At 63.4% G+C, this 136,402-nt stretch overlaps 1 protein-coding gene and 2 long non-coding RNA genes across 9 annotated transcripts; 2 read left to right on the top strand and 1 right to left on the bottom strand.

Annotated features, from left to right (window-relative positions):
• Window positions 1-93: 93 nt before the first annotated feature.
• On the top strand, window positions 94-2,845 carry LOC139046319 (uncharacterized). The gene is made up of 3 exons (XR_011506180.1): window positions 94-256; window positions 712-1,065; window positions 1,507-2,845. It is a non-coding gene; the product is annotated as an uncharacterized lncRNA (long non-coding RNA).
• Window positions 2,846-21,643: 18,798 nt separating this feature from the next.
• LOC123289524 (uncharacterized) lies at window positions 21,644-26,911 on the bottom strand. The gene is made up of 3 exons (XR_006533588.2): window positions 26,541-26,911; window positions 22,255-22,433; window positions 21,644-22,027 (listed from the first exon to the last, which is right to left on the bottom strand). It is a non-coding gene; the product is annotated as an uncharacterized lncRNA (long non-coding RNA).
• Window positions 26,912-27,374: 463 nt separating this feature from the next.
• Window positions 27,375-129,563, top strand: RXRA (retinoid X receptor alpha). Of its 7 annotated transcripts, none has more exons than XM_044778435.2 (10): window positions 27,375-27,526; window positions 99,133-99,398; window positions 105,184-105,334; window positions 105,755-105,934; window positions 115,403-115,572; window positions 116,984-117,113; window positions 119,225-119,357; window positions 121,528-121,619; window positions 123,843-123,948; window positions 125,704-129,563. In XM_044778435.2, exons 1-10 carry the CDS (start codon window positions 27,499-27,501, stop codon window positions 125,849-125,851), a joined length of 1,404 nt encoding a protein of 467 aa, XP_044634370.1. In that variant the 5' UTR covers window positions 27,375-27,498; the 3' UTR covers window positions 125,852-129,563. The 7 variants fall into 7 exon arrangements, with proteins under 7 accessions (XP_044634370.1, XP_014718810.1, XP_070374517.1 ...); XM_014863324.2 differs by lacking the exon at window positions 27,375-27,526 and adding an exon at window positions 28,546-28,567; XM_070518416.1 differs by lacking the exon at window positions 27,375-27,526 and adding an exon at window positions 37,316-37,429.
• Window positions 129,564-136,402: the final 6,839 nt, after the last annotated feature.

Genomic DNA, 136,402 nt, shown 5'->3' with positions numbered 1-136,402 from the left:
CGGGGATGGCGGGGGCTCTGGCTGTCCCCTCTGCTACGTGTGCCTCTCCAGAAGCACCTGCTGTGAGTGGGGCCCAGGGAGGTCACACAGCCAGACAAGGGCGAGGCCAGGGGGACCCCAGGCTGTAGGACCCCTGGGCTGTGCTCGTGCCCGGCTGTGGCCCACTCTGTGTGGACCCCGGTGCCCAGCAGGTGCTCGTCTAGCTGCTTGTGCCTGGGTGGATGCGCATCTTCACCGACGTCGGGAGCGAAGGCAGGTCAGTCAGTTCACATTGGGATGAGGATCCTGCGAGGCCTCCACCGTTGATCCATAGCTGGGTGGAAACACATAATTGCAAACACATGTGTCAGGATCTGTCCGGGAGACCCAGGTGGGAGGCAGAGGAGGCACTGGTCAGGGAGGGGGTGACGCTGGAGCCAAGTTTGGAAGGAGGCATGGGGGTTCCTATGGACCCAGAGCCAAGTGGAGGGGTCTGCAGTGGAGCAAAAGCGGGAGCAGAGAGACAGCCGTGGGGAGAGGTGGGGCCAGGTCCCGGGGGCCTCTGGTGCCACGGGAAGGAGCAGAGGCCACCGGGACCCCAAGTCTGGCACAGCTATGGGGGGCTGATGAGAGGATCCTGGCCTTACCCCCCCGCCCCGCCCCAACTAGGGGCTGTTTCCATGCACGCATTTCTGCCTCAGTGGGTTTCTTTCTCCTGTGGCATTCGTGTAGGATCTGCTGGCCAGACGGCCCCTCGCCCTGCGCCGCCCCCCAGTCCAGAGTGGAAGCACACCGTTTGCTCATACACGGAAACTTGCACCGACAGGCGGCCACGAGCCGCCTTCACATCCAAACCCCTGTTTCGGGGGAGAACAACACAGCTGACAAGAAGGGAGGGAGAGGGGAAATTCCATTTTTACGCGCCATGGCGGCCGGAGCTCCACGCCCCCCAGGACATGAGCTGCAGCCGGCAGGAAGATGAGCAATGTGGATCCACGTGTGGGTGCGCCTCTGTGGCTGGTTCCCTCGGGCCAGCGCCCTCGTGCTCACGGTGGGGTGACGGAGGCCCTCGGGGCTCGGGGTCCGGTGAGTCACCCTGGTTTCCATTTCAGCTTTGCTCTGGCCGGCGAGCTGCCTCGGGGGCTGGTGGCCTGGCTAGGGCAGGAGAGATGGGGCGAGCCGCTTCCCAAGGCGCCCATCTGAGAACGCGAGTGGGAAGAGTCCCACATCCCGTGCCGTGTGGACGCTGCCCCGCACCCATGTCACCCCTCCCGGCCGACGTCCCTGGCCTGCAACGTGCAGCTTCACCCACCCGGCCTGGGAGAACCTCAGGGGCTGGGCGGGAGGGCTGTGGTGGGCGTCATCTCACAGACCCTCTGGCTGCCTGCGTCCCTTTTCCCTTCACCGCCCCGGTTGCAGCTGCAGTGAAGTCATCTGGGCCGTGAAGGCGGCACGGGGCCATGTCCCCCCCACCCCATGACGCTGGAGGCAGGGGCTGCGGCTGGCTCATTCTCTTTGTCTCCCCAGCCCTGAGCAAATAGGACCAGAGCAAAAATGAGCCGAGCGGACGAGTGAAGACTGACAAACACCCCCAACCGCCTAGAGGCTGCGAGGGGAGAGGAGTTCATTCAATACATGGTGTTCCTGACGGCTCAGGGCGACCTCTGGAACCCAACCCCGGCTGGAAACGGAGTTTCCGGATGATGCTAGGAGGATAGTTTTCATAGACATCCGATCTCCGAGGACCTGCCCCAGCCAGGTGGAAGCGGGCGGCCTGGGTGGAGGCCTGGCTTCCATCCCTCGTGCGGTGGCCGTCCCCTGGAGGAGGACACGTCCGCACCCTGAGCCTCAGCATACCCCAGTCAGTGGCTGAGGCTGCAGGTGTGAATCTCCAGACAAATCTTGCACAGGCGCCCTATATATGGAACAAAGAAAGCAGCTGCCCCGCTGGACCAGGCCAGGAAGTGGGAACTTGTCCTGTGGCCAGCCTCAGCATTCTCCAGGGCATCTATGAGGAACTCCAGGCCACCACCGGCCAGGCTGGTTGGATCTGGGTGGGGTTGTGGAGCCTCACTTCCCGAAACATGCTGATCGTGACCTGCGTGTGCCAGGCCGAGCGCTGGGCACGACAGGACCGGAGAGATGCTTGCATTCAACCAATGCTCCTTAGAGATGGTTCTTCCTGGATGGCATCCATGATGGAAGTCTAGGTGTGGCATGGAGGAGAGTGGGGGCAGCACTTCCCATCTGGGCCCTCCTGGGTGGAGGAATAAGACTACCATGGCAGGCAGGAGCAGGGCCCACGCAACATTGACAAGACTCCAGCTCCTTCCTGGGAGGACAGACGGGGCTCTTTGATCCCAGCAGTTCCAGGGTCACTCTGATAACCAGCTGAGGTTCTGCCATCATCTCCAAGACCTGCCAAGGTGCACCGTACCCTAAAGGGGCACAAGAGGATGCTGCACAGGAGAGGACGACGGGGCGGGACCTATGCTTGATGGCTTTTGGAATGAGGCACCGTGTGGGAGACAGACCCAGTAAGAGGTGGTGTCGGGCACCATATTGGGAAGAGCGCCATATTGGGAAGGGCGCCATGCTGAGGTCCCTGCTGGCGGTCCTTGGAGAGAGGGGTCATCCCATGTCTGATTGCCAGGCTTTTTGTTCTATTCAGGCCCTCAACGGGTTAGATGAGGCCTGCCCACACTGTGGAGGGCAACCTGCTTTACTCAGTTCACTCATTCACGTGTTCATCTCGTCCAAAACACCATTGCAGAAACACCCAGAATAAGGTTTGGCCAAATGTCTGAGGACCCTGTGTCCCAGCCAAGTTGATAGATAAAATTAACCGTCACACTCGTCGTAACGCATCTGCCTGCGTCTCCCTCGTCAGTGAAACAAAACCCTCTCCCCTGCCTGCGCCCTCTGTCCCCAGCACTGACCCAGCGCGTACCAAATATGCCCCCGCCCACCCCTGCAATCACACAACTGCTTCTTGATGAGGACCATGCTGAAGCTCTGGGGACTCCACCTACCCTGCTGTGACTTCTTTTGGGGCCCCTATCCCCAGGGCGTGTGAAGATGTGAAATGATGGCACACCCCAGGCAGACACGCCAGAACATGTCAATGAAAGTCCTAAATCCCCACAAGGTGCGGGCCGGGAACCAGCCTGCTGCCAGGGGTGGAGTGGGGATGGGGGAGGCTGATCGCCGGTAAGGGGCAGTCCTTCCGGAGGACAAACCAGGCAGATGCCGCCAGAGATGCAGTGTTTTTGCTGCTCTCTTCCACCTTTCACCATGCCTAACCCCTGCCTGGTCCCAGGTGTTCCCCCACGACTGCATCTCGCTCGGCTCCCTACCAGCCCCCACATCCCCACCTGGCATCCAGAGCATCTTCCAGAGGTTCATACCAGACAACGACACTCCTCCCCTCCTTGAAAGCCTTCCACAGCTCCCTAGTACCCTCTGATAAAACCCAGATTATGTCATGTGACCGACCAGGCTCTGGGGGACTCGGCCGTGCCCGTCCTGCATCCACCCTGAACGCTACCCGCCAGCAGCCAGAACCACTTGCTGCTTATGCTCAAGGCCTTTGTATAGGCTGTTCCCGGTGCCTGGTAGCCTTTTCTGACCAACCCTGCTCATCCTTCAGGCTTGGTGCCTCCTTTAAGAAGCCTTCCCTAGTTCCTTAGGCTGGTTAGGGGTCACTGCTCTGAACTCGTGCTGGCCCTAACACATGGGGTGTGACCCTAACACCTCTCCCCACAGGGTGTGAGCTCTGTGAGGCAGGGGGCCTGCCCTGTGGACCGTCCACCTTAGGGATGACACAGCATAAAGATGGGAGGAGTCACAGGATAGGAGCCCCAGCCTCAGAGTGGAGAAGCTCACATGAGTGCAGGTTGACACTGCGGCCTGTCTGGCGTCGCTGGCTTGGTCTCAGACGTGTGGGACCGTGTGCCTGGGGGCAGGCAGGCTGGGCACAGCTTGCTGACCAGGCTGAATTATGGCCAACACCTGAAGGCTCCCACGGAAGGTAAACAGAGGTCAGTACTCGGCCGCTCAGCTGGGCTGGGCAACGCCACCACAGCCCCTGCCCTGCCTGGATGGCCTCTCCGTGTGTGCGGTCTGGGAGACCCTCCACCTTGATCCTTGAGCCGGCAAATCTCCAGCGTCCCAGGGGAGGGACAGGAGGTTGATCCGCTCAGCCTCCGCGTCCTGACTGCCGGATGGGGGTGTGCCGGCTTCAGGGCCACCAAAGCCCATTTGTGCACATGCTTCATGATGCACAGTGGATCAGGAGGGTCATTTTCCCAAAGCCTGGAGCCTTGGCCCCAGGTGGCTATGCCAACACCTTTGTAGGGCATTGTTTCGAGAAGGGATCCTGTCTCCTCCTGCAGAAGAAGCAGCTGTCCCCGTGCCCAGCCTCCCCACTGTCCGCTTCCTTCCGCAGGACGGCACAGGCTCTGGGCTGAGAGGTTGGGGGCAGGTAGGGCCGGGAGGTGACAGGCCTGGCTGCAAACCCTGGTCTGCCAGCACCAGCTGGGCTGGGTTTCTTGCTCAGGGGGCGCTGTTGAAGTGTCCTCGGGCTGCTGCACACGGTTCCACAAACTGGGTGGCTTCATGCAACAGAAACGTGTTGCCTCCCGGCTCCGGAGGCCGGAGTGCGAGGCGAGGTGCTGCAGGGCTGTGTCCTCGGGGAGACCTGTCGGGGAGCGTCCTTCCAGCCTCTTGCGGCTCCTGGTGTGGCCGGCAGTGTCCGGCAGTCCTGGGCTCCCAGCTGTGTCCCTCCCACTCTGCCTCTGCCTCACGTGCCCTTCTCTTGTGGGTCCCCGACTTCACGTGGCCGTCTTCTCACGAGGACACCGGACATAGTGGATGGGAGCCCAGCCCACTCCAGCGTGACCTCCCCTTACCTAATTACGTCTGCAGTGACCCCATTTCCAAACTAGGCCCCAATCTGAGGCTCTGGGGGGTTAGGACTTCATCTCTTTTTTGCAGGGGGACAGAATTCAACCCACAACAGACAATTTTGAGAGTCAAAGTTGCTAAAGGCCTTGCCCCAGCCCTGTTCACACTAGGTGGCCCCTGGGGGGCACGGGGACTGAAGTGGTGGTTTGGCTTCTCAGCAGTGGCTTTGCCTCCTGGTGAACGGAAGGCCTGGCCTCCCGTGTACAGGGCCAGCGTCTGGTTCTGGGTGGCTTTGCTCTTTCCCCCAGCACCAGGATGAAGTCCTGAGCTGCCCCACGTGGCAGCCCACACCTCTGGTCAGCTGTCCTGGGTGACTGTCACCTGTGGGCTCTTAGGGCCCCCAGCAGGAGCTGGGAACCAGCTTCAGGGGCGGGAAAGTTCCAAAGTTCCATCTTCTCAAGACCAACGGGATGATCTCCTGCCCCATCTCCACCCCAGGACTGCAGGCTGGCCTGGCGGGGACGGGACGACCCTCGTCTGCGGCAGGGCTGAGGGCATCTGTGTGCGAGGCAGCTGTGGCATTGGAGGGTGCAAGGGTGGCGGAGGAGGGGTGGGGCCCGAGACAGCTGCGGTGTGTCCCATTGGCATCTCTTCTTCCCACAGAGTCCCCCCACGGAGCTCAGCCTCCCCCGGCCCCAGAACAAAGCCCCAAGCCCCTTTTATCTTCCCTGCATGAGGTCCTGGGGGGAGGAGCGAACAAAGGCCTCTCTTTACAGCATCATTTTTCTCCTCCTTCGCCCTCTGGCCACCTTCTCTTCCTTTATCATGGACTTTAATAGGGTCAGGCCAAGATGGATGGCCCCGAGCACTGGGGGACAGCTCCTGTCCTCCTGCCCAGCCTCCAGGACCAACAGGGCCCCAGGGAGGAGGTGGCACACCCGAGAACTGAAGGTGGGGTGCCTACTCCCTGCTCAGGAGCTGCTCTGCTCTGTGTCCTGGGGTCTCCTGGGGACTTGGTCTGGGCCTCCTGGGGCGCTGGGCTCTGGGCCTCAACCCTAATTCTCAGCTGCGTCCACTCCCTGCTCCCGCCTCTCCCAGCACTCCACGAGGCCGTGTGAGGGCCTTTGGGGTCCAGCCCTGGGCCCAGAGCCAGTGAGGGAGGGGCAGAGGGGACTCCCCCAACCCAACTCCTACTCTGTCTGGAAGGACAAGAGATGACCAACATATAGCATCCCCAAATGAGCCTCTGTTCTTTCTTTCATTTATTCCATCACTTACTCACGCCTCGATTGATTCCTCGTTCATGCCTTGGCCTCATTGGCCCATTGATTCATTCCTCTATGTAAACACTGCCCAGCCTGGTCCCATTGCCTTCTCCAACAGTCCTAGGACGTGGGCGTTGGCATCCCAACTTTACCAGCGAGGAGACTGGGCCTCTGGGCCTCTGGGGCACGGTGGTCGGGACTGAGTGGTGAGGTCAGGAGTAGCTGTGTCCTGGCAACGGGCCCTGCCTGGCCTCTTGGAGCTGACCCCATCCCTTATGGGGAGACCGAGGCTCAGGCTGACTGAGGACCGGCTCATCCCTTCTAGCGTCAGGAAAATGGGGCTTGGAGCTGGGGGCTCAGGTCTGCGGGCCGGCCCCACCTTTGCTCCAGTACAGAAAGTGCTTTTGAAAATCCAAAGGGCGTATCCTCTATCCTGGAGCTCAAGTCGCAAATTAAACTTAAAATGTCGAGATTGACGTTTCCCTTAACAAAAGGATTGTTCATCAGCTTCTCTGGCTGGTTTCTCCTTCCTGGGGGCTGGGCTAGTTCCATCCACAACAGCCGAAGGACAGAAACAGCCCAAATATCCATTGGGGATGAATGGATAACGACATGTGGCATATCCATAAAATGGAATATTATTCAGCCATAAAGAGGAACAAAGTTTCGACACACGCTCCATTGTGGATGAACTTCAGAAACAAGATGCTGAGTGAAAAAAGCCAGTCACAAAAGCCCACAGCTTGTCTGATTCCATTTCTATGAGATGTACAGAATAGGCAAAGCCATCAAGACAGAAAGCAGATCATTGGTTGCCAGGGGCCTGGGGAGGGGAATGGGAGCTACGCTCAATGGTCTAGTGTTTCTTTCTAGAGCGATGAACATTTTACGGAATTAGATAGTGGTGATGATTGTACAACTCTGTGAATATACTAAAACTCACTGAAGTGTATACTTTAATAGGGTGAATTTTATGGTTTGAGAATTATATCTCAATTTAAAAATTTTTAAAAAAAGCCGTACAGGGAGGAGTGGTCAGCCGGGTCAGTACCCTCCTCTCTGGCTGTCAAATGCTGGTGCGGGACCTGTTCCTGGTGCTCTTGGAGTCAGCACGAGGAAGGCGGTGGGATGGGATCTGTCCATGGTGACCTCAGAATCTCAGAAGGTCAGGGCTGGGACAGTCCTTCTTAGCCCAGCTTCTTCATTTTTTTTTAAGATTGGCACCTGAGCTAACAACTGTTGCCAATCTTCCCTTTTTTTTTTTCCTGCTTTATCTCCCCAAATCCACCCAATATATAGCTGTATATTTTAGTTGTGGGTCCTTCTAGGTGTGGCATGTGGGACACTGCCTCAACGTGGCCTGACGAGTGGCGCCATGTCCGCACCCAGGATCTGAACCAGTGAAACCCTGGGTCACAGAAGCAGAGCACACGAACCCAACCACTCGGCCATGGGGCCGGCCCCCCAGCTCCTTCATTTTACAGAGGGAGAGACTGAGGCTCAGAGACGGATGACTACGCCCTCTGAACTCCCAACCCTCAGCCTGGAGCTCTCTTCCCAGAGATCTGCCGCAGCAGCCCCTGTGTTGCCGGGTGCTTCTAATGGGTTCACCTGGAGACCCGGAATGTGGACTCCAACCTCTGATTTCAAACAGTGCCATAGGGTTGCAGTTAAGTGCTGTGGTGGTTATCTAATGCTGTGTAAGAAATTACCCTCCAACACATAGCACAATAACCCTTTATGATCTCCCACAGTTTCTGGGGGTCGGGAATTGACAGAAGCTTAGCTGGGCAGGACTGGCTTGGTGTCTCTCAAGAGGCTGCAGTCATGATGACATGGGGCTGACGTGACTTCCCTGGGAGTGGAAGAGCCACTTCCAAGGGGCTTGCACGCATCACTGGCACATTGGTGCTGGTGTTGGCGGGACGCTTCAGTTCCTGCCCACGTGGACCTCTCCGTGGGGATGCTTGAGCATCCTCACAACATGGCGGCCGGCTTCCCCCGGAGCCAACGTGCCCAGAGAGAGCAAGGTGGAAGCCAAATGTCTTCTGACCTAGCCTCAGAAGTCACACACCATCATTTCCACAAGGTCCTATCGGTTCCACAGGTCCTCTCTATTCAGCGTGGCCGGGGACTGCAGAAGGGCGGGGATGCCAGGAGGTGGGGTGGTTGGCATCATCTTGGAGGCTGCCTACCACAAACACAAACTCATAAAGTTTACATTTACAACCAAAATCTGTCTGGAGTTGGTGAGTGCAGCCTCTTCAACCGGTTGATATTGCTGTTTTCAGTCTCTCCAAATAAATTGACGCTAATTCCCTGTGATTACTCACGCTGTTCCGAGCCTTGGGAGCCTCTCTGTGCCTGAGGTGATATTTTTAAAGCTGCCTGACACAGTCTCTTAGCAGGCAGGAAGACTAGCAAACCTGAGCACCCAGGGTGAAGACATCCCCACGTGCACTGCGTCCCGTGTGCAACGGCTCATGCCGGACCATGAAGATGAAAGCAGGCTGTACCAGCGATGCTCGGTGCTCAAGGGAGGCCGATGCCGTGATCGCAAAGAGTGTTTGCAAATCAACAAGAAATTCGCTGCTGGTCCTGCAGATCTTCACTGGCCACTGGGGACCTCTCTCCCCTGACCCCTCTGTGGCCGTGTCCTTGGAGGCTGACCCTTATGGATGGAACCAAGAGCTCCCTGCCCTCCAGCTTCCGAGGGGAGCAGTAAGGGATGGTCAGGGTGCTGACTTCTCTCTGGGAGGTCAGCCCTGCCAGGGGCCCCCTCCCCCAGCCCTCTCTGCCCCTAGGTTCAGGTCGCACCCCTCCCCCTTTCCCCTTCAAGTCTAGGGTGGTAACAATCCCTATTTCCAGGGCCCTGCCCCTTGCGGTCTCCACATCTTTTGCAAATACTTCCTCTTATAAGCACTCCTCAAATTACCCTGCTTGAGAGCACCAACGTTGGGAACCCCAACTAATGTGCATTTGCAGGGGAAAGTGGGCAAAGGACAGTTGATAGATTATCCTGACTCTTCTTGTAAATTCTATCTCTCTGCCGGGAAGCCAAGTTCGGATCAGGATTGTGGGTAGCGAGAACATGAAAAATGTTCATATCCCCTGGTCATAAAAGAAATGTAAACAGTAAAAGTGGGTGGCCGGTCTCTTCCTGGGCTCACTGGGCCGTCCAGGCACGGCTAGACCAACGGCCACCTGGCAGCAGGTGTCAGGCCTGGCAGTGAGCACAGCGCTGACCCACGTCCCACAGCCAGGGGCTCGGCGATAACCCGAGACGCACAAAGATGTATGGAGGAGGCATTTGCCAAAGGACTTGATGCTGGGGGATGGCGAAGTAAATGCCTCTGAATCTGCTGGATCCCAGTGTAACCATTAGAAACGATAGGGACCAACTAACGGGACAGGAAAACGTGCACGGTATAATTTTAATTGAAAAAATAGGGCACAACATGGTAAATATAGTATGATCTCCAGGTTAAAAAATAAATATACGTTCACAGGAAAAAAGACTAGGAAAAAACCCAAAGTATTAATAATGGTTATTTCTTCACGCTGGGATTATTAGTATTTTTAATTTGTCTCTTATGCTTTATCTTTCCATATTTTCCAGACTTTCTCAAATGAATTACTTTTTTGTGTGTGTTTGTTCAAAAAGAAAACAACTTGTAAGTCGTGCCACACGGGACCAAGTACACACAGAGGGCGCATCTCACGCAGACAGTGGGACGAGATGAGAACATCTTACCGGCGTATGCACACGTGCACTGCTCTCGACAGGTTCCAAAGGCCGTTCCCCTGCGCCGTCTGTGGGGAAAGCCCCCAGCAGAGGCTCCGGGGCCCCTGGTTGCAGCGGCTCTGGCCTGTCTCTCTGCGTGACCTCCTCTCTGGGCTCGGTCATCTTACACTGGCCACAGTCTCTTCTCGTAAGTCCTGTCGCTCTGCAGGGAGAAGCCAGGGTCTGGCCAAGGGAAGGAAGTCTCTGCACCGGGTCCCGAACCCTCCTGAGCTGAACCAGCGTTAGCCGGGGAGCCGGTGCAGACGCTGGCAGAGCTGCACATCCCCAGGAAACGGATGCTTACCGAGCGCCCAAAGTCATGGGAGAAAAAAATGGCAGGTCACCAAGAGCTGAACCAAAATTAAGGAATCAAGACCGGGACAGCAAGCGATGGAGGGGGCGTCCCGAGACTGGTTAGGATCAGATAAAGCCCAGTGATTGTAGCCAAGAGGGTTACAAAGTGGAATGTAAAGGAAAATGGTTTTTAAGAGAAATAGCGGGGAAAATAAAGATATCTAGATGGATAGGGGATCTGCCAGGAAGCTAATGAAGCTTGAACGTTGCATCCCTCACTTGCAGGGGCTTCTGCTGCGGCCTGGACCTAATTTTGTATTCGCCGTTTTGTATCTGTTTTCTCAGAGGGGTCTGCAGGGTGGGTGTGCTTCCCGCCCTGCCAAGCCGGGGTCCGCCTGGACGTGGATGCCCGTCCCGGGCCCCAGTGGATGACTCCTGGCTCAGAGAGGGCAGAGGTGGGCCCTGGCACCAGCCATCCTGCCCACGGTTCGCCTCCCTTCCACGACGCTCTCCCTGGAGCAGGCGGTCGAGGAGCCTCACCGGCCCCTCCTGACTCTGGGCCTTCGCTCAGCAGCTCCTCCAGCTGAAAACGTTGAAGACTTTCGCTTCTGCTGAGACTTTCGTGGCGGCCCTTCCTTGGGAAGCCCCGCAGGCACCCCGGCTGGATTAGGTCCCCAGCCCGGGTGCGCCAACTCCCCCGCCGCAGCCTAATGCTCATCATCTATCATTGTAATTACCAAACCGGAAACCATGGGGACAGGGCCAGTCTCAGCCCTGGACACTGCCATGTCCCTACACCATACTCCTCGCCCTCCTCTGCCGAGCTTCGTGGCTCTTCAGGAAGACCATCTCCGTGCTCTGATTTCCTTCCACTTCCAGAGCAGGCTGTGCCCTCCGCTCCCCGCTGGCCCCTCTCTGCCCATTTGGGAGGCCAGCTGGAGCTCCTTCAGAGGCTGCCGGCCACCCCAGGCTGGGTGGAAGGGGGTGTCTGTCGGCCCTGGTCTGTACCCCTTCTCGCTGTCCCCCACTGTGCCCGCCACCCGGCCACCGCAATCATGTCCCCATCACAGCCAAGCCCCTCAGCCAGACAGGCCTGTTGCTTTACTTTTGACACGTCATTGTCGATAACACCCTATTAAAAGTTGAAAATACATTTTCTTCCTGCCGATCTTTTTCCTTTTCATTTAGCAAACATTGATTTTTTCCCCCCTCCTGCAGATGGAACAGAAATGAAATCACACACGTCTCTTTGGGGTGATTTAGTTGTCAGAGCCGGAGGCAGTGGGCAGACGCGGGGCTTCTCTTGTCACCTCATCCCCGGGTGCCTTCGTGACCTTGGACAGTCAGCCTTTCTTTCTCTCTCGCCGTGTTGCCCCGCCCAGGAAAGACCCCAGTGCCCCACCCGGAGGAGGAGGCTCTGTCCACCAGCTCGAGGAGCCCCTGGAGGGGTTCAGAGGGGAGCTTCTGCAAAGAGCCAAGTTCAAGGTTGTGTCAACACCAGCCGCCACAAAGTGGCAATTATCCAATTACGTTGATTACTGTAGACAGAACCACCAATGTCGCCTCTGCATATGCAGCGCCTTCCGCTGGTTTCCTGAGCTCAGACAGCTGTGGCAGGACAGAGAGAAGGCCTCCAGCCACAGCCCTCTCTGTGCCCCATTGTCCCCGGCTCTACTTTGGGGACGATAAAGCCTCCCCTACGTTTGTGCTGAGGATTGGCAGGCTGACCTGTGCAAGAGCTCCGGGGAGACTAGGGAGGGCACGTGGGGAGGGTGTGCTGCAGACTCACTTGCATCTTGGTGACCTGTCATCTTTTTTCTTCTATGACTTTAGGTGATCAATAAGTATATGTTTCCTAGGGACTTCCTTCTCTCAGGGTCAGCGTGGGCCAGTCACGGTGTGCCTCGATTTCTGCAGCTGTTCCATAGGGATTCTAACAGGCCCGGCCTCAGAGAGCACAAGCACAGGTTGATGGTGATGACGGTAATGATGATGGTAAAGACGATGATGATGGTGGTGAGGAGGATGATGACAATGGTGATGATGACAGTGATAGTGATGGTGTTGAGGATGATGGTGATAATGGTGATGATGATGATGCTGTGGACGGAGATGATTAAACACCTGTTTCATGGGCTCACTGAACAGCCAACCAGGGAAACAGCCTAACCACAGAGCTCTTCCAAAGTGACCCCTTCCCTACTGAGAGGCGGAGTCTAATTTCTCTCCCTTTGAATCTGAGCTGGCTCTGCAGCTTACTTAACCAGAAAACACCGTAGAAATGATGCCATGTGACTTCCACGTCTCAGTCAGATGAAGCCTTCAGCTCCCCACCCCCAGGCCTCTGGCCATTCTGGGAGCCCTAAGCTGTGATAAGAAGTCCAACCACCCTGAGAAAACCACCATACTGGAGAGGCCGGGTGGAGGGGATGGGGTGATAGCCCCAACCGGGCCCAGCCTTCTAGTCATGGGGCCAGGTGCCAGAGTTGTGAGTGAAGCCATCTTAGATTCTCCAGACCAGGCAGGCTGCCAGCTGAATACCATGGAGTGAAACAGCCAATGCCACGTGGAGCAGACGGGTTGCCCAGTTGGACCCTCGGTGGGGTTCCTGACCCACACAATCATGAAATATAATAAAACGGCTGCTGCCAGCTACTAAATCTGGGGACAGCCACGGGGAACAGTGGGTCTGGGTGGATCTGGGCCTCAGCCATGTCCTGGATGAACATCTGTCTGCAGGTGGCATCACCGACCTAAGCCCCCTGCCCGGCCCGGCCCTGCTGTGGGGTCTACTTTAGACAAAGAGCAATCAATTCAGCCTCCTGATGTCTCAGCTCGGGGGTGGGACCGGTGTATTCTGAAGCTGGTGCTCACAGAGCTGGGAAAAGTCACAAAAGGAAGCTGTGTGTGGGCCTCTGGAAAGAGCCTAGCACAATGTGAGTCAAGAGCTATCCCAAAACCACGGTGGGACACCACCAGAGGCCCCAAGCACGGCCACTGGAGAGCAGGGCAGCCCTGGAGGACAAGACATGTGGGAGCGTCCCACCTAGGCAGCTCCCAGTGGTGCCCCTGCTGCCCACAGCAGGCCGGGGTTGCGGGGTCGGGGTGGGAGGTCCTGGTTTGCGCCTGAGGCTGCCCTGAGGAGAAGGGGGGAGTGTGTAGCGGGCAGGGAGCATGAGCATGAGCAGGGCAGCCGCCTGCTCCCTCTTGCGCTCAGGCCAGAGGGGAAGAGCTGCCCTTGCCCCCAGCACCGACTGTGGTCAGCTCTGTGCTCACAGGGCCTCAGCACTGGCCTGGGGGAGGGTGGCTTCCTTCCCCACCCATTTCACAGCCTCGAATTTGGGGACTGGACCACAGTCGCAATGCTGGGGCCAGAATGTGAAGCCAGGTCTGCCTGACCCCGGCATCCATGCCCCCTGCCCCGGCATGGGCTGCCCTGTAGGAATAGAACGAGTTCACTTAAGGCTAAGGGGTGCCTTTCTGAATCTCCTCTCCTCCTCGGAGGCCCCCAAGTTTTAGACACAGCAGGGAGCACGGCTCGTTTATCTTGAAATGAGCTTCTAACGGAATCCCAGCCCTTCAGAGAACACGCGTGTCCCCACCACGGTGAACTTGAGTCTTCTCTGATCAGGCGTTCTGGCTAGGGGGTGGTCAATTTTGTTGATATTTTCAAAGACCCAGTTTTTGGCTTTGTTCCTTGTCTCTGTGGTCTGTTTGCACTGCATTGACTTCTGCTCTTATCTTTATTTCCTTCCTTCTGCTTACTTCGGATTTAGTTTGCTTTTCTTTTTTATCATCTTAAAGTGAAAAATTAGGTCATTGATTTGAGATCTTTCTACTTTTCCAGTGTAAGCATTTAAGGCTATAAGTTTCCCTGTAAGCACTGCTTTAGTTGCATCCCATAAATTTTGACGTGTGAGGTCGTTGTTAGATTACAACCTTATTCCCTGTATTTGGAGAGGGCAACTGGACCCAGGAGTCACACTTCCGGGCACCAGGGTGGAAATTGGCCCAGGATGCGGTGAACTGCTTGGCCTGCCGTGGAAAGAGTGGGGGAATCACCTGGATTCTGATATGGGCTCCCTCCACCCTGCATCTCAGCCCTTAGCACCCTCCTCCTCTCAGATGCCGTCTGTCCAGGCTTCTGCCTGACGCCATCTGTCCATCACTGCCGTTACTGGCATGACCGCCTGCCTTGTCACTCCTATTGTGTCATTGCTCCAGGCCACTGGTCAGCCCATCTCCAGCCAGCATCCATTCATCTCTCTGGATCTCAGTTTCTTCACACATAAAGTCAACATCTTGGTCCTAGTGGTGGCCGTTAGTCCATCCTTCTCTGAATGTAGAAATCTCTGCCTCGCCTCCTCATTTAGGCTGTGGGTCACCACCTGAAGCCTGATGATCATGAACGGAGCACAGTGCTCTCTTCTCCTCGCTGCCACCCCCTCACACAGATGAGAATAGGAGGGAGGAGGGACTGGGTGTCTGTCCAGACTCAGTCACAGGGCTAATCTGTGGCAGAGCACGGAAGCCAACACAGTTCTCTCTGCTGCCAACAGCTGTGGCTTCCCCAATGGACCGGGCACGCTCTTGGTGGCTGTGCAAAATCCGCTCGAGGCCGGCGTGGAAGTGGTCTTGTGTCCTCTCATTCCAGCTGGAAGCACCGCTGGGGGCAGGGCTGGACTCTGCTTCAGAGGGACAACCTCCTCCTGAAAGGACCTCAACAAGGACGGCAGACCAGCCAGCAGGTGGCTCAGAAGTGTGGGTGCGGCTGACGGGGGAGGAGCCGGCCTCCTTCCTCAGCAGTGTGGATCGTTGGGGAGTCTCCAGGAATTCCCTTTTCTTCTCCCCACAGTCGTTGTATTTTCTTAAAGCGAATTGTGTGGAGCGCTTGCTCTGCATGCCTGCCGCGCCACGCTCTTTGACCGGACAAGCCCCCCAAGGGGGGATGTGCAGTTGCTGGCGCCCATTTTACACATGGGGAAACTGAGGCTCAGAGAAGTGACTTGTTCCAGGAAGCACAGCCAGAAGGTGGCGGAGCCAGATGGAGCCCAGGTCTGCCAGGTCCCACGGGGCGAGCCACAAATCCCTCCAGCCTGCCCTGGAGTGCCCTGGAGAATGTGGGCACTAAGACACAGAGGTCTCCCCTTTGGGGTCCCTGTTGGAAGGCAGAAGTCAAAGGACCCCGCAAGATGTCACCCTGGGCCAGTGGAGGCCAGCCGCAACCTTGTTGGAGATACCAATGTGGATGCTGCCCAGGATTTGTGACAGCCCCAAAGACCCCAGAACACCCCTGGGGGCAGTTACAGAGCGTGTGGGCACCTTTTGTTACGGGCCCCAGCAAACCTAGCGTCCATGAGAGGGGCGTTTTAATGAGACACGAGGCTCGGTTAGAGTTGGCATCCTTTGTAGACATCGTCGCTCCAATCACAGCGATGACACTTAGCAGGTATCGCATACCTACTGTGTGCCTGACACTCGACACTCTGCATCTCTGATCCTACAACAGCCTTCCAGGAGGGTCCTGGGGCCCTCGCTCTAAAGAGGAGGAAACAGGGCCAGGGCAACCCAAGTGCTCGCCTGGGTCCCACGTTCATGCGAGCTGGCAGAGCGAGAATCCAACCAGGGACCGCTCAGAAGGCCCGGCTCTCCCTGCATCCCCAGCCCAGGGGCCCCCCAACGATGGGGCAGAGGGCTGCCTGACTCACAAGAGGACTGGCCGTCTGTCCTGGCACCTGGCCTCGGTCCTCATCAGAGAGTCCTGAAATCCAGCTTAGCTCTGAGCTTGACGGGAGAATGCGGATGCCTGGGCGCAGTGCGGGGCTGGTGGTCTGGGCAGAGCGGGAGCCAACACTAAACCCTCTCCGGTCACCGAAGGGGGTCGTCACAGGAGCAACGGGGCTGCAAAATCCTGTTAGCTCTTTGTCCCACTCCCTCTGTGGAGCGGCTCCCAGACAAAGGGGCTCCTGGGGGCGGGCGCGATGGAGAGCTCAGGCATCCAGAGAGGGCAGGCGACAGGACCGACAGAGAGGCACTAATCCTCTGCTGTTCCCCGGGAAGGGGAGTCAAGGGAGGGGCGAGCCTCCCTCAGCTTCAGAGTCCGCTGGAAGCTTCTGAGGGTCAGAAGGCCTGGGAGGCCCTGCACATGTGGTGGTCTTGGGCAAGCCCCTCCCTTCTTCTGGTCTCAGAGTCCCATGTGTAGAACGGGGTGGGAGGGAGAAGGCCTCCAGGGGTTTAGGGTGGTCTGGGGTCACGCATCCTGAGTCTGGCCTGGGACAGCTTTGCTCTCTCCTCCTCTGGAAGGCCATCTGGGCAGGCTGAGGCCACGGGCTCTTCTCGGGGCACAGGGCGGGTGGGCCTGTGGCTGAGCCGAGGTGGGGCGGAGCTGGGGGTAGGAGCGTGCAACAGTCTGCCCGGCCAGGTCGGCCCAGCTTTGCCCTCTGGAACCGGGCTCCAGTGCAGACCGGCCTGGCCTGCTTCTTGGGCAGTGCCCCAGGAGAGCCACCGTGTCCAGCAGTCCCCTGGCCTCTCGAAGCCTGGCTTCCCCTGTGCAAAAAAGAGGCCAACAATCGCATTTACCTCTGCGGGAGAATGAGAACACGGGGGCAAGCGCTCAGGGAACGGCAGCCCCCAGGCTTGCTGTCACCTGAGGGCAGGTCCTTCTGGGCTCAGACCTGCCCAGGACTCCCTGTCAACAGCACCTTCACTGGGGGACCAAGGCCCTTCCAAACCTGCCCTCCGACCCTGACCTTCAAGGGGCAGAACCCTTGCTCCCCAGTGAGTATCCTGAGCACCCGTCCCCTGCACTCCCTGCAGTTTCCCCCACCCCACCCACCCAGCTGCAGTCCGACCCCTCACCAGGCGGAGTGCCTCTCATGTCCCCTTGCCAGACCTGGTCCTACCTCCAGGTCCTTTGGGAGCAAGGTGCCCTGACACCTGGTCAGATGGTCCCAGACCCCTTCTGGTGTCTCTAACCGTTCATCTCCTTTTCCCCCTGGGTCTTGCGTCCTGTCCCCTCTCTCATCTGTGAGTGTCTGGTCCACCTTGGCCCCAGGCTGGCACAGGTGGGACTTGGCCCACGGGGTATGTGTCACACCAATGTGTCACCCGGAGATGGAGGGAAGAGGGGGCTGTGCTGGGCTCCCCTCCCCCGGCCCACTGTGGCTCACTCACGGGAGGCACTGAAGAAGGAGGGCATCGTTTGCGGGGTGCTGGGGTCCAGAGCACCGTCCTGCGGCTCAGAACCTTTGGGACAAGCCCAGCCATTCAGCTGTGCTGGCAAGAGAGAGCCGGGAACAAAAGCCAAGTGGCTTCTGCGTCAGCCTTTGAAACCACTGAAGTGATCTCACTTGTTGTGCTGCGGTCCAAATATTTTGGTCATTTAGACACAACCTTCTGTGCTTGTGAAATTAAGTGCATTATTAATCTTGCCTGGCCCAGGGACAAGGTGGGCAGATCAGATAAATAGCCTCGCCGCGGATGGAGGGAGGGCGAGCATATTCTTATCGGTACAAAGTAGACACGGGACGTTTCCGGAACGACACTGAGGGAGCAGAGCCTGCCCAGGGGAGGGTGGCTGGATGGCGGGGGCCGGGAGCCCCCCACTGAGAGGAGGGTGGAGGGAAGGAGGGGGCTTAGAGAGGAGAGGAAACGGCTGGCCCATGAGGCTGTCACATGCGGGATGCAGGGGTGGGGGAGGCTGGGGGCTTCTGAGAGGGGATAGGACCTAAGCCGGGGTTGGCTGCAGGCACCAGGAGTCGGGTTTCAGACAGGCCTTAACCCTCCTTCTTTCTGATTATAAAAGTAATAAAGGTTGATTATAGAAAACGAAGAGAATTACAAAGGAGGATGTGGAATGTTCCCTTGGCTCCATTGCTAGGACTCGCCACCATTAACAAATGGGGGGAGGGTTCTCTCCAGATTTCTGTATGTGCGTTTATAATGGAATCTTTCAGTATATAATTTTGAACTGCTGTTTTCCCCACTTGGCAGTGTACCATTTTTAGCACACGTGCGTATTTTATTGGAGACTGCTCCATCATTATCTAACAGACCATCATCCCTGGCTGTCGAAGCGGTTTCCCGCTTCCCAGCTGCCGGCCGGGCCTCACGGAACCCCTTCTTCATTGAATCTTCCTCTGAGTTTCCGTTTCCTGGGGACCCATTGCTGGATGGGGAGCAACTGGCTCAGATTTGGGCACGGTTCTTCCTCTGCTCGGGATACCGCAGAGCTGCTGATGACCAGGAGATCCCCAGGAGAGAGTTCTGGAACCACACACCAGTGGGTCAGGGGTAGGGGCAGGCTTATTTCACAGAGGAGGAAACCGAGGTTGGGAGAGAGGATGGGCTTGCCCCATGGCCATCCAGCAGACAGGCTGAACAGATGGGGACACTTCACTGAGTCTGAACCCCGAGAAGTGACATTGGTCAGGCTGTCAGGGTGATAAAGTTCCAGTCGGCTAATGTCTCTCTGAAGCCGGTGAGCCTGGAGGACCAGTGGCTGGGTGGTCACGTGCCAGGAGCTCAGGGGCCAGCCTGGCTGACCAGCTCCTCAGGATGGCCGACCACACGTGTGGATCACGTCGTGCGGGGCAGCCGGCTCCCCCGGGAGCTCTCGGCTCATCCTTCCCGCCCAGTGGTGACACGGTGTGCAGCTGGCTCAGCTCTCCGCCCATGTCCCTGTACCCTCCCCAGCCAGCTCTGAGTGGCCCCGAGGGCCCACTGGGAGGCCCTCCTGCCTTCCCAAACGTTGTGCTCCCAGAGAGCTGAGCCCCAGGGGCCGAAAGAGCAGGGCACAGCTCACGGGGAAGAACCTTTAACTGGCTCAGCTCCCAGGGCCCAGTCACCTGCCCATCTCCCCATCTGTGGGCAGACTCAGCTCACATGGGCCTGGACCCACCGAGAGGCCACGGTGCCCTGGGCCAGCACATAAACACCAGGATGATCCAGAAGTTTCTGGCCACGTGGCTTAACCTGGGCAATGCAGGGGCCTGGCCAGGGCAAGACCTCCTTTCACAAAACTGCTGGACTCTCGGCTGAGCACCTCTGTGGGCGACTGGCTTGAGGTGGGCTCCGAGTGAACGCCCCCCAGCCGGGCCTGACAACCCTATTAATTCTGCCGGTCACTCAGTGCTGGCTCAGGGCAGGCCAGGGAGGGCGGCTGTGTAGATGTTCCCTCACTCCATCTGCACGTGAGTGCCATGGCGTCAGTCCTGACTCGGGCGTCTATGACTCTGCACGATGGGGCCGGGTCCCTCAGGGTCGGGGGCTAGTGGGCAGGCTCCGGGGTCCCCGGTTGGCCTCAACCAGGATGTGGGTCCTCCTCTGTCTCACAGCTGCCCTTCCACACCAGGGCCATTCGAGGAAGGGGCCTTGTTGCTAAGCCCGCTTGGAGCCCACTGGTCCTGGGCAGCTGGCCAGGCCGTGTGTGGGACCTGTGACCTTCTGGGTCTCCATTCCCGCTTCCTGTGTCTCCATCACCCCTAGGCAGGTGGGGACCCGAGGCTCACATCCCGAGGAGAAGGTGAGGACAAAGGCGCCAGAGCGAGGCCAGGTGAGGGCAGACATCCCTCTCTGTAAGCACCCACCGTATCCAGGGCTCCGGCAGGAAAAGAAGCCTGGAGCCTGGAATGCGGGGTCCGCCTCCCAAGGGAGGCCCTGGCGGGTCGGCACGCCCACAGCAGGAACCCTGGTACTCGCTGGGGGAGGTGCCTGGCAGGAGCCCCACAGAAGACCAGCCCCACCTTGGAAACAGGAGGCTGGGAAGGCCAGCGGCGACGGGGCCCCAGGAGGAACGGGGTCTCCTTGAAAGGGCGAAGTGAAGGTCCACGGCTGCGGCCCAGGGAGCACGTGCTGGGTCTCCTTTGGCTCAGCAGCGATGCTCTGGCCTGGTGCTCACCTTTGCTGTCTATCCGTCTGTCTGCCTGTCCTGCCTGTGAGAGTGATGTCCCCAATCCCAAGGTGGAGGGGCGCTGAGGCCAGGGCTAAAGACCTCAGGGGCTGGCTGGCCCCAGGCAGGTGGGTCTGGGCTCCTCCCCGGGGGGACCTCATTTCCAGGACAGCCCCCGCCCCCCGGGGTATCTTAGCCCAGAAGCAGCTCCTTTTGGGAGAGGGGACCCTTGTTAGTGGGAGAACCAAAGGCCACTTGTCACCAAGAGCTGGTAATTCATCTGCCTGGGGGCGGGGCTACCCTAAAGGGAGCTCTGGGGGCTGGGAGCTGGGGGGGTGGGAGCTGGGGGGGTGGGGCAGGAGGGGGTGATCATGGAGTGGGGTTAAACCCTCCATCCCCCCGGAGATTTTTCTCAATGCCGAGCCTTTGGGTATTTCCCAAAGCAAACCCTGAAAGGCTTCCTTGTGGGCAAATGCCCTGGGTCTTCAAGAGGCCTTGATCCCCGGGGCCGAAGACTGGTTGTATTGATAAGTAAACTGAGGCCTGGGGAGGGAAAGCATGTTTTTCCAAGCACAGAAGGCCTGAGAGGTAAATAGGGATCCTGAGAGCCCACCCCACGGCTTGGCGAGGAGCCCTGGCCATGGTGGCAGGAGCCAGGCTCTTGAAAACAACACCCCTCCCCCCCTCCCTCCCTCCCTCCGTGAACGTGGTGAGCTCCCATGATGTGCCCGGTGGGGAAACGGAAAGCGGTGATTCCCGGTCCCCAGCCTGGGCACGCTCCCAGGCCAGGGGGAACATCAAGGAAACAAATGGATGTCACAGGGGAGGGAGGGTGCAGGGTGCCGCAGGGCAGAGGAGCCCTAGCCAGGCTTAGAGGGGCCATGTTGGGGCCGGGCCTTCAAGGGGAATGTGGAGTGGCCAGGTGTGGACCACGATCCAGGAGAGTAGTCTGCTGGTGCTGGCCGGAAGGAGGTGGCTGTGGGAAGGGCTGGGTGCCAGCAGGAGGGAGATGACTCAGGGGCGACTGGACTTCATCCCGAGGGTAATGGGGAGCGTGGAAGGGTTTTTAGGCTGGGAGTGACCGGAAGGTCGGGGTGGCTGGCAGGGGCCCCTGCTCCATGCTGGGTGGAGGGAAGCTGGAGACAGGCTGACCAGTCATTGGAGGAGGGGGTCTCCAGTCAGAAGGGGTGGGGCCCAGACCCTGCCGGCCTCTGCTGTGGGGATGGCAGCTTCATCAGACCCCGAGCTACAGCCCGGAGCCAGGCCAGGCCCTCTGGGGAAGCCACCAGGCGAGGGCTGTAGAACACCGCGTGTGGGGCGGCCTGGGGCCAGGGGAGCCCCACTTTTAAGTAGGGTTTCTTTGGAATCAAGCACCAAAGAGCATTAGGCAAACTCCTCAGTTACTTTTCCCATTCTTCAATGCAAAACGGCTTCTCTTTACGGCCGCTATCAATAACGGTTCCCATCTCCCTATTGCTGCAGTGGCCACATATATAATATTTAAACCACATTGGTGGGTGACAGAGACGTACGGATATTTTTAATCCCAACAGGCTATTACGGTTCATATCATGTCTGTCAAATAAATATTATGAATCATTTCCTGTTATCTTTACGGGGCAAGTCGACTCCATCAGGGAGAGTGGGCACGGCCCCGCATATTTATCCGCCTCTTATGTATATGCATGTGTATGCAGGGAGATTTATGTAGCAATTGTGGGTAATAAATGCCCCCGATAAAACACATTATCTTCTTGCTTGAGGGGTGGCGTCTGGAGAAGGGCCTGGTGGAGAGGAGCCAGGGCGGGGCCTGCCATCTTCAGAGCCGGGCAGAGGTTGGGATCGGCACCCCAGGCTAGGATCCGTGGTCTTACCCTTCTCAGCTCCTGTGATGCACTGGCATCGATTTCCCTGTTGATACGTGATATGTTCTCCTTTTGTGCCCCCAAACCTCCATGGTTAGCCGGCTCTTTTCTCTCATTTTATAGAAGAGACCGAGGTTCAGAGAGGGCCACGTGAGAGTTGGTGGCTGAGCCAGGCTGTGGCCTCCCCGTCCTGCTGCCTACCCCAGCGCCCAGTTTTCCAAGTCTGCTGCCTGGCCCTTCTCTCCGGACTCTGGTCTGACCCCGCTGACCCACCTGCACACTGGGAGAAGCAGGGAGGTAAAGTTCCCTGAAGGCAGGAGTTCAAGGTGGGTGGTCGTCTAGAGGCTTCCCTGGGGGTGTCTGACCATCAACCTCTGCTGTGAGTCTGGTGACCTTGGTGCTGCACTGCCGCAGGACCTGGAGCCAACGTCCCTCAGCTTCAGTGTCTCCATCTGTAAAATGGGTAAACGGGAATCTTCGTGCGCAGGCCTGGGTGGAGTCAGAGGAGATGGTGCCTGATAGTGTGTGGCAGACCTGGCACCACGAGGCCCCTAGGAGACCTCAGTGTCCTCCTCTGCTGACCTGGGACCCTCCGAAGCGCCTCGCACTCTCTGGCCTCCTGGGCTGCCCCCCAAACCCCAGGCATCTGTGATTCCTTCCAGGTGGCCTTGGCATTTGGTGGGGCATCTCTTTGGAGGCCCCTGGAGGGAACCCCTAACCCCTTCGGGCTGTCTCACATGAACTGATTTGCCCAAACCGCCAGTCGGCTCCCTGGAGCGTTGGAACCAGGCTCCCACCTCACGATGGAGGTAAGCCACCTGCCTTCTGAGCACTGACTCACAGGCTACCCAATCTTTCCCTTGCCTGCACTGGTCTGGGTGTGGCGGGCCAGCCGCCCTTCAGGGCTGGGAGCTGTCTGTTGACAGGAGCGGTCAAGGTACTGCAGGGCTGCAGACAGTTCACAGAGGGCCAGACCCAGTGGAGGAAGGCGTCCTCTCCCCTTCCCCTGCCCTCCCCTCCTCTCCCTTCTGTCCCATCCTTTCTCCTTCTCTTCACTAAGAAGAACAGACTGGAGGCTGAGCGTGGACAGGCAGCTTTCCTGTGTTCCCCCAGACCAATGGCGGGCATGACACGACTTGGGGGAGCTGTGGCCTCGCTGTGTCATCTCAGGCAAGCCCTTAACAATCTGGGCTTCATCCTTACCTCCCAGCTTAAGTCATCTGCGCCTGCAGACAGAAAGTGTCACCCCCAAAGGAGCCACAGAGGCAGTGAGAAAGGGCCCTCTGGGGGACAGAGGCAGCCCACCTGTCCATGAGGACAGGCTGGTGGTGCCCAAGCCCCTGCCCTACTTGTTGGGGGCCAGGGGCCCCAAACCCCTGTGAGGTCCCTCTGGTCACCAGCTCAGGATCACATGGACCCCTCCACTGGGAGAAGGAACCAGAAGCAGCCGAGGTGCCCCTTGGTGTCTCAGGAACTGCTGGGAGTTGTCCAGCCAGACGCCAGCCTCAGGGGCCCCAGCCCGGCAGACACCGGCCTTTAAAAATATTATTCACTAGGCGATTCTGGAGACTGTTTACAAGACTGCGCGGAGACAGGCGCATGGAATAGGCCAGAGGACCTTAAAAAGCATCCTTCAGGGAAATTAAAAAAAAGGCCCAAACAAAAAACAAAACCCTCTCAGATCCCAGGTTGTAAATAGATGGATATTACTATAAAAATATTTTTGGCTGCAGAAGCACATGGCAGGAAGGCTGGAGGCGGTTTTTTCCATGGTTAGCTTGGACCTGGCCACTCCAAACGGGGCAGCCACCATCCCGGGTGGTGTCCTGTGGGATCATTTGCACCGAAGAGCCCCGGCTGGAGGGGAGAATGACAAATAGACATAACAACCAGCATGCGCATTTTCCATCGAGGAGCCTGTGTGTTCGCCGGGGGCTCCCTTCAGCAGCTGGCTCCCCTCCCCTATCCGAGCGCCAGTTCCTGGGCCCCCTGCGCCGGGCCACCCCTCCAGAAGAGAAAGGCGAAAGCTGAGAGCAGTTCAGCATCTGCAGGCACCGAGGCTGCATTCGAGCCAGGTCTGCATGGCTGCGGACTCTGTGCGCCCTGCCCTGTCCACGTGGTCTCTGGAGCCCCGGAGAGAGGCCGGGGCTGGGGGCACCTTCTTAGGTCTCTCTTAGGAACAGAGAGCCCCTCTCACACCCCTGGCATCTCCTCGCTCCTGTGCCTTTCCTGGGGCGGGGAGCCCACCTGGAAATTTGTCTGTGTGTGGCTTCCTGTCACAGGGCACCAACAGTTCCAGAGTCTCAAGTTTTCCGTGGCAAGGGCGGGGCTGGGGGAGAGGCCCGGGAGGGGTGGGGAGCCCAGGGCGCCAGGCTGCCCACTTCAGATGCGGGAGCCCAGCCTCCGAGGCCTCCAGGACCAACTTTCCCACAAGCGCCCAGCGTGTTCCAACCTGCCCGCCAAGCAGGCTGCCTGCTCTCCTTCCCCCTGCTGGGCACCTCCCTCCTCTGGGCCACCGCTCCAGCAGGTCTTCTGCCTGGGGCGCCCTCGCCCGCCTCGGCCTGATGCAAACTTCTCTCCTTCAAAACCCAGCTCAAGAACCAGCCATGCCCAGAAGCAGCCCGGTCCCCGGTTTGGACACAGCCTTGCCCTCATGCCAGTGTCCGTAACACTTCCTGTCTGCCCATCACTGTCTTATCTCCCCTGCGGGCTGGAGCTCCAGGAGGGCCTATCCACCATCTCATCGTAATAGCAGCAGCAGTAACTATCACTTACTGAGCTCCTCCTACTCAGCCATACTCCCTCTATCTCATTTAGTCATCTCAGTGACTCAGTGAGGAGGGCGTGGCCATCCACACTTCACAGATGAGGAAACTGAGGCCCAGGGAGGGGAGTGAGAGGCAGAGCTGGGATCCAGCCCACACCTGTCCATCTGGGACCACATCGCTGCCTGAGGACCCAGCTCGAGCACAGGGTCTGGCCCTTGGTAAGGGCTCAGCAGGTGTTTGTCCTCCTCTCTGTCCTGAGACCCCGTGCCATGGACGTGGATGGGTCGTCCACACAGCATGTGGCTGGAAGGCAGTGCTGCACCAGTGGTCACTGGGGGCCTGTGGGGCCTGTGCAGGCTCACACCCTCTGTGACGCAGAGCTTCCCAGGACAGGCCCTGGGTTCAAACGCTAGCTTCATCCTCACTGCTGTGTGACATGTGCCATCATGTCGCCTCTCCCAGCCTCACTGTCCTCATCAGTCAGCTGGGCTAGCAGTGCCCACTGCCCACGGGTTGTTGGGGTGACACACAAGGGTGTGGGTGCCAGTGTCCTGGGCACTTCTCCTCCTGGTCACTTGTGCCCAGTGGGCCCCCACATGGGGGAGGGCTTCTGGCCTCTCCTTCTCCAGTAGGAGTGGTGGGGTCTGATGTAGGCCAAGAGGACGGAGCCCAAACGGGCCACTGATCATGGATCACGGCCAAGGGCCCTGGGGCTGGTGCCCGGCACGCGCCCTGGAAGTGTCTGCTCCCTCTCAGTTCTTTCCCTGAGCACCTGCTGCCCCCAGCCCAGCAGGAGGAAACCAGTTTGGAGGTGGCCCAGCCCGCTGTGCCGCGGCAGTGGGCAAGTGGGTCTGTTACAATGACGGTGGATGAGGGCCACAGTCAAACAGGCTGGGGGTGCAGGGGTGGGGGCTGGACAGGGTGTGCACAGTGGGGGCAGGCGGCAGGGGGCCCAGGAACCAGCAACGAGGAGGCTTTCTACAGCAGGGCAGAGGAGCCTGGATGGAGCAGAAACCAGGGGGACAGGACAGGCCCATGCCATGACCTGTGGTTGTGCTGGACGAGGGCTCCCCAACCAGTGTGCGCCCCCACCACTCTCCCAGGATGCTCCTTCCCCAAGTGGAAGGAAGACCTCCCTCTGGACAGCTCACAGTGGCCCTCCTGGGGTCCAGCTCCTGGTTGTCCAGTGGGAGGTGGGTCCTGTTACTCCCTGGTTCACAGAGGGGAATGTGAAGCCCAGAAGGATGCTGAGGCTTACTCAAGGTCACACAGGTGGCAGGGGTGCCCCAAGCAGTGGGACTGCCTCTCTTGACAAGGGCTATAGTGGTCCCTGGGCGGTGGTGACAGCCATCCACACTCAGTCATCACCTCCCTCTCCACCAGCAGCCCCAGCCCCCAGCTCCAGGGCCATCATGTGCAGCCTGTGTGGCTTTGGTAAGCCCCACTGCCTCTCGGAGCCTGGGTCTCCAAGGGAAGATGGGTCTAGCAGGGCAGCAGCCACGTGGAAGGCAGGCGTTGAGGAGCGAGGCGCTGTGCTGGGCCAGCCTGGCACAGGGACGACCTGGGCGCCTCAGCTGCGCCTGCTCCGGGAGGCCCGGCCCCGGCAGGTACCTCACACCCAAACCCCAACTCCAGCCGCCCAGGCCGTCCCAGGCAGGCGTGCTTCCTTTCGCTTTTAAACAAACAAATCATGAATTTAGAAGTCAGGGCAGAGAACAACTCAAGGCTTAAAATAGCCACCGGCCACAAAGTCAGCGCCCCACTGACCGCAGCTCCCCCCGAGCCTGGTACCTTAAAGAGGGTCCCCGAAGTCAGGCCCCACGTGCAGCGGAAGCATGAGCCCCCAGCCCTTCCCGCTGGCCCGGGGGTCCGCCCGCGGGGAGGGAGTGGGGTGCCCTCCAGCCTCTGCTTTCCCCTAGGTGTGAAAGAGGGGGGCGCTCTGGGGGGGATTCAGAAAACAAAACTCCCCCGACGGAGGAGCCGAGCCGTGCTCCCGCGTCAGGGCTCACGGCCACTCCGGGCCTCAGTTTCCCCCCCGGGCAGGCCGAGGAGGGCGTTGCGCGGGGCCGGGCCGGGGTGGGCGCGCAGGCGGCCGGCCGCTTTGTGTGGCCGCCCAGACAATGGCCCGGCCGCGTCGGGCTCTCCGGCCCCGCTCCGTTCCTCCTCCGCCCGGGCGGCGGGGTTTTTTTTTTTTGGCAGCCGGGGAGGGAATTCTGCTCCCGCCCCGCCCGCCGCCCGCGCTCCCCTCCCCCGCCGCCCCCGCGCGGCTCCCGGGAACCCCTGGCGGAGGCAAACTTGCAAGTTTGCAGGGCGCTCGCCGCTCGCAACTCCGGACCGGCGCGCGGGCGCGGGCGGCGCGCGGGGCGGGGCGGGGCGGGGGGCGGCGGGGGGCGCGCTCCGGGCGGGGGCGGGGCGGGGCGGGCGCGCGGGCCGGGCGGGGCGGCGGCGCTGCGCCGAGTCCGCGCCCGTCGCGGGCCCCCCGCCGCCCCCCCCGCCGGCGCCGCAGCGGTCGGAGCGGGGCGCGGGCGCGCGCGGCGGGGGCGCGGGCGCGGGCGCGGGGCGCGGCGGGCGCGCGCGGCACAAGTAGTTTACATTGTTGGGCGACTTTTGCAACAACTCGCCGCGCCGCGGCCTCCGCGCGCCGCCGCCGCCGCCGCCGCCGCCGGCTCCCGCCGCCCGGGCCCGGCCGGCCGCGCCGGGGGCCGCCGCGCTCGCCCGCTGTCCCGCCGCCGGCCGAGGCGCCGCCGACATGGACACCAAACACTTCCTGCCGCTCGGTGAGTCTCGGGCCGGGCCGGCGCGGGGGGCGGCGGCGGCGGGCGCGGGGCGCGTTCCCGGCGCGCGCGGGGCGCCCGGCCCGCCCCGCTCGGCCCCGCGCCCCCGCCGGCCTGCGCGGAGTTGGGGCGCGGGGCCCGCAGCCGGGGGGCCGGGCAACTTTTCCCCGGGCAGCCGGGCGGGGAGGGGGCGAGGGCGGCGGGCTGCCCCCGGAGCGGGCGCGGGCAGCGCGGCGGGGCCGGAGGGCGGCCGGCCGGCCGGCGGGGCTGGGGAGTTCCTGCCCCCCCATCCCGGCGCAGTTTAGTTCGCCCCCGGCTGGCAGCGCCCGCGCCCCCCGCCCCGCGGCCCCGGCACCCGGCTCCAGCCGCGCGGCGCAGGGACCGGGCCGGGGCGGGCGGAGCAACTTGTGCGCTCCCACCCTCCGGCCGCCCTGGCATCGGGACGGCCTCTGCGCCGCCGCCCGGGCCGCCGAGTCCAGCAGGCCGCCGGCCTGGAAGCCGCGGGACCCCTCCTCCCCGAGCAGTCCAGGCGCCGGTAGGCAGGGTCACCAAGGGGCCGTGTGACTGGGAACATCAAGCCCGGGAAGGCCCCGTCCCAGGAATGGGGCCCCTCACTCCCGCGTACCCGGGGTGTTCTCCGGGGCTGGCCCTGCACTTGGGGGAAGACGCCCCAGAGGCACGCAGGGTCAGTTTTCCCGTCCTCCCACTGCCATCCCGCCCAGTGGCTGCCCTGCCCCGCACTGCCCTCCAACTCCAGGCCGGACCCCCAGCGCTGTCTTCCCTAGGGTTTGGAAGCCAGTGCGAGGCAGGGCAGCCGGGTGGGGAGACTTTATAAATGAGCTCCAAGAAGGATATTAATTTGGTGGTGGGGACGGCAGCCAGGCTGTCAGGCTGCGTGAGGGATTTGTGCTGAATGGAAATTAAAACAGCTGATTATGAATGAAACCCCATGGTCACCCCCCCCTCCTGCCCACCCCTGCAGCCTGGGGTGCAATTTGGCCATCCGGTGGACTGTCAGAACCTGGTGCGGCTGCAAGGACCTTGGTGAGTTTGGGAGGTGGAGGGGAGCCTGCTTGGAGCTGGTTCCTCTGGGCTGTGAGGGCCAGGGTCTGAGCACCCCGGGGACCCACTCAAAATGGGTGTGCTGCAGCGTGACTGGGGTACGGTTTCAAGTTGTCAAATCTAAGAGTCCTTTTCTGACTCTGTATGACGGAGACCTTGGTGGTGCCAGGCTGGGCGCCCTCCTCGCAGGGGCTCTCCGTCCTCCCATACCCCCAGGGCTGGGCACTTGTGCCCATTTTGCAGATAAGAAGACTGGCTGGGGGAGGCTGAAGCTCCAGGCTCCCAAGTGGTGGATTTGTGACTCAGAGCTCCAGCCGGTGGTGCCGGTGTGTGTGGAGCAAAAAGGAAAGCTGGGTTGTTTGTGACTTACTGCTGCCCTGCCTGGTATGGGGCTGGCGGGGCCCCTGTGTGGGCTGACAGCGTCTCCTTTTCCCTCGTTAAAGCTTTGCACACTGGCGTGCACACACGCAGCTGGGCTCTCCCAGATCCCTTGTGGAACAAGAATGCTCAGCTCGGTCCTTGCCCTCCCCCCTCCCCCCCTACGTGGCAGGGCCGGGGCTGGGTGCTGGGAGCAGGCAGGTCCCTGTCCCTAACATCTTGGGAAGGTCCTGGGAGTTGGTGCATGTGTGGCCCAGGCTGTAGGGCGGCTGTGCCAGAGTCCCCATGAAGAGAAGAGTCGTGCCTCCCAGTCATGGCCCCAGGAACCCGGATGGGTGCCCCCCCCCGCCCCCCTTGAGAAGGCTCCGGGGCATCTCTTCACCAGAGCAGCGGATCCCCCCACCCGGCCGGTGGCCTCCCAGGCGGCCGGTGCCCGAGGCCTGAGCGCAGAGTCCTGGGCTCTGATTACATTTTATTTTTTTCTAAGCTTGTGACCAGCTCTGAAGTCCAGTGGAGTTGAAGGTCCATTTAAGCGGCTACTTATCTAAGCCCTTTTGTCAACACAGCCTAATCCCTCATGGGGGGTGAGTGTCAGAAGGCTTGGCGTGTCCAGGGCCCGGCGGGCGGCCCAGGCCAGGCCTGGAGCTGCTCAGAAGGCACTGCTACTCCTTTCAGCTGCCAGGCCACCCTCAAGGCCTCGGGCAGAGGGGGCTTCTGTTCGCAGCACCCACCTCTGTGGGGTTCCGTGGACCGGGCATTGCCCTCCCCCACCCAGAGTCTCCCCGCTGTTGCCCGCTGAGCCAGTGAGGGCAGGAATGAACCCACGGTACAGATCTGCGGGCCGTGGAACTCCCCTAAGGCGGCCCCTGCCTCCGGCCCCTATCGCCTAGGGCTGGCCAGTGCCCCCGTGCCCCTAGGGGCAGTGCTGTGCCGGCATCAGCCTGGACAGTAGGAGTGGAAGGCTGAGCCTGCAGAGGAAGTCCAAAGGTCTCAGGCCGCGCCAGACCCCCTCGGCTGCTAGTGGCCCATTTGCCCGGGGAGGGATGGGTGGCTAGGAGCAGAGCCATAGGTCCACTGGCCACTCTCTGGGGCACTCTCTGGGACCTGAGGGAGCTGGGAGCCCCGGTGAGGGGCTTCTGGTAACATCAGAGCCCTCGGGACCCAAAATAGAGCACATTCCGGGTCCTCCCGAAATAACAGGGTCACATGACTCTTGGGAGGCTGGGCTTGGCGTCTGGGCCTGGAGCCTGGCCTGCCGAGGCAGTGGTGTCTTGGTCTGGGCACTGCCGGCTCTTGAGACGGTTGTTTTGGTAAACTCCAGAGGGGGCTCTTGTTTGTTGACCAGGAAAGTGTCAGGGTGAGAAAAACAGCCCTCAGATGTGGCCTGACTGTGGCCGTGGCCTTGCTGGTCTGCATCCTTGCCTGGGTCTGGCTGTTGTGCCTGGGCCCACCGTGCAGCCCTGACCCCCTCTGCCGAGATGTGGGTGGGATGAGCTGGGGGCCCCAGGAAGGCGGTGGAGGGAGGGCTGGGCGGTTCTGAGCTGGGGCTAGGCAGGACTGAGCGAGCAGCGTGCTCAGACAGGGGCGGCGGGGCCTGCTCCCAGCTCTGCGAGCTCTTCCAGCTGTGCCTGCCCTTCAGGACCTGTGGGGAGCTGCGCCTCCTCCAGGAGGCCCTCTGCCTGCCCTCCCTCGGTCCTGCCCTGTCCTGCCCCCACTGTGGCTCTGGGGGGTTTTGGCTGGTGGTCTTGGTTTCCTCTCCTGGAAAGGAAGCCTGGGAGTGGTAGTTGTGGAATTACTGTGAGAGCACAGAGTGGGTGCTCAGGGGTGGGGCCCCGGGCCGGGTGGGGCGGGGCTGGGTGTGCATTCTGGGGCTCCGGCCCCAGGAGAGGGGCCTCGAGGTGATTCGTGGTGGGACTGACTTCGGCTGCACAGGAGGTGGCGTGGGGGTGGGGGGTGGACCCAGAGCCTTGAGTGCCTGCCCAGACCCAGCGGGAGCTGCTGCGGAGTTTCACTGTCTGGGGTTGCGTGGGCTCTGTCCACAGTTGGCACGTTTCAGGGCCGTGGCCTCGAGTGGCGAGTGTGGCCTGTCCTCTAGGAGGAGAGGGTCCCGGGCCTGGCTCAGCTGCTCTCTGCAGGGTGCAGAGCAGGGCCACTGTGCGGCCTGAGGCTGGGGCACCGTCACTGGGCCGAGGCGCTGTGAGCCGCCAGCTGCCCTCCCTGCCTTCCCCAGGCTCTAGGTTTGTCGAAGTTTGTTGTTTGTAGCCAGCTTTGGTGGCCAGGGCCTTGAGGTGTCCCATTAACTGGTCTGTCCCTGTGGGAACTGGCCATGGGCAGGGCCAGGGGCCTGGGCTCTCAAGAGCCTGTGTGTCTCAAAGCCTGGGTGGCTGGTGGGGTGGTGGCCATTTGGGGCTCACCTTCGATACATTTGTCCTGATGCTCATTAAGCAGGTCAGTTTTGTGGATGCTGTTAGGGGTGGGGGAGAAGGCCAGTCCCTCCACCCCCCACCCCCGCCTCCCCTTCCTGCAGTGTGTACATTTTACAAGGTGCACTTCCATCCTCACTCTCCCTTCCTCTCCTCCTCTGCCTTCCATTCAGGCCCCTTTGTCCCTCGCTCCCCCTACCTGCTCTCTCTGGAATGACCCAGCATCCCTGGGTGAGGGGGACCCCAGGAGTTGTGCCTTTCTGGGGAGCTGTGTCCTGTTGCTGGGCTGGTGGTCAGGCCACTGGGGGTCTGGTCCTCTGTCCTTGCTGCCTGTGTGTGTGGCCTGCCCGTCAGCCTCTCTGAGCCTCAGCTGTCCATCTGTGAAATGGACATATGTGCTGGCTCTTCCAGGGCGCTGGGGAAGGCTGCCCATTTTGTCCTAGGGGCGTGTCTACCTGACGGCCCCTCTTTGAAGGCAAGGCCATGTCCTCCCTGTGCCTCCGGCCTGAGTCAGGGCTGGGCCCAGGTCTGCGAGTGTTGGACCAAACAGGACCACGAAGCAGGGACGACACTGGTGCTAACCCAAGTGAGGTGCACATGCAGGATGAGGGGACTGGCCTGGCCCTGTCTTCCGAGGTCGAGCGAACACTCACATGGGCCCTGGTCTGGGTGCCCTCCCCTCTGCTGGGTCTGCCCTGCACGGACGCTCCCCGAGGCCCACGGGAGGTGCGTGGGGCAAGGGACTTGCTTGCACACCCGCCCGAGCCTGGTGCGAGATGTGCTGAGCGGTTGTGCCCCAGCGCCTCACAGACAGGGAAATTGCACCCTAGAGTTACAAAGCAATTGTCTGGCTCAGCAGCTGAATGAGCGTGAAATGGAGCAGAAACAGCTAAATAAAATTGGCCCAGGCCGATGCAGGGGAGAGGGAGACGCGCACACGCGCGTGCAGGGCCTGGGTGTGGGCACGCTCATTCACGCTCACTCTCTCCCTCTCTGCTGGGCCTGCCTGCTGCTCCACAGGCGGTGTTTGTTGCACGTCCCTGCGTCCCCGTGTCCTCTCGTCCCTGCATCCCCGTGTCCCCATGTGAGCGGCGGGGGCGGGCAGGGTGCCCGCTCAGGCCTGATTTCCTCATCTCGCGGATCCAGAAGGATCTCCGTGGCCCCTGCCTGTCTCATCTTTTAAACTCCTCCCCGCTTGCCAGGGCCCTGCGCCGCCTTGCGAGGACGCTGGCAGCTCCCTCCACTGGGCGCCTGCTGTGTCCCTGGGACTTGCTTTTCGGGACTCTCTAGAGGCTTCACGGAGACGGGCCCACTGAGCGGACGGGGAGACGGAGCCCTCCCGTGGGGCCCGTCCCGGCCTTTGTACCACTGCTGCGCCTCTGGGTGGTCCTGTGTGCTTTTTCTCAGCAAGTTGATTTCCCAGTTGGGGACCCTGAGCACCAGCCGGGGTGGTGGCACTGCCCCCCAGGCCTCCGGTCGTCAGGTAGCATCTTCAGAAGCCGCCTGCTTGTCAGGGCCTGGGTCTGCGCCCCACCCTGGCTCCCTGGGAGCCTGCTGTGGGTCTGGGGCCCCTGGATGAGTGAGTGGGACTTGTTCTGTGGGACTTGCTGGAAGGTGAAGCTTCGCTGTGTCCGTTCTGTCCCCTTTGACCCCTGAAGGCCCTCTGGCAAGTGGAGACCCCTGATCCTCGTCCAGGGTTGTCCTTGGCTGGAGATGGGAGGGTGGAGACTGTTGGTGGGCTGGAAAGCCATGGGTGGGGTCAGCAGCCAGAGGCACAGCCTGAGGACCCGTGTGGCCTGGCCTGGCACCCACCTCCTCCCTCTGCCAGGGTGGAGCTGTCTGGTGGCATATTCCTGAGGGACCTGGGGGGTGGTCCAGGATGGCCAGACCAGGTCCCCAGGGCAGGGCCGGGCGGGGCTTTGGTTATCTCTGTGGTCTCCAACCCCAGCACACATGGGTGCACATGCACATGCATGCATGCCCACATGAACACGTGTGCACACAGAGGCACGCACACACTCATGTGAATCCACACACACAGGCACACATGCACACGCCCGGCCTTCCCAGCCGATCCTGAAGAGTCTCGAGGAGCTCTTCTCAGAAGGACCCAGACCTGCCCTCTGAGTCCCGTCCACGCAGCTCCTGGGGCACACGTGTGAGGGAGGCGTGAGGAATGGAGGGGTGACGGTGGCTTCCTGTTGGGGCCGGTTCTGTTACTGGCGTGGGCTCGGGAGGAGAGGCAGAGTTGCAACAGGTTGGGGGGGAGGGGCACTGCGGGTGGCAGGGACAGTTAAGACAGAGGCCCTGAGGCCCGGCCTCGAGGCCTCGTGGCTGAGCTGGGAGAGGTGGTGACATGTGAGAGGAGGCTGGAGAGACACTGGGTCGGGTGTGTGGGGGCCCGGGAGCCGTGGGGGCTGTGGGCGTGCGGTGACACTCATAGTTGGAATTAGCCCTCCAGCTCTGTGCAGAGGGTGAGCTGGAGGCAGGCAGGGGTGGGAGGAGGAGGGGACCCAGGTGGGCTTGGAGCCTGACACAGCAGGTGCCTCTGTGAGTGGGCTGTTCCCCTGCCCTGGGTGGGCCACTCAGCACAGCAGCTGGAGCTGGAGGTGGGACTCTGAGTGGCTGCCTGGGGGCCAGGCTGGGCCCCTGGGCTGGGCTGGGATCTCCGCCTCCCTGAGCACGGGGCTGGGGGAGGAGGCCCCGCCCCGGCCCTGGCTCTCCTCCTGTTGCCTTCTCCCTTCTGGGCTCTTGGACTGTCCTTGGGGAGATGCTCTCCACCCCATGCACTCCCCCCATGCACCCCCGACGTTAACTGAGATGCCCCAGAGCCTGGGGTGCTAGTGGCTTCGCTGAGGGGGCCTGGGGTCTCTGGGAAAGGTGATGGAACAGTCTGGCAGCCGAGAGGGCCCAAGCCCGGACCTGGGAAGGATGTGCCGGGCCCAGAGCACTGGACGAAGTTGGGGGGCAGGCTCTCTATGGGGAGCAGGGTGGTGGGCCTCCTGGGGTCAGGGCAGGGACCTGAGGGCCATGGTAGGGACTAGCCTTGGGGCTGGGCAGTGGGACATTGGGGGGCCCTTGTGAGGCTGGAGCCCCTGAGGGCCTTCGTGTGAGCTCGAGGTCCTCTTTCCTGAGACATTCACAATTGGCGCTTGGCTCTGAGTTCCTGAGACAGGTGGCCCAGAGCTGTTAGCTGGGGCTGGGGTACAAAGGGGAGCCCTCCGTCTGGCCCTGGGCTCCTTGGCCCTTCTGAGCAACAGTGGTGTCCAGTTGTGCCTCAGTTTCCCCGACTGTGTCCGGGGCACGGGCTGGTGGTGATGGGTCTCAGCAGAGGCTGCTGCTGGCCTGACCGTCCTGAATCTGGAGCCTCCAGCACTGAGGGGAGGGGAGGGCAGGGGAGCGGAGAGTGAGCTGGGCCAGGGCCAGGCGTGTGTAAATCCTCCAGTGGCCATGGATAAGCCCCATGGAGTTCAAAGCCGGCCCCGGGTGTGGCCGCTGGGCCGTAATGAGGTTACTGATTCAACAGGCTTCCTGGTGCTGCTGCCCGGAACCGAGGGGGCTGGAAGCCCCCGGGAGGGAGCTAAGCATCCCATAATTGACCAATTTAGCTTAAGTGCCCGCCCTGGCCCCAGGCAGAGGTCAGGCGGTGACAGCCCAGGTGGCCCAGGCTGCGCTCACGGGCTCCCGGTGGACAGCCGCCTTGTGCGAAGCCCTCTGGAGCAGACACCCCTGGGGCTGGCTGGCCTGCGGCTCCACCTGCAGCTCCCTGTCCCCGCTCCCGTCTGTCTCCGCCCGTCTGCAGGCTCAGCTCTGAGGCAAGTCGTCCCGGAAGCCCGCTTCCTTCCCTGGCCGGAGCCAGCCCGCCGTCCTCGGTCGTCTGTGCTCTGTGTGGGGTGCGGGATGGTGACACCTTTTGGACCTGATGCTGGCTGCTGGGGTTCCGCCCCGCCATCACATCCTCTGGCCCTTTGCCTGCTGCTTCCTCGTGCGTGACGTGGGTAACCCTGCAGCCTCGTGGGGACACGGGAGGATGAGCTGGTGCAGCGCACGCGGTGGGCGTTGAGGCCATCCTGTAGAGCAGGTGGTCGGCTGGCACAGGCTCGTGACGCTGTGCCGGCTGCCCACCCTGCCGTCTCTTGTTTCCGGGGCTTCCCGAGGGCAGAGCCGGTCGGCAGCGTGCACAGCCCTGCAGCAGCCCGCACAGGCGTCCAGGACATGCTCACTTGATGAAGGAGTGGGATGGAGAAGACCCCATGGCTGCCTGTTTGTGGCAGCTTGATCCCCATGCCGTGGAGGATGCGCCCAGTGACCTGGCGAGGGGCTGCCAGGGGGGCTGGCGGGCTGGTCCAGTCCTTACTGTCCAGTCAACTTGGGCCTTGTGTCCAGAGCACCCGCCTTGCTGGCCGCTTGCCCCTCGGAGGCAGGGCTGAGCGTTGGGCAGCAGTGGTCACTGGTGGCTGTGGTGGTGGCCCTGTGCTGAGCCGTCCTCCTGCTCAGCTTTCCATGTGGACGGCCCCGTTTGCCTTTTCGGGCTGTGGACCTCAGACTCGGGGACGTCGAATGATGTGCCTGACTTGCCCCTGCTCCTGAGGGCCCTGAAGGCCAGCTCTGGAGCCCCAGCCGAGGTGAGCGTCCTTCCTCGAGACAGTCGGTGCCTCCCGCGCACCCCCGTGACCCGGCTTCGCCCAGAGTGGCCTGGGGTGCCCCCCACAGAGCTGTTTCTGCTCCTCCCGGGAGACGTTTGCACGGTGGCGCTCCAGGAGTCCCCTGAGCCCCCTTGTCCTGCCCCGCTGGGGTGGGTGGGCAGTTACCCACCCCTGCCTCCCCAGGGCAAGGCAGCCACTCCCATGCAGGGGTGCAGCCTGGGGCTGGGCGGGTGGCCCGGGTCTGCTCTGACCAGCTTGCTGTGTCCCTGGGCAGGTCCCGTCTCCTCTCCTGGCCTCGGTTTCCCTGGGGCCCTGGCTGCCAGGGGCTTCTGCCCTTCCCTCCTGGCACCTTGGCCTTATTCCCACGAGCTGGTGGCTGTGTGCTCGGGTGGCACGGCTGGAGACCAGGTCCTCGGAAAATGGCTATGTGCCCTCCCCAGGTTGAGGGGGGCAGGTAGCCATGGGCTCTGAGTTGGCTGGGGGTGTGTACACTCACTCCAGTCCGGCTCTGGTTTGGACTGGGAGTGGTATGGCAGACCCTGTAGGGGTGAGCAGTGTGTCATGGAGAAATAGTGAACCTCACAAGTGGGAGCTGGGCAGAGCAGGGGCCAGGCCAGCCCATTCTCTCCCTTGAGCTCTGACCTCCCCTGCCTGAGGGGAGGCTCCACAGCTCCCCATTGCCCTCAGTGTGGAGGTCAGGCCTCTGCTTGGTGTCATGTGGCCCTGTGGCCTCCCCTGCCACATTGAGCACCACTCCCTCTTCTCCCTGGCTTTCTCACATTTAAAACTTGTGGTGAGAGAGGCTACCCCATATGATCAGTGAGTGCCAGCTCTGAGTTGGGGGCTGTGCGGCCTTGGGTTAGCAAATTCACCTCTCCGGGCTTCAGTTGCCTTACCTGTAAAATGCTTGGGGGAAGTCAGGGAGGCTTCAAAGAGGAGGTGATGTTGTAGATGGGTTTTAAGGGATGAATAGGAGTTTCTTGGGTGGGCTTTGGGAAGGGAATCAAGGCAGAGAGAATGAGTGTTCTAGCCCCAGCCAAGGGTATGGAGAGGGGATGCCCCTGTGTGTGTGGGTAGGGGTCCTCCCTGGAGGACTTCAGAGGGTCCAACTGCATGGTCAGGCTCCTCTGACTTGCCCCTCGCTGGCCGGGTCCCAGCTCTGTGCTGGTGAGGAACCATGTGAGCACGGGGGTGTGGTCAGCTGGTCTGGGAATGATTAACCCTGCCAGGAGGTGAGGCTGGGAGTGGGCCTGGTTGCTGCTCAGCCCCTCTGAGCCAGTCCCCTGCTGGCCTGATGTCCCCTCTGCTTCCTGGGCCCTGGAATGTCCTGGTCGGGAGCATGACCCACGCCGGCCCACCGCGTGCTGTTCCACCCGCTCATAGCTCCGGCTCTTGGGGTGAGTGGCCATTCTTGCGTCCCTCTCTGGCTGGAGCCGCTGGGGGTCCCTTCCCCACCTGTCCGTCTGTCCGACATCGCTCGGTTCATTCCTGGGGCCCATGCGCCTCTCCCCGTGGGCAGCTCCAGACGTCGTTTGCCCTGGAGCCTCCTGGGAGGTCACCGGGCTGTCTGGTGGCCCCTCACCGCCCCCCCCCTCGCCTGGATTGAGGAAAACAGCTCTGATTGGGGCCAGAGTCCACGGGAGGTGGCAGAGCCGCCCCCGCCTCACCCCTGCGCCTGGACTTTCCGCCCAGGAGCAAGGTCGGGAGCAGGGCTGGCAGGTGGGGCCTGAGGCATTGGATGCCTGGCCACCCGGGGCTCAGACAGTGGGGAGGTGGGCCTTGGCCTGGGCGGGGCAGTACCGGCTGCGGCCTCCCTGGGCCCGGCTGGAGGGAGGGGCCCGGGTGGGGGAGGGGCCAGGCCTTCCCTCCACCCTCTTCTGTCTCCCTGGGCCCTGGGGCCTGCCCTCCCTCAAGGCTAGGACCCCAGGGAACCTCACCCCCAAGAGGCCACCCCTCCAGACTGCTGGCCCGAGAGGGTGGCCTGCTCGGGGCCCCTGCCTGTCCCCCTGCCTGTCCCATTCCGGCTCGGCCACATGAACTTTGTGACTTGGAGCACGCTACTTCCTCTCGCTTTATCTCGGTTTCCTCATTTGTAAAATGGAAGGAAGGATGTTGGACTGAGTTGGAGGTGGGAAGTACACAGCGGCGAGCTGCTGCTCCCGGCCCGGACCCTTGGCAGACATTGCTGATCGGGTGTGGCTCTTGTTCCCGCGGGCCCCGAGGCCTCAGAGCACCCCGCTGGTCTGTGGGCTCGGCTCATAGGTCTTGTTTGGTGCCGAACCCACAGCGCCAGACGCTGCACCAGCCTCGCGAAATGTTTGTTGAATGACTTAGTGCTCTCTGCAGCGGTCTCCCCCTGTCCCCTCCATTTCAGAAATGTGGGGGTGAGCCCTCCACTCGTGGAGATGAGCTTTAAAGTTGTTATCATTATTTGAATCACTCTCCTTCTGGGGGTCTGTTTGGACTTCCAAGGGAGGGAGGTCCTGCTGTGTGTCTAGCCTCATGCTGGCTCCCAGGAGTGGAGCAGGGAGAGTCTGGGACTGTGAGAGTCGCCCTAGAGGATTCCCTGGGCCAGTGCTTGCAGCTGGGGGCCCTGGGAGCCCCCCGGGGAGGCTGCGGCCAAGGCTGCCGTGGCTGTGTTCCTGCCCGCGGGGCAAGCCCCCGATCCCCGGCTCTGCTTGATGTGGGTGCAGCTGCCTCCTGCTGCTGGGGAGAGCCTGGGTGTCCCTTAGACTCAGTGCCCAGATGCAGCAAGGAGGGACTTCCATCCCAGACGGCCACCTGTGTCCGGGCCCCAGCAATGCCACCCCTGGGCGGTGGCGGGGGAGCTCATCTCTGCCCTGGGGGTGGATGGGCACTGGGCTTTCAGTGGCTGCCCGGGCTCCCTGGCTTGTTCCCACCGTGCCCTCTGCCCCCAGGCCAGGGTCTCTGCTTTCGGCGGTCTGTTGAAAGAGCGCATTTGGCAGCCCAGAGAGATCACTTCCCCCGGCTGCAGCTGGGGGCACGGAGCGGGTGTGGCGTGTCTGTGATCACGGGGGTGGAGACTGGCTCCCACCACACGCTCCTCGCCTGGCACCCGCGTGGCCCATGCCAGGAGGGCTGCCCGGGCTTTTGACTGGCTGCTGCTGCCTGGATCCAGGGTGCTGGCAGTCCGGAGCCTGCGCCTCCAGCTGACATGGCCTGGCTGACCTGTCTCAGGTTCCATGCCTGCAGATGAGGCTCGTGAAAGCCCCAGGGCTGTGGGGCCAAGGGGACAGGAGCCGCCACAGGCAGGTGCACAGCAGGCCTGGGGTCAGGGGGCCTCTCAGGGCCCCCGCCTCAGGCTGTGTGGATGCGCCCCCTGGCCAGGGACAGGCCGACCCCTGGGCATTCGACCCCTGCCCACTTCTTCCTGGCTCGCATGGCTGGCGTGGGACAGGGTCAATGGAGGAGGCATGGTGGTGTTCGGAGGGCCGCCTCAGCTCGGGCGCCATCTGCGTCCTCTTGGCTGTGGGGCCGCAGGCAGTGCTGGGTCTGGGCTGACTGGCCCCGGCCTGCTGGTGCCCTGCTCCTCCCACCCGGGCTGGTTTGGGTCACAGGGCGAGGTCACATCTCCTGGTCTCGTCACTGGCCGCAGTGCTGGGGAGAGGTGTGTCCCTGTGCATGTGCCCGGCCGCGGCGGGCAGTTGAGTGGGCTGCCCTCCCTGTTTGCAGCCCTGGCTGAGACTTATCTGCCTGTGGACACTACGGTCTCCCCTGTTGGGCAGTGGGGACGCGCTCGCTGGCTGGTGGGGTGGGGGAGGGGATGGCCCCGGAGACCCCGCTGGCCCTGGACGCGGCTGATAAGCTGTGGAGCTCGCTATCAGAGGGGCCCCTGGGCCCCCTCTCCCCCGCCATCACTCTGGCACTGGGCAGGCACATCATGGCCTGGGGGAGTGAGCAGGCCTCGTGGGGACCTGGGTGTCTCAGGGGACCCCAGAGCGAGGAGGTCCCTCCAGGGCTCTGGAGACGGCCCGCCCTGACCTCTCTCCCCTGCTGACCCTCCGCCCCTCTTGGCAGCCGGCCCTGCCCCCACTCCCCCCGCTTCTGAGAACAACGAGCTGCCTTTCATCGCCACTGTTGTCCTCCTGGCTGTCTGCACTCCACGCTTGGTGCTTGGCGGCCCACACCGGCCGGGGCCTGGGGCTTCGAGCTGGGATCTGGGTCACCATGTGCCTGCTCAGGGTGGGCTGCGGGAGTCCCTGACCTCGGGCTTGGAGACCAGGACCCAGAGGCTGAGGGGTCCAGGTTCTGCCCTCTGGCCATTTGCTCATGCCTACGGGGACCCCTACCTCATGCTCCCTGTCCCACTCAGAGGGTCTGGAGCCGGAGAGTGCTAGGCAGAAAGGGCAGGACCTGGAGGCGGGCGTGTTGCCCACTGCTCCCCACACCCCTGCCCTCAGGGCCCTGTCCTGCCCGCATCTTCCTTGGCCTTGGAGTCAGAACCACGTGGGGCGAAGGGACTAGGCAGGGTCACTCCTGTGACTGGGGTCTGGAGCCAGAGTGAACGTGTGCAAGCCTCTGAGTGTCTCTATTCTGTGTGCCCTGTGTGTGTCTATTCTCTGTGCCCTGTGTGTGTGTGTGTGTCTATTCTGTGTGCCCTATGACCCTCACCCCCGCCGGCCAGCACAGGTGAGTCCAGGTTGTAGGTGGGCCTACCGCCCTGACCCCCTGGGTCCCTGGTTAGCTAGGGCCTTGAGGACCACCCCTCAAGTCCTGGCCGAGGGGTCAGCGTGGGCAGGGACATGGGGCAGGCACAGCCCCGGGTATGTGTGCAGCGAGGCCCGGGCAGGTCAGAGCCAGGAGGTGCTGAAAAAGTCCGTGGAGACCGGCGGGGCAGGCGAGCTGTATGAAGAATTGGGGTTTTCTCCTGAGGGCCAGAGAATGGAGAGGGCTAAGAGCAGATGTCTGTTCTAGAAGGACCTTAGGCTGGAGGGTGATTTGGGGCCAACCGGTGCTGGGTCAGACCAGTGATGTCACCCCCAGGCTCCCCTGGCCAGTCCTCCAGGGCCCGCCCCGGTTCCCAGGGAGTGGCGAGGGGGTATGAACATCAGATCCCGTGGCGGGGCCTGAAGGGGCTCCTGGGAGGATGAGGACATCTGAAGCAGGACCTGCTGGGTCAGTGGGGCTCGTACATGCACGTGTGATGTGTGTGCCATGCCTGTGCCACATGTGGCACACGTCCTACTGTTCCAGGCCCCGGTGGTGGCAGGCAGCCCCTGTCGTCTGGAGCACTCATGTTCCCTTTCAGCAGGTGCCTGGGGCAGACTCAGCCCAGTGCTGCGTTGCCCCTGCAGGTGCCTCACCGTGTGAAGCCAGTAGCGGAGCATCGTTACACCACCAGGGATGGGGAGGCCAGTGGATATGTGAGCTGCACCCTGGCCCCGATGACCCTCCCTTGCTCTCTGGCTGGGGTGTCTCAGCTCTAGGATCAGATCATTCTCTGCTGTGGAGTTCTTTACCTGGGAAGAATGAGCCAATCCTGAAGCCAGGGTCAGTCATGCACACTTTAGTGCGAATGATCCTAGTGCCAACCCTGGGAAGGTCCAACAGGAACGGATAGGAAGGAAGCCTTCCTCTGATTGTTAGATGAGGAAATTGAGGTCTGAGAGCCGCACGGTGAGCCAGGCTCCGTCTCCCTCCAGTCTCTGTTCTACGTCCTGGCCACCCACCTTTGGGGCAGAGTGGGGGCTCCGTTGGGGAGGGTCCTGGAGGGGACCTGGTGGAGAGAGGGGTGTGGCTGACCTGAGTGTGGGGGGCCACCCCTGCTGTGGGGGGGCCGGGGGTGCCGGATCTGCCCTCCCTCCCGCCCTCTGCACCCGGGAGGTGTGTCTGCACCATCGCTGGTGAAAGGGGCTCAGCTCCGTGCCCGAGGTCACGTGGCTGGTTAGCGGCAGAGCTGGGATTCGAACCAGGTCCTGGGGATTCCTCCGTGAGGCCCTTCCTGCTCCTGCCTGGGGACACACGGTTGAAGTCCTGATGGCAGCTGGAGGTTGGAGGAGGGGGAGACATTCCTCACCTGGGAGGGGCCCGGAGCTGAGCCCGCCCTGGGGAGATGCCTTGTTTCCTACAAAAACACCAGGCTGGCTGCAGCAACTTTATTTTTATTTCCTATTTTTACTTCCCTGTTGGCTCTTTTTAGCAACTCTGGGTTAGAGAGGTCCCGCCCTCCAGACTCCACCCGGCTTCCTGGCCCAGGCTTGGGCCTCTGAGAAGGCGAGTGTGTGTGTGTGTGTAACCCCAGGGGGGCTTGGCAGCTTGGCTTGCACACACCTGGTGACGGGGAGCTCACACCCTCCCCAGGTAGTTCTGCAGGGTGGCCCCTTTTCCTCCTCTGGGGCCAGCGGTGGGGAGGGGTGGTGGAGTAGGTGTGCCTTGCTGCATGACTCAGTTTCCTCACACTCCTCCCCTGGTTCTCTGCTGGAGGTTGAGGCTTGGGATGGCCGTGACAGAGGAGACCGGGTGACCGGTGTGGGTGTTTGAGTTGGGCGGGGTGGGCCGTGGACGGGCGGGTAAATAACTACAGGGTGTTCCTGCCTCAGATCTGGCTGGACGACGGGGTGTGTTGAGGGCAGGGCCAGGCCCAGCCCTATTTAGGCTGTGTCCATCTTGGGCCCTGGCCTGACCCACGGAGGGGCCGGCCGTGCTGTGGGGTCAGCAAAGCCCGCTCCTTGGGTGGGGTCGTTGGAGCATCTGGCCAGCTGGGGTCTTTCTGTGATGAGTGCGGCTGGCTCTGGGGGACACGGAGACCCCAGGCTCGGGACATCTCCCCAGGGCCACCTGCGCGAGCACAGCTAGCCCCCGTGCAGGCATTTGGTGGAGGGGTGTCCTGAATTGCGTGGTCAGGCCAGAGAGAGCACCAGGCCCCCGTGGCTCCCAGGCCTGAGTGGAGTCGGCGGCTCAGGTGGAAGGCTGGTGAGCCACAGTCCACCAAGTGCCCGGGTGCCAGCCTGTGCCAAGCCCACTGCAGTCCATTGACAGGTGAGGACTGGGCTCAGAGAGGCTGAGCAGATCCTCAAGGCCACACAGCTTGTGAGTATGGGGCGGCCAATTGCATGCCCTTTCCCTGCATTTTACAGACAAGGAAACTGAGGCGCAGAGAGCGGCAGCCGCTGCTCAGGTCCCACAGGTGGCCAGGCCCCAGAGCCGCTGCGTCGTACTGCTTGTTGCAGGCGCAGGGAGGCGAGGCTGGGCAGACCAGGCAGAGCCGTTCCAGCGAAGCGGGCGGGGTTTCTGCAGGGCCTGCTGTGGGCCCGGGCATGGGCCGTGGCTGTGGGGTCAGATTAGAAGGCCTGTGCAGCCCTGATGTGGGGGCTGCTCACCCCAGTGGGGACGCAGGCACAGACAGTTTCCACGCGGGAAGGCTCGTCCCACCAGTGCTCAGTGCCTGCCAGGTGCCGGACCGTCAGGGCCTGGACAGAGTCTGGATGAGACGGGGCATGCTGCTGGCCCTGAGGGCTCTGGGCTCTGGGCTCTGCGTCAGGATGCGTTGCCGAGGCGGCTGAGGGTGGATGAAGGACACAAGCTCCATGAGGACGCCAGGCCCGGCCCGCCCTGCCTTTGCACCCATAGGTGCCTGTGTCGTGGTCTCTCCGTCTCTGGGCAGTGGTGGCAGATGCCGAGGAGCCAGCTGATCCTGGATTCTGTCCTGCTGAGCCCCATTGGGACCCGGGACCCGGGACCCTCGGCCCACCCAGAGGTGCCTGGTGGGCTTTCCGGGCACAGCCTACAGGCCTACTTCCTGCAGGGCACCAGGTGGGGCTGCCCAGGCCCGCTCGGTGGGCTCTGCTCTGGGGATCCTGACCCTGGGGGATAATGGACAGTGCTGACAATGGAGGAACCCGCCTGCCTCGCTCCTGGCCTTTCCATTCTGGCTGGCTGAGCGGAGCGTGGCAGGCGGCTGCTGTCCTGCTGGCGTGAGCGATGTGGGTGGTGTGGTCGTGGAGGTGCCTGGCGGTGCGTGCACGTGCGGCTGCCAGGGTTGTCGGTGATCCCTTGATTAGAGGCCCGGAAACTGAATCCCGGGGCCGAGGCGGGCGGGGGCACCTCCTCCTTGGAGAGGCCCCAGAGATTATGGGATTTCCACCGCCCTGCCCTTGGAGGTGGCGTGGGCAGAGGGCGTCTGGTCGATGGGGCTCCCTCATCACTGCTGGGAGGAGGGGCTCTTCCTCGGAGCCCGGGAGGCCATGTATGAGCTGGGTGGCCCTGGAGAGCTGGGGTGGCAGGACTCAGATGCCTGGCTCAGGTCCTCACTCAGCCCTTTGTGGCTGTGTGACCTGGGGTAGTGTCTCCCTCTCTGAGCCTGGACTTTGTCATCTGCGGCTTGGGGTGATGACGCTTGTATCTAGAGTGGCCACGAGGGTGATCTTAAGTAGGGCCAGACCTTCAGTTCTTGCCTGGAAGCGGAGAAGAGTGGTGGCTGGGGGCCCATTTGAACCTCAGTCTCCTCATCTGCCAGGTGGGGAGAGGAGTTTCTTGCCCCGGGGCCGGGGGGCCTGGAATGTGGGGAGGATGGGAGCGTCCTACTCCCCTGGGAGGAAGCGTTTCCCTGGGAGGGGCGGCTTCAGGGGCTGCTGGTTCGGGAACTGTTCTGGGGCCCAGGAATCTCCCAGGGCATGGAAGCGAGACCCACTGCCAGGTGCGGCTTTGGCATGGACTTGGGGCATTCAGTTCCCCGTCCAGTCCCTACTGGCCTTTCCCTGCTTCGCGGCCTGGGCAGGGACGTGTGTCCAGGCAGGTGGCTCCCTGGTGGGTGGACCCCCGGGCTGTGGGGCCAGCGCCCGGCCCCAGCGAGCGCGTCCCTGAGCCATGGGATGGTGTGCTCTGGGTTCGCCTTCTTCCTTCAAGCGAAGAGGGTCTTTCGTAACTGTGGGAAAGAGCGTTTCCTCTCTGAGGTTGAGTGGGGGCAGGGGCTTGGTCAGCAGATGTGACGTCCCCACGCCCTCTGCCCTTCTGCCCTCCTGCTTGCAGTGCTCACAGGCCCACTGCCAGCCAGCATGGCCCAACCACGGTCAGCACCCCCCAGACCTGGCGGTCTCTCTGGTGGGGGGCACTGGCTAAGCAGAGCCCCGAGAGGTGCCCTGTGTGTCCCAGCCTCTGAGCCTTTGCTCAGGCTGCTCCCTCTGTCTGCGTGCCTGCCCCACCCCCGCTCTTCTTCAGCCCCTCCAGTCTGATACCAGCGCTGCCTCCTCCCTGAAGCCCTTCTCAGGCCTGAGCCGAGTGTCCCCTCTACCCCACATCTGCTCCATGCCCCGGAGGAGGGGACGGGGCCAAATGTGGACGAGTCCACCCTGCCCCTTCCGGGCCTCAGTTTCCCCCACTTCCAGCACTGACAAGTGACGATGTTGTGGCTTCTGGGCCTGGGGAGGGGGCACTGGGGCAGGAAGGGGCCGGAGCTGGCTCACTCAGCCGGGGCTGGCCTGAGGGCAGCGGGCTTGGCTTCCTGCGCTGCTGCCAGGGGCAGTGATTGGTCCGCCCCGTGCTCCTGACTCAGCAGCCGTGGGCTGGGGGAAACCGGAAGTTTCTGACGAAAACCCCAACCCGGGCCCTGCCACAGGGCCCAGATTTCTCTGGAGAAGGTGGGGTGGAGCCCTAAGTTCCTGCCTCTGGGCTCCCAGTGTGCGGTGGGCTGGGGCTGGAGGTGGGGCTCTGGGCTCCGGGCTCTGGGGCCCCTGCTTTGCCGTTGGACTGCACTCTCCCCTGTGCACCGCCCTCTGTGGTTCCCCAGTGCTGGCAGGATGAAGTTCTTACTCCCACCTGGCCTGGCTCTCCTTTTGCCCGCCCTGCGCCCCTCCTTCCACCACACTGGATGCCTCTTGGTCCTCAGGAGCCAGGCTTGCTCCCTCCTCTGGGTCCTGCCCATGCTGCCCCTTCGCCTGCCTGCCTCCTGCTCTGTCAGGTGTCTGCAGATATGAAGCCTCCTCCAGGAAGCTTTCCTGGGTTAGAGTCCCTCCACCCCATGGTCGCGGTGCCTGCTGTCCCATCGCCCTGGTGGTAGTGAGGGGACAGGGGCTCGGAGCCCTGGTCAGCATCAGTGCTGGGTCTCATAGTCGGACAGTGGATGTGGAGTTGGGGGGAGCAGGGGTCAGTGACAACCCCCCGGGGTGGACTGTGGACTGTGTGGCCATGCCGGCCCCAGCCGAGGTGCCTGGCAGAGACCTGGGGCTCACGGGGTCTGTCGCTTGAGCTATTGGAACAGGCTGGCCCTCTGGCTCTCTGCCCCAGTCCATCGCTCGCGGTGGCCCATCTGCTGGACCACGGAGGGTGGACGGTGGAGGAAATGGAAGTGGGTGCTCCCAGGGGCCGCCGGTGAGTGCCCGCAGTGGCAGGGCCTTGGGCAGGGGCCTCGGTCTCACCCCACGGTCAGTGGGGCCGGCGACTCCCAGGGGTGTGTCTGGAGCTGATGTTCACACAAAGTTGAGCCCGGATGCAGTGACGAGGTTCTCGTGTCCCCTGGGCTGTCAGCGGTGGGGGCGCCTGGTAAGCTCAAGGCCCTCCCAGCCCCGCCTGGGGCGGCATGGAGGTGGCCAGCTAGAGGATCCAGACTCGGGTCGAGAAGCCTCGTTGTGGCCTCAGTGGCCTCCGGCAGGCTGGGACCACAGCCATGGGCTTGGGTCTCATGGGTACATGTTTCTGTTGCTCTGACCTGCGTTCCTGGCCTGGCCCCTCCTGTGGGGTCTTAATTCAGTGTCTGGGAGCAGCCTGAGTGTCCCCAGCACGGTGCCACCAGCCCTGCCACCATTAGCTCCCTGCTTGGTCCCTTAAGGTGTTTGTGCAACACGGAGCTAAGAAAGGCTCTTCCTCGGCGGGGGGAGCGAGGCGGGAGGGCGCCGCTGAAGCTGGAATTCACTGGGCTGCGTGCCCCCCGCCCCCACCGTCAATGCATAATGCATGACGACGAGAAGGGAAAAGTAATTAGAGGCTCCACTCTTGGCCGCTTCATTCATGACTCAATCTGGGTCAGCTCCCGGCACAGATACGCCGGAGCGGCCACCGCATGGCGGGACAGTGGCAGCTGTGCTGCACCCGCTTTGCGTGCTGTGCCCGGATGCCCCCTCCTATGGGAAGTCCTTCTCGACGCCCTCACTGGGGAGGGCTTCTCCCACACCTGCGACCTGAGGCCTCTGACCTGTGTAGGGACCATGTTGGGAGTGGGGGCAGCAGCTTCGGGGGGGGTGCGAATGTGGGGGTGTGCTGACATCCCAGAGCCATGTGCCTTTGGGGACCACGTGGAACCTGCTTGTGCGCTCATTCGTTCTAAAGTACCTGATTCACTTGTGCCGTCCTCTTCAGACCCCGCCTGTGCTGCCATGGTCCTCGGGGGGAAGTCCTGACCCTGACCTGGCACCTTTCCCTGCTCGTGGGGGCTAGCTGCTCTGATCTGCTTCCTGTTGCTAGAATGTTCCTCATCCTTCCCCTGCTCAGGGGCTTTGCACTTGCTGTCCTCACCCCAAAATGCCCTTCCCACACTGCCCCGTGGCCGCTGCACTGTTCCTTCCAGTCTCGCTTGGGTGTCACCCCTTAGACCCCCCGGCTCCCGTGGCCTCGCCCCCCTGTCGCCATCAGTGCCTCAGCTGCTCGTTTCCTCCTGAGGGCCCTGCAAATTCTGTGAGGGGTTTCTTGAAGGGCTCCCGTCTGTCCCCTGGCTTGGGCTCACGCTCCTGGACTGTGGGTGCCCCAGGGGCTGTGGGACCTGCCCCGTGTCCTGGCGCCCCCCGTCTTCAGCACTGTGGGAGGAAGAGGAAAGTGGCTGGGTGCCGGGTGGCTCCCCCAGGGCTGAGCCCCCACTTCTGGGGTCTGCTGCTGCCCCCGCCTCCTAGTCGCAGCCCTACGGGGCCGACAGGGACCCTGTGGGGCTGAGAAGGGAAGGTGCCGCCCGGGGGACAGGCCTTGCCACCTCACTGGGCTCTGGGTGGCCAGGGCTCTCTGGGCCTCGGGTACTGGGGGAGGCCGGGTCCCGACAGTCAGGGCAGAGGGGTGACGGTGGGGGCCCAGCTGAGACCCCACCAGATCCTGATCTTCCCATTGTACAGAAGAAGAACTGAGGCCCAAGGGAGGCCCTTTGCCTGACTCGAGGCCACTGGGGAAGGAGTGAGGTGATGCTGCTAGACCCGGGGCCTCGGGGGACTGGCCGTGTGCTGTGGGGAGGATGCTGTGGGGGAGGACCCTGGGCTGTGGGGAGGATCCCGGGTCTGTGGAGGATGCTGTGGGGACGCTCCCCCACAGCCTGCGGTCGCTGTGGAGGTGACAGGCAGGCAGAGGCGGGGTGGGAACCCGGACATCACTCTTGGATGGACGGCATGGGCGGCTGCGTGCAGAGCTGGGCAGAGAAAGAGTTAAAGACTGAGGGAAGTAATGATGTTTCTAATTTTCCTGTGCGATTTAATAAAAATGTAAATCGTGGGCAGAGGACGGCCCACCCTGCGTGGTGTTGACCGAGATTAACAGTGGGCGCCGGTGTTCAGCCTGCCTTTGTCTCCACGCCCCTGAGTGAGCAGAGCCTGGTGCCGCGGTCAGCCCAGGAGGCCAGGCGCGAGGCGCAGACCCACACCCTCCGCCTGCTGGATGGGGAGTTGGAGCGCCGGGGCTACCGCGGGAGCGTCAGGGTGTCTGCTGAGGAGGAGGGCCCTGGAGGAGCCTTCCCGGGTCTGGCCGGTCAGAGCCAGGATCCCCTCTGACTCCTGCACCCTCGCCCCCCGAGGAGTGCAGGGGTCCAGCTCGGATGGCCTGGGGCCTGCGGTGACGATGGTCAGGTCCGGGGTATGTGGGGTGACACCAGAGGTGAGGTTGCAGGATGAGAAGGGGCAGCCGGTAGAGATGTGGAGGGAGAACATTCCGGGCTGAGGGAGCGGTGTGTGCAAAGGCCCTGGGGAGGGAGGGTGCTCGGCCTGAGGGTCTGCGCAGAGGGGCCTGTTGGCCTGCGGTGGGTGCACTGCAGGGCTGGGCCTGTCCCGACCGCGGGGCCTCTGCCTGTGGGGTTTGGGAGGCTCTGGCCCTGGTGGGAATGGCCCTGGGGCTGGGGGTGGTGGCGTGGAGACAAGGGCAGCAGGCTGATCTGGGCTGCAGTGACAGCCTGCCTGACAGGCCGGGGTGGGGGCCCGGGTGGTGCTGCTGTTTGTGCAGAGTGGGAGGAGGGGTCCAGCATCCGGGTGGGTGGGCGGGAGGGTGAGGCTGTCTTGCCACAGGGGGATGGGGAGAGCGGGAGACCTGGGACTTTGGGGTCTGTGGTCAGAGCGTGGAATGTTCTAGGCGCAGCATTTCGTCAGTGTGACTGAGGCTTGAGAGCAAGGACAGGCAGCAGTTGGGTCAGAGTGGCCTTGCTGAGGTGGCGAGACGGTGATGGTGGCAGGATGGGTGCGCGTGGCGGTGACCTCCGGGCGGTGCATTCAGGGCCTGCCGAGGGCGGGGTTGGTCATTGCTGGGGAGCTGTGCATGGCGAGCTGATCTCGGGGGACGTTGACCCGCTTGTGGCCAAGTTTGGCAGCTGTGGGACCCCTCTTCAGAGAGTCACTCTCCCTTCCGAGGGGGTCGTGCCCGCGCCGAGTCCTGGGCCTGCCTACCTGCTTGCTGTCAGGCTTCGGGTGTCTGCCCGGAGACCTCCTGGGGCTGCTGGACGGCAAGGTCAGGTTAGCTGGTGCCCGGGGTCCCAGTCCCTGGGCTATGGTGGCACTCTGAGAGCCCTAAGCACCGGCCCCGCCTCGGGAATGGCAGACCCACCCCGCTGGCTGTCTGGGCTGGTCAGCGCCTTCTCTGGGCCTGCCCCGTGGGCGTTGGAGCTGTGGGGAGGGGACAGGCATGCCGAGACCCAGTTCTGTCACAAGCGATGAAGGGAGGGCCCTTACCCAGTGGGTGGGCGATGCCTGGCTGTGCACGCCACCTGGGCAGGGACCTGCACTGCCCCTGGACCCACAGCGACGGTGGGGGGTCCCTGAGCACTGCCCCTGCCTCCCCAGGGCCCTGTGGAGGCCCTCCCAGGAAGGGGGTCTGGCAGGGCCTGCAGACCCAGACCCTGGACCAGGCCCCAACTGGGTCTGGAGCCGCTGTCCCCCCGCTGCCCCTTGCTTTGGGCCTGGTCACCTGTGTGTTGTCCATTGTCCCTCTTAGGGTGGCTTTGGCCACGGGGTGCCTCGGCCTGGTGGGGGGCCTGGCTGGCTTTGGTGGGTGGGGAGGGCAGGCGACCCCAGTTGCAGCGGACGGGGGTGGACAGAGATGGGCTGGGGGCTCTGGAGGAGGGGCCTGGCCTTTGAGAGTGGGTGGGGAAAAGCAGCCCGCTCCGTGGGCTGTGTCGGTGGGCCTTGGCTGGTGGGCTGGGACCTGGCCCCGGGCCGCGGGTGGTGCCAGTGTATGCGTGAGATTTAGGTGGTGCGTGCGGGAGGTTTGATGTCCCAGATTCTGGGGGCTGAGTGGGGCCATGTCTCTTGTTGCAAAGCTGTGCACCTGGCGGTGGTGACCAGAGGGCTTGGGCTGGGGGCAGGGATGTCCCGGCCCCTCAAACTCCTGACGTGCTGGGAGCATTTGTAGACTGGGATGGGGGGCCGGGCCAGTGACATCGGGGGCCCCACGCTGGTCCCCGTCCCCGTGGGCCCGCCATCGTGTCTCACAAGGTTTGGGGTCTTCATTCCCACCCAGGGCTGCCCGCGCCCTGGTGTGAGTGTGCATTTGGCCACATGTACCCCAGAACCGCAGCTCTGTGCAGATGGTCCCCCGGGGCGAGCCCAAGGGTGTTGCCCACTTAGGGAGGCTGCTTGGAGGCATGCGTGGGTGGGCTGGCCTGGGTGGGGGGAGCTGTGTGGACAGCACGCACCACGCCGTTCTGACTTTCACACTCTCCTCCCCTCCTGGCCCGGCCAGCTCCTGCTGCCTGGAGGTCCCTGGTACTGCTGATCCCCCTTCCCTGGGCCCTGGACCACGACTCACGCCCTTGTCCAGAGCACGTGCAGGCCTGGGTCAGAAAGAGCAGGTCTGCCAGATGGCCAGGCGGCCGCGTTTGCCCAGCGGTGTCGGGAGATGCTGTGCCGATCGTGCACTTTGATTAAACGACCTGTCCAGGCCAACTGGGCAGCTGGTCAGTGTCAGGCTTGCACGGCAGGATGCACGGGAGCTGCCCCGTGCTTGGGGTGGGAGGAGGCTGGGGAGGACGGGGATGGTCCCCAGAGAGCCCTCGGAGGCTGGCGCTGCAGAGTGGAGCGCTAAACGCAGCGTTGGCAGCAGAGACTCGGGGCCCACACCCTCGCCCCCACCTACTGGCTGATACTCTGGGGGGCCCTGCTCCCCTCTGAGCCTCAGTTTCTTCATCTGTGAAGGAGGATGTCTGCTTTTGTCTCAAGGCTGGTGCCACGGAACCGCACCGATGGCATGTTGGGGGCTGGCGGTTCCCTGGGGGCTGCCCACTGGGGGCTCCTGCTCCCTGAAGTTCCTGTCCGGTGTCTTCCTCCTCGAGGGCACAGGAAGGATCGTGCTGGCCCTGCAGCCCTGTCCCTGGCCTGGCTCACTGTGGGGCTGGCACAGGAAGTCGAGTGCACCTGCTGAGTGGAAGCCCTGCCCTCAGCGCCCGGCCCAGGCCGGCGTGATGGCCTCGCTCCGCCTGCCCGTCCACTCCCCGAGGTGGGAGGCTCGTGCCCGCCCCAGCGGCTGCTCGTTTGGGACGTTCTCGTTTTCTGCTTGGAGGTGGCGGTGGAGGGTGGTGGGCCAGGCGCAGGGCCGGTGCTCACCTCGTCCCCCTCCTGCTGCACGTGGGGACGTGCTCTGGGAGGCTGAGGGGCTGGGCTCCCACTGCCGGCTTGAGCACCTCCCCTCGCTGGTGCCATGTCCTCACCTTTACCTAGGGGGACGTCAGCACCTCCACTCTGTGTGCGGGGGCTTCGTGCGAGCGCGTGGGGCTCATGTCTCTGAGCCCGAGCGCCACACGCCCGAGCTGTGCCCCTGCTCCTCAGCGATGGGCAGGCGCCTGGGGAGAGCCTCCTGTCTCAGTGTTCCCCCTGTAAGACGGGGGCAGCCAACTCAGCCTTCAAGGACAGTGTTTGTAGCCTCGAGGTGTAAGTGCCCGTGGTGAGGAGCTGCTGGCACTGGGGGCTGGGCCCTCTGATATCTGCTGAGGAAACACCATGCCGGGGACAGGCCTGGTTCTCCTGGAGGTGGCGTTGGAGGTCCAGACAGGGCAGGACTGTGGCCACGAGGCCCCGGGGGACGTCACCAGGGACCTTGGGCTGCAGTGTCCCCCTCCAGGGAATTGCATACTGGAGGCTGCCCCCAAAGTGAGTTTTGTGACGCGCCCAGAACAGGGGCACCGGGGAAGAGCCGTGGCCCAGGGGCCTAGCAGGGCGCTGGCTGTGGGGCAGGCGGGTGTCCAGCCTCTGCCCCGTGCGCTCTGCTCCTCCAGACACCATGACCTCATCTCCCCAACCTTGGTGTTCTCCAGGCTCGGGGAGCCCCTGCCGAGGGTGGAGATCCTGCACCTCCGGAAACGTGATCCTCTGCCTGGCCCGTGAATATTTCATCAGCCCGTTAAAAATTGAAGCTGAGCCGTCCTGCTCTGGGAGGGCGGAGGAGGGGCACCGGCTCCGATTCAGGCCCGTTTGAGTATTTTTCCTGATAATGGAGCCGTGTCAATTAGAAAATGACATCGCTGTTTAAAATGCCGTTCAGCGGCCCTATTTAATTAAGGCTGAGATGCAATGACCAGCCTGCCGCCGTGCGTGAATTTTCCGCCGTCAGAAGGAGCGGTGGCTGAGGCACAGTAGGGTTTGTCAGAGCGCCTGGGCGGGGCCCTGGAGAGATTTGTGGAGGCCACGCAGAGGCTGCGGCTCTGGCTGGGCATGGAGGGGTGTGTGGCTGGCATGTGTTGTGTGGGGTCACTCTGGTCCGTGTGTGTAGGATTGGGTGGGAGAGTCTGGTCTCTGTGTGCACATATGCGTGTGTGTGGGTCAGGATGGGGAGGGTCTGGGTGGCTGAGGTCTGGCTTCCCGTTGGCCAGGAGACCCACTGCGTCTGCACAGTCTGATGCCTGGAGGGCTGGAGCCCTGATGGCCCTGCAGGAGGGAGTGAGGTCACGCAGATGGCCTGGGGGCAGTGAGGGCCCCAGGAGTGATGTGGGAAGGGTGAGTAGGGCTTGGGTGCAGCGAGGCGACCGTGTTCTGGGCTCCAGGGCTGAGGGAGAGAGGGCCAGGTCCGAGGGCTGCAGTGGGCTTGGGGGCTGCCCAGGAGGTGTGTCAGGGGTGCCTGGCAGGGTGAGGGGTGGGAGAGCTCACGCTGGGCCCCTGGACCGCGGGGGAGCCTGAGCTTGGTTGGACAGTGCCACTCCAGATGGGTGTGTGGGAAACCCTGGGTGGTGTGCTGGGTCAGGGGACAGGGAGGCGGTGGTATCTGGCCAGGCGTGGTGCCAGCTGGCCATGGCCCTCAGGGTCTGATGGGCTGCATCAGGCCTCTGGGTGTGTCTCGGCGCTGGGAGCATGCAGGGGCCCCAGTCCAGGCCCCCAGACGGGCAGTACAGGGCTTGGCAGCACTGCCCTGCTCCTCCCCGCCTCAGCCCTGCCCGGCAGCGGGCAGAGGTGGCCACTTGCCAAGCAGCAGACTGTGCGAGGCTGAGCGTCTGGACCACCCAGCCTCCAGCTGCTCTCCTGCTGGGCTTCCCTTGTTTTCCTTTCGCGGGGCTGGAGCTCATCCCTGGCCACTGCCGGGTGCTGGGGGCAGCGCACCGGGGCCACTACCTGCAGCTCCTGGTGCGCTGGCTTGACTTAGGCCTCAGTTTCCCCAGGGGAACAAAGTTGTGGCTGCAGGTGCCTGGATTGACTGAGGGACCATGTGCAGTGCCAGCATGGGGGAGCGGCAATGTGGTCAGTTCTTAATGTCCACGTACACATCGTGCTGGATAGGCCGAGAGGTTCCTATGCGTGGCCTGGCGCAGTCGGCTGGGAGAGCAGGGGTGGCCTGCTCCCTTTGGGGACATCTCAGGCTCAGCTGGCCTCTTGCTGGGGGAGCTGGGGGCTGAGCCCCCTGAAGCATTGGGGCCGACTGCTCATTCTGTTGTTTTCCCTTGTCACAAGGCAGCGACTCCTCAGTCTGGTTCTTCCCCCTGTGCTTTCTTTCCTCAGGGACCTGGCCCCCCTTCCTGGCACGGGCCCTGGCTCCCACTCAGAGGGGCAGGAGGGCGTTTACGCCTGCTTGGTTCTGGGGCTTTGGCTGTCGAGCGCAGTGGTTCCAGCCGTGCCATCCGGGTGGGGCTCCTGGGCGCATGGCCTGGGAGGGGGAGCAGCCCAGGACCCTGGCACTGTCTGCTGAGTTGGGGTGCACAGTCCTCTCTGGCACTGGAAGGAGGGGGCTGGGGCTGCCAGGGTGGCTTGGAGGGCCAGGCCCTGAGCTGGGGGTTCTGGGGCCTGAAGAAACGAGAGCAGACACTGGACTGGGCTGGCTCAGCTGCGAGGAGCTGTGTTTATTTTCTTAAATGGATTTAAAAGGCTGCTGGAGTTGTGCTTATAAATATCCCTAGAAGGTGGAATTTCTGACGGCCCGTAGGGATGGGAGGCCTGGGGCCGGTGTGGAGAGACGGGATCCCAGGTGGCCTGGGCTGCCTGTGTGCGCGTGTGCCTGCATGTGTGCCCACACACACACGCATGCATGCCACATGCCTGTGCACGTTAGGCCGGTCTCCCTTCACGTGGTCTAGCCAGAGGCATTACTGCTTTAAGCAAACCTTCACTTGCTTTCAAAAGAGGACTGACATTACAGAGTGACTCACTGTCAGCTTCTTGGAATCTGTGTGTCCCTCATGTGTCCAGCTGGACCTGCCTGTCCTCCTGCAGGTGGTGGCCTGGACACACCCCTCCTTCTTTGGGGCAGCGGGTTGTCTGCCTCTCCCTGCCCTCCCTGGAGCAGGAGGGCTGTGGGGCCCTCTGCCTCTGATGCCAGGCCTCGGGCAAGGAGGGTCCTCCTCTCTGGAGCCCCCTGCTGCCCTTGGAATGGGCTTCATTTACAGGGCTGGGTGCACCCGTTTGGTAAGCCAAGCCACCTGTGACCTGAGGTTCCTGCTCTCTTGCTGGTGATATTGGCGGGAATCAGGGACAGCTCCAGGCACATCCACAAGCCACACTGAGAGTGTGCAGAGGGCTCCGTCCGCAGGTGGGGGAAGTGTCCCAAAAGTGCTGGCGGGGTGGGTTTGGGGCGCGAGTGAGAGAGCAGAGGCCGCCAGGCCCCTGGAGAAAGGGACAGGACTCAGGCCATAACCACTCTTGCCTCCATTAAATACCCATTTGGTCCGTGGCTGGGAAGGGAGTGGCCTGCTCCAGCCAGCGCTCCTGTCCTGATGGACCTGTTGTGGCTGCGTGGGGCTGGGCTCTGAGAAGTTCTGGGGTCTCAGTGGGGAAGGGTGCTGTGATGAATTGGTGATGTCTGCCAGGGAAGACCACGGGGTGGGGGAGGGGGAGGTGGAGGCACGTGCTGTGCTGTGCTGTTGCTGTCCTGGGTCTGCAGTTGCCAGGACTAATCGGATCGAGCTCCTGCACCGAGCGCTGGCTGATGAGGCTGTGTCCGTTTCCATCATACCTTGTGCAGGGTTTCCGGCTGAATGCCACTGTTATCCTGCGTCCTTCCTCCTTGAGTGATCTGGCATGAGAAGGCCTGCAGGATCTGTTCGGTGCTGGGGTGAACGAACCCAGCGCAGTGAGCTGGAGCCTGGCTGTGGCCCGGCCAGCGGTTCTCAGCCTGGCTGCCCATGCAGTCATCATGGGAACTTTCAAAACATCGGGTGCCAAGGACACACCCCAAACCAATTTGATCTGTAACCTGGGAGCACTGCCTGGGCCCCCTGGGTGGTTCTAACATGCAGGCAGGTTGAGACCCACTGGCTCTGATCATCTGGGCCAGGTGTTCCCAGGGGTCCTTCCCATAGCTCCTTGTGTGTGTGTGTGTGTGTGTGTGTGTGAGTCAAGCTTCCCAGGAGGTTGAAATCTTCAGGAGATGTGAATCTGTGGTTGCTGAAAGTCTGCGATCTGGGTCAGGCCTCTCTGCTGCGTCCCAGCTTCTGCACGCTCCTCGGGTGATGATATCTGAGTCCCCATCTGTGGCTTCTGTCCCACGCACCTCTGCACTCTGGTCTCCTCTGCAGGGCCCACGGGCCTTCCGGGGCTGAGGAAGGGGCCCAGAGGCCACTGGGAAGTCTCGGTTGGGAGTTGGGGAGTGTGCGCTGGAGTTCTGGGATGTCGGGGCCAGAGGGACCCCCTAAGACTGGCTCCTCTGCTCTCAGAGGCTGTGAGCGGGGTCTCTGTGGCAGAATGCCTGGGCCCGCGATTCCAGGAAGGTGTGTGTCCCTCTCTCATCTGCCCAGGTCGACCTTTGGGCTCAGGAGCCAGGTGTCCCCAAGCCCTCCTCTGTGCCCAGCCCCGCTCTCCCTGCCTGGTGCTTGGGCACCACCCCAGGGCGTGAGGGGCAGGGGTCCTGCTGGGGGTGGACCTCCGCTGTTGGGCTTGTGTCTCTGCTTCTTTCTCCTCTGGGGTCTGTCCTCACCTGTGGAACATGCAGGCCCAGGTCTCAGGGTCTGTGCTGTGGGTTCCCAGGGTAAGTGTGAGCAGCGCCCGGAGGGCTGGGACGTCCGAGCTCCCAGCTGGGCCAGGCAGGTAGTCCGACTTGGAGGGGGCAGAGAATCCTATTCAACTGGATGGCAGACAGTGAAACCAGCCTGACCCAGGGAGGTGTCAGGCAACACCCCCCCCCCCCCCAGCCTCAGTTTCCTGATCTGCTCTCGGGAGAGCCGGGAGGGCGAACAGCCCTGGGAATTGCCGCCTGTCGGTTTTGGTTAATGTCATGCTTGTGCTTCGCCTCTCAAGTGGGGTGGGGAGAGAGAGGCACAGGCCCGGAACTGGGCGGGCAGCAGACCGAGGAGGAAGAGAGGACAGCGGTTGCCTGCAGAGGTTTTTAAAGCACCCTCTGTGGCCAGGGCCAAGTGCCCAGCGGCTGGGGATCCCTGGACCCCCACCCCCTACTCAGGGTTGGGGAGGTGCCTGGCCTCCGCCCTCACAGTGTTCTCCAGCCTGGGAGGATGGTGGGTCCTTGCGACACTGTGGAGGCAGGTAGGGACCCAGCCTGTTGTGCAACCTGTAGCTGTGCAGGGGAGTTCCTCCCCCAGCCCTGGGCTCTGCCCTGCCCTGGGGTCTGCATTTTTTGGAAAGCTTCGTAGCACCCTGGTCCCAGGGGAGCAGAGGCTTTGAGGAGGCTGGCCTGCTGCCAGGTGTCAGACAAACCCTGGGCAGGGCGGGTTTGGGGGACAGCCACCTGCCCTCTGGGATGGCCTCGATACCCTCTGTGGGGGGCAGGGCCATGCCCCCATGGGGAACCAGAGCTAGGCCCACCCAGAGCCGCCACTGTGGGACCTGGCTCAGGCCTGTCCGAGGCCAGGCCTCCTTCCCCTGGTGACTGGGAAAGTGTGAACCCTGCTGGCCTTTGTTCCCTCCCCTGCTGCCCCGGCGGGCTGTGATGGGGCCAGGGGCCTTCTCTGGAAGCTGCCTACCTTTGCCCGACTTCCTAGCCCCCGACCCTGTGGGGCTGGGCAGGCCAGTCCCAAGGAGGTGGGGGAACGGTGTCAGGATTTTGGGGGTGACCCCCAGTGGGGGAGCCGGGGGCCCTGGGCAAGTTACTTAAGCATTCTGAGCCTCAGTTTCCTTCTCAGTGGAATGAGGAGAATAAAGTCCTGCCCTGTCAGGCTTTTATAAGGTGGAGAATTGTGCCACTCACACCTGGATCACACCCAGGATGTGCCAGTGGGGGCAGGGGTTAAGGTGTTGGGCATAAGAAAACATCCCTGACTGACGGCCAGGCCGAGGGAGGTACAGGACCCCCACTGTGTGCTCTTACTGTGTGCCTGCCGCACAGTCTCACAGAGGAGGGCAGCCCGGCTGCCCCTCACACGGAGGCCTGGGGAGTGTTAGGGCCTTGTCCAGGGCGTCTCCCTCCCCCAGGGGCTGGCTCTGTTTTCCAAGCATGCTGTGTGCTGGGCACAGTAGTGCTGCTGCTGGGTAGCTCTCGGGCCAGATGCCCGTGCGCCTCGATGGGGAGGTGGACCTACTTTCTCATCATGGTCCAGCTGGAAGGGAAGGTGACAGCTTGGCTGATGGCACATGTGCCCCCGCAGTTGGGAAAGGGCAGCTTTCTCAGAGGGCTGCTGCCCACCCCAGCCTCACCCTGCCCGGGGGCCTGCTCAGCCCCCACCCCGGGACAGAGGGTATCTCCCCTGGGTGCCCTCACCTGCCTCCCTCCCAAGCCAGCCGCCCCGCTGGTGGCCCAGAGCTCCCAAGCCCCAGCCTTGTGCAGGGCCTCCCCCAGGAAGCCTCGGGCCCCTCAAAAGGCTGGAGAGCAGTGAAGGCGGGGGGGGGGCGCGGAAACAAAACAAAACAAACTCCCCCCCATCCCAGTCCCCCCCCGCCCCCCGCCCCGTCTCCTTATCTTTGTCTCCGCAGCCTGTTGCAATCGCTTGCTCAGTGCTGGGTTGAGAAATGCGATGGAGCAGATAGTCGCCCAGGTGCTGAGCAGTCCCGGGCAGTTGGACAGGTTTGGTTCCTGCCCCGGGTGGAGGGCTCTCTCCCCGTAGGAGAATCCTGGCCGGAGTTCACTGCCGTGGGGGCGGGGGCTGCCGCCTCCCGTCTGCTCACCTTGCTCCTCGCGGTTCCTGGCAAACAGGGGCCTTGCACAGAGCTGGGGCCCACCTCGGCCCCGCTCACGTAGCTGGACTATCAGGCACTTCCGGGGCCTCAGTTTCCTCCTCTGCCCTGGGGGATTGGGGGCTGTGAGAGGCCCTCCTGTCCATGAGGATTGTTTGTGGTGAGCACAGAGGGTGGATCGCAGGCCAGGGTCGGCTGTGTCGACGGGGTGGTGAGAGCTCCCAGCTGTGGCTCCAGGCGCGGGGCCTGCGAGGCCCGGGGGTTGCTGTAGGGGACAAAGTCCTGAGCAGATTTTAGGTAGGGAAGGCCCTACCCAACCAGAAGTCTGATTTCTGTTAGCTGGGACCTTGAAGGACACAAACATGTGCCAGAAGTCAGCAGACAGGGGCCCCCTCAGGTCAGAGCCTATGTTTTTAGACAATTGTGTGAAGATCACAGTTTCTTCATAAGTTTGTGTATTGGGTTTGCCCTGGCAACCTTTGACCTATCTTGTTGCAGGACGAGAGCGCGGGGGCAGCTTGTAGGAGACCCAAGGTCAGCAGGGACAAGGGACAGCGGAGGAGTAGGTGGGAGGTACCAGCTGGCCTGGGCCGCTCAGCGAAGGCGGGGGTGCTGTGTGGTCCGCCCGCGGCACCCTGGGGATGAGGGACGGGATCACGGGGGGCCTGGGGAGCCTGGGGATGCTCTGGGCACAGCTGGATGAGGCGTGGTGCCTACGGGGGTTTTCACGGCCAAACCCTGGCCGCCTGCCCGCCTGAGGGCCATCTGCTTCAGAGCTCTCCCGCGGGGGGCCGTGTGCCGCTGCTGGCCCAGGACAGAGACAAGTGTGGGATCCTCTCCCAGGTCAGAGCTGAAACAGCTGAGTTCTGCCCCGTCCTGTGGGGGTGTCCTCACCGTGGGCTGGGCTGGAGCTGGTTAGGCAGGAGGTACATGAGGGCCCGGGGTGTGGTTGTGGTGGGGGGGTGGGACATGGGCAGCCGCAGTCCAGAGTGAAAGGGTTTCCATCAGCCCCTGGCCTGGAGTGGAGCTTGAGGTAAGGCTTCCTGGAGGAGGTGAACCTCTAGTCCAGACCAGAGAACAGGTGGGGGCGCAGTGTATATGCAGAGGCTCAGAGGTGAGAGAGGAGTTCTGCGTTTCTGTGAGGAGCTCAAGAGCTGAGGCTGAGCAGGTCTCAGAGTCTGGGCGTGACCCTGTGGGAGCCATGGCAGCGTTGTGTGCTAGAACCCAGGTTCCGTTCCAGAGACTTCTCCAGGAATCCGTCTTTCCACGCTTCTGCTTGGGTGCCGTCCAGCAGAGCAGCGCTGCCCCCAGGCCCCCTCCCCTCCCCTGGCCCCTGCTGCTGAGCGGCCCGGCCAGAGACAAACCATTCCTGGGGCAGGCCCGGGCAGGGCTGGGGTCTCCATGCAGCGGTGGTGGCCGTGGCGGCCTTGGGAACGTTGGCGGCTCCAAGCCCAGCCCGTGTGCGAAAACGTGCTGTGTGTACGGGCAGAGGGCAGGGGCCCCACGATTTGCTGCTGTGGGCTCAGGGCGGATGGGCTCCCCGTGTTCCCTGGAGCCCAGGAAATGACGGGGAAGAGGTGCAGAGGGAGCCCTGTGGGTCAGGCTGGGTCGGCCCAGGGGCTCACAGGCACACGTGAGGGCGTTTCCACTGAGCTCCGTGCCCCGCTCCTTGCTGTGGCAGAGGGGCCCGTTCAGTTCAGGGAGCGTCTGTGGAGCCCTTCCTGGGGACGGGGGAAGCTAGGGGTGACGCCCAGGAGGAAGCGCAGGCCTGCGGCAGAGAGCAGGGTGGGTGCAGGCCCTTAGAGTGCTGGGCGCAGCTGTGGCTTTGGGGCCTCTCCCGGGCCATCAGCAGGTCAGAACTGGGAAGGCGAGGCGTTCTCTGGTCTGGGGGCTGGGGGTCCCCTGCTCCACCGGAGGGCGCCTTAGAGCTGGATTTGAAAGCCACTGACCTCACCGTACAACTGGGGAAACCGAGGCCTACCAGTGGGCGCAGAGCCTGACACAAGAGTGCAGGACTCCGGCGGCCATGGCGGGGCTGCCCATGGGCTCTGATGGTTTGGAGCGGCCTTGTGCTAATTCCCTGGCAATCACAAGCTAATTAATCACTATGGGTGTGCCGGGCCCAGCCCCCTTCCCCGTGCGCTTCTCCGTCTGTCTGCACTTCCCCTCATCCCTCTTGCTGCTCCACGCTGCTGCTCCTGCCCCCGGCACCTGCCCACCTGGCCCGCCCTGCCCCACCTGGGCACTCCTCAATGGACTCCCAGGGTCCCCAGGCCCCAGCGCCCACGGAAAATGGATTCCACAGGTCTTCCTCCTCATTCTCCTCTGGGCTCGGAGCCTTCTCGCGATGCCAAAGGCAGCTTTGTCTAGGAGGGCGGGGCCCGGGGATGTGGCTAACCCCTCCCCTTAGGAGGCCTGGATTGATTTTTCCTGAAGAATGGTAAAGACAGACCCCTCCCTTACTCAGCTGGATACGTAATAAAACCTGGAAATCACTTGTGGCCCATATCCTGGGACACGGCAGGGTACGTGTGGCCCTTGGGTCTGGAACAAGCCACTGTTGGGCCCTGGCCTGGTGGGGTGGGTGGCGGGCTGGGGTTGTAAGGTCCTGTGACAGCCCTTGTGCCCTGGCGCCGGCCCCAGGCTGCCTCCTGTCTGTTTCCTCTGTGGGCTGGCTCAGGCCGTGTGTCTAGCTGGGCAGGGCGGCCTAGGGGGAGCTCTGGGTGGGGCTGGCCTGTGAAGGGGGGGGGGCTCAGGCAGCAGAGGCTCCTCGTTGCCCCAAGGTGCAGGTCGAAGGTTCTGGAGCTGCCCAGGCTCCCATGCCTGGAGCCCAGAACCAGGCCACGCGTGAGCTGTGCTGAGTCGGATGGTCGGGGCTGGCTTTCTTATGGCCTCTACCCCTGGGGAGGGAGCCCAGGCCCATCCCCAAAGCCCTTGCTCTACTCTGTGCTGCCTGGGGTGGTCAGGGTCCCTGGGCTGTGCTCAGAGCTGCCAGTGGCCTGCAGCCTCAACTGGGCCTTGGGGGGACAGGCTGCAGGCTCGCTTGTCGTCAGGGGTGGGGCAGAGCGGGCAGGAAGCAGCACGGAGTTCCTTCCCCACTCCCACCCCTGCTGGTCACGGGATCACGCGGTGACAAGGAGGCCTGGCTTTGCCTGGTGGCTTTGCAGACCGCAGGTGGCCGAAGTCCTGGGTTCGAATCCGGCCTCCGCTGTGCCTGGCTGTGTGGCTCCCCTTCTGTTTCCTTTCCCAAAGGCCAGGTGGTGGAGGCAGTGTGGGTGCCGGGCGCCTCGTGGCTCGCTGCCCTCAGGTCTGTTGAAAGTTCTTGAGAGACGGACAGGAGACGCTCTGCCTTCATGGGGCCTGAGCCTGGGATCTGGGGCTGCTGAGGGAGGAGTTCTGGCCCGAATCTCCTGGAGGGAATAGCCCCCTCCAAGTCCTGGGGTCCCCGTGAGTGGGGGCTGGCCCGGGCAGGGCCCAGGCCTGAGGCCTCCGCCTGGGCTGGAGGGTGGATGCGTGGGGCTGAGGCGGGACAGGTTCCCAAGGGTGGCCTGTCTGTGGCAGGGAGGCTGTGGGGAGGGGGTCCTGGGCTCATACCAGATCCTAATCCTGGCGGCTTTCAGAGCCCCCGGGGTGGTGCCAGCCCCAGGAGGCCTGGCAGTGTCTCCAAGGTGCCTGGCTTGGGTCCTGCTGAGCCCAATGAGGCGAGTGCGCATGTGCCTGCCCTACTTCCGTTTTGTCTGATGGGAAGAGCCGGCTTTTTGCTGTCAGACTTGACTTTTCCACCTGCCCTGCCATCTGACTTATCACATTCACGCAGTGATCATTCTCCTAATTCGTTCATCAGCTAATTGATTCTGGAACTTTCTCTGGGTCAGGCACCTGGTCTTGGAGCCAGAAGGGAACTGAGAGATCTTGTTGACTGTTCTCATTTCAAACTGAGACCTCCCTCAGGGCAGGGTGGCTGCCCCTACCTCCTCCGGACACTGCCTGGTCCTGTAGCCCAGCGTGGGCTGCAGGCCTACTGCGTGCACAGGCCAGGTGGAGGACTGCCGGGCTGTCACCTGTGTCCGACCCAGTCCACTGCTTTCCTCATCTCCCGTGTCACCGCCCTGCCCTCCCTGGCCGAGTCCGTCCCTGCGTGGGGGGCTGCCTGGGGCTGGGATGCTGTGGTGGGAAGGTGCAGGTGACATGTGAGGTTGCGGATGCTGAAGTGTTGTAGCTCGCAAGCTGGAAGGCCCCGAACGCTCGAGTGTCAGGGCCTGAGCACCGTTGGGGGCTGCACCTGGCGTTTGCTGGGCGTGAGCTTGTTCATGCTGTGATCTGTGTCTCCTAATGGCTGAGCAAGCGCCTCATGGCTCTGATTAAAATCAGAGGGTCTTCGAGCTGTCCTTGTCTGGGAGCAGGCCTGTGGCTCTCAGGGCCGCCCACCGCCTGCCCAAGTGACCAAGCGGACGCGGAATGTTCCGGAACAAGCGCTCAGAGCCAGAGTCCCTTGGGCCTTCTCCTGGGCTGACCTGGGTAGGGGTTTCCCCTGCCAGTCTGTGGACTGGGGACAGCAGTCCGTCCGTCCCCTGGAGCAAGTGCCCTGGGGAGCCAGGGTGTTCCCACAGCCTTGCCGGGCTGGAGCCTCAGCTCCTGTGAGGATGGCCCCAAAGCATGGCTGTCGAGCTTGGCAGGGCTGCGGCTGGCCTGAGGAGCCCCAGCTTGGCCGCACCGCCTCTCCTGGCCCCTGTCCCACTGCCCGTGTGGGTTGGGAGGGAGCGTGGCTCTGGAACGCACGCTGTGCTTGTCCATGCTGCTCATGGAGCTCCCTGTTCGTGCCTTCAGTGGGTCCCTGTTGCCCCTGGTCACCTGCCCCCACTCGCCAGGGTGGACCCACACTGCGTGTCTTAGCCCACCTACTTGAGCGTCAGCACCGGCCGTCCTCTCTGCCTGGTGCCCTCTTGCTCATCTCAGTGTCTCCAGCCAGAGGTCTCTCCCACTGTGTGCCCAGCACCCAGCGCCATGCTGGCTGGCCTCCGCGGGGTGCACTGAGTGAATAAACGACGGTGTTCCTCAGTAGCAGAGCCGCCTCCAGGAGCTGGGCCGCTTCTCTCCCCTGGTGGCTTCCCAAGCTTTTACCCGAGCTGGGCACTGGGTGGGCGTGGAGGTGCACGCCATCATTTCCTTTGAGCAGGAGAGAGAGGAGGCTGAGCAGGAGTGAGACTCAGCATCTGTGTTGGAGCCGAGCCCCACCGCTGTGCCTCCGTCCCCGCACGGCCGAGCCTGGCTCCTGGCGGGGTAAATGCCCGTGTTGGTGGCTGAACCAGGTTGGCGGGGCTCGGGGCGAGGAGGGGGCTTTCCCCACGCCTGAGCCTGCATCCAGCCTCACTCCCACGCCACTTTCATTCCAGTCTGGAGCGTCCACTGTCGTGGCCATTGTGCCCCTCCCCCGCTGTGAGCCCCAGTCTGGGCAAATCCTTGCTGTCCTTGGTGAGAGGAGGATGCGGATGGCCGAGAAGCTGGCGCCCCTGCCTCCCACCCCCTTACCCCTGACCCAAGCCCAGGAGCTTCGGCGGTGGTCCCCTCACCCTCCTGGGGGTGCTGGGCGCTCAGTTCCTGCAGTGCTCTCTGCCTGTGGATGGCGACCCTCCTGGGGGTCCTGTCTGGTGGTGGTTATAACCAAAGTGATGGCTGCAGGGAGGGGCAGCGGGGCCTCATTGCCCTCTGTCTCCGCACAGCTTGCGGGGTGGTGCAGGGCTGCTCGGAGGCACCCCACCATCCCCCACTGGGGAGCGGAGGCCGGGCCCCCTGTGCCCAGCCCTTCCGTGCAGGAGGGGAGACGTGGCAGGCGTCCATTGCGAGGACCAACTAATTTCACACCTCGCTGGTTTCCCATCTAAGCGCCAGCCCTAATGGGCCCGGGGCGGACTCCGCAGGCCGCTCTGCTGGCACCCCTCGCCCCTGCCGGGGCCTTGTCTCCGTGGGGCTGGCTGCCGCTGTTGGTTTCTGCGACTTGCTGGCACCGTTTCCAAAGGCCTGGATGGTGGGCGTGGGCAGAGGGTCGTCGGCAGAGGGTCGTGTGCAGTGGCCGTGGCGAGGACATCTTCGGGGCAGTGCCTGCTTTCCTGCTGGTCGTTGGGCGCTGGGAGGCTCAGCAGCGGGCACAGGGTGAGTTTGGGGTAGGCGCGTTCATGGTGCCTTTTGCGGAAAGCTCCGCTCCCGACGTTTTTTCACTTCCACTTGTTTCAGCGGTTCCAGGGGAAAGCTTGGCCGGAGAAGTTTGCAGCTGGAAGAAAGGACAAGTTAAGAGAGAGGGCAGTTTGCGCTGCCAGTGTGGTTACGGGAACACAGGCCTCGCCCGCACCTCCCCCTGCCCCTCCTCCTGCCCGATTTTCTAGACTCTTCTACTGCGGTGGTGGGCTGCTGTGACTGATCTTTTTTCCCTAAATCTCACACTGAGTGAAGACGTTTTCCCACTGGGCTGAGGTCCACAGCATCCTGCTTGAAGTCCAGGCATTCAGAAGCTGTGAGGCGGGAACCTGTGCATCCGGGCGGGCCGAAAGGACGGGTGAGTGTCCCCTGTGTGGGCGCTGGGGGTCCCTGCGTATTATGCGACCCCTGCCCCGGGGAGCACGGGCCAGCTGACCTGCCGAGAGGCTCTGGGAAGGGCCTGGGGTTGATGTCTTTGGCGACAGTAATGACAGCAGCTCCTCTGGGTGCCCACCTGTCACGAGCACGGTCCCTTCACATGTCCCAGCAGCCCGAGGGGCAGTTTACAGTTTGGAAACGGAGGCTCAGACAAGTCAGGTCAAGATTCCGACTGGGGCACTGCCCTGCCCTCCTGGCCATGGAGGCCGTCTGGGCAGCTTCTTGCTGGAGGTGTGGCTAGAGGGGGAGCAGCCTCTGAGCTTGGTCCCCGCCCCCCGCCCAGGCTGGGCTCTGCTGGGCAGGGGAGAGAGGTGGCAGCGTGGGGTGCACTGGGAGTTCGAGACCATCTGTAGGGCCGTGCTCGGCCCAGCCCTGCCTTTGCTGGTGCTTGGACTGTCTGGGACTCAGCTGGGCCCCTGCTTTGGTGACTTGGGGAGGAGCCGGGAGTATGGGCTCCAAGTGTCCAAGGCTGGGCCTGGCCTTGTGGCCCTGGCGTGTCATTCCTGCTTTTTGAAGATTATAGATGAGGATGTCTGATCCCTCCCCCTCCCACCCACCCTCCCTCTTACAGATGAGGAAACTGAGGCTGGAGAGGGCTGTTCCCTGTCCAAGGTCACTCTGCACGCGGGGGCCGCCCCCCAGCATCTGCTAAAGGCTGGGAAGTTTTGGGTGGGGACTGTAGCCGTGGTCCTGATGTGGGGAGGGAGGAGGCGGGGCCCGCTCAGCTCTTGGGGCAGAGGCAGCGCTGATCAGGATGACCGCGCACCAGGCCTCGGAGAGCACCCGACGTGCACCCTCTCGCAGGGTCCTCCCGAGAACCCCGTTTTAAAGATGGAGAGATGGAGACTCAGGATCACGCCCTAATAGCCTGCCAGTGTCTGGCTGAAACCCCTCTGCCCCGTCTGCTGTTTCCCCTGGCGGGCAGTGGTGCCCAAGTGGCTGAGCCAAGGAGGCATTTGGGTCCAGGGGCCCCCATGTGCTTGGAGCACGGGCCGACCCTGCCACCGTGGACGAATTGGGCTGGTACATCTGCTCCCAAGAGAATCAGCTGCACCCCACGTTCCATCGTGAGCCCCAAGTGTTCCTGGCTCATCTCTGGGTTTGCCCGTGTAGCCTCAGTGTGGACGGTGTGCCCTGGTGCTTTGTGTGGCCAGGCCCAGCTCTCTTCCCTCCAGCCTTAGCTGTGCTGGCTGGATGAGGTGGAATGCCGGGCCCAGGGGCTTGTGCTGGGGGTGTGTGTGTGTTTGTGTGGACTGAGGCCCTGGCTGTCCCTCAGTGGGCTTGGGAAGGGACAGCTGGACCGGTTTCATGTGTGTCCTTGGTGGCTGTAAACCGTGGCCAGGGGTACCTCCGAGGGGCCCGGTGGACTCATGGAGGCACACTTGGAATGTTCCACTGATGGAAGGGAAGACACGTTGGGCAGAAAGAACCCCCCCAAATACCCCCTCCATTCACCAGAGCCCCCACCCTATCATCCGTCCCTCCCGGGAGAGGTCCCACGCTGGGGGGCTTGGCTGGGGGGGGAGGCGCACACAAACACCCGGCAGTGATGAAGCTGGCCCCTTGGCATGAGCTTGTCGGTTGGGGGTCGGGCGTCCGGCGAGCGGCCTCTGGGAGAGTCGCTCTGACTTGGTGGGAGCCTTATGACTGGGATCTTGTTTGGCGCCTGCTCGCACCTCTTCCTTTCTGCAGGGTGCCGTAGCCACTGGTCAGCGTCTCTCAGACCAGGCCCTGCGTGCAGCAGCAGCAGCCTTGGAGGAGCTGCTGTGCCCGGTCACAGATGGGAGACTGAGGCTCCGAGATGCCGGGGCCCCGGCGGGGAGGCGGCCAGGGCAGGGACTGTGGTCCTCGGGGTGTCCCCAGCATCGTTGCTGCCTGGGTGGTCTCCGGCACACGCATGGGCATGGGCAGTGGCCCCTCCTCTCTGAGCACTGCTCGCCGCCCCCGCGCGGGTCCCTGGGCCTTGGCACGGGCTCAGGAATTCCACATTATCAGGCCGTCTCCGGCTTCCTCAGCAGGGTGCGGGCTGCTCCTGTCTTCCCCTGGCCACACATCTGGAACCTGTTACCTCGGTGTCAGGACAGGGCCGCCCGGCCGTGGCGGGCTCCCAGAGGAAGTGGAAGCAGCCCCCTCCCCAGCACCAGCCGCAGCTGCCCCCGGCCCTGAGCCCCCATGGGCTGCATGAGGCCGGCCTGGGGCCATTGTGGCAGGGCCCAGCAGTGGGAGGGTGGGGAGAAGCCTCCTCCCACCAATGGGCTTGGGCCTCCTCAGGAGGAGCCGGGTGGGGCTGGGGAATCTGTCTCCAGCTGCCTGGTTTTCCTGCTTCCAGAAGGTGCACCTGGAAATACGGTGTCAGGCTCTGAAGGGCCCAGAGGGACTGTCCACATGCTGTGGGGACCTGAGGCCCAGAGAGGTGGATCCCTCGCCCAAGGCCATGCAGCAGCCTGGGACCAGGGACTGCCCCCTGCCCCCTAAATGCCAGCTCCTGTGTGGCTTTGGATGCTGTGCTCCTTGGAGGGGGCAGCTGGGCAGTGGTCTCGGGCCTTGGTGGGCGCATGGCGTAGAGCAGTCAAGGAACCAGCCGCCTGGAGACGGGACGTGAACCCAGGCGGCTGTTAGCCCCTTTGCCAAGCTGTTAGGGCCGCGCCGGGGAGGGGAGGGTGCGGTGGGCCTCTGAGGTGTGCCCTGGGTATTCAGTTGGCCTTGAGGGCCGCCTCCCAGACCTCAACTTGCCCACCTGTGCAGTGGGCACGTGGGGGCCCAGAGACGTGCCCGCAGGTGGAGAGCTGCGAGGGGTGAAGCCTGTGCTGTCCTGTGGCGACACCTTGGCACCTCCGGGTTCCTCTCCCTCAATGGGCCTCGCCCGAGGACCCGCCCAGCCTGGCTCCGGCTGCCAGCCTAGTTCCCGGGCTCCGGCTCAGCCAGCCGTTTTGCTGACCCCACAGGAACTGCTCATTAAGCTAATGGTTCCCAGGGTTCCCTGACTTCAGTCGATGGGATCGGCCCGCTGGAGATCCTCGCCGATAAGGCGCGCCCCACCTGCTCGGGGTAATTTGTTATTAAACAAACACCGCCCTGTTCCTTTTGCAGCCCGCTCGGCCCTCCTTGGAGGTGCCAGCCTGTGTGGCTCTGCTCCAGGCCGGGGCTGCCCGGAAAGGGCCCCTGGCATCCGTGTGCCCGCGAGCCTGGCTGCAGCGGGTGTGGGCCTGGCATCTCCTCAGCGCCCTTGGGACTCTCGATTCGACTGTCAGAAGGGCGAGGGTAGGGGGTCTTCCTGGCTTGAGCCAAGGGGTCCCGGGCGTGAGGGAGCCCCAGGCCCTCAGCTGGGGGAACAGCGGCCCCTGTTGAATCTTTCTTCTCACTCTAGAGTTGCTGCGTGCTTGTTCCCTCCATCTTCACCTGCCTGAGATAAGCAGGTGGGGCGGTGGCCTTAGAACAACATCTCTTTCTGGGCCTTGGCTCCACGAGCCCCTGTCCCTGGAGAGCCCTCTCCTGGTGTAGGGGGAGGCGCCCACGTGTGCCCACCAGCCAGCTCCTGGCTCCCACTCCCCCGGGACCCCAGGGGCTCAGCAGAGACCGCTCAGGGCTGGACGGGCGTGACCCGGCTCCAGAAGGAGGCGCAGCCGCTCCGGGAAGAATGGCGCTGCTCTTGCTCCTGCTGTCCCAGGGCCCTGGTGAGGGCGCCCCCGAGGGCCTGGGGTCTCCCTCCCCAGGGCCAGGCAGCCTCCGCCATGGGGCCTCCCTGCGCTTTGCTGCGGTAGAGATGCACCCTGTGGGGTGAAAAAGCCCGAGCAGCAGAAGGTTCTGGAGAGCTGGCTGTCTTGCTTTAGGTGAGCAGTCAGGCGTGTCCTTCTGTGGGTGGTGCACACGTGTGTGTGTGTTGTCTTAGTGTGATGGGCGATGACTGCCACACCTCTGAGGGCCTTTTTGGGCCCCCTCCCTGTGAGCGTCCCATGCGCCTGGCCCCGCCCAGGGTGCTCCCTGGGTTTGGGCGTCGCAGGCCTGAGTTCGAGGTCCAGCCTGGGGTGGCTGAGTCCCTCTCTGGCTGAGTGACCTCGGGACCGTCCCTTCTCAGCTGTCCCGAAGCTGCCCTGCCGTCTCCGTCAGCCTCGTGGTTTGGAGGCGTGGGGGCGAGGCTGAGTTGGGATACCCCCTCCTCCCGGTTTAAGGCCCATTTTAACCTGAAACCTTACACGCGTTTATGCAGTCACAGACATACACGTGTGCGTGCACAGGCACTCCATGTGTGAGCTCACACCAGATCCCCAAATCGAGTCTCCCGAACGGATGGGCTGGGTGTTCACAGCACCCAGCGTGCCAAGCAAAGTCCTCTGAGGTTCCGGAATCTTGCTGGGTTTGCAGACCTGGTGGGATGCTGGGGGCAGGGCTCCAGGGCTGGTGGGCACGGCGGGAGGGGGCACCCCATTGCCTGACTCCCTGGGATGCAGCCAGAGTGCCCCTTGGTCTCCTGATGTGGGGACAGTAAGGAGAGTCGTCTGCCCCCACCCAAGGGTGTCCTCGAGGTGTGCCCTGGGGCGAGTCGCTGGCCCTTCTTGGGCCTTGGTTTCCTCCTCTGTGGGCTGGGGCTGCTGTCATGATCAGTGGGACCTTGTCCCTGGAGCACAAGGTGGCCTTGAGTGGCAGTGGCCGTCCCCGGCCCCAGTCTTGTTTTTGGTTAAAAGTCAGGGAAGGCATGCAGGCCACAAGCAGCCCCCTGGGCTCAGCTGGCCTGGGAGGGGTGGGTGTGCCAGCTCTGCCCGGCTGGCTGCCGTGGGGACGACCACGAGGGGGCAGCCTGGGCCTGGGGGGCTTGCCACTTACCGCGCCTCCCGGTGCCGGGCAGGAGGGCTGCCCCGTGGGCACTTTCTCTTTCCAGAATACCCTCTCCCCAACTTCGCCCCGGCCGACCAGTCTGGTCCGCGGAGGACCTCGTCCTGGTGCACAGCTGTGCACGGAGGCTCACGCAGGGCGGTCCCCGCTGGTCCTGGAGCCTGCAGCCTGCAGCCGGGCCCGGGCTGTGGGAAGCAGGCTGCGGGTGGCCTTTGCCCCTCAAGGGGGCCCCACGCTTGTCTCCATGCTCTGGGGACGAGGGCCGTCTGCAGGCTGGGGGCTGAGGGGCTGGGGGTGCTGTGCCCAGGCTGGCCTCTCCCCACGTGGCAGGCGGGCGGGCAGCACACACGATGGCAGTGGCCCTTGCCCGGGTGCTGCCGCGTGTCGAAACCCGTCGCTGACGCGGCCGGCGGTGTCGAAATGCGTGCTCGTGGGTTTCCCAACATCCTGCCAACCTGTCACAGGACCGGGTGTCAGAGCCTGGGGGCCAGGCCCCGCCTGCACCTCCCTCTCCGTGTGCCCGGCTGCCCTGTGGGGAGATGAGGCGTCCCTCCCACGGCTGCCCAGGGTGCTGGCTGAGGTCGTGACGTTGGGGCAGGGTGACATTACTCTGGGCCCACGTGGTCCTGTGACCTACCCGTCTTACGAGGTCAGGCGGCTTCAGAGTATGGCCGGATTTGCACCCAAGCCACTGCTGCCCTCGGGGCCGGAAGGAAGGGGGTGAGGCGGAGGCAGGTGAGGACGCTTGCCAGTTGGGTGGGCATACTGCAGCCGGATCGTGGACAGGGGCAGCCAAGGGTCCCAGGCCCTGTGCCCTCCGAGGGCCTGGCCGGAGGAGAGGAGAGGGCGGTAAGGGGGAGCCTTGGGCCACACTGGCTGGTGCCTCTCTCCCTTTGGCCGGGGTAGGCCTGGCTCCCGGGCCTGCCCTGCAGTGGGCAGACTGGCCAGGGGGCTGCACATTCATCGCTCATCCGCCTGCACCGGGCACTCGGCTTTGGGGCATCGTGCGTTCTCGTGGCCTTCTGGGCTGGGCGTTCTCATGCTCAGTGTTCAGAGGAGGAACCCGGGGCTCCGAGAGGCCAAGTGACCTGCTGGGGATACTAAGCAGGAGACAGGGCACCGGTGTCCAGTTTACTGGATGGTGAAGGCCACTCTCCGAGGTTCAGACTAGGGGGCGATGGTACACTGGTAAAGTACACCCTCGAGGGCGCCCCGTTCTGCCACTCGGAGCTGTGCAACCTCAGACAAGCAGCCCAGGCTCTCTGATCCCTGAGGGGACTCTAGCAGCCTGGGCGTGGAGCTGGTTGAAGATGCTTCTGGAGTCTGGCTTTCGGGTGAAGGGGAGGAGGAGAGGGGCTCAGGACTGCCCTCCCCAGTGAGGCGCTGCTGCAGACCCCTGCCAGGGCCCCTGTGGGTGGGGCCTGGGTTCTTGGAGCCTGCGGTCAGGCCTCGCCCCCACTTCGGCGTCTGCCTGTCGCCTGTCAGCGAGGGAGGGGCTGGAGACCAGTCTCTCATGGATGAGGAAGTGGGCGCCCAGAGAGGGTGAGGGGCTGGGGCTGGGCCACACAGCGAGGCGGCTACCCAGCAGGGGCCGGTGCAGTGAGGTGGGGGTTTCAGGGGTCGCGGTGGGGGGACTGTGTGGGTTCCAGCCAGTGGTGCTGAGCACCGTCACTCGGGCCGGGGTGACAGAAATGGGAAGAGAGGTGACCCCCACAGAGGCTCCCGGTTGTAAGCGCCTGCCGTGTGCCGGGGCCCGTGTCTGGGCCTGCCCACCGCAGCCGCCCACGCTCCGCTCGCCCAGTTATCCTACAGCGGCCCTGTCTCGAGGGTTTATTAGCCCATTTTCCAGATGAGAACACTGCAGGCCTTGGCCCGGACGGGGGGCTGGCCTTGGACCCTGCGCCTCCTGGTGCCAGGGCTCCTGCCTCTGTCTTCCGTCCTCGTGGGCCCATGGCTGGGGTGGCTGCCCTCGGGGTGGCGTGTATGTCGGTCTGTCCCATCTCCCAACTGAGGACAGAGTGCCTGGGGGTTGGTTTGGGGGCTGTGGGAGTCTACCGTGTCATAGCTGGAGGGAGGCATGTGGTGCCTCTTGCAGGAAGCCCTCCTTGATGTCTACCCCAGGACAGAGTACCCTCCGCCTTGCGCTGTGTCACTGACTGACCGGTCCCTTTGGGATCCTGGAGAAGGCCATCTCTCTGTCTGATTCTGGTGTGGGAGTCCCTGGGCAGGGCCCAGCCTTGTTTGTCTGTCTACTCCTGGCACAGGAGGCAGTGGGGCATAGCTGTCCCCCTGGTGAGTGCTGTGTGTGACGTGTGAAGGGAGGCGAAGCCGAGGGCACCGTCCCCTTTCTGAGGACAAGGACTGAGACCCAGAGGAGTTCAGTCAGATGCCCGAGGCCCCACCCAGGTGTAAGTCGTGCAGCCAGGACTTGAACCCAGGTCTGCTAGCTCTGGGCCACCTGTACCTCACCACCTGTGGGGACGGATGTGAAAGGCCAGCTTCATGGTCACTTGTCCACTTCCACTGCCTCCTAGCCACTTCCTTCGTATGTGACATCTCTTTGCAGAAGAAGAAGTAAGGGCTCAGAGAGGTTGCTTAACCTGCTTGGGGTTGCACAGCTTGTCAGTGCCTTGGGGTCTCTTTGAAACTTGGCGCTTGCTCAGCTGCTTCTTAAGGGCTGTGGTGAACCCTGTGCTCACCTGTACTCAGCCTGCATTCACCCGTTACTGGCTCTCCTGTCCCCACCCCATCCATCCCTTTAGTAAGTCTTTATTTGGCATCTGCTGTGTGCCAGGCCCCGGGGATGCTCAGTGAACCAGTTATGGTTCCTGCCCTCAGGAGCCCACAGACATTGGCAGCCTCACACGAGTGGGCTGGGGGCGCCCTGCGGCTTGGTGAGTGTTCTCGGGGTACATAGTGGAAGAGGCCCCTACCCTGCCCAGGAGGATCAGGAGGGCTTCCTGGAGGGGGTGTCATTTAAACTGAGCCTGGGTTGGAGTGAGCCAGGAGACACATGGGGGAGTTTTGGGCCCAGGGAACAGCATGTCCACGCCTACAGGCGAGAGAGCTGGTGTGTTCCTGGAAATGACCCGGTTCCCAAGGCTAGGGGGAGAGTGGACAGGCCCAGAGAACATGGGGCAGCGTGGAGAGGGCCGGGAGCCTCAGGGCGGGCGAGGAGGAGGGCGGGCGGTGGCCGCTGTGGTCGTGGTTGGGCCTGGGCCCCCAGGAGACCTTCCTGTGTCTAGAATCGCAGTGGTCTGGGCGCTCGGCTGCCCGGTCAGGGGCTGGGAGGTGAGTGCTGCGTTCTTGGCAGGCGGCTGAGGGACCCCCCACCGTGGCCCTCGGCTCGTCTGGAGCTCCGGGGTCGGGACGCCGCGGGAAGCTGGGTCTAGGCGGCTGGCGGAGCCTTCCAGGCAGGCCCCAGCCCAGCGCAAAGCCCGGTTCATCCCGGGGTCAGCCCAGGGGCCGTGCGGACGCACGGGCTGGTGTTAGTCGGGCCAGCGATGCTGGGTGAGCTGGCTCATCTTACAGCCGGGCGGGGGCCGGGTCGCAGGGCTGGGCAGGGAGCTCCTGACGGCCTTGCTGGGGCTCCGTCCAGCTCAGCTGGGAGGTGGAGGGCTCCGCGGGGCTGGGGCTGGAGGAGGTCGAATCCACCTTTGGCTTGGAGAGCGCTTCTGGGGGAACATTGGTGCACATGGCCGATGAGGGAGATGCTGAGGTTCTGTAAGATAGCCTCCCCCCAAAAAAGCTGAAAACCAGCCACCCTGAGACTCCGTTACCCCTGCCAAACGAGGGGAGTCAAAGACCCCCACCGTGCACCTTCCCCCCACCCATGGCAGTGCCGCGCCTGGCCCTCCTCCGCACGGGTATCCCGATGACAGCCTCTTATTTTATAAACAAAACGGAATACAGGTTTTCGGTTTCCGTTGAAGTTGGGATCTCCTGTAGGAAGGGTCCCCCCGTTTTTGGGGAGGGAGAAGTTGACCTCTTGCCGGGGCTGGCCATGCCTCCTTGAGGCCGGCAGAGGAGCGAACCAGCGTGTTCCTGGGGACTTGGGCCCTGCGACCCAGGGTCCTGCTCCTGTCACAGCCCTTCTGCGCCTCGAGCAGTGCTGACCACCCTGCGGATGTGGCCTGGGTTGGGGGATTGGAGGGGCTTCTGGGTCTCAAGCAGGCTGTGCGTGTGCTGATGTCCGTGTGTCTGTGCGACGCCTGCCTGAGTGGTCTCTGTGCCCCTGACATCAGCCCCACTCCGTTCGCTCCCCGTCCATGGCTGCACCCCTGCCCTGCCCTGCTGTTCCTTGTGCCCAGGCAGCAGCCTTGGGTCCCGGTCTCACGCGCCACTGACCAGCTGAGTGGCCTTGGGCAGGTTGAACTTTGTGTCTCTGAGCCTCATTTTCCCTTCTGCAAAAAGACAGCAATGCTTGTAGGGTTTTTCAAACAGCTGAATGAGGTCCGTGTTGCAAAGTGCCCGGCGCAGGGTCCCTCGTGTTGAGGATGATCTGGATACGCCGCGCCCCTCCCCGGCTGGCACTGGCGGGTGGACATCGGGGTGTTGGGCAGGCGCCTTCTCCCGCCATTGGTGCAGGGCCTGGGGAGGGACCTGCCTGGCTCTCTGCACCTGAGTCCAGCGAGGGTTCTGGGCTCTGAGAAGCTGGCGGGGTCTGTGTGGGCTGTGGATCCCTGGGAGGCCAGGGGCCGCCGGGAGGGCCTGGGGCACTGGGGTCCCTGGGCCGTGGAGGGCTGGCATGGGCCCGTGCAAGACACGTTCACGTCCCTGTGGCTGGCCGACCGGGCAGCGCATGGTCTGTGTATCCTGGCCCCACACCCTCCCTCGTCTTGGGGAGGCCCCCTGCTGCTGCTCCTGACCTGAGCTATGCGGGTCCTCCTGGTGGCTCTGTGGCCCGTGGCCTGGGGGGAGCCGAGTGAGGGCCTGGCACTGGGAGCAGGGACCCTGGCCAGTCTGGTTTGGCATCTGGGATCCGGTCTGGAAGGGAACCCCAGACTTGCTGCTTCTGAGCTGTGGGACCTAGGCAGCCCCACCCACCCTTCCTGGGGCCCCCAGGCAGTGTGGGTAGTTAGTGGTGGTCATCGGGTCCCTGATGGGCTGAGCTGGCTCCCCTCCCTGAGTCACCTTGTGCAGGCGTGATGGCCTGTCCCTGTGACCACCTGACCATGGAGCAGGTGGCCCTGGGGCTGCCCGGCCCCACTCACTCCAGGGCCATCAGGTGGAGGCCCAGAGCATGCAGGGCCCTATTATGCTCTCGCTGTGGGCAGGCCCTGTCAGAGCTGGCCCCATGCTCCGAGACGGAAGGCGCTCGTGGTGAGCTCAGCACCAGCCGTGCTCAGCTCCGGGGAGAGCCCCAGTCACAGTCAACCGCAGGTCCCCTCTGTCCGGACTTGTGTCGCCATGGCCCTTTGTTTCTTCTTGGCCCTCATGGGAACAGGAGTGGCAGGGCCTTCTCTTCAGCGGCCGATTCTCCCGAAGCCGTGGCCTGCGAGGTGTGTCCGTGTCCTTGTTTCGTCCTACGAGGCAGGATGCTGCTCTGTGTCAAGTTCACCATGTGAATGGCCTGTTAATTCATCGGTGCGTGTCGCTGGCCTGGGGCCAGCAGGACTGGCGCCCTGTGGCTGCTGTCCCATGCTCCCTTCTCGAAGATCGTAGCCAGGAGCGGCCGCCACGAGGGGAGCACGTCCGGAGGGGGTGGCTTTCCCGGCTTCCGCCTTGGCACTTCGCATCCTTGTTGTGCCCGTGGGGAGCCTGACCCCCGGTTTCATCAGTGGCGGGACGAAGGCCCGGGTGTTGAGTGCTTGGTGGGACTGGGGCGAAGACGCCGTCTGACCCCGTGTTGGATTTTAGGGGGAAGGGGGAGCACCCTGTTCCTCCAGAGACGTAAAGTCGTCCTCCCAGAGGCTGACTCTCCCCTGGTGTTAATCCTCTGTGCGTGTTTTGGTCGGCCACAGCCTGCTGCTGCCCAGCCCCGCTCGTGTCCCCACGAGCCTGTCCCGCCCCGCAGGTTCGGTGAGGGGTGATGGGGAGGGGAGCGGAGGGGTGCCGAGTGAGACCCCGGCTCCACTGGGCCTCGCGGGGCTGGGAAAAGCCAGCTGGCAGGGCCAGGAGGTGCCTGACCGTCAGAGGGGTTGCAGCCCGTGGTCCAGCCTCCGCGCTGTCCTCCGGGATGGTGGCCGCGCAGTGGACGGCAATGCCGTGGGTGGCGAATAGGCTTCACGCTCACCATGTTTGGGGTCAGGAGCATGTGCAGCAGGAGGCTGGCAGCTGCCACGAGTCCTGGGCAAGGCCAGGGAGGGGCCGGCAGAGCATGGGGCCAAGGGTGCTGGCCGCTGCAGGGGCCCGCTGTGGGACCGGTGCTGTCATCACGAGCAGAGGGCTGTGTCCTCCATCGGCTGGGGCTGCGTCAGAGCTGGGCCACCTGCGGGGGTTGCCGTGAGCTGGTTGTGCTCAGGGCCCTGCGCCGAGACCCCAGCCCCTCGCCTGTGGGTGGGGTCCTAGCCCTTGCCTCCTGAGGGGCTGCACTGCCCTGTCTCTGGAAGGCGGAGCAGGGAGAAGACGTGGCCTGGAGGGAGGTGAGGATGCTGGCTGGCTTATTTGCTCGGAGCCGGGCTCTGGGGCACCCGGAGAGCAGGCCCTGGACCCTGTCCCCAGTGAGGTGTCCTCTGGCGGGAGGTTGATGCCCAGCTGGACTGTGGCAGTGCCTCGGAGCAGGTGTGGGCTGGCGGCCCTCTTCGTGTCCTCAGCCAACGCAGGGCTGGGGCTCACAGGCTCTGTCATGGCTCCGGCGCAGCCAGAGGGCCAGGAGCCCAGGGCCACGTGCCCGCCCGCCATCTCCCCACTCTGGAGCCGGTGTGCCGAGGGACGTGGTTCCCCACACACTGTGGGCTCTGGGTCCCGGGGCCACCCCGGCCTGACCAGCGTCCATCTGCCTCCGGGAGGGAGTCCAGGGGAGGCCCTGGCCCCAGGCGGCCCTCCTGGCACGTGTGCTCACACCTGTGCAAGCCCCTCGAGCTGGGCGCAGGGCCGAGGTCAGGCTGCCCGTGGCTGGGACGTGGTCTGATTTCCTTGAGTCGGACTGTCCTGCTCCATCCTGTGCCCAGAAGAGAGGCCTGCTTCTGTCTTTGGGGGGCCACCAGCCCCTTGCCCTCCCTCCAGTAGGGGTGGGGGTGGGGCCTGTGCTGCCAGCTGTCTGCCAGTCAGTCAGTAAATGCAGTTACTGCCGGGTGGGGTCACTTTCCTGCTGACACAGCTCCTGGGATCCGGGCCAGATCCTGGGCCCCTCCCACCTCCTCGGCCCTCCCCCGCACCCCTCCTCTGTGCAGCAAGACTGGACGTCATGCTGTTCCCTCTCCTGTATCTACTCACCTGTACCAGGTGAGGCCCTGCCCTCCAGGCTCTCTCCCCACTTCCTGAGGGCCCCCTGAGGGCAGGGGCGCAGGCTGCCCTGAGGTGGGTGCCCAGCACTGTGGGCTCTTGGGGAGATGCTGGGACGGGCCTGCCTTGCTCCCTGGCTGTGGTCAGGAGGGGCCAAGATGGGGTGTCTGAGAAGGGTGCTGCCCCGGAGTGGTGGGTCGGGACAGTGGACGTCGCCGCCCAGTGGCCTGGGGGCCCTTCTGTGTCAGAGGCCCACTCTGACCCTTTGAGCTGAGGTGTGGCTACCCCCTGGGAGGTGTCTCCCAGGCTCCCCTGACCACTGGCAGGGCCTTGTCCTCCTGTGTGTCACCCCTTCTCGGCCCCCTTCTTCCCAGGAGGTGACAGGACCCTCCTGATTGACAGCTGAGACCTCAGGCCTGGCCTGAGCAGGAGCAAGGCCTGGCCGAGCCCCTCCTCACAGTGGACTTCCCCACGTGGCCCGGGCCAGAGCCTGGGACCCAGAGGCCTGTGGCCTGTAGGGGCCTGGGGCCTGCTGTCCTCTCTGGCCTTCCTGGGTGAAGCTCAGCCTCACATGGGGAGGGGCAGTGGCCGCAGGCCTTTGGAGGGCCCAGCGCCCTCCCCGGTTGGTCACCTTGCTGGCGTCTGGGCTAGGTGACTCAAGGAGGCAGGCCTGATCTGAGCTCCTGGGCCTTTGGGGCCATCAGGGTTGGGGCCCAGCCCTGCAGGGGCTGCGTTTCCTGGGCCACCTGCCCGACTGTGACCTTCCTGGGCCCCTCCCGGGAGCCCCTCTGCAGCGCAGGGCCTGGCTGGCCCGACAACACTGGGGACACCCGGATCCCAGGCCTGCCCTGCCGTCCGCCGGCTTCAAGTCTGGGCAGGTGTGTGTGTTCAGGGCGGCCGCCCAGTGGGGCCGAAGGCGACGTGCCAGCCCTGTGAGTCATGCCGAGGCTGGGGGTGGGGGCGGCAGGGCCCTGCTGCGGGTCGACGTGCTGAGGCATGCCGCCGGCTTGGCATGGGAACCCGCCGCAGCATGGGGACGGGGCAGCCGGCTGGGGTGGGTGCCTGCCCTTGGCCTCCGGGGGAACTGGGATGGGGCCAGATCAGGGATCAGGGGCTCCAAGACCCAGCCTCCCCCAGGCTCTCCTGCCTGAGGCCCGGGCGCCTCCCGGGTCAGGGCTCCACAGGAGCAGAGGCTGCTTCGCCTTTCATGGGGGCAGAAAGCCCATCGGGAGTGGGGAGGGGAGGGCAGGAGAGCAGATGGACGGAGTCTAGGCGCTGCGGTTGGTGGGTCGATGTCCCTGGGTGTCCAGGCAGCAGACGAGGCAGTGTGGGAGTCCCACACGCCTCCAGGCTGGCCCCTGCCCGCCCGTGCCCGTGCCCCTCGCCTGCCGGCCCCGTGGTCCTGCTCCTGTCTGGCCAGGGGTGACACTGGCTGCTGAGACTCACCGAGCCCCTTCTGCAGACCCCTCGTACCCGGTTTGGAGGGCGAGGCCAAGGGAGGGGCCTCCGGGGGGCTCCAGGTCCGCCAGTCCTGGGGTCAGGGGGCTTAGAGCTGGGGGTCGTGAGGACGGCAGCCGCCCCACCTGCTGCTGAGGGTCAGCACACCACTGCCCACTTGGCAGCTGAGACGGTGAGCCCCAGGAGGGGTGTGAGTGTGTGGGCCTTTGGGGGTGCGGGGGGATGTGGGTGTGTTCACCCCACTGTGGGGCGCGGGAGGTTTGTGCGCTCCCCTGGGCGGGAGTGGAGCAGGGCGGAGTCTGATGGCACCCAGTCTGAGCCCAGCAGAGCCTCCTTTCGGATCTATGACCCGGGCACCGTGCATGGGGTGCTGAGGGCACTTCTCAGCCCCAGCTGCTGCTTCTGGCAACGGGAAAGCTCCTGTCCTTCGGGGGCCAGTGTGGGCACCACTGAGGAGGGAGAGCATGTGGCTGGGCTGGTCACGGAGGTCTGGGGCAGGGGGGCGGCTGGTCAGAGGCCGCAGAGGCTTTGAAGCAGTGAGGCTGGGAGAGGTGACCAGCCTGGGCTGGGGGCTGGGGTCCAGGGATGACCTGCGGTCTGGGGCGGTGGGCCCTGACTGCACCTGTGGGGCTGGGCTGAGTGCTCTGAGGGGTCTTTTGAGGCTGGGGCCCTGTCTGCATCTTCCTACTCTGCAGGGGCAGGGAGGGCTTCCTGGAGGAGGTGTCCCTGGCAGGAAGATCCAGAGGGAATGACCGTGCCTGCTCTGGGGGCCAGGGCTAGGCTGAGGGGGCTGAGGGCCACAGAAACTACAGAGGGCCGGACACTTGGGCTGGGCTGGACGCTGAGGCAGCCTACCCTCCACCACTGTGGCCACGGGCTGCTCTGAGAGGGAAGGGGGGCTGGTCTTGGTGGGAGTGATTGATGGAGACGCCTAGGTGAATGTGGGGCTTTTGCCAGCTGACCGTTGGCAGCCTTGGGGGCGAGGGGCCCTGGTCAGGACTTTGAGGGGCGGCTTCACCTTGAATTAGACCCTGACTTCCCCAGGGTGCTCTGCTTGGCAGCCAACTGGAAGGGAGGCAGTGCCTCTGTCCGGGCCTGGCGCACAGTAGGTCTCGTGAAGTGGTGCCTCCTGGGTGTGGGCACACAGGAGGCATCAGATGCTTCTCCCGGGTGGGACTGCTTGGGTGGTGACAGGGACAGCTGTGCATGCTGCCGTCAGGTGCAGTTGTCAGAGGGCCCCCTGAGGCCCCTCGCCTCCTCGCTCCTGCCCACAGACCCTGGAGTGTGGGAGAAGCTGCTGCCTCATGGTGGCCCTCGATCTCTGTGCTGACCCCCCAACCTCCTGGACCCCCCAGGACATGAGTGAGAGGGAGGGGGCAGCTCGCTGGGGTTGCACATCCCCGGTGGGGCCAGTGCCGCTGCCCACCGCTGGCCCTCCCTGCCGTTCCCTTGCTGCTGGCCAGCCATGCGTGGGAGGAAGGAAGCTGAGGTTTGGGGGCGGGGAGTGGGGGTGCTCTGCCAGGGCCCGGGCTCCGGCCTCAGCACCTTGATGGGGAGGGTGAGCCCTGGGGAGGGCAGTGGGCTGCGTGGGGCCAGGCGCCTCCCAGGAGCCAGGAGCTGGGGCAGGTCCAGGGCAGCTGGCGGGAGAGGGCGGCACAAGGCGGCCCCAGGCCCGTCCGCAGGGGTGACCCTGGGTTGTCATCCTGGACGTTGCTGGACTGGCGAGGCAGCCCAGAGGTGGGGCACTGGATGAAGGGGGCTCCTGTGCTTGGAAGGAACAGCAGGTCTGGGGGGTTCATGGGAGCACAACCCAGTCCAGTGACCTGAGGGGGAAGCTGAGGCTTCGAGAGGACCCCCAGTGTCTGGTCCATGGTGTTTTCCAGTTTCCGTGGCGATGACACTCCCACCATGGCCAACCTCACACTACTGAGGATGTCGCTTAGTGCTGGGCGGAAAGAGATGCGCACCGTCCAAGCCGGTCCCGCCCACTCCTGGGCAGCCCCCGCCCCTTTTCTGCCCACCCAGAGGGGCTGAGACTGTGCTCGCGATCCTTCTCAGCGCCTTGCGTGTTCTTGGCGCTTGCTAGATGTTTGAGCACCTTTGGACACACTTGCCTGGGGCAGGGCCTAGGGGCTGAGACTCCGCAGGGCCGGGAGGCGCCTGGCCATACGCAGGGCTGGTCTCATGCTGCTTGGACTCTTGGGCCGTGTGACCCACATAGATATGACTTGTGTGCTTGCACACGTCACACAAGTGTGCGCGGCTGGTGGGGGCTGGTGGCGTTTGAGCACCCAGTTCTGCACAAGGCCTCCCCAGGTGTCAGCACACAGGTGGACCATGGCAGGGACGTGTGCCCAGGCTGCACCACCCCTGGGGCCACCCAGCTGATGGGACAGGCCCTGTGCCTGGTCAGCGGGGCTCTCTCAGTCCTCCTGAGCTGGGAAGTAAATCCGTGTTGGCTCTGAGAGGGGACCCTGCAGTCCCAGACCCTTCCTGCCACCCGTGGGGCTGAGGGTGAGCTGTGGGTGGCGCTGAGCACCTTTTCCTACCTGGTCGCTAAAGACGGCAAGAGTGAGCTTTCAAGCAATGAGGCTTGTTGGGCACAAATGAGCTGATTCGGTGGGGTGAGGCCAAGAGGACCTCACGGGAACCTCCCCACCCCGCCCTGGGAGCACAGGCTCTCGGCTGACTGGCCAGGCCCTCAGGTAGCTGAGGAGGATCTGGGGGTCACGCTTGACCACCAGCCACAGCTGAGTTGGCATGGCTTGCCTTTGGGGAATAAAGCCTTCAATGGGCTGCGTGAGCGTGGAGTAGGCTGGGCTGTGATCCTCGCTCTGGGCGGGACCTCGTCATGCCGCCGTCCATAGGGCAAACTTATCCAGGTGTGGTCCCCACGAGCCAGTGAACCAGACGATCAGGGAGCTGGACGAAGTGAAGAGGAGAGCGTGAGGGAGCCGGGCCCACACGGAGGAGGCGCGACAGAAGCCTCGGGACTGGGTCTTGCTGAAGTTAGGCCTCTGCAGTGGCGGTTTATGTCATTGTTATAAAAATATAGTAACACGTGCACATGGCCCAAAGTCAAACCAAGTGAAATCGCAGAAAATGTTTTACCATCTTGTCTCCCGTGGCTGCCAGAGCCAGGAGTCCTGGGACCCTCCCCTCGGCAGTGTAACCCCTGGGCACTGCCCTCGTCATCCTCCCACCCAAACTGGGCAGACATTCCTGGGGTGTCTGCTCTGTGTGGTGGGGCCGGGGTGCAGAGGGCAGCGAGCCGTGATGCCGGTCCCCTGTGACTGAGGATGGAGTTGGGCTGTCACAGGCTGTGGGCACATGAGCACCAGGACAGCCCGTTGTTGGGGAACGTCGGGGAATCGGGAATTCAGTGGGTTCCTGTGAGTGTGGACCTTTATGGTCAGCATGGGGTGGGGTGGGGTGGGAGGCCCCTGGAGGGGAGGGACCTGCCTGGGCCCCCCGATAAGTTGGGTTTCAGATGGAGAGTGCAAGGTGAGCAGACTGGTGGATGGGTGTGGGGTGTGCTGAGTGACTGGGCGGGGCAGGGGAGGAGGGACCGAGGCAGGGTTCCTGCCGGGCTGTCAGCCTGGTCAGCCTGGTCCTTTTGTGAGAGTCCTGCAGGAGGACACCACCTGGTTTCGCCTGTGGCCAACGGTGCCAGGGCAGTAGTGGGCAGCGGGGCCCTCAAGTGAGGCCCTGCCCATCTTTGGTCCATGGCCCTCTGGCCTCCAGTGTGACCGACAGCCACCATGGAGTGCAGAAGGCTTCTCGGACAGGGTGGGCACGCGTGGGGGCTACCACCAGAGAGTCGTCGTGCTCCTCTGGCCCTGAGCCATGTCTTGGCCGCCCGTTCTCGGCATCGGCTATGGGCAGCAGACCATGTGTGGGCAGCCTTGGCCCCTGTAGCCTCGGCAGGGCAGCCCACTGTGGACAGAGTGGGTGGGGTCTCAGACTTCCTGGGGTTGAGGACCGAGGACCCCCACTCGCCTGCCAGGGACCGGTGGGGCTGAAGGCTGTGCTGTGGCCCCAGCTCCCCCACTTCCACTACCGGCCCTGGGCTGCGCCGTTGGTTGATGGGCCACAAAAGGCGTTTTGTGCCCCGGAAGAATGACCCCGTTGTGGGGCTGGAGGGCAGCTGGGAGCCGTGAGAGCTTCCTTCCCTTCGTGCTTCCTGCAGACGCGCTCCGAGGCAGGGCCCCGCCCGCGGCTGTGCAGTCCTGCTCAGGCCCTGCTTCCCTGGCCCCGGCTCCTTGTTGCTCCTCCTCGCCTCCCGGCAGTCAAGGTTCTGCCCCACTCTGAATTCCTCTTTGGTCCGGTGACCCCATTCTGTCCTGGACTCCCGGCCTCTGGGCCTCTGCCTTCCATGTCCCACCTCTTGCAGGACCCTCTCCCGGGCCCAGACTCTTGGCTCTCCAGGGCTGGGTGTGCAGGATGCCTCCTGCTGGGGAGCAGGGGGACAGTGTGGTGGGGACCTGAGGCTGGGTGGGGATAGGTGGCTGCCATGAGGGCCACTTGGGCTTCTCCCAGGCGGCCCTCACCCCTGCTGGGCCAGGACAGGCACAATGCCTCTGTGTGATGGAGCACTTCTGGGTGTGCCAGCTGGCACCATATGAGGAGCCTGCCCCGTTGCCCCATCTTCACACCAGCACGCCGACAGGGGAAGCAGGCTCCGCCTGGTCACCTAACTAGCCGGCAGCCAGGCAGCTGGCCAGCAGTGAAGCAGATTTGAGCTCAGGCCCGCCCACTGTGTGAGCCTTGCTCGTTCCCTCTGCCCCAACCCCTGGCCAGGCGGTGGCCTTGTCTCCTGCACCATCTGCAGGCTCAGATTGAGGAACGAGACCGGGGTCCTTGTCCTCTTCCAAGAAGCTCTTGACTTCGGCCAATGGGAGCTGCCTGTGGTCACAGGTGTCTGGGTGCGGGTGGTGGGCCGGGCTGGCCCTGGGAAAGGGGAACTTGGCCGCCGGGCCAGCACGAGCACCAATTGCTCCTGCCGAGCTCCCGGCTGCCTTGCAGAGACCGGTCCTCCCCGGCCTCCTTCCCCTCCCAGGGCTTTGCTGCTCCCTGAGCTGCCACGCTGCATCACCGGAGGCTGTGGGACCCCGAGCCGGCAGGCCGCGGGCTGATGGGGCCGCCGCCGTGGTGGGACCTCTCTCCCGCACTCGCCATGAGGCTGCACCTCCTGGCCTCTCTTTCAGGAGGTGGCCTGGCCTGGCGGGCGGGGGACCGCAGGTGGCTGGCAGGTGAGGGCTGGGATTGGTGGGCCCGGGGGCAGCATGACCTGGGAGGGTGCCCGATCTTGCCTATGGGGTGTGGAGCTCGTGGCACGTCTGCCCCGGTGAGGAGAGCCCAGGCCGGGTGCCAGGCACTGGCCCTCTCCGAGGGCTTACCTCTCTAACGCCTGCCACGGCTGCTGAGCACGTGTGTGGTGTAGGCCCTGCTGAGGACCTCTGGCTTGTGTCCTGATTCTTGCCATCGCTCTCCCAGGCTGCCTCTGTCAGCTGCTCACCCCAAGATGAGCAGACGGAGGTGATTTGTCTGAGGTCACGTGGGCATGGCTGTGGCAGAGGTCCCAGGTCTGGCAGACCCCGCAGCCTGAGGCCAGGACCACTGGGCACTGGCCTGCCCTGGCTGTCTGGGCAGCGGGTTCCAGGGCAGGGAGAATGGCTGCTCTTCTCCTTGCCTTGCTCTGCTCCTCATGCAGAGGAGGAGACCGAGGCTGCGGACGGGGGGCCCTGTCTAGCTGGAGGGGTGCAGTGGACACGGCCCGTCCTCCTGGGCTCCCTGTGAGGGAGTTGCAGGAGGCACGGGCTGCCTGGAGCTGTCCTGCGACGGACAGGTGGCCCCACACGGATGCCCCTGGGCCTTGGCTCCGGCTTCTGGTGGCTGAGTGCGGGGTGTGCGAGGAGGAGGCCTGAGGGTGGCTGGTCGCCCCTCTCTGCGGGGAGGTGAGAGGCTGGGGTCCTGGCAGGTCCAGTCCGACCGCGTTGTGAGGCTCACGTTCCAGTTCCCTTGGGTTTGGTTACACGGACATCCATGTGAGCTCGCCCTGTGCCCAAGGTCCGTGTGGTGGCTCACTTACTTTGCAGACATCCCTAGAGGGACGCTCTCTTTTGTGTCCAGGTTCCAGGGGAAACTGAGGCTCAGAGTTGTGAAGTGGCTTTCCCAGGGCCACACAGTGGCTCAGGGGAAGGACTCAAGCCAGACCTGGCCAGCTGGTGGGAGCTCGGACCACCGCTGTCTTCCTGGCTTGTTAAAATCCTTTTGTAGTTTGTGAACGTTTACCCTTAACTTCTGGGGCCCCTCACCTGTGTCTTTGTGTGGGGGCCGTGGCCTGGCCCCCGTGCGCCATGTACACAGTGGTGGGCGCGAGGTGAGGCTGCGCTGGGCAGTCTCTGGAACCACTTGGTCTGGGAGCTGGAACCTGAAACGGGAACCCTGGCCCTGGGTGCCATGCTGGCTTGACTGGGAGCTCCTGCCCCACCGTGCCCTTTGCTGCGTCCTGCTCTGTCAGGAATTAAGGGATGTAGGGTGTGCCTGCCCTGCAGGCTTGTCCTGGGGCCAGCCCCGGCCTGCTGGTAACCTGGAGCCCGCGCTGGGAGTCTCTGGGCTCAGCTTCCCCCATCCTTGCTCAGCTGTCCCGGATGGGTGACCACGAAGGCTCGCTCCAGGTCTGCGTCCGTGAACCTGAGGTTTCTTGCAGGCCCCTTCCTCCTGCAGCTGAATACTCGGCATGCGGTACAGATCGGGGCTTGTCTTCCTGCCTGGAGGTGTCGGTGGGGCCTGGGGTTCACATCTTTCTGGCAGTTCTTTGTCGAGCATGGGAGCTGTGCCCATGTCCCTGGTCTCCCCCACACGTGACCGTGGACAGGCCTCTTCGGCTCTCGGCTTTGGTTTTTGTATCTGTGAAATGGGGGCAGGAAGAGAATTTTCCAGGTCAGCTCATCTTTTGATGTGACGGAACATTTAAAATCATATCCAGTTGCCTTTTACAGAAAATGTCCCGGCCGTTATGCCTGCCCTGTGGTCTTACACACGGGGTGGGGATGCGTAGCATTGCGTTTGCTGGTTCTCAGCTGGGAGTGCATGTATGTGTGCATGCACGTGTGTGTGTGTGTGTGCGTTTGTAGGGGTGCATTTTGGTTGCTGTGGCCCGTGTGTGTGTGTGTGTGTGGCAAGTGGTCACCATGGGCATTGCTGGCTGGGCCAGGCATTCTCAGTGCCCCGCACGGCTTGCTGACTGTGTTCCCTGTGGTGACGGGGGACACTGCTCAGGCTACATGCACCAGACGCGTGTGGGGTCTCTGGTTCCCTTGCATAGAATGTACCTGGCTGCTGGGCGTTGGTTTGGTTTTTAGTCTTCTCGCAGTGCCTCCTCCTGTCATCTCTTGCTGCCAGTCTCAGCTCTTTCCAGCTGATGCCCGTGGACTCGTCTGCAGCGGCATGTGTGTGACGGGGAGTTGACAGGCTCTGAGCAGAGCTGTCCCCCGGGAGTCCGTGCAGGACGAGTTTCAGCCTCTGGAGTGGGCTCTGGGCTCCCCCCCCCGTCCCCAGGGTCCCTCTGCATCGGGATCTGCCGTCTTCTCGGTCTGGATGCGTGAAGGTGTTGCTGTCGAGACTCTGCAGCAAGGTTGTGCTTTGCTGTCCTTTCTAAAACTGAGAGTCCAGGGCACAGCTGAGTGCCTGTGGGGCCAGGTGCTAAGGCATGTGTGTTCTCTGGAGGGACTGAGCCCATGTCCCCACTTGGTGGGGTTGCCTCTCCACGAACTACCTGTAGGTTTTGGGAATTGGGGTGGGTTTGAAGCCTTAGAAGGCATGTTTCTGGGTCCCCACTTCTCCCTGTCACATGCCACGGGGCCATCCCCACTCTCTCCAGGGGCCAGAGAGAGCTGGAGGCTGCTGCCTGCCTGGCTTGTTACCCCGGGCCTCTGTGCTGCCCCCATCCCAGTAGCTGGGTCTCTCCGAGCTCCAGTCCCCCAGGATAGGGGTCTAATCACCGGGACCCCTCCACGTGGCCCAGCCTCCGGGAGCGCGTGCTGGTCACCTGACTGGTCTTTCAGTGGACGGCCCCGGTCCTGCCCCTTCCTGCCCGCCCTGAGCATTCAGAAACGCACGTTCACAGTTCACGGCAGCTATTTGCAGATGCTCCCAAGTGCAGGAGCGAGTGGTGGAAACATGCGTTCCCAGGTCCCTCCCCCACGCTCACCCTGGCCTTGGCCGCCCTGGGGCTTGGACCTGGAGAAGTGGACGCTGGCAATTCCGGGAGGGCCAGGAAGGGGTACTGGGCCAGGGACTGTGAGGGCAGAGACACTGGCCCCAGGCTGCCCGAGCAAAGGAGGCAGAAGCACTGGGGGCTGGGGGTCTTGCTCGCGCCTCTGGGATGGGCCGGAGTTTGGAGGTGTAGTGAAGAGCTATGGCAGGTTCTGGTGGTGACTGAGTGGACAGTGGCCATCCTGCCCAGTGGCCGACCGAGGGGACAGTCTTGGGGAGGGTGTGCTGAGCTGGCTGGGGCCTGGCCGGGGCCAGATCTGAGCTTGGCAGGTCGAGGCTGTCGTCTGTACAGAGTGGGCTGGCGGGGCATTCCTGGCGGGCAGTGCTGCTCAGATGGAGGTCATGGTCATCCAGGCCAAAGAGAGAGGCTGTCTGTCCATCCCTGCCTTCCGCCTGGGGCCCCGTGGACTAGGTGGCCAGGCTGGGTGCTGCCGTGGGTGCTCGCTGCAGCCCCATCCCGGATTCTCGGGGCAGGGGCTGCAGGGCACGGACGCTGCCTGTCCACTGTCCACCCTCCTGTCTGCAGCTCAGCCGGCTTGTCTCCTCTTCCACCACGGTGGCCCCTCAGAGCTGCTTGGTGGGAGGCGAGGCTCTCCCTGTCCTCGGCCTCCTGGGCGTGTGAGGAGCGAGGCCTTGGGTCGGAGACTTGGGGACGTGGCCCGATGCTCTGTGAGGACGGCGGTGGGGGTTCTAGGATCGCCTGGCCCCGGGCCTGTGCTTGCATGCCAGCCCCTGTCCCTGGGCTTGCTGGGGCCTGGGAGGGAGTGGAGGGCAGAGGCTGGCACACACAGGTCCCCAAGGGTTAGCTGGATGGGGCATCGGGTCTCAGCATGGGACTCAGTCCCATCAGCCTTGTGGGCCCCAAACTGAGCCGGCACAGTGGGATGCAGAGTGAGGGGTTCCAGAGACTCAACCCATGCAGGCCCGGGGGCTGCCTGGAAGGGGAGTCTACACAGAGCAGTGGAGAGCTGGCAGAGCTGTCAGCAGGGGTGGGGGTGGGGGCCCATGCTGAGGCTGAACTTGGAAGAGGCCACTCTGGTGACTGGAATGTGAACTGGAAGAGGCAGGAGGGGCGACTGGGTGGGGAGGGGAGGGGAGGTCTGGGCTGGTCCAGGTGAGCCCCGGTGGAGGTCCCTGCCCTGCTGCCGGGAGGCGCCCTTGCTGTGGCTGCAATGGGGAAGCCCCGCTCCAGTGGGCGGACGTCCCGTTCTCAGTCTGTCTCACGGGCGAGGCCCCGTCTCCCATCTGCAGAGGCCCTGCTAGCTGGGCCCCCGCACACGACCAGTACCAGCCTGGTGCCGCCGCCGGCTGAGTCAGTGTGGCGTGGGTGAGCCCCTGCCATGGGGAGGCTGCCGTGTGGGCCAGGGCTCAGGGCGCATGGCAGCGGGGCTTGGAAAGTCCTCCATGAACCCCTTGGGAGCTGGCGGACACCCTGCCCTCCAGGGACTCCCGGCCTGCCTTGGCCTCATCCGCTGTGTGGCTCTGGGCAACCACACTCTGGACGCTCTGAGCCTCCGGGCCCACGTCCCTGACATGATAGCAGTCAAGGGGCAGTGGGAGGACTCGGGGACATCCCCAGGAGAGGCCCGCGCACGCTGCACCCAGAGGACCCACGCCTGGAGTGTCCCCTCTCCCTGACCATCCCAGAATGGTTCTGACTTGCTGGCCACCTGGCATGGAGTCCACCACTCCACCGCGGGCGGCTAGGGTCTGGACGAGCTTTGACCCGAGCATCTGCGAGTGTGTTCCAGAAGCCAACGGGGGATGCAAATGAAAGTTAGAGAGACAAACAGCTGGGGGGGCGGTGGAAAGCACAGGAGTTCCACGACAGAGCAGCGGGCGGCGGGCCCCTGCGCTAGCAGGAACAGCAGGGCTCAAAATGAAACAAGAGTCATTTCTTTTCCTGTTGAAGAGAAACTGCCTTGCCAGCCCACAGGCTCCGGGCCTCCTCGCCCCCCAGGCTGCCGGGGAGCAGGCGGCCTTTCTCCAGGAATTCCCCCCTTCCCACCCACCCTCCTCCTGTCTGGGCAGGCACCCCAGAGGGGATGGGGACGGTTCAGGGGGACTGCATGGAGGGGAGGCCGCGGCGCCTAGAGCCCCCACCTGGCCTCCGAGAGGTGAGCGTGCTTCAGCTCCTGTCTGTCCCCACGGTGGGCATCGCTGCTGGGCACCCCAGGTCCCTGCCTGGAGCTCTGCCCGGCCATCCCCGCTGGCCGTGGGTGGTCTCTGTAGGGGTGAAGTGTGTTGGGAGCACAAGGGGTGAAAGCGGGGCCCTGGTCCTTGTTGGGTGGCCCTCGCTCTGGCTTGGGAGTGCCTCTTCCTCCAGACCCCTTTGCTCCTTCGTGGGGTAGATGGAGGAGCAGCTCCCCAGCCGGAGGTCCCAAGGGCCCTATGACGTGGGCTGGCACGGCCCAGACTGCCCTTGATGCTGCTGCCCAATGGCATCTTTGCGTCAGGGAGACCCCTCATACCAGGGAGACCTCACCGTCCGCCATGTGGCCGGCCCGGGGTCCAGGACTCCCTGTTCTGCAGAGGCCGGGTGGTAACAGCGTCACAGGCTGGTTAACCGTGGCGGGCTTGCAGCTGCTCTGTGGCCCCGTCCCTTTCACTGCCCCCTTTCTATGCCTGGGCCTCCTCCCCCCGGGGTTCCAGCAGGCCTGGGGGTCGGCTGCTGCCTCTCGCCAGGCTCACTCCCCCGCAGCACGTGTTAGGGACACTGAGAAAGAGGCGTGGCCCAGCTGTCTGGCAGCAGGTCCAGCTGGTGTACCTGTTGTGCCCCAGGGAGGGGACAGCCATACGGGGATGCAGGCTGGCGTGCAGAGCGCCTCTGGCCATGGGGCTAGAAACCAGCTCTGGGGATGCTCTGGGGCCCCTTGGCATATTTCTGGGCAGGTGGCCTGCGCCTGCCTCCACCCAGCAGCCTCCCTGCTGGGGCTCCTTTCTAGGAACCAGCTAAGAGGGAAGGTGGCTGGATGGGCCTGAGCTGGGCGCCGCCTGTCACCGCGTTCTCCTGACTCCATCCTGTGTGCCGCCGGGCCGGGCAGTTCTCAACACCCTGTCCCTGGGATGAGGAGGTGGCCCGATCGCTGGGCCATCTGAAGCCTTGCCCTCCAGCCGTCTCTGGGGTGGAGGGCTGTGGAGCCCTCAGTAAAAGCAGGTGGCTTGGAGCTCCACCTTCAGCTTCCGGTGCCCCAGGTGATGGCCGTGTGGCCTGCATTGTGGGAACCTGGCCATGGGACGAGCACTCCAGGATGGGTCTCTAAGTCCCATTGCCACTACTCAGTCACTGCCAGACCTGACATCCCCCCCTGCCGCCTCCTCAGGCCTCTGGGGACAGGCCTGCCTGCTGGTTCTCACGAGGGGCAGCTCTGCCTATAGTCACCTGGCTTCTCCTGAAAAAGTGGCTCTGCCCAGAGGTCTGGGGAGGCCCTGGGGTCAAGGGGAAGAGGGAGGGGAAGGTGGGGAGTTTGCGTGTCCTGAGCCAGTGTTTGGGGTGTCTGTGGGGTGTGCAGGACAGAGCCAGGAGGGAGGTGTCTGTGCAGCAGGCCCTGGCACCCATTATCCTGAAGCCATGAGCAGCCTGTGGGGGCTTCTTGTAGCACCCAGGTGCACACAGGCTGGCCTGGCCAAGAGGGACCTGACAGCCAGGAGACTGGGCCAGAGAGGCAGGGCTCAGGCGGGAGTCTGGCCCCCACGTCCCAGGTGCCTGGCCGGGGCGTGTTTGCTACGTTTCAGTAAGCTGTAAAGAGCTGGGGAGTGCTGGCAGCTCCAGGACTCGGTTTCCTCATCTTTACTGTGGTGGTTTGAGCAGTGCTGCCCCTAGGTTAAGTGCGGAGCTCAGCACCCAAGGTGCCCCCAGGGGTGCCCCCCACTCATCTGTTGGAGTGCCTGGCCCCATGGGTGATGACAGCGTCCACTGTCAGAGTCAGGAGGAAGGTGGTGCAGATGCATTTAGTTGACTGTAGCTGGACCTGGTCTGAGGGCTGTGGCCACAGCTTCTGTCGAGGGTGGGCTTCTGGAGGGTGGGCATGGGGGGCAGCCTCTTGCAAAGACCCTGGCCCTAGTACTCTAGGGTGTTGGTGCTCTCACTCCTCAGCTCTGTCCGAATACCTTCCAGGCCCAGTCAAGGGCTGGCTGGTCCTGGGGAGCCCCTCCTGGCTGCCCCCTTCCTCCTGGCTGTGCTCCCCACTTCCCCCACAGCACCGACCGCAGCTCCCCCAGGCTGTATGAGTGGGCTGGGCGAGGTGGCTGCCAGCTTGGGCACGACTTCCTGTTCTTCCTCCTGCACCTCACCAGCCCTGGCCTTACTCAGTATGGCTAGCAGAACCCCAAAACACTGTCCCTTTGCTTCTTGTGGCAAAGCCCATCTAATGTCACCATCAGTCTCTCTGGGCTTCAGCCTTTTTGTCTGTGCTGTGGGGCAGGTTGGGGTCGCCCAGGTGGTGAGGATGATGATGGTGACGATGGTGCTGGTGACGTTAATGGTCATGGTGATAATCATGATGGCGGAGGTGGTAATGATGGTGAAGGAGATGATGGTGATGCTTATGATGATGATGGTATTGATGATAGTGCTGATGGTGCTGATGATGGTGATAGTGATGATGATGGTCATGGTGATAATGATGATGGTGGTGAGGGTGAAGATGATGATGATGGTGGTGATGACGATGATGATGGTGGTGGTGGTGATGATGCTGAAGGTGCAGACGTGTTTGTCATTGAGTGCACACTAGATGCTGATACAGATGTCTCACCCTGAGCTTTATTATGGAGAGTGGTTTCCCTGGTTAGACCCTTTGGACCTTGATGGGGTCTCCATGAGGGGCATTGCACGGTGTGTGCCCTCTGCCCTGGGGAGTTTGTTGGTTGGGACTGAAGGGCTGGTGTTTTTCCCGGCTGGGACCTGGAGGTCGAGGTGTTTGGATCATTGTTCCTTGTCCTTAAACCCTGGGAGGCCGGGGAGGGCCCTGGGCTCTGTATGTCTGGGCTTCAGATTCTGCCCCTGCCTGTGTCTCTATTTCCCTGGGAGTCCAGCTGCCTGGCCAGTCGTGCCCGCATGCTACATGCCCTCCGGCGTCAGGGACCAGAGGCCTCGGCAGCACCCCCAGCCCCTCGCCTTCACTTCCGCCCCCTCACTTCCCTGCATTTTGCAGGCTCCGCTCGGAGCTGGCCACTGATCCCATGTTGGGGGCCAAGGTGGGCCTGAGGGGAGCTGGATGGGGGCCTGCCGTTGAGGCCGTCTCGGGCTTGTAGGGCAGAGGGCCGGGAGGTGACTTCTCGGAGGGAGGGCCCAGCTACATGGCTGCTCCAGGGGGAGGGGACAGGGAGCTGGGACCCTGCTGTCTGCAATTAGGGAGGGGGTTGGTGACCACAGAAGTGGGTTTGGCACTCCTGAGTCCGTGAGGTCTCATGCTCAGATGGAACCAGGGGGTCTGAGCTCACAGAGGCAGAGTCAGTGGCCAGACTGGAGTCCAGGGCCCTGAGCCGGCCCCACCCACCAGGGGTCACTCTGATGCCTGGACACCCAAGGCTCTCAGGGATGCGCTGGGGCCCTGGGGGTCCTCTGCCTGCTGGGTCTGCAGCTCTGGTCACTCTGGGCTCCCTTGCAGCCTTTGGGCTGGCAGGGTTGTGGTGTCCGTCCCTTACTCAGTGGAGCGTCCTGCCTGTCCCTTGGCCCTCGTTGTCCACTCCACCTGCCCCCTCCTCACCCCTTCCCTCTGGGCCCCTGGACATCCTTGTCTGTGTTGCAGAGGGCTGAGTAGGGCAGTGGTAGGAAGCAGTACTTTGGAGAGGCCAGCCGGTGGTTTCTGGGGGGCCTGCAGAGGTGAAGCCCCTGTTGGGTGTCCAGGGCCCGAAAGCCCTTAGGGCCACTTCTCTTGGGCACCTGTAGACAGGTGAGGGGCTATGGGGTGAAGGAGATGCATATTGTGGTTCCCTGTGCCCCCTCCCCCCTCTCTTCTGGGGTCTGGGCTGGTCTGGGCCACTCGGCCCCACGGGCCTGAGTTCTGGCCCCTGCCGGCTGAGGGACTTGGGACTTGCTGGGCCTGGCAGAGGGAGGGGCCTGGGTCCTTTCTGGCTAGTTGGGGGCTTCTCCCTGGGGGCCCCTGAGGCTGCCTGCCTGGTGTGCTCCCCATTGGACCCTGCTCTGAGGGCCCCCGGCTCTGGGGGCAGGGCAGGAGGCAGGCTGGGCTTTCTCCTGACCACACGAGGGCTGAGCTGACCTGTGTCCTCCTCAGTGGTGCTGAGATTTGGGGCTGGGGCTGCTGGCCGGGGAAAGGGCAGAGTGACCCCAGAGGAGCTGAAATTTCAGCCCGACCCACCTGAGCCGTAAACTGACACTCGGCCAGAGGCAGTGTGTCACCATGCTCCCCAGGGCTGGAGAGGACAGGCCCTGAGTCTCGGTCCCCTGTGTGGGGAGGTCGGAAGCAGGCACCCAGCACGTGCTGGGAGCCCACCGTGGGAGGGCTCACAGGATCCATCCCTCTGGGCCAGCACGGCAGCCTCTGCTGTCAGCATACTCGTTTTACAGAAGGGGAGACGGAGGCCAGGGGAGGCCGGCCCTGTGGCCCCGTGTGGGTAGGAGGTGTCTGCCGCCAGCCCCAGCTCCTGAAGGCCCCTCGCCTGTGGGGCGCACTGCCTCCCCCGCTGTCTGCTCCAGCCTCCCTCAGCTTCCCCCAAACCCCGACGCGCCGTGGTCCCCACCGCAGTCCCCACGGGGCTGCCACTTCTCTTCCCCCCCGGGTGGCAGAGGAAGCAGCCCTTCCGGAAGGTGGGGGCCAGAGGTGGGCGACCCGGGAAGCTCCTGAGAGCCCGCTGGCTCCCTGCCTCAGGGTTTCGGTTCCAGGGGGATCCCCAGGCGGAGTGGCAGGGGTGGGGCAGTGGACCTGTTCTTGTCCTTGTCGGGTGTGGCTCACTGTGAGGTCCTTCCGGCCCCTCTGTGCCCTCTCCCCTCCTGTCACACCTCCATGCGGCCCCTCCTGCCCTCCTTGAAGCCCCAGGCTTACTCCAGCCCCACAGGACCCCACCATGCTCTGTTTGGGCCACCCATCCTTCCACTCTGCTGGGCTGGGTCCCTGTGTCCTCTTCAGTTCAACAGGACACGTGGCCTGCTCAGACCCTGCCCTGGGTGGTCCTGCACCTTCAAAAGGGCATCCTGAGCTCCCCTGGACAGCACGGGGCTTCCCTGGTTGCCTGGGAGGGGCTGGAGTCCCGGGGCTCCCCCCCGCCCTGCCACAGTGGGGCTGGCATTTCCTGCCACCTCCCCCGCCTGCCAGGCAGAGGCCGGAAGGGAGTTGGTGGGGGTTCCCCCGCTTCCTGCTGCGGGGTCCTGGGGACAGCAGGGTGGGCATGCTGGAGGGAGCCCGAGCAGCTCAGGAATTTTGGTCGGTGGGGACGTCCCTTCCCTCTCTCAAAGGGACGCTGGGCTGTTCCCGGGCCGTGGTTGGAGTTTCTCCTTGCCTGTGGCTCCGACAGGGAGCTTGGCTTCTCAAGAAGCGGCCTGCGCTGCTGTCAGTCAGCCCTGGAGCTGCCTATTTTAACTTTACTAAATGTAGCTTTTCGCCCTCGCTCGCTGGGGCCCAGGGAGCTCCTCCATGCCTGCGCTGGGCGCTGAGCATTCCAGGCCGTTCCACGTCTGCTCCACGGAGTCTGTTTCTGGCCTTCAGCTGTTTGCGTTTTAGAATCAGTTTCGTCTGAAATGCCTTTTGTGCCAAAAGGGGAGAGGTGTCCACTGCCTCTTCCATGCAGCCCTCCTGGACTGAATCTGGCAGCCCTGTGAGGTCCATTTGCCATATGAGGCTGCCGGGCATGCCCTCTGTCTGGATGGGGGCCTGTCTCTTTCTGGAGGTCTCTGTGGGTTCCCAGGCCCTGGCCTCCTTCCTCAGAGTCCCACCGATTGCTGGTGGTCCCAAAGGGGGCGTGGTGGGTGTAGGGTGTGAGATGCTGGGGTTTGGGGCCCCGTGAGGCCCAGGCTCTGAGGGCCCCAGGTTCGGCAGTTGGGTTTTGCACCTCCCTTAGAGGCCTCTCTGCACCCCCTCGGGTGGGGACGGCCGGCTGTCATCTGGGTCCCAGGGTTGGCTTGGGGGCATCTGAGCCTGGTGTCCTGTGGCCACGGCCCCGCCAGCCCCACTGAGCTGAGGATCAGATAAGCATGTGGTGACTGGCTGGTGACAAGGCCTTGCAAGTCCAAAGTATGACTTTTTAAGAATAACCTTATCGCAGCCGCTGCTTATCGGTGGGTGGGGACAGATAAATGGCCTGGAAAAGGCAGAGCCTGCGCACACGTGGAGGGTTGGGGGGCGGGCTGGCGGCTTCTCTGCACGCTGAGGATGTTTGGGCAGTTTTTGCCTTTTCTTCCTAACATTCCCTTCCTGGCCAGAAAGTGTCTCTCTCCAGAAGACTCCAGAAAACACACCCGGCCCATTGTCACCCAGGCTCCGGGAAAGTGTCTGCTGTGGATGTTCTGTGTAAACAGGAAGCTCCTGGGGTGGGGGCCGGGGGCAGTGGGGGTCCCGCCGAGGCGGGCACTGGCGGGGCGGCTGCCCCCTCCAGACTCAGGAGCCCCCAGGGCTCATGGTCAGCTCTTTGGAGCAACTGCCAGACACTTGTCCCTGGAGTGCGGAGGAGAGGGGGTGTGCCTGAGGAACCAGGCCCCCACCTTCACATTTGGGGGATGGGCTGCACCAGAGGCTGGAGACTGGGTGCCCCCTCCACCCATCTCCCCCTTTCTCCCCATGCCCCTCTGTGCACCCCCCATTTCCTCTGCTGCCCTTTTCCCCTCCGTCTCGTCAGCTTCCCCTCCTCAGGATTCTCAGACTTGGGCTGGGTGCAGGCAGTGCCTTGGGGGGCTGGGGGAGCCTTGGGGTGCAGCCTGGCAGCTGGCAGTCAAGCAGGCCGCCTCCCTCCCTCCTTCCTTCCGGCCGAAGCTTTCTCCCGCCGCTCCCTCCCCTTCCTGCCCGAGCAGCAAACAAATAAACAGCCCAGCACTCAGGCCCAGCGGCCAGCGGCCAGCTTGGACCCGGAGCAGCTTCTGCAGCCGCGTGAGCTGGAAGTCCCCCCGCCCCCACGGGAACACTCTCTGCCAGGTGCGGCCGGCCAGCAGCAGGAGCCCCTGAGTGGCTCTGGGCCCGCCTGGCACTGCAGGCTGCACTCGGCTCCTTAAGGAGAGCAGCCCCCTATGCCCCGCCAGTCCCCTCCTCTAATTCAGAGCCCTCCAGTCTCCCCAGGATCCCCAGGGCAGGGGTGGAGGTGGGGAGACTGTGAGGATCCGGGAGTGACTTCTCCCTCTTGGCCCTGAAATCCCCTCTCCTTCCCAGAGGCTGGGAAGAAAGGTGGGCAGCTCCGCCAGGGGTGGCCAGGTCCCTCAGGCTTCTGGACGCACTCCTGGGATGGGACCCCACCTGGCCCAGCCTCCTCTCGGTACCCCGTCTGTTCCCTTGCCCCTCTTGGTCTGTGTTCTCGGTGGAGATGTCTGCAAAGCGCATTTGGCAAAGTCCTTTCCTTTCTCTACCACCTCGACGTCATTGGGGTGCTTCTCTGGACTGGGGTGCTTCTCTGCACTGTGCAACAGGGGTGGGGACCCCCTAGTTGCCTTGGCCTGCAACCTGCAGTGCAGCTGGGCCTGTCGGCATTTTGCAGATAAGGAAGCTGGGGTTTGGACAGGGATGAAGCTGGCTCAGGGTTCCCAGTCCAGGGGCGGCTCCAGATGTCCCAGCCCTGGCCTGGTGGAAATTACAGTGGCTGAGGGGCAGCTGCCGATTTCTGGGCTTGTGCCTTTGGGTAACTCTCGTGCCTTCCCTGTGTCTCATTTTCCTTGTTTGTCACAGGTGGGTGGACAGGGTCACAGGAATTCAGTGACATCAAGGCTATGCAGTCGGATCTTGCCTGCTGCTCTTGGGCATCTTTTCCTGCGGGCCTCCCCTCGCCGGCTTCTGGTGGGCAGCCCTGGGTGTGTGGAGTTGGCGTCCAGGCCTGGGTGCAGGGCCGTGGATGGCTAATAGGGCTGATTTGCAGTACTGATCTTTGCCAGTAGGTGCCGCTGCATCTGGTTCTGGAATTCCTTAAGCTTTTGTTTCCAGGTTCTGTGGTTTATTCCCAATTTTGGGGTCGGTGAGGGTTTCAGATGGATCAAATGAGGCTCACTTGCTGGTGGAGTCAGACGGGGTGCAGGGGCAGGCCCCCCACGCCCTGGCTCCAAGGTTGCGTTCCAGGCCCCCTTCCTGCACCCCGCCTCCTGGGCTGGAGGCTGGTAAATGTGCCTGGGGTGGGGGGTGTCAGGCCAGGGTGGCAGAGTGTCCCGTGTTCTTGCTGTTACCACCTCACCCCAAGGGCTGGCCGCCACCCAACACCTCCGTGGACGGGCCCCTCAGGTCCTGGATAAGAGCTCGGCCCTTGGCCGGAGTGATCTGCCTTGAGTCCTGACTGCAGGTTGGTAGTGCTGTCTGGAGGCGATGGCATGGGTCCCCTGAGCCTCAGTTTGACAGGCTTCTCCCTGCTCCAGGCCTGGCCCTCAGGGAACGCTCAGGACGCAGCTCCTCCCAGGTTCAGGGAGGCAAAGTCCTCCAGGGGCCGTTGAGGGGGGCAGCTGGGCCATGTCCCCCAACCTGGGGTGCGCATGGACGGAGGGCATGCCATCACACCCGTGGTCTTCTCAGGAGCACGTCTGATGGCTGCAGGCCGGGGCAGGAGGCCTTTTGCAGATGGGAAGTGGAGGCCCAGAGAGGGGCCGAGGCTTGCCTGGGGCACCCTGCGAGGCTGAGGCAGGACTGGCTGAGGACCGTGGCTCCTGGCTGGGCTCCTCCAGTTCCTGATGGTCTGCTCAGGCCCGTGGGCAGTGGATTTGTCACCTGGGAGCCTCCCTCCTGGGGATGCTTCCCCTTGCCAGGCCCTCAGGGTGGGATGGGGAGGCCTAATGAGCGATTGTGGGTGCTTTGAAATCCCTGACATGAAAGACTGGTGTGTGGGAGGTCCCCGCCTCTCCCCATAGCCTCTGTGGGCTGCCCGTCTCCACGCCTGACACACACCCGGGCCCCCTCCGTGAGGCCCACCCGGAAGCTCCCTGCCCCTGGGCTTCGCGCTGCCGGGCCTGGGCACACACAGAGGAAGTGTGCACTTTTCTGGGGCCCCACCCGTCAGGGAGGCCTGGAGGTCTGGTGTCTCGGCCACTGCTGCGGGGGTACCTGAGCAGCTGCAGGCAGTGTGGCCTGCTGGTTAAGGCCACAGACTTTGCAGTGGGTCAGCCTTCTGGTGCCTGTCCTGCCTTGCTGTAGACAGCTGTAGGAACACGCAGCCTCGTTCCCCAGCTGTGAAATGGGGTGATAATAGTACCTGCCACATAGCTCCTGATGCCATGCATCAGTCTACACCGAGGACATGGACTTGCTTCTGCTACATAGGGGGTGCTCTGGAAATTTGAGCCCTGGTTATTTTTATTATTATTCCCAGACTTTCACCTCGACCCCCTGAGTAGAGGGGCAGAGGGGCTGGCAACTCCCAGTGACCCGGCATTCCAGGTGGATGGGCCTGGGGTGGTGAGGGTCCGAGCAGCAGCCATCCGGCCTCCCTGCCCAGCAGGCATCTTAGTGCATGCGGACGTGGCTGTCAGCCTGCTTGTCCTGCACCTGCCCTGGGCCAGGTGGGGGTGCTGCCTTGGAGGGCAGCTCCAGGCACCCCTGGCTTGGCCTCCCATGGCAGAATTTGCATCAGTCCACCGTCAGGATCACTGTGGGGGTGCCTGGGGCCTGGCCTGGGGCGTCGCTTGCCCTTACATGGCCTCATGGTCTCCACGGCCAGAGGGGTGGCAGGCCAGTCTGTGCGGATTGCTGACAGCGCTCCTGTGGGTTCTTGTTTTGCAGACTTCTCCAGCCAGGTGAACTCCTCGTCCCTCAGCTCTCCCACGGGCCGTGGCTCCATGGCCGCCCCCTCGCTGCACCCCTCCCTGGGGCCTGGCATGGGCTCCTCGCTCGGCTCCCCCGGACAGCTGCACTCGCCCATCAGCTCCTTGAGCTCGCCCATCAACGGCATGGGCCCGCCCTTCTCCGTCATCAGCTCCCCCATGGGCCCCCACTCCATGTCCGTGCCCACCACACCTACCCTGGGCTTCGGCACTGGCAGCCCCCAGGTAAGTGCAGGGCCGGGGCCGGAGGGGGCGGGGCTGGGCTTCACCTGCAGGAGACCTGTGCATCGTGTGGCCCCTGGGAGGCAGGTGCTGTCGTTTCCTCCTTCAAAGCCGCAGAGGCGGCCTGAGCCTGGGTTTGCGCCCAGGTCTGCTGACTCTTGAGCTGTGACCAGCAGAGGCCATCAGCCAGGCCGGTCCTCTACCCCATGTGGCCCTCCCATGAGAGGGGCTCCCTGCTCCCGTGACTCGCAGCTCTGTGGGGTGGCGACTCTCCCTTCCTCGGGTCTAAAGCCACCAGCCTGGAGCCCCATGTCCTCACAGCCGCCCCTCCTCCGGCCGGTCCTTCCCTGCTGGTCTCTTCTCATACCAATGCCAAGTGGTTTCAGCGCCCCCTGGCCCTGGACCCTGCGGGTGAGACGTGTCCCAGCTTGGTGCTGACGTGTCCCTCCTCGGGGATGCCAGGCTTCGGGTCCAAGGTGGCCGTAGCTCATCTGCTGGCCTTGGTGGTCTTGTCCACCATTGTGTGTCTGCTCAGATGCTTCTCTGGAGCAGGCTGGCTTCTGGGGTTGTGTCTGGCTCAGGAAGTGGCCGGTGCCTGGCAGGGCCTGGCTCAGTCCAGTGCTTGCCGTGGGGACCCCGGAGGCGCCTCTCATCCGAGCCCCTGCAGAGTTGTCCTGAGTTCCCGGGATCCTAAGTTGTGAAGGGGCCGTGGGACCCCGTGGGGTGTCCCTCTCCCGGCTCAGGCTGGTTCCTGGTGGCTTTCTTGCTAGGATGGCATGGAGACTTGCCTGAATCCCGGCTGGGCCTCCCTCTCTTGGGGGCTTGAGCTGCCCTTCCTGGAATAGGCAGGACTCCCTCTTGCTCTGAGTGTCCAAGGCCGGGGTCAGCTGTTCCTCCCCTGGTGGTGGAGGAGAGCTCTGGTCCACCATCTCTGTGGTGCCTCAGGACAGCCTGCCAGGGAGGGCCTTGCAGTGCAGGGTCCCCTGCCCAGAGCCACCCAGTAATAGTGGCAGCTGTCTCCTATGGACTCCAAGCCCTCTGCTGCCTGTGCAGCCACGCCCCCTCCAGGGCAGGAACCCAGAGTGCCACTGGGGTGTGGAGCCAGCCCGCTGCCCATCCGCTGGCCTGTCTGGTGTTGGCTTTGGTGGAGAGCCTCGCTGGCTTTTCCAGGGTGGCCTTGTCAGTGCCTTTGCACCTGGGGGATGGATGTGGAAGAGCTAGGGCCTCGGGCGTCACTGCAGAGCCCCCGGACTCCCCTCGTGTCACCTGGCCTTCTAGAAGCAGGCAGGAGGCCCGATGTGCTAACATGAGGGAGGCTGGGCCCCCTTCCTGGGCCTGGCTGGTTATTTTTAGCAGAGCTGCCCCACCCCCATTCTTGCTGGTTGCGCGATGTCACACCCCGAGATTGCAGATGAAGACTGGGCCTGCACCTGCCCCCAGGGGGCCGGGATAGAAGTTGGCACGTAGTGGCTCTGAGAGCCCACCAGGCTCCTTGCTGGTCACAGGCGTGCTACCTGCCCTGGACGCCCCAAGGGCTCGTGTACAGCAGGAGCTGTACCCCCCTGTACACGGGGGTGCGAGGCCTGAGCCCCAGGTGCCCACCCGAGGGTGATGGTGATGCTCCAAACCTCGGGGGAGCCTGGTGCCCTGGGCACGGTTAGCCGCTAGGGGAGGGGTGGGGCGGTGCTGGGGCTGGGAGGTCTTTGGGGCCACATTCATCCTGTCCTCTGTTGTTCTCTGCACCCAGCAAGGTTCCTGGCACGTGGTGGGTGCGTGTGGAATCCAGGGTGCTTGTGAGCGAGAGGCCAGGAGGCTGATGAGGGGGTCAGAGGAGGAGCCGGGCCTGCGAGGGGGTGAGCATGGGGCACAAACCTGGTGTGCCCCAGACCTTCATTGCTGTCCTGCTGGTCCTCCGTCCGTGTGTCTGTCTGTCCGTTGGTCAGTTGGGCTGCAGTTAGTTTTGCCATGATCTGAGCCCCGTGCTCGGCCTCAAGCTGCCTTTCCGGGGTGGCCTTAGACCCCGACCCCTGGCAGCCCCCCGCCTAGCTCCTTCCCTGGGAGCTGAGTGCAGCTCCTGGGCTTCTGCAGTTTTTCTTGGAAGCCTGCGGTTCCCCGTATGTGTGGGGGTGTGGGTGGAGTTCGGGGAGGCGTGCCCCCGCCCTGCCCCAGCCACAACCACAAAGTCCTGGTTGCCAGGACCAGCGAGGTTCTCTGATGTCTGCTGTTGTCGAGGAGGGCCTGGTGCGCAGCCGGGTGCTGCTTGCTCGAGTGCACGGCCCGGAGGGCCGTCGACGTCCCGGGTGCCACCCTACCCTGCCGTGCAGGAAGTGGACGTCTGAGGGTCTGGGCAGCCAAGCCAGAGCAGAGGTGTCGGCCTGAGCTGGGCTGCGTGTCTCCCCTGGTCTGGGGGCTCCACCAGCGTAAGAACCAGGGAGCATTTCCCACCGTGTCCCAGAGCCCCTCCCAGTGCTTGGCACCCGTGGACATCTCACATGCAGGCCTCGCTGGCCTAGCAAAGCCTCTGGGGCAGGGCCTGCCCAGGCCTGTGGGGGGACCAGCCCCACTGCTCCTTGTTGTGGGCACCGTGGCCATGCAGCCTCTGCGATGGGACGTCCGCGTGAGGCCGAGTGGACTTTACAGGGTCTGCTGCCTGCCTCGATGGGCAGATAGAGGCCAGCGAGGCCAAGGGCCGGTTTGTGGTGGGTAGTGGGCCCAGAGCCTCCCATCCCAGTTCTGATCGTGGGTGATGGGCCCCTGTGGGCTTGGGAAGGAAGGGCGTGGGGGGTGTGGAAAGGAGGAGTGGGAGAGATGGCCGGAGACCCAGGTGGAGCGCTGGCGAGGCAGGAGATTATTTAGTAAGTCCTGTAGTCTCTGGAGGGAACTGAAATAGATGCCAAGGCTATGAAAGGGGAAACGGGAGGGCCCCTCCCTGGCCACGCCGCGGAGTCCTCAGGCTCCAGGGAGACGGGTGGAGCACAGGAGGGGGCAGCCCCCTGTCAGCGGGGTCTGTGGAGGGGTGCGTACATGGCGAAACAAGGCCCAGAGCTGCCTCTCGCCCTGTTCTGGGAGCTGTGAGCCTGGCCGAGCCCTGTCTGCTTGGAGCTGAGACGGGGGAAGAATGGTGCCTGCTCCCGCACAGCCTTGCCCTGGTGGCCATGTGGGGACATCCATCAGTTGAGGCAGAGAAGCAAAGTGGGTGCCCAGGCCGGTAGTGAGGGTGTGGCTGCAGCCCCGCCTCCGTCGTCCCACACGTGCAGGGCTCCTCGGGCGCCCCAGGCCTCTGCGCTGACCGCTGTGCCCATGGGGAGCCTCAGCCTGGGCGGGCAGGGCTCTCCAGCACATGGCCCGGGAGCCAGCTTGGCCCCAGCACTGACTGTGACTGCCTGCTTCATCCGTCCTGCCTGCAGCTCCCTCCCTGGGTGGGCCCTGGCCGGCTTTCCCTACTGCTGCGGCCCTGCCTCAGTTTACCTAAGGTAGGCACCAGTCCAAAGGGCCTGCACATGGTGGGCTAGGAGACAGGGCAGGTGGCCCTGCCTACCCGGTGTGGTTTGGGCGGCCACAGAAAGAGGGAAGGCCCAGGCTCCTCCCCTCGGTGCTGCTAGGAGGATCCAGCCCCCCCGACTCGTGGCCACTCCCACAGCCCTGAGAGGCCTCCTGCTTGCGGGTCCTCAGTGGCTCCCTGCGGTTGGGCCCTTTGGGACCAAACATTTCTCTGGCAGCCCTGCCGTTTGGGATGCCCGCCCATCTGCCATCGCCCCAGCGCCAACGCGGCTGCTGTTGGTGGCATGTGAGCTGGGTCCACTCGTTCCGCTGTCAGCGCTGCCGCGCATCGGCTAGGCAGTCCTGCCATCAGCCCTCAGACAGGCACACTCACATCATTCCAGTTTTGCACACGAGGAACCTCAGGCTCAGAGTGATTCAGTAATTTCCCCCAAGTCACACAGCGAGTGGGGGAGGCAGAATCCAGAGGCCCTAGGATAAGCTCTGGCTCTCCCCCCCTCCCTCCTCCTGGCCCCCCTGGGTCCGGCCAGTGAGCCCTGCAGGGCTGGGCACAGGGCTGTGTTCTCCACTGCCTCTGGGCACCTGGCTGGCTGGATGCTTACTGAAGAGTGTGGGATGATGCTATCCCTGGAGTGGCTCTGGGCAAGCCCATCCTCTCGGGGCCTCAGTTTCCCTTTCTGCAGCATGCAGGATTACCTTTGTGTCACCACCTGCTCACTCTGAGCTCAAACCCCTGCTCTGCCCCCGGCCAGACCCCTGCCCTCTCTGAGCCTCCGTGTCCACATCTGGGAAATGGGAGAGCAGCGCTTCCCCTGCGGGGTTTTCTGCGCAGGGAGAGACTAGCATGTGTGCAGAGCCCTCGCACAGTGGCACTTGGCACACAGCACTTGCCTTCCTTGGTTGGTGGCCCTTCCTAGTTCCCCTTTGAGTTGGGAAGGCTCCTGACACCTGCGATGGCACACAGGGGGTGTCCTCCACTTACAGAGGGCTGCCCTGCTCTGCACTGGGGTCCCCCAGATGCCCTCTCATCCCCCTCGGCTCCTGTGTCCTGACAGCCCCAAGGGGTCAGAGCCGCCTCCTGGCCTCCCTGCGGCCCCCTGAGTGCCATGGGGGTCAGATGTCTTCGCGGAACCACATGGTCCCCTGCGGGGTGGAGGAAGGCCCTGGACTGGCCGGGCTGGAGGATGCACTGCAGGCGCCAAGGACCCCATGCAACGAGGCTTTGTGCCGGTTTCTGCCTTGTATACTTGGAGCCCCAAGCTCTTCCTGTCCCATGAGAAAGGGGGATGGGAGTTGGGGTCCGTGGGGAAGGAAGGAGGTGGGTTCCCGCATGAGGAGGGCCTGGGGCTACCAGGGGGCAGTGCAGCAGCTGCTGCCCATCCCCGGGATGTCCACGCGACCTGGGTTCCGCCTTTGTCAGGGGTTTGCAGAAGTGGGGTGCTGGGGGTGCGGGGGCTGCAGGGCGCTGCCCGGCCGGGGTCCCGGCGCCTGCAGACAGGCTGGCTCGTGGGAGGCGGCGGGCAGCGCCTCAGCCCTGGGCGCTGGCAGGAGAGCTGGGGTGGACGCAGCGGAACCAAAACTGCTGTGTCATTGCGGCCGCGGCAGCTGTTGCCAGGGTGACCGGTGAGTTTCCCACGCTTCCTCCTGGCGCGGCGTCAGGCGGGAGGGTGGGGCGGAGGGGCGTGTGGAGAGGGGAGGGTGTCCCTGCAGTGGACGCCCGAGGGGCATCCCGTCCCTCTCTCCTTGGGTCGTGAGAGTAGAGACCCCCACCGTGCCCGCTGAGGCCCCGGCACTGTGGCCTGTGGGGTGGCCCCTGCTCTCCCCCCTCCCCGCCGTGACAGGGCTCAGAGCTTGGCTGTGGGTTGGGGGTATCCCGAAGTGCCGGCCTTAGCGGTGGATGCCGGAGCTCACGCTGTCCTGTCGAGGGAGCGCCCAGTAATGGGGGGTGGTTCTTATTTAGGTGGGTGAGGGGCAGGGAGCGTGAACAGGGGCCTGTGGGGTCCTCCTCCTGAGGCCTGGGGTCAGCCGGCAGGTGGGGCCCCGAGGGCAGGGCAGCCCTGCCAGCCTGGCTGAGCTCCCCTAGCAGCATCTAGCTTCCTTTGGTGGGCCTGGGCCCTGCTGCTCTCGGGCTCTGTGGCCTGGGGTGGGCAGGGCCCCTCTCTGAACCTCGGTTTCTCTCTCTGTAAAGTGGGGCTGTGACACAGGGCTGTTGGGGGGACTCTGCAACGTGCTACCCGGGTGCCTGGCTCCAACCTGCCAGGCTGACCCCCGCTGTCCCCCTCCTCAGCTCAACTCGCCCATGAACCCCGTCAGCAGCAGCGAGGACATCAAGCCCCCGCTGGGCCTGAACGGCGTCCTCAAGGTCCCGGCCCACCCCTCAGGGAACATGGCATCCTTCACCAAGCACATCTGTGCCATCTGCGGGGACCGCTCCTCAGGTAGGCTGCCACAGGGGCGGGGGCCTGAGCCTGGCCAGGCCGCCGAGGGCACTCGAGCTCCGAAGGCGTCTCGCACTGGACCGTCCAGAGTTTGCACGTCAGGGCAGGGTGGTCCGGAGGCTTCTGGAGAGAGGGCGGCAGTTGGTGGTGACGACGACACAGGGGGCATTGTAGGCTATGCTCCGCTCGGGGCTGTGCCCTGGGCAAAGGACCCCTCGCATCCTACCCCAAACCCCGACGATGCCCTCTTCCGGGGCCGCCAGCTCATCCGGAGGGGTGGGGACTCCCTGGGCCCCGGTGCTCAGCAGGGCCAGCTCCCTCACCCCAGAGGATGGAGCCGGAAGGCCAGGGCTCTGGAGACAGGGCTGGCCCCTCCCGCGGGAGCACTGCGGGAGGCTCACGGCCCGGCCCCGCCCGCAGGCAAGCACTACGGGGTATACAGCTGCGAGGGCTGCAAGGGCTTCTTCAAGCGGACGGTGCGCAAGGACCTGACCTACACCTGCCGGGACAACAAGGACTGTCTGATCGACAAGCGGCAGCGCAACCGCTGCCAGTACTGCCGCTACCAGAAGTGCCTGGCCATGGGCATGAAGCGGGAAGGTAGGCCACGGGCACTGGGTGGGCCGGGTCGACCCTCCTCCCACATGGCCTCCTGGTGTCCCAAAGTCCCCAAGCACAGGGTCCAGCCCTGGACTTGGCAGCTTTGTAGCGTCCCTGGTGGCGGCCGGCTCCTTTGCATACCTCTGGTGATGGGGTGCTCACTCACTCCAGAAGCCACTGCTGCACTGCAGGCAGTGTGTCCCTGTGGGCGATGATCGAACCAGATCCCCCAGCCAGGCGTTGCTCTCACTCCCCAAATCTTTACTGAGTGCCTGCTGTATGCTAGACTCTGGGATTACAGAAGAGGTGGCCTGGGTCGTACCTGCTGGCAACTTCTAGCCCCATTAGGGACAGACGTTGATGATACCCCCCCTTCAAGGTTGTGGCAGGCCCCGGCCCAATGTGTGGGCTCTGGAAGATGGGCAAAGGCAGAACCACAGGGAGGCCTCAGGCTGGAGGCGGGTGGTGGGCTCGGAATGGAGCGAGGCTGGTGTGGTGGGAGCCCAGGAGAGCGAGTGCGTGTGGGTCCTGGGGCTGTGTCCTGGCTGTCCAGTAAGGGGACTGTCAGGGAGGCCCTTGTGGGGACAGCCCTGATTGGGGGTGGCTGGGGCAGCATTGTCCTGCACGCTGCTTCCTCCTGCGAACCTGGTGCACGTGCCCAGCAGCACCTGGGCCCTCAAGCCGCAGGCCTCTTGGCCTTGGATTTTGGTGGTGACATTTGTTAGGGGCGGGTTGGGGTGTGGGTAGCATGGAAGGTCACTCCCCTGAGGCCATTCAGATTGTCAAACTGTCCGAGTCCTCAGCCCCACCTTGCAGTGTGACCTCCTCCCGACCCCTTGCTGTTCCCTTGTGGGCCTCAGTTTCCTCACCTGCAGGTGTGGTGACTCCTGCGTTCTGAGCGGACTCTCTGGGTTATGTTCTGCATCCAGGTTTGAATGGGGCGTGGACGCCGGCCTGCTGAGTCCCTCTCTCAGGCCTCGTGGGGTTGGGAGCTGCTGTCTGGGGTCAGGGTCTGCGTGTTCTGTTCCCTTCTCTCCTCTGGCTGCTCCTGTGGCCACACGTGGTCAGTGTTTGTCTGCCTCCTGCTCCCGGCCCCTGACGGGCTCCACGAGCTGCTATCTCACCACCGAGGACTGTCCTCGCCATGGCTGCAGTCTTCATCTCTTTCCATTCATGTTTTCCTTTCGCACGTCCCCAGCCCCAGTTGTTCTTGTTGAGAAACCAGAACCCCAGCTGGGCCACATAGTCCTGCAGGATTTCCTTCTTGACGCTGTGGGGGCGAGTGTGGGGTGCAGTGAGGAAGGTGGGGGGCTCAGCAGCAGCCCCTGTCTCCTGCAGCTGGCACCACTCCCGGCGAGGGGCAGTGGTCCGTGGACCCCATAGAGGGGCCCTTGTGGGCTCAGCGCTGAGCTGTGGGGGCTGGCTTGGGCCCTGCAGGGTGTCTGCCCACCAGGCCTTCCTGATCAGGGTGCATGTTTCATGTATGCTTGGCCCACCCCTCCTTGTGCAGGTTGGAGAAACTGAGGCCTAGAGGGTCCAGGGCTTGTGCAGGGTCACATGCTGGGCTGGAACCCGGGCCTCGGGCTCCCAGTGCAGACTCTGTTCCTTTAGGCCAGTGGGAGGGCAGAGGAAGTGTGTGTCCAGCCAGGGCAGGTGTGTGCCCAGCCCCGGTTCCTCTGGATGCCCTGTGTAGTCAGGGAGGGCTTGCTGGAGGTGGCTAGTGCAATGTTGTTCCTGAAGCATGGAAACTTGGGCAGGGGACAGGCGTGTGGTGGGCAGTGGATCGGTGTGTGCCCAGGCGTGGAGCCTGGCCAGAGGGCCCGGCGCCAGTGTGCTGGGGGGAGGTGGGGCCCCGGCATGCAGCTCCAGGCTCGCGGCTCCCTGGAGGCACACAGCACAGAGTGATCTTGGCTTAGCGCCTGAGACCACTTGCTTGCTGAGTTCACTGCTTCTGGTGCCAGGCGGGTACAGCCGTGAGCTGTGGGCATCTGTGTGTTGAAAGTGAGCGTCAGATAACCAGGCAGGGCCCCCAGGTGTGGTCAGTGATGGCTTAGGGGGAGCATGGGCACTGTGGGAGCCCACAGGAGGCACCTGACCCAGCCATGGGCAGCGGGCAAGGCTTAGGTAGGCAGGGGATGTCCAAGCCAATGCCCGAAGAATGGGAAGGGGTCAGGCAGAGTGTGTGCCCAGCTGGAGGGAACAGCATGTGCAGAGGCCGGGAGTATCAGCAGATGTGGCACACTCCAGGGCATAGATGCCATTCCAAGGCCCAGAGAGTGACCCTCTCTGGGTCCCTGGAACTGTCCAGTAAACACTGACCCCTTCCTGAAGCCTCCTTAGCCTGCCCACCTGTGAGCCTGGGCGTCATCAGACTCCAGCTGCCTGTTCCCCGCAAGGCCTGGGGGAGAATGAGTGGCACTTGTGTCCTGTCCCAGGGGAGCTGCCGAGTCGCAGGGCTGGGGAGACCTGGAGTCACCTGGACTGACCTCTCCCCTAGTGCCCGGCAGTGATCGGCTCTTGTTTCAGCAGCTGTCAGGAGCACCTGCTGTGTGCGGCACCTCGCTCCCACCTCCACGCACTCCCTCTCCCCTGTGGTGCCGTGATGCTGTCCCCACACCTCCCTGATGGAGAAGCGGGGGGCAGAGAGGTGGGGCGCTTGGGGAGGGCTCAGGGCCAGCACAGGCAGGGCGGGGCTGCAGGTGTTCGCCGGGTCTGGAGCCGTGTGGGCTGTGCGTCGCTCTTGTCCCTGCTCTCATGTCTGACGGATAAATCTGCTGCTTTGGGTGCCTTCCCGAGGTACCAGGCGGCTCGAGACCTGATTTACGGGGCTGTGAGGTAAATGCCTGATCCCATCAGGCCCCGCCTCCCCTTTGCCGCCTCCTGGGTTTACGAATCATGAGTGAGCAGTGGAAACCCTCCCGCACGCTCTCTCGTGCCCCAGACACATCCCACGGCTGGGCCTTGCTGGCCTTGGAGGGTCCGTGCCGCCCTGAGAGCTTTGAGGACGGCATGGGGGTGGGCGAGGCCTCCTGCAGGGGGGCTCCATCCTCGTGCAGTGGCAGCTCCTCTCACCCACGCTCTCCTGGGCGTGTGGCTCCCCAGCCAGGTGGTGGCCTCTTGGGTGTGCTGGCACCTGTGGGCCCAGTCCACAGCCTTACACGCGGGAGGAGCGACCAGTGGCCCCAGGGCAGCCTCAGTCTGGCCCTGCAGGGTGCTCTGTGGTCTGTGGTCTCCCAGGTCCATCCGCCCAGGGGGTCTGGAGGCACCCTGCCACCTGCCACCATGCAGCCTGTAGCTGGGTGCTGCCGCCCATCCCCTGGCACCGTCCTGAGACAGCTCCTCTCCTCTGCTGTCCTGTCCACTGCAAGGAAGGCTTCCTGGCAGTGGCGGGGCTGCTGGCTGTGTGAGTCAGGGAGTGTGGTGGCCTGGGGAAGTGGGGCCGCGTGCACCAATGCAGCCGTGGTCAGGAACATAAAGGGTGCGAGCTGTTGGCTCCAGGGCCAGCCCTAGCCCTCCGGAGTATCAGCCCTGTGGCAGGCATCTGTGCTGAGGGGCTTGCTGCCTGTCACCCGACCCCCTGGCGAGGCTCGAGGTCACACCTGTTACAGGTGGGGAGACAGAGGCCCCACCAGCGGCGTTGCCCAGTGCGGTGCCGTGAGGGCGCAGCTCGGGGCTGGCACCCGGCTGCTGACTACAGGGAGAGCCCAGGAGGGGCCCCTCTGGCTCGGGCTGACGGGGACCCCACCTCCACCACTAATGAGGGATGTGCAGGCTGATAGCATCTGGTGTTGGGGCAATGGCGAGGGGCCTGTGCTCACAGGCAGCCAACGGGGGACTCGTTCCGCAGCATTCCGGGGTGGGGGAGGCTGAGGCCCAGGTGAGAAATGCCACGTGGGCTGGCCCTCCACCAGGCTGAGCCCAGGCCTGTCTGCTGGAGCCCACGGTGGCAGGGCTTGGAGGGCCTGCCAGCCGTCCAGGTCTGATGGAGGAGGCAGGCCCCACGCTCGGGGGGTTCCCAGTCTGATGGGGGAGACCTGACACCCCCCCCCCCCACCTAGGGTAACACTGACCCAGGCTGGAGGGGGCCACCCCACTTCCCCCATCTCTCTGCTTCCTTCTTTTTCCTGTAGGAAGGCCTCTCCCTGTTCTTTCTGCCTCCCTTGGCTTCCTGCACCGCATCTCCTGACTCGGAAGGGCTGGAGTGTGGAAACAGCAGGGTCTGGTGTGCACGTGTGTGTGTTTGTACAGGCATGTGTGACTCCACATGTTTCCGCTGTACAGAAAGAGCCCCCACTGGGTTTAAGTGCCACCCTGTCAGCGTTGCCTCGCCGAGCCTCAGTTTCCTCATACGTACAGTGGGGACCTCGGCAAGGTTCCCCCGACCGGCTTGTAGGGAGGAACGTGGCAGGTGGCAGCACCGAGCCTGGCTGGTGGTGGACTGGGGAGCAGTGTGTGTGCCTGTGCGTGTGTGTGTACGTGATCATTCTCATATACAGACTCCTTGTCGTGGATTGAGTCCCCTGAGGGAGGAGGGACGTGTCCTCTGAGCTGGAGAGCCCCTAAGTCACCAGAGAGTGACCTCTGGCAAGACACCCCCCTCCCGGTCTGTCGTCCAGGCCTTGAGAAGTGCTCGCCGGCCAGAGCTTTTTGGTGAAATCTAGGCCTGCCCTGGGGGCTGGACAGGGGACGAGGTAGGGCCCTGCCAGCTGGCAGAGGAGGCAGCAGGGCCGAGGGGCTGCCACCCAAGGAGCCCTGGGCGCCAGGAGGGTGGCACTGGGCACTGTGGCATGTTGGGGGTGTCCTACTCTGGCAGAGGGACCACTCGCCCTCGTGTCAGCAGGTCTCCTGAGGTTGGGGACCCTGTTATGTTGCGCGTTGAGTCCCCCCACATCGTGTGTTTGGCTGCTGGGGAGGGCTCTCCCTGGGCATCCCCAGTGCGGGGCCCAGCCTGGCCTCCTCTGCCTCCTGTGCCTGGGCGCCCCTCCACCCGCCGTGCTCCGGCTCGGGCTCGGGCTGGGAGGATAACGAGGCCCTGTCTTCACAGGCGCCTCCCGCCCGAGGCTTCCCGGCGCCAGTGGAACGTAAGTCAACATGACTCCATCTAGAAGGTGATGGAGCTGGCAGGGCATCAGTCCCCGGCTGCCTCCTGCCCGCTCTGTGTCTATAAATAAAACCACAATATTTATAACGACGCCGCTCAGAGCTGCAGGCCCTTCACAAAACATTCGCTAATTAATTCCCGCGCCCCCGCAGTGGGGAGGCAGGTGCGGAGGAACCCCCCGCCTGCCCGCCCCCTCCTGCACTCTGGCCCGCCCCTCGCGGGGCCACCCTCACCCGGGGCTCCCTGCACCTGGGACTGGCTACGGAGTGGGAGGAAATCCCCGTGACTGGGCCACGTTGCGGAGAGCGCGGGAGCGGCAGGTGTTATGACAGAGCTGGGAGGGTGCCATGGGCACCTCCTTGTGGATCCGCCCCAATGCCTCGCTCGTCTTTCTCAGTGTAGGGCTCAGGAAGCTGGGCCCAGACAGGTGAGGGACTTGCCCAGGGCCACATAGCCTTCAGGGGCTGTCTGACTCCAGAGCCTGTAGCTTTAAGCTGCCCACTGCCCTGAGAGCTCAGCCACGCCCCTTTGGCTCTCTGGGCCTCAGTTTCCCCACCTGATCAAATGAGCTGGTTGAGCTAAACCACGTGCCTCTCAGCTATGTCCTCGCCCTGAAGGTTTAGGATTCTGCCCAGAGGACAGACCCTGGGGACCCCCATCCTCAGGGTCTCAGGGACATGGGCCTGCCTGGGTCCCCACCGCCCTGAATGCTGGCCCAGATCAGCCCTCGCAGCTGCTTCCCTCCGAGTGGCTCTGCTGGCCTGTGGCCTGTTTGCTGTGATGGAGACGGGGAGGTGAGGAGGTGGCCTGTCCAGCTCAGCACCCGCCACCTACAGGGGTCGTCATGGGAGATGCGGGGGGAGGGCCCGGAGCCTGGCCGGCCTTCTGTAACCCTGCCGGCCCCTTGCCACCTGCTGGCCAGCTCAAGCTCCCCACTCGGCCCTCACCTGCTGTCAGATTTTCCAGAAGAGCCAGCCTTGCAAAAACTCCGACTTGAGGCCTCCTGCCTGGCTCCTTGGCCCAGCTGATGTGGAGGCGTGGGCTGGCTGCTGTCCTTGAGTCTCCCCACATGGACGGAAAGTCCCTCATTTGAGTCAGTCTTTTGGGTCTTGGAGAGTGCAGCCCCTGGCCCGGGGGCAGCTCCAAATAGCCATTTGTTGATGCGGGAAGGATGCAGGGCCTGCCCTCAGGGAGTCCGCGGCCCTGGAGCGGGCACGGATCAGTCCCAGCGTCTCTGAACGGTCGTTGGTGGGGGCCTGGCGAGAAGCAGTGCTGTGGGTTGCTGGGCTGTTCCAGAGCCGTGGGCAGTGTTACAGGAACCAAGCAGGCCTGGGGGACCCCTGGGCCAGCCTCAGCAGGAGCTCTCACACCCTCAGGCCTGGAGGAGTGAGGGGAGGGTGGGTTTGCAGAGCCCCTAGAAGGGCCTGCTCACTGGGAGCTGTGGCCTTAGGAGGAAGTGGCACGGAGAGCCGTGGCTGGATGGGGCAGGCGCCCAAGCGGTGCGCCCCCTCCTCCCTCCTCCCTCCTCCCATCTTCCTTCTCCTCCCTCCTCCCTCCTCCCATCTTCCTTCTCCTCCCTCCTCCCTCCTCCCATCTTCCTTCTCCTCCCTCCTCCCTCCTCCCTCCTCCCATCTTCCTTCTCCTCCCTTCTCCTTCCTCCTGTCTTCCTCCTTCGTGCTGGTCCCCTGCATTGTCCAAACCCTTCGGAAGCCCAGAGCAAGAGGGCCTGGGTGAGGCTGCCCCGAGCTCAGGCCCTCAGAGCCAGGGTCAGGGGGCCGTCTGGAGGTGTACGAGAATGGGGAGCTGTGTTCTGAGGGGGGCATGAGCTCCGACCGAGGCCCAGAGGGCATGGGCGCTTGGTTAACCTGTGAGGGGCCACACTGCCCTCTGGAAGGCACTGTCCTGGGGCTTCACACCAGGAAAGAGAAGGGGCGCTGGAGCAAGGCCCCGCAGGAGAGCCTGGGCAGGGGTGCCAGGTTGGGGCTCAGTGCGAGGGGGCTCGGAGCTGGGATGGGTCAGAAACAGGGAGAGGGAAATCCAGGTGAGATTTAGGGCTGGCTGGTGGGAGGAGGCACAAGCATCCAGCCGGCTTGGTGGGTGTCCCTGGGAGGGCCCAAGGCCCCTTTGCTGAGCCCCCACCTCCAGGGCTGGCCGGAGGCGGGGCAGCGAGCCTGAGCCCCGGCGCTGTGGGAGTCAGCTGAGCTGAGCGGCTCCTGGGCAGTGGGCGTGATGTGGGGCCGCAGGTGCAGCTTCCTGCAGACGTCACTGCAACTTATCCTGATGTTCTGCCCTCGGGTCCCCAGGATTTAGCTGTTTACCAACACCTCTGGGTGCTGCGGCTTGGGGTACAGCCAGGGGAACAGGATGGTCCTCAGGGAGGTGGGGGACATGGCCACCACATGGCCTGGGCCCAAGCAGGGTGGGTTAGGGGCTCGTCCGCTCCCTTCGCAGGGCCTGGCTTGTGGGTGGTGGGGGTCTGCAGAGGGCACAAGGATGCACGTCTTCATGCTTGCCCAGGTGTGACTCTGGGCCCGGGAGGTCCGTCCTATGGTGCACGGTGCACAGTGGCTCATGGCTGTCTCCCGTTCCATCTCCTGAGGGCCGACTGCTGCTGGTGCTGCCCGGTCCTCACAGCTCTGGGGTTTCCAGCAGGGGGTGAGCCTGCCGTGCCGCTGGGGTGCAGGGGCCCCAGGCCTGGCCCTCGGGCTCTCCCTGCTTGGGATCATCTCCCACCTCTTACTAGGAGCCTTGTGGGCTGAGTGTGGCTCTGGGCAGCAGGCAAGCTCTGCCCATCCCCATCCTCCCCAGCGTCCTCCCGGCCTGGGCTCTGTGCTGAGGGGTTGTTTCCGGACCCTTCCCTCTGCAGGGATGGCGTGCGACAGAGGGTCAGTGCGACTCTCTGGGGTCGCCTCGCCAAGCTCCCACTCTGGGGGGGGGTCTCCAGGGGCAGGGAAGTGAGGGCCTGTCTTGGTGGGGGCTGAGGAGCTGTCCTTGAGGAGGCCGTGGGCACCCTGTGAGTCTGCGCGGTACGTCTGGACGTCCTCTCTGACTCCACGGAGCAGGACCACGGGAGGGTGGGCTCTGTCGCACTTGGGGTACCAGCGCCCTGCCCGGTGCTGTTCCCCACCAGGCAATGGCGTCTGGGTGTCCCTGGGTGGCCGGGGCCCCATACCCCCAGTCTGGGCTCAGGCCGTAATGGTGTCATGTGGGCAGCCCCTCCAGCCCATCCCGGGCCTCAGGCCGGGCTCCTCTCCACTGCGGACTCCTTTCTCCAGTCCGGTCCTGGGCATCCAGGGCCCCTGGCGCCCATCAGAAAGGAGGGGGCCGTGAGGGGTCAGCCCAGGAGGCTGCAGGGCCCCCAGGAGCCCTCTCGGGAGCTGGCAGAGTTCTGGGCACTGGTTCAGTGTCGTCTCAGGCCTGCGGGGTGACCTCAGGGAGGTCCTGGTTCCCTCTTGGGAAAGGGCGGCTTGAGCCACACGGGCTCTGGAGTGTAAGGTCTGTAAAGGCCCTATGGGGCTGCCCTGGCCCCAGCCTTCCTCCCACGGGGTCTCCTTGGGCTCAGCTTTCGGGTGTCCCTCCCTCTCTGCCTCTTTCCACTGACTCTCTTCCTGGGCTCCCAGAAACTGGGCTGCCCCCTGATCACCCCTCTGCTCAGGCCTCTGCCCTCAGTGCTTCCTCCCTCATCCCCAGACCGGCCCGGCTCACGCCCAGCTTTGGCCTCCAGCTCATTCGTGGTCTCCCTGGGGCCCCTTTTCTTCCCGCAGCGGTAGGGGACTTTCAGAGATGTGTCCCATCCTGTCCCATTCCTGGGGCATGTCGGACCCTGTCCGGCAGCTTGGCCCTGCTCCCCACTTGTCCCTCGTGCACGGCCTCTGCAGCTAGCCTGAGAGACTATTCCTCGTCAGGAACGTCTCTGCTCTGGCTCTGAGTTTTTGCATGTGCCGCCGCCTCTGCCTGCACCCTTATCCCTGTTTTTCCTGCTCCTTCAGTCTCGTTGCCACTTACTCCAGGAAGCTTTCCTGGCTTTGAGTCCATAGCCCATCAAAGCCCTTCTCACTCCATGTTGGAACCCCTGCTGAACCATGGGTGCCATGAGAGCCAGGTCCCATCTGCCCTGGCCTGTGCCTGTCCCGGGCTGGTCTTGGTGTGAATGTTAGCTGAATGAATTAATGAGAGGCGGGGGTGCACTGTGTTGTCAGGGTGCACAGCTGAGAGGTCAGGCTGGGGACAGAGATGGCACCACAGTCGGGCTGGCTCTGAGCGGTGTGGCCCTCACTGGGCCTGGTGGGGCGCTGGTGTTGGAGGTGCTGGCTCTGAGCCGGCCCTGCTTGGCCCTCAGGCTGACCAGCCTCCCCGTGATGTTGCAGCCGTGCAGGAGGAGCGGCAGCGGGGCAAGGACAGGAACGAGAATGAGGTGGAGTCCACGAGCAGCGCAAACGAGGACATGCCGGTGGAGAAGATCCTAGAGGCTGAGCTGGCTGTTGAGCCCAAGACTGAGGCGTACGTGGAGGCGAACATGGGGCTAAACCCCAGCTCGGTGAGTGCCCCGGCCATGTGGCCCCCCAAGGTGGTGAGAACCTGTGGCTTTGGGGACCGCTGGCCCCTAGGAGCGCCCCTGGGTGGGAGACCCCCCCAATGAGGCGCTGCGGCCAAGCCCCAGGGCACGACATCCCGACGGCTTGAATCAGGCCTGGGACTCCGCACTTACCTTCGTGCTCCGTGTTGCCTCTGACCCACCCTCCAGCCATGTCGTCCTGCTGATGCCTCTCCCATGGCTCCAGGCCCCCCCTGCATGCCCAGCCCCGTCCAGCCTGGTGGCCTCAGCGCCAGTTCGTCCCCAGGCCTCCCACATGAGCCCTTAGCAGGCCCTTCCTTGGGGCCTGAGTGTTTAGACTGCGCCTCGCTTCAGGCAGATGGTTTCTGTCAGGGAAAGCCCTTCAAAGGAGGCCTCTCCTCCTGCAAGGATGCTGACCGTCGTGGTTTCTGGAAGGAGGGTTTCTGCATCCGGTGCACGGGCATCCCCCTCGCTCGGGACCCAGATGGTCCAAGCTCCAAGTCCCACCGGCCGGGATCCAGGGTGGGGCTCCTGTCCTGCCCCTGCCATGGAGGCCTGCCTGGGTTTCCTCATCTGTGAGAATGACTGGAGAGTTCCCTTCTGGATAGAACTTTTCGGAAGGGACTCTGATGCCACTCTGTCTGTCTGCATGCCACCTCCGTGTCTGCTGGGAAGAGCAACATGGGAGGGGCCAGTGCAGCCGTGACCATCAGAGTCCCACGCCAGCTCCAACACCTTCCCCCTTGCGTCTCGGTCTCCTCATTGGAGACACAGGGTCACCCGGCACCTGCCTTCCAGGGCTGCGGTGGGGACGAAACGGTCGAACGGGTCGAATGATGTTCCTGTGGCTGCTGTAACTGACAGTGAAAAACTGAGTGCTTAAAACAGCACAGGTATTAGTATCTTACAGCCCTGGAGGTCAGAAGTCCCAAGTCTGTCTCGCTGGACTGAAGTCGAGGTGGGCAGGGCTGGCTCCTGAGGCTCTGGCGAGAATCTGCTTCTGGGCCTTCCCCAGTGCCGGAGGCGCCCACGTTGCTTGGCTCGCGGCCCCTCCCTCCAGTCCAAGGACAGCAGGGTCTTCTCTCCTCCAACCTCTGCTTCCGTCCTCACGTCTTCTCTGACTCTGAGCCTCCTGCTCCTTTTCATAAGGAGCCTTGTGATGACGTGGGCCCTGCATCATCCAGGATCCTCTCCCGCCTCAGGATCCTTGACTCGATCACGTCTGACACTCCCTTTGCCGTGTAAGGTGGCATGCTCACAGGTTCTGGGGATAAGGACGTGGACGTCTTTGGGGCCGTTACTCAGCCTGCGCTGGGTAAAGCACGTGAGCAGGGCCTGGTCTGGGGCTGTGTCCTCAGAATGGTGCTCACCTTGGGCCCCTCCCTCCACCTAGCCCAACGACCCTGTCACCAACATCTGCCAGGCAGCGGACAAGCAGCTCTTCACCCTGGTGGAGTGGGCCAAGCGGATCCCGCACTTCTCCGAGCTGCCCCTGGACGACCAGGTTATCCTGCTGCGGGCAGGTGAGCGGTGGGCATGGCGGGCCTGGGGGAGGCACCAAGGAGACGGGGCGACAGGTGAAGGGCTGTCTGGGGGCCCTCTGGAGAGGGAAGGCTGACCGTGTCCAGCGGGGGCCGCCCTTGAGGGTCTGTGTTCTGTGGCCTCCCCCCCTCACCGAGGCCTCAGCCCGGTCCTGGCAGGGCCTGCAGTGCACGTGGCAGGTGCACAGAACGTGCCTGCTCGAGCTCACGCCCTGTGACCCGGTGGGGCATGCTGGAGGCAGCCGGAATGGTGGGCCAGAGCGTCGGCTTTGGGGTTTGGGGTCAGTCCCAAGTCCTGGTGTGGCTGGCCGCCCCTGAGCCGTTTCCTCATCTGGAAAGTGGGTGTGACGGACACACCGAGGGGAAGCCAGTTTCTGCTGTGAGACTGGGGTCCTTGGAGCAAGTTCCTACAGGAGAGACAGTAGGGATGGGGGAGCTGAGCTGGGCTGGGCCTTCAGAAGGTGCTGGCAGGGAGCACCCCCACCCCGCCGGCCCATCCATTCGTGCGTCCTGGGCCCTGTCCTCTGCGGCGGCCGAGCCCGCATCTCTGCTCAGCAGCCGCCTCCCGACACCAGCCATGTGCCAGGCCTGTGCTGCATGCCACAGCAGTGTCAGATGCCGGCCCAGCCCCATGCCTCCCGGGGCCCTGGGAGAGGTGGCAGCTGGGTCAGAGGCAGGAGGAGGCTGGTGGGCCTCGGGGACGGGAGGTAGAGACAGTGGTTCCAGAGTGGCAGGGACAGGTCCAGGCAGGGAGGGTAGGCACGCTTGGGGCTGGCTCTGCCCTTGAGCTCTGTCCTCAGCCTCCTGGGCCCCGGTGTTTGGCGGCAGGATGTCCTTCTATGCTTGCCTGGTGGGGAGGGGAGGATAGCCCGTCCCTTCCCGGAAGAGCTTTCACTCTAATCAGGGTATTAGACCTGACACCAGAGCCACCAGGAGAGAGGACCTGCCATGTGGGAAGGGACCGGGCCTGGCTTCTCGTCCTGACTCACTGTCCGCCCCTTCCCTTCCCCAGGCCTCTGTTTCCCACTCTGTAAAATGGGACTACTACTTGCTTTGTAGGAGTGTAGTCAAGATTTAGCGGGATAATCCGTGTGATGCTCTCCTCCACGGAGCCTGGGACCTTCCGAGCACTCGGGAACGGTGGCTGTGAGCCTTGCTGTCATTGTTCTTATTGGAGGCGGCTGCACGTTGTCCAATCTACAGGGTCATCAAAACGTTTGAGCACAGAAATTGTTTCATTTCAAGCTCTCCTTCTGTACCTTTTCTTAACCCTTTGATGCTCTCTCTGGTTTGTCTGGGCTGGGACCTCATAGAAAGAGAGCGTTGAGTTAGCCTGTGGCTCTAACACATCTGTCTCAATTCAATAATGTGCTACTTCGTGGCGTTCCACGTGGCACACGTTGATCTCTGAGTTTGCTATTGGGAGCAGACTGGCAGCAGCTGTTCCTGGCCACCCCAGAGGGACTCCTGGGAGCTCTCCCCCATGCTCCGTGGCACGAGCTGCTCTGTGTCCACCCCAGAGGGAATCCTGGGAGCTCTCCCACGTGCTCCGTGGCACGAGCTGCTCTGTGTTCATCCCAGAGGGAATCCTGGGAGCTCTCCCATGAGCTCTGTGGCATGAGCTGCTCTGCGTTCATCCCAGAGGGAATCCTGGGAGCTCTCCCACGTGCTCTGTGGCATGAGCTCCTCTGTGTACACCCTAGAGGGACTCCTGGGAGCTCTCCCACATGCTCTGTGGCACAAGCATCCTGCAATTGCAGAAAGAGACTTCCTTGTGCACCTGAGTTTGGGACACCTGGGTTAAACAGAGCCAAAGGAGATGCTTTGTGCAGGACTTCTCAGGGCCTTTACTGTGCTAGTGTGCTCTGTAGAAGAAAGAGGCATTTCCCAAACATAGGTGCCTGGGAACCTCTTTTCTGTGGAACACTCATGGGGTTAGGGTTCCATAGAGCACACTTTGGGAACCCTGGCCTGGTTCTCAGAGGGATAGGTCCGTGACAGCGATGCTGCCTTTGGAGGGCCTGATGGGGGTTGGGGAGAGGCCCGGCAGTGAGGCCTGGAGATGGCGGAGTGACCATGTGCCCTCCCCACAGGCTGGAACGAGCTGCTCATCGCCTCCTTCTCCCACCGGTCCATAGCCGTGAAGGACGGGATCCTGCTCGCCACCGGGCTGCACGTGCACCGGAACAGCGCCCACAGCGCGGGGGTGGGCGCCATCTTCGACAGGTGGGGCCCAGCCCACGGGCACGTCCTGCTCGTCTGCTCTGTTTGTGAAGGTTATAAATGTGGGAAGTAGGGACAACTGCGAGGAGGAGAGTGACGTCCCCAAGTCCACATCTGGGGTGCTCGACGGCCAGTGACCGCTTGGTTAGCGTCCTTCCGGTGCTTTGTAAATCCTGTGCCTGGGAAGGGAAGCGGCCTTTTCTCAAGAAGCAGGGTGGATTCCACGGTAGACGGCGTCTCATAGCGTCATCAGGTCCGACTCGAGCTGTGCTGTGATGCGTCGCAGCCCGTGTGCGCCCTGTGCGCTGACCTGTGCCTGCCCACTCGGCTGTGTCTGCCCCCCCTCCATGGAGCGCAGACGCACACTCCCTGCACCTCTGTGGGGCAGCACGGTGGTGGGCAGGCCCACGCCGGGGCCCCGAGGCCTGTCTGTCTCCATTGACACTGCTCTCCAGAAACAGGCCCATTTGCGCTCCCCCAGGCGAGGTGGGCAGGAGCTGCCCATCCCGGTCTCTGGAGGCCTGGTCTCCGTGCTCAGAGGGCCCACGCCAGGTGTGGGCGTCAGCTTCAGCCAGCTGGAGTGGGAGGGGCTGGGAGGGACGTCACAGGGCCCCTCGGGTAGGGGTCCGCACACAGGAGCCGTGGGTGGGGAGGAGTAGCTCAAGGGGAGGAGGCAGTGGGAGATGCCCAAGGCGAGCCCCCAAATATGGGCCCGGAAGTTGGAGGTGAGCAGAAGCCCCCAGTGGTGACCCCCGGGGGGAGTAAATGCAGGAACCGTGCTGCCCTGTGGGTGGTCCTGATGGAACGGAGCAGCGGCCTTTGGGCTCCCTGGAATGTGCCAGGTGCAAAAGGAGGTGTGGCCACATCCTGTAGGCGAATGCTGGTTTAAATAGTTATGGATGTGTCTTTGCTGCAGGACTTCTCAGAGCCTTTACCAAGCTATTGTATGGGGTCGCCACCAAAGGGGCTGAGGGTGCAGTGTGTTTGCCCACAGAAGCCTCCTTGAGGGAACACACCCGTCTGAGACCTGCTTGGCTGTAGAGTTGCAGCCCCAGCCACACACCCAGCTGACGGTCTGTGGTCCCAGCTGCTACGGGTGACGGTGATGGAGGCATCGGGTGACAATCTCTGGGCTCCCAGAGCAGCGTCGGAGCGGCCCGGCTTTTCCTTGCCCTTCCCGTGAACGGAGTGGGAGGCTCCATGCCCACCTCTCTGCAGCTCTGCCCTGCCTGTGGGCCAACTCTGGGCCCTGCGGCCGCAGACGTCCGGGCGCCTCCTCTCTCCCACCCCGTCCTCCACACTCCCTTGGGTGTTTTCTCGGGCTGCAAGCACATCCCTCCCCAGCCTGCAGACCTCAGGGGCTCCCCTGGCCCACAGGGAGAAGCCTGGGCTCTTCAGGGTGACTGTCCAGGCCTGCCTGGGCCACCTGCCTTTGCTCCCCTGCAGCCCGCCCTCACCACCACCTGCCACTTCCTGGACATGACTGTCAAGTTTTGGGGGACGGCAGATGGCTGATCAGCTTGGGGAGCTCAGGCTGTGTGGGGCTGTAGATAGGCCAGGGGTCCAGGATGCTGCTACGGCTGGGGCAGCTGAGGGTGGACTGGGGAGGGCACCCCGCTATCTGACGAGGCTGCGAAGGTTGCTGTCCTGGGTGGAAATCAGTAGTTGGTGCTAAAAAGTGGAACGCAGCCCCTATGTGGCAGCTGTGCAGGACTTAGGAGGGCCGCGTCCTGGGGACATGGCTTTGCCGAGGACTGAAGGCAGCGGTCATGAATGCAGGGCCCCAGGCTTTGCCACAGACTGCGATGCCCCGTCTGCAGCTGAACAGGACGGGACATGTGGCTGTGGACTCTGCCCCCGAGATCCGGGCCCCTGGCTCACCCTGACTCAGCTATCATCGGGTTCCTCCTTAGTCTCCAGGTTCCCAGAATAAAATCCCACAGGCAGACCCTCTCGAGGGAGAGCAGAGGGGAGGAGCCCATCCAGGGCGGGACCAGGCAGGCTGGCGTGGAGCCTTCAGGCCCTGCCTGCGCAGCGCCCTGGTTTGGCCTTGTCCTTCTCAGCTGCCTCCAGGGCCACACTGGGCTCCCTGCGTCCTTTGGGTATTTCTGGGGAGCCCTGGCGAGGGGCACGGTCTGACTGGGACGCTGGTGTCTGCCTGCCTCCTCCGCAGGGTGCTGACGGAGCTTGTGTCCAAGATGCGCGACATGCAGATGGACAAGACGGAGCTGGGCTGCCTGCGTGCCATCGTCCTCTTCAACCCAGGTACGGCCTGCCTGCCGCGCCGTGTCTAGACTGGGCGTCAGCCCTCCCGTGTGGACAAAGGCCCCAGGTTCTCCTCCCAGCCCCACCGCTCACTGCCTCCCTCCTCCGGCCCTGGTGTCTTCTCTTTACAAGGGCAGGGTAGCCACGCGGCCTTTTCCTCGTGGCGCCTGGGAGGCCACACGAGGCGGCCTCTGGATGCAGTGGGGCTCAGTGAGCTGCGCTCGCCCTCAGTGGTTTGATGAGGCCTCTGGCGTAGCTTCTGGGTCTACTGTCTGAGGTGTGGCACCGCTTTGCACCCAAATCCTGGGCTCCAGAAGGGAGACAGACCCTTCTCAAGTTTCCAGTGACAAAGTTCTGGAGGCCGGACAGTCCAGGCCAGTGTGAGCAATGGGTTGGACCTGCCCTGGATCCGCATGTGTGCAGCCGATCCTCCACCTCAGTTGCTGTGTGGGAAGGGACCTTCTCGGAGCTCCACGCTGGATGGGCTGAGGCCGGGGTGCAGGCAGGCCCCCACCACAGCCCCACATGTCTCGGGGCTCTGCTTTCCCTTCTCTCAGAGCCTCTGAGGTGACAAATGCTAACGCAGTGCTGTGTGCTGGGCCCTGCGCCCAGCAGGGGGGCCCCCGGGCACAGCTGGCCAGGTCTGCCCTCTGGAGCTCAGCAGGCGCTGCCACGTGAAGGGGGCATGGTGTAGACTGGACGTGCAGGGTGTGTCCCGGAGGAAGTGCATGGAGAAGACCACCAGTGAAGTGGGAGGGTTGAGGGCTGGGCCTGACCCTGGGGCGCGGGCAGCCCCGAGGGTTCTAGTGGGCAGGGAGCGGGGCGGAGGGGGGGGTGGTTTCTGTGTTCGAAAACTCACTTTGCTGTCTGTGGGGGTGATGGGGGCGTGGAGGGGCAGGTTCAGGGCTGCTGGGGGCTGCTAGGGAGGGGTGGGGATGGGACGGCCCCAGGGGCAGCCGGCCCCCACCACCTTGCCTTGTGGAAGCTCTAGCTCTGAGGAGCGGGCTGGGGTGGGGATGGGCGTCCTCTCGTGGGGAGAGCCCGTGTCCGGGGGCGTCCATCACCCAGGTCTGTGCTTCGAGCCTGGGATCCCGCCAGCACCGGAGGCTGAGCCTGGTGGAATCCCCGTTCAGGTCCTGCATGGCTTGGCTGCCGGTCCTGGCTGCGGAGCCGAGGCCTGGGCGTGGGGCCATGGGGACAGAGGGGAGAGCCGGAGCCAGGCAGCCCCAGGGCTGGGGAGCCGAGCTACAGAGGAGCCGAGCTGTTTCCAAAGCGTGGGGCCATGATGCCGTTGTGGGATGTGGGACTGCCAGGGCGGGGCTGGCGTGGACCCCTGGTCTAGGGCTCGCAGGTGACCTGACAGCAGGTCTGTCCCGCAGCTGAGCCGCTGTGGCCTGCACTTGCTCTGGACCAGCCGCAAGGGGGCCAGCGTGGGCTCCAGCCTGTGTCCTCCGTGCCACTGAGGTGGGCCACACTTAGCTGGAGCCCGACCAGGACTGTGAACCCAAAGTGGGACACCACGCGGTGGCTGCTGTGGGGAGAGAGGGAAAGACGGCTTCGTCCGATGCTGGCTCAGGGGGTCTTGGGAAATCCCCGGAGACCAGGAAGCAGAGGAGGCTTGGCAAAGCTGTGCCCAGCGCGGTGGCCCCTGCTGGCCCAGAAAGCCCCGGGACGCTCACCAAGATGACCCCAAGAATGACCCTCCCTCCTTAGCCCCCACCCCTGGGCCCTGGAGGTTTGGCCACCCCGGTCCTAGGCTTCTCTGTCCACAGGCAGAGCCCCCCCCCAGACTGGGCTCCTGCCCCAGGCTCCCCAGACTCAGGATGGCCTTTGGGCCTCCCCCTCGGTGTGGGCCTGGCTGTTTCTGGGGAGTGGGTCCAGAGTGTCGTCTTCTCAAAGGGGCTCAGACTCCCGTGCAGCAAAGGCTGCAGGCGTCAGCCAGCCCTCTGGGGGCCGTGGTGATCAGGACAGGGCGAGGGCAGGCCTGCCGCACTTTATAGCTGGGGAGCATGGGTGTCAGCAGGTCCGGGACTACCCGAGATCCTGTGGCCAGTGAGTGGCCGAGCTGGGACTCAAGTCATGGTGGCCTCAAGGGGACAGAGCCCACTTCCCAGCAGCACACTGCGGCCTCATCCAGGCGGGGCTGCAGGGAGCCAGCCTAAGGCCCATGTCCGGGCCAGCTTCCCAGGCGAGGGTTCTGACTGCGGCCCCTCCCCTTCGCAGACTCCAAGGGGCTCTCGAACCCGGCCGAGGTGGAGGCCCTGCGGGAGAAGGTCTACGCGTCCCTGGAGGCCTACTGCAAACACAAGTACCCCGAGCAGCCGGGAAGGTGAGTCCGCTGCGGCCACCGCCCTCAAGGGGCTGGATCCTGACCTTCTGCCCCGGGAGACAGGCACTGGCCCCTCTGGCGCTCCAGTGTGAATTAGAAGGCGACGCCCTCCTCTGCGGAGGGGCTCGTCCTGAGCAGGGACGGGATGCCCTCTGGGCCCTGGCGCGCACACACTCGCACACACTCTTTAGCCCCACCCAAGAGACGGGCCGGTGCTGGCGCCCAGTAGGTGCTTGTCTTTGTGGAGGACGTGCATGAAGGCAGTGCCTTCCTGCCCACTAAAGGGAACCGCTGGGGGCAGGGTTGGCGTGCTCACCTCAGGAGGGACTGATGCCAGCACATAGTAGGTGCTTTATAAATGTGTTCAGAGTAGATGGCCGTGGTTGGGCTCAGAGCTTGCCTCTCTTGCCCGCCTGACTGTGGGCCCTCGAAGGGCTGGGGCCGGCTCATCTCCAGGTCCACAGTACTGGGCGCACAGTAGGTGTACAGAAGGGGCTAACGGCCTCACGATGTTCCAAGTCTGTTGTTCTGATTCTGCCTGTCCTTCAAAAGGGCATCTCCGGGTTTCGGGGTGTAGGGGCCCCCGACGCCAGCAGGCCTCCCTCTCCCCTGCCCACCCCTGGCACACACAGGGTTAACCGTCCGCTCCTGCTCAGCCCTCATCTGGTTTGGTTTAAAGTGAAACATCCCGGAGGACGGGGAGGAGGACGGAGGGGAGGACGGAGGGGGCGGGAGGCCGCGTGTTTTTCCTGGCTCCACGCCGCAGCCCATCTCCGCCAGCTCAGCAGAAAACAGCTCGTTCTCTGGCGGCGCTCCAGCCCGCAGGCTGCGCTGCTGCCCTGGGAACGGGTGTGCAGCGGCCGACCACGGGGCGCTCCCCCTGCGGTGCAGACGGTGCTAATAACTCGCGAGGCCCCACAGCCCTCTGAGGGTCGGTGTGGAGACACCCGGGCAGCCGCAGGGGCAGGGGCAGAGGTGGACGCCCCTGGGGGAACATTTGGCCCAGTCCCCACGTGGCACAGTCCTTGGCGGCAGAGTGGCTGAGCCTGACATTCCTCCTCCAAGAGCCCCCCACCTGCCCCCCAGGTTCTTCCTGGGAAATCCCTGGGGGTGGGCAGGGCCTGAATGATGCCCCCTCCCATCCGCCCTCTCTGGGCGTCCCGTGCCCGCAGGCCAGCTCCAACAACGCTGGTCCTGGGGAAGGGGGGTGCCGGTGGGGTGCGGATGTGGATGCTGTCTGCGAAGGGCTTGCCGAGCATAGACCTGCCCCCTAGCTCAGGAGCAGCCCCACCTCTGGTCTCCCCACTGCAGCCAGAGGCATTGCTGATGCTCAGATCCATTGTCACAGCTTAGAATCTATTCTATCATGATTAGAATCCTGCTATAGCTCCCTCTTGCCCTTAGAGAAAGCCCACGTATTTTAATTTCCCCACCAAGCCCTGTTCAGCCTGCCCCAGCCTGGTGGCTGTCTTGCCACTGGCCCTTCATCCCAGATCTCCACTCCATGGGTCTTCTTTCGGGGTTTTCCTGCCCGCCCTGCACTCTCCTGCCTCCTGGCTGGGGCGTGCTCTATTTCCACTGCCCGAGAGGCCCCTGCTTCCTGCTCTGAGGCTCGGCTCCGGCAGATCTCGTGCTGCTGCAGCTGCAGGGGAATCAGACTGGGAGACTCGTCCGGTCCCCGGGAGGCAGCCAGGCGCCAGGGCGGGCGGTGGGGGGGGGGGGTCTGCCCCGCCCTCACGCCTGGCGCTCCTGCAGGTTCGCCAAGCTGCTGCTGCGCCTGCCTGCCCTGCGCTCCATCGGCCTCAAGTGCCTGGAACATCTCTTCTTCTTCAAGCTCATTGGGGACACACCCATCGACACCTTCCTCATGGAGATGCTGGAAGCCCCGCACCAAATGACTTAGGCCTGCTCGCCCGTCCTTCGTGCCCACCAGTCCGGCCACCCTGCCTGGCCGCCAGCTGCTCTTCTCAGCCGAGCCCCGTCCCCGCCCCTTCTCTGCCTGTTTGGATTTTGGGGCGCAGCCTGTCACTGCTAAGCCTAAGAGATATGTTGCCACCTGCATTATTTTTAATACTGCTCACATTCGGACCTGGGCAGTGGCTTCCCGGGCGGTGGCCAGAGTGGCCGGGACTGGTGTGAGCCCAAGCTGGCCCATCAGGCTTTCCCCAGAGGAGCTGGGGCGGCTCCCGGAGACCCCCACACCTGGAGCCGCTGCTGGGGAGGGCGGCGTTGTTTTGGTCATGTGTCGCTGGCTTTTGGAATCTCCCGGGTGGTCCTCCTCGGTTTGGAGTGCCCCCTCTTGGCTCCTGTCAGTGCTGGTGCCTGGCCAGCTTGGCCCCACCCAGGATCAGGAGGAGGGGACAGACTCGGGGGGGCACTGATGTTTCATTGCCGAAGACCCCATGTGCCCTCCGGGAAGACAAGACGGCCTCTGGGGCGAGCAGGCTTCCCTGCCTTCAGAGTGGAGGGTGAGCACCTTTTTCCAAAGATGACTTGTGATTTTGTCCCCAAGCCAATCAGAATGGGAGCCGACTTCTGTGCAGGGTTTGGGGTCACCCACCCACCCCTCCAGCCTTGGTTTTCTCTGTGCATCGTCCTGGTTTCAGCTTCTTCCCCTGTGCAGTCCTGTCCAACCCAGGGCAACCACACAGCAGTGCCACCCTCTCCTCAAACCCACATTTTCTCTTAGTCTATAAGGAGGGCCAAGGCTAGCCCCTGGTTCCTAGAGGGCTAGCCCAGACACGGGCCCTGCTGAGCTCTCATGGGCAGAGGTCGCCACCCGGGAGGTCCCAGGGATGACAGGGGAGGAGGACGGCTCCCTAGAGGGTCTTTGAGCAGCTGTGCGTGTTCGGGGGGAGGCAGGAGGCCCACGGGAGGCATTGAAACCAGAGGGCCTTGCGGGCCGTCAGCCAGGCAGGGAGGGGCGGCGGGGGCTGTGTCCTGCAGTCTGCTGGTAGAGGGGCCTCTTCTCTGGCTGTGTTCTGTCTAGAAGGCGTGGAATTGGGGAACTTCGAGTGCCGGCGTCCTCAGGCTGGCGCTAGATGCCCCTTGGGAACAGCCAGCCCGCTGTCTTGCACACAGCCTTACGTGGGGGCTCCATCTGACATCTGCCCTGGTGCGAGGCTCCCCGTGCAGCCCAGCTCCCGCCTGTGCTGCGTTGCCACCAACCTGGGTGCGCACTCACGCGCTGGGCTGGGGTCCCTCAGGTGGAGCCGGCCCCTCTCACACTGCAGCGCCCTCCTTCTGGTCTGAGTCCTTTCCCTGTTCCTGCCTCGCACCCCACGAACCCCGTGTTTGTCAGTAGTAGGGCCTGGACGGGGACGGTAGGAGTGGGCTGTGCAGGAGGGGTCCTGTCTCGTCAGCCCCTGAGGGATGCTCGGGAATGCCGTCTCCCTCCTGCTGTCCCCCTGCAGCCCAGGAGCTGCCTTCCCCAAAGTTGGCTTCCCCAGATGGCACAGGGTTGCCTGGGCTGGGCCTGGAGAGCCGCCTCCAGGCCTCCATGGGGAAGAAAGTGGCCATTCTTCTCCCAGAGTCCCTGGCCTGAGTGAGCACGGATACCTGGGCAGAGGCTGTGGACCACTCCACCGATGCCTCCTTCCACCCCGCCCCAACGCGGCAGCCGCGGAGGGCATCCCTGCCACGTGGGCACTCCCCCGACCCCCTTTAGGGCCTGCCCAGCTCCCCCTTCTCCCAGACTCTACCTGGAAGCCGTGGTGGCCTGTGGGGCGTGGTCGTCACAGGCAGAGTGACACTGGCACCCGGGGTCTTCTTCTTGGGGTCCCCTGATTTGTGGGAACCTTAGACTGCCCCCACGCAACACCACTGGTGCCTTTTGCAGCCTGGCGCGCCCCGTTGTCCACGCCCAGTCCCTTCCGCTGCCCCAGCCCTTGGGAACATGGGGGCCCTCTCCTGGGGTCAGCTGCTTCTTGGGAACTTGGCTGTCACCGGCCCTGGCTGGCTGTCCAGAAAGCACTGAGGCCCCAGGCCACAGCCTCCCGAAGCCAGACCCCCTCCCCACGCCCCCCTCCCCACCGCCCACAAGCCCATGCAGCCTCCCGCAGCTGCCTGCCCCCGGCCTCTTGGGCCTTCGGGGCTGTCCTCTCTCCTTGTCAGTCCGCTGTCATCATTGTCGTGTGTCCAGTGCTGTTTGTTTGAGGGGGTTACACGTTGGGGAGGGCCCCTTGCTCAGTGGAGAGGGTGAGTAACCAGGCCTTCAGTAGTAGTTCCAATCTGGTTCAATTAAGGTGATTTTTTGTAATTATTATTATTATTATCATTATTTTGGTGGGACAATCTTTAATTTTCTAAAGATAGCACTAACATCAGCTCGTTAGCCACCCATCCCTGCCTTGGCCTGGCTGGACGCTTCCTGGGCCCTGGGCTGCCAGTACGTCTGACATGTTCCTCGGCGTCACCTCCTGCTTTGACATCCAGATGGGGCTTCCAGGCCCAGGAGTGAAGATGACCACACCCCCTGCAGAAGGGGTCGGCAAAGCCATGCTCTGGCTTGCCCCCTGACGGGTATCTCCTTGGAAGCTGGCCTGCCCAGGACGTTCAACCAGCTGGCCTCGTCACCTAGAAGCATGCGGTCTCTGGGGGAAGACGGCCCCACACCCTCGGTTTTCCAAGTCCCGACGTTCCCAAAGGATTTAGGCTGGCAGGCAGGTGGCAGGTGCTGGAGACCACGCCGGAGCCCCTCCTCCGTTGGGGCCCAGGAGGACCAGCCAGCCGTGCAGCCGGTGGGTAACCCGCTGATGTTGTCCCCATCATGGAATTAGGCGCGTGGCCTGGTCCCTGCCCACGCAGGTGTGGTGTAACATGTCTGTGCTGTACAGAGAGGAACTGCATGGAGCCGCACGCCGTCGACACAGCACACGCGTAGCAGTTACCAACGTTCTGTGTTTGTTTTTAACCAAGACTTTTCCCCCCCATTTTCCTGTAAATTTGCTTCATGTAAGCAAGTATATAAGGACCCCACCTTTGGTGAAATCCGGGTTCGAATGAATATCTCCAGGCCAGGGGATGCATCTATTTTAAGATGCTTTGGAGCAGACAGCTTTTGCAGTTCCTAGTCCTTAGCAATGCCTTAGCTGGCCGCGTAGCTCACATTAGAGAGGATGACAAAGACATACAGAGAGTAAAGATAAGAAAATGTCTAAAGCATCGGGAAAGGTAAAAAAAAAATCTATTTTTGTACAGACGTAATTTTATCCCTCGTGTATACTTGGGTGATACGGCGGGGGGGCTTGTTTTGTTTCTGCTTCCAGAGTCCGGGTGAAAGCTCGAAGTGACGGGCGGGCGGAGGCGGCCAGGGGAGGGAGGGCCGGGTGCGGGCTGGGCGGCCGCTGCCGGGAGACCCTTCCCTGTGGTCCGGGTGGGCCTGAGCCTCCTAGGGTCTTCTTCCCCTGTCGGGTCCTCGTTACAGCCTCGCTCTGCTTTGCCCCCGGTGCCAGCCGGCCTTCCCGCGTCCCGTCTGACTGTGAAACGCCTTCCGCGCGTGGCGGTTCTCTGAGACAGCGCGGCCCGGGCTGGCATGGACGGACAGTGGGCTGAGGAGTGTGGGGAGGAGAAAGCCGTGAGAGGAGAAACAAGCAAAACATGAGCGTTTAAAAATACATCACCCTTCAGTTCTCGTTTGTTCCGGGGGCTTCCTGTTCGGGTCTGGGGGGCGGCCACGCAAGGGGGCCTTCAGCCACCCCATAGTGGGATGGCCTGCTGGGCTGGCCTGACCTGGGCTGGGTCCTGATGGTGCCTCAGCTGTCACCCGACCTGCAGTGGTGGCCGGTCCATGGCAGCGAGACCCCAGCTTGGGCTCCTGGGCTCCCCTCGGCTGTTTTACTTTCTCGGTCTGCTCGTTCCACGGCTCTCCTGGGAGCCCCCTCGGGCCTGGGCTGGTCCAGGGGCTGCCCTCAGCATCCACGGGCACTGGGCGTGCGGGCACTTGCAGAACCCGCCTGTGGCCACCTGCCCTGCCCCGGGCTGTCTGACCTGCGTCCACACTGGCCCGAATGGGCAGGAGGTTCCCACACAGGGCCACATAACGAGTGATGTCATCTAACTGCCCCATTAACAGCCAGGTAATGATGCCCATCTGCTCCAGCCCGTCTGGGGCAGGGCCTGGGTGCAGCTTGGCGATGGTGCCCGAGCCCTCGTGCACCTCTGTCTAGCGGGTGCCCTCCTGGAGAGCCCCAGACCCTCGACCTGGGAGGGGGCCTTGAGGGCTGGGGCTGCCCTGTGTCACCAGACAGTTGGTGCTGAGGGCGAAGGTCGCTCCCAGCCGGGAGGGGGTGAAACCTTACAACAGGGAGGTCGGCGACCGAAAGGTGGGGCTCCCCTGATGTCCCCCCCGGGTGTGCTCACACACACACACGCATTTACACACACAGCCCATCTCACACAGCACACACACAATTCCACACGCTCTCACACTCAAATACACACGCACACACCCCCTCATGCACACGCTCGTTGTCCTGGGTGTGTCAGTCAGCCCCAGGGTGATGGGCCACTCAGGGAACAGGGGGGGCCCATGGGCCTCTGTTGGGGAAGCTGGAGGCTGCCTGCGGCCATGTTGGGTCACCATGCCACACTCCCTTCCTGGGGGTGTGGAGGGGCGGCTGCCCCCAGAAGCTCTGGGCTGCTCCATGGGCCCCAAGCATGGCTGAGCGGCAGATGCCAGCGGGACTCGAAGCACAGGGACGACCTGAGCCCAGCCTACTGCAGGCTCTGAGGGCCCCGTCGGCCGCCTGCCCTCCCCAGGCCGGGGCATGACCTTGCCCACCAGTACTGCGCCCCCACTTCCTTGAAGGTGGGAGTGGGGGGCGCTGTCCGAGGCGCTCGCCAGCTCCACCTGCAGTGTAGCCTCCCCGTGGCCTCTGGGCCTTCCTGGGACTGGCACTCTGGTTTCCTGTCATCAGAGCTCTTGCATACCAGCCGCAGGCCCCTTCCTTGGTCTGGAGAAGGGGTCAGCCCTGGGGGGCCTGGAGAATTGGGAGGGTTGCCTGCCCAGGAGGGGCCTCATCCTACCTTCCACATTCCCAAGCCCACTGTGTGTGCCTGGCGTGGGGCCTCTGGCTCCCTGGCGCCCCCTCCCCGCGGGCCCAGCCCCAGCTCTGGGCAGGGCCTCTGAGGAGTGAATGAGGACCTTCAGGGAGGTCTCAGGCAGGCTGCAAGGGCTCGGAGGCAGGGCCTTCAGTGGGAACTCATGACCGTGCCCTGCGGAGAGCAGGCTCAGTAACTGCAGGGGGAGGAATGGGCGCCGGGGTCTCTGGGGGACCTCGGAGAGGAAGGTCCTGGGTTCCCAGGGAGCGGTGCTGCAAGGGCAGACCCACATCTCCCCGAGGAGCCATGCGGAGGAGGCCCCGGGCGAGCACTGAGCTGCTAGGCCCCTTCTGTCTCTGACGGCTCGGGGTGGCCTGGCCTCCGCAGGGGCCACTCCTCCCCCAGCCAGGATCCTCCAGACGTTCTGCAGGACGCAGGCTCCGGGGAGCACAGCCGGAGGGGCGTGCCTGGGGCAGCGCTGACCCTGGGGTTGGGGAGCAAAGGAGCCGGTGGGCGAGAGGGGGCCGAGGTGGGTGAGTCCAACAGCTGACTCCTAGGGTGAGCAGCGCCTCTGGTGAGCCCCCCCCCCCCCGGGGACAGGAGCGCCCCCTAGTGCCTCCGAGCTTCCAGCAGTCAAACGGAGACCCCAGGCTGCCCACGGGCATTGCATGGCGGCCTGGCCTCGGGCCTCTCTGCTGCCTCTGATTGCCATGACAACATCTGCCCAGGGCAGTCCCCCTGGACCAGAGATACTGGGCTTGGTAATCTTATCACCAGCGGGATCAGGTGGTGTCAGACCGAGCCAGTAGGCCTCAGGGTTTGTAACTGGAGAGGTGAGGGTGGGGGCTGCGGGCTTTTGGATGGGACAGTGCTGAGCACGCACCCTATACCAGGCCCTCTGCTGGGTGCTGGGGCCCAGCGACAGGAAAGGGCTGGCCCAAGCAGGCAATGTGATGGGAGAATGAACGTGCATGGGAAACGGGGGCATTCTGGAGGGGGCCCTGGCCCTGGCAGAGGACACGGGGGACACGGGAGCCGGTGCCATCACTGGGCCCAAGGGCAGCAGTACCCGGAGTGACTGGAACCCAGTGGAGGTGGTCAGGGGGATCTTGGGGACCTCAGGCAGGAATGGGCCGGAGTAGGGAGGGCTCAGGGAAGAGGGGGCTTGTAAAGATGCAGTTCCTGCATCCCCAGGCCCCTAACGCCGAAACGGATCTGTCCCCAAACCCGGGACTCCCTGGTAGTGTGTGTGAGGACCGACCCTAACCAGGACACGGGAGAAGCCGCTGCCCTGCTGCCCTGCCATCGTGGCATGGGTCCTGGCCCACTCCTGCTGGGCAAGTGTGGACCTTGAGGGCGCAGCCAGCCTGTGGCCTGTGGACTTTCTCATCCCTCTGCTCCCGAGGGGCCGTCCCGGCCGGTGGTGACCTCGAGGACTCAGAGTGTCAGAGTGGGCTGGCCACTTTAGCATTTCCACCCCCCATCCAGCTGCAGGTCCCTTCTGCACAGATGCCTAGAGAGAACCCAGAGGAGGCGAGGGGGCTGCAGCCCCGGCATATGCAGACCCTCAGGAGGTGTCCAGAGGCAGGACCAGCCCAGCCCGCAGCCCCCTGGTGATGATGGACCTAGAAACCCCAGGCTGTCAAAGGTGCACCGGGTCCTTCTGGATGGAAGGTCCAGCCCCGGGGCCCGAGTGTGAGGCGGCACTGCCCCCTGCTGGAGGCACCGGGGCAAAGCCCGGAGTCCCTTCCTGTCTGCAGGTGGTTCCTGCAGCCCCTTCCGCACTGGGTCCCGTCCCCTGCACGTACAGTCAGCAGGAGCTGCACGGAGCCTGCCCCCCGGGCGACCCCCCATGCCGACTGAATCAGAAGATCTGGGGTGGAGCCCGCCCCAGCTTTGTAACGACAGCCGGGGGTGGGCTGTGCAGCCCTACTGTGTGCTCAGCCTGGCGTGGGAGGTGGAGCTGGGCCTCAGTTTCCCCATCTCCACAATGAGAACAGAAGTCCCCACGTCCCAGGGCTGTTGTGACGAAAGTGTACAAGACCTTGTCATCCAGAAAAAGCTCTCAAGTTGCTTCCTGTTTTATTCTGGCATGAAGAGGCTCCAGCGCACTCAGGGGCACGGACCTGGGTGAGGAGGGGCTGGAGCCCTTGGGGATGCGGCCGGGGGTCCATCTCCGGAGAAGGCCAGGGCCTGGGGCCCAGGAGGGGGCGCTGGGGAGGGGGACCCAGGTTGGGCACCATCGTGCCCTTGAAGGTGATAATCCAAGGTTGGGTCAGAGCCCCCTTGAGGGCCAAGCTGGGGGCGTTGGGGAATCCTGGAGAGGGGACTTAGTTCATTCATTCGCCCATTCATTCATTCACTGGACAACACTTGTCAGGCCCAGGCCCCAGCCTGAGGGGCTCTCCACCTGACTAGGCAGGGAGGCCGGGGAGGAGGGCTCCTGGATCTGAACCCGGAGCACCTGAACCCCCTCCCCTGCCATCCGCAGCATGGCCTTGGTGCAGCTGTCCCTGACCCTGAGCCTCAGGCTCCATCTTGACCCCCGGTGGTCTGACCTAGCCTGGCAGTGCCGGCTGCGGTCTCTGACTCGAAGCCTGTGGGGCATTGTGCTCAGCACACGGTGCAGCCGAGAAAACCTGCTTCCGCCCCTGGGGCCCGTGTTGGTTCCCGTGTCGGTTCCGGTGTCAACAGGGCAGAGGTCAGCCCAGAGCTTCCAGGGGAGCCCAGGCCCACAGCCCAGAGAATGCGTGGCGTGGGGCCGAACTCACGTGCTTCACGGCACCTCCCCGGCCGCCCTGCCTCCCGGGGTGGTGCTGATGCGGCAGCGCCCGGGCTGCGGTCCTGAGGAGCCTGCTCTGGCTGCAGAGCCGCAGGTCTCGGGGCAGCCACCCTGAGGTGGGCCTTCGTCCTCCCTTCATTCCTGCACCGGCAGCTGCCCGTGCCTGGCCCATCCAGGGAGGCATGAGGGTCGGGAAGCCCGGTCTGGGATCCAACCCCAGCTGGAGCCGGGTGGGCAGAACATTTACCTCCCTGGCCTCAGTTTCCCCTCTGTGGACGGGTGGGAATGGTACTGAGCTGGTGCGGTGAAGCCTCGGAGTAGAGGGTAAAGGATCTCGCGAGACGAGTGGCCCCATTGCTCAGGTAAGAGACTGAGGCCGGGAGAGGAGATTGTGGGGGTCAGCCAGGGCAGTGGACCCAGGTCCTGGCTCCCAGGCCGTGCTCTGGGCGTGAGCGGCCTGGCGCCCGCCTCTGAGGAACTGCCAGCTGTCGGGACAGGGAGCGGGGCTGACCCACAGCAGCCCGAGGTCAGCATGGCGATGGCCTCGGGGGGCAGGTGTGAGCCCAGGGGCAGAAAGAGCCAAGCCTGCCCCGGGGGATGGGATGGTCCCCAGGCTCAGGGTGCCAGGAGCCCCACAGAGACGCCTGTGGGCCTCACTTCCCATCTGCTGAGCCCTCGGGGCAATGGGGAAGGGCCTGGGTGGAGGGCCCAAACTCTGAGGCTCCCCCCGGCACGTCCGTCTCCGCTCGGCGAGGGCGGGGGCTGCGGCCGCTCTGGAAGGCAGTTTCTTACAAAGCTGAACGTCATCCAGCTCTCTTGCTCCTAGGTATTTACCCAGCTGATTTGAAAACATACGTCCACCCCAAACCCTGTGCGTGAACCCTCATGGTGGCTTTATTCGTAATGGCCAAAAACTGGAGGCAACCAAGATGTCCTTCAGTGGGTGATGGATACACAGGCTGAGGTCCATCCAGACAGAGAAATATTCTGAACAATGAAAAGAAATGAGCTGTCAAGCCACAGAAAGACATGGATGAGTCTTAAATGCATATTGCTGCTTAGAAGCCAAAGAGAAAAGGCCATGTATTGTCCCATTCCATGTATATGACGTTCTGGAAAAGGACAGAAGCGTACAGCTGGCAAACACACCACTGGTTGCCAGGGGTTCACTGGGGGAAGGTTGAGTAGTTGGAACACTGAGGGTTTTTTTTAGGAAGGTGAAACTATTCTCTAGGATACCGTAATGGTGGATACACGACACGATGCGCTTGTCAAAACCCACGGGACTTAGAGCGCCCACAGGGAGCCTTGCTGTCTGCCAACTTAAAAGATTACTCGGGAGGGCGGGGAATCCAGGGTGCAATGCGGCCTGTGACAGAAGAGGCCACCTGGGGCACAAATGTAGGACACGACCTCACTGAAGTGGGTGGAGGAAAAAGCCGCTGGCCTGATAGCTTTGGAAATGAGTGTGGTTTGCAGAAATACAGGAGAGAGGATGTGTGTGTGTGTGAGACTGTACCCCAGCTGATAAAGCTGCTTCCCCGGGCTGTGGGTCCACAGCTATGACGCTGCTGTCCACATACCCTGGAACTGAGCCGTGAACTGTGGCGGGAGCCAGGCTGGCCACCTCGGAGGGGGAGTGACAGGTAAGCAGAGGGGATGCTAGAATGAGCCATGGGTGATGGATTAGAGTTGGAGACATCAGTATGGACTCAGGTTCAGCTTCACACAGATGGCCACATACAGGAACTTCTGTAGATATGTGTGCGTTACACGGGTTAGGGGACACACATGAATTTCCTTGCTCTGTCAGTTGAGAGAGACTAGAAGCAATGGGAAGCTCCCAGAAGCAACGAGCACACAAGCACCCAGAGCTTGGGGTCTAACACCATTCTCCAATGAGAGGACCAGGGATCCCTGGAGAAATGGCTGATTCTAGGGCTCTGGGCAGGAAACGTGCACAATGCACCCGGAGCATCGCGTTGTGCCAGAGGTAAAGAGGTGCAGGAGCAACAGTGAAAACACAAGAGGTGCGTCCGAGGGACACGGGGGCAACCACACAGCTCCCAGCCGCCAGGGCTGGAACAGCTGCAGCCGGAGCAGAAGAAATAAAGTCGTACTGGATTATAACTCGAGTATAACAGAGAGGTCTGCGAGTTCCTCCTCACATAAATAAAGGGCTGAATAAATAAACAAATGGGCTGGAGGAATTCCAAATGGTTCATGCAGATGCTCAGGCCGCCCTCGCAGAGGGGGGAGCTTAATCCTACTCCTTGACTGTGGGCTGTGCGGTGACTTCCCGATGAAGAGGAGAGCACAGGGAGGAGAAGATGAGTAACGTCGCAGGGGAGAAGCCTGGCAGACCCGGCCTCAGCCGGTGCTCGAGGTCAAACCGATGGGCGAAGTGCTGGTCACAGCATCCCTCCTGATGCCGTGTGAGGGGAAGGGCGCTCCCCTCTGTGCTCTTCATCCTCATGCCCAGCACCCCAGTCGTGTGAGACACCTCAGACAAGTCCCGACGGAAGGACAGTCTCCAGAGTCCCTACTGGTCCTCCTCTAAATGGTCCAGGCATCAAAAACAGGACAGTCTGAGAAATGGTCACGGCCCAGAGGAGCCCGAGGAGACGGGAC

The sequence above is a fragment of the Equus asinus genome, chromosome 10 (assembly GCF_041296235.1).
Source record: "Equus asinus isolate D_3611 breed Donkey chromosome 10, EquAss-T2T_v2, whole genome shotgun sequence".
In the NCBI taxonomy this organism is placed as follows: Eukaryota; Metazoa; Chordata; class Mammalia; order Perissodactyla; family Equidae; genus Equus; species Equus asinus.
Note: the sequence above shows the minus strand (reverse complement) of the source record. Positions and strands in the feature narration are given on the sequence as shown.

Bases quoted from the DNA above. Each gene is read 5' to 3' on its own strand.
- RXRA (XM_070518416.1), top strand. From the start codon at position 37,327: ATGTCCCCTCTGCTTCCTGGGCCCTGGAATGTCCTGGTCGGGAGCATG. The intron at 105,935-115,402 runs GTAGGCCACGGG...GTGATGTTGCAG, and splicing joins CATGGGCATGAAGCGGGAAG to CCGTGCAGGAGGAGCGGCAG. The intron at 123,949-125,703 runs GTGAGTCCGCTG...GCGCTCCTGCAG, and splicing joins TACCCCGAGCAGCCGGGAAG to GTTCGCCAAGCTGCTGCTGC.